The 144179-nt window shown below is 42.6% G+C and overlaps 1 protein-coding gene across 1 annotated transcript; it reads left to right on the forward strand.

The window, feature by feature from the left end:
- Window positions 1-4396: 4396 nt before the first annotated feature.
- Window positions 4397-75728, forward strand: LOC116969262 (ras-related protein Rab-18-B). The gene is made up of 7 exons (XM_033016147.1): window positions 4397-4627; window positions 8362-8417; window positions 30523-30584; window positions 56780-56852; window positions 56966-57084; window positions 73338-73404; window positions 73737-75728. The coding sequence occupies exons 1-7, from the start codon at window positions 4542-4544 to the stop codon at window positions 73907-73909; spliced, it is 636 nt and encodes a 211-aa protein (XP_032872038.1). The 5' UTR covers window positions 4397-4541; the 3' UTR covers window positions 73910-75728.
- Window positions 75729-144179: the final 68451 nt, after the last annotated feature.

Genomic DNA, 144179 nt, shown 5'->3' on the forward strand with positions numbered 1-144179 from the left:
AACGTTTTATGTTGCGAGTAGCTAATTTGGGGCCCCATTAAATCCCGCAGTATTTTTCTGGGCATATGGGGTACAAATCTACCGCAATGGGAACGTTCCAAACCAGTGCGTTCCACAGAGTTCCACAGGATCCCATTCGAAAGCTGATTTAAATGGCCATTAATTTACAGCAATTGAACACTAAATTCCTTCCATTTGGCCTATAAATTAATGTAAATGAGATTTAAAAATCATGTTTTATTGTGAATTCTTTGTGAATGTTATTTGGACACTTAGGCTATTTAAAAATGTTAATCTTTTCTTAAGAAATGGATAGATGTTTAGATCTAGTAATTGAAGTTTGGAATTAGCTACAATTGGGTAACTAACTAATTATATGCTTTAATTTCAGGTCATCCAAGTAAGATTGTTACATATTTGTTTCAGAATGCTTCAATCTATAATAACTGAAAATTTCTTTCAGTTCTCTTAATTTTTAAGGAAGTTATGGCCATTTCACTGTCCTCGATCACAGCTTTTGTGTTAAGTCAATGGAAAATCAATAGGGAACAAGATGCTAATTTCCGAGTATGAAAATGGCCATAACTTTTTTAATACTGAAGATATGAAAGTGAATTAGGTGTCAAATTAAACTTATTTTTGTGCTTTATCTGATGGGATAAATTGCAGACTTGATTATTTAAATGTCAACATTTTGTAACATTGCTACTTTTGTTGTAGTAAAAAAAAAATCAAGTTGAGATAAATTGCAGAGAATTAAGGTAATAATAGGGCTGATTTGCTTAGATCAGCATGGACCATGTGGGGTGAAAGGGCCCATTTCCGTGCTGTACGCTCCCCAGATGTCGGCATGGCCTCTTTATATACTTTTAAGTATAAGATGAAACACACCAAAGGCAGATTTTTTTTTTTAAAAGGGGGGGGGGGGGGGGGAGGTTGATGCCAAACAGAATAGAACCAAAATAATATTTGGAGGAGCAGCACCTCATATTTTGCTTGGGTAGTTTATACCCCAGCAGTATGAACATTGACCTCCAATTTCAGGTAGTCCTTGTTTTCTCCCTCCTTCCCCTCCCCTTCCCAGCTCTCTCACAGCCTACTGTCTCCGCCTCTTCCTCTTCTTCCCATCCCCCCCACCAATCTGAAGAAGGGTTTCGGTCCGAAACGTCATCTATTCCTTCGCTCCATAGATGCTGCCTCACCCACTCAATTTCTACAACATTTTTGTCTACCTTAGATTTTTCCAGCATCTGCAGTTCTTTCTTAACCAAAATAATATTGGTCCCTTTTAAAGCATCACTAGCCATTTGTTCCAGCATTTCCACTACAGTTACACTCTGTCAAGATAATAATTTAATATTGTCAAGCAAAGTGCTTTTACCTACAGATAGTTATACTTATATTAGTGAGGCTTGGCACACCACATCATGGCTGGACCACTGTATTAGTACAGCTGATGCACATGCCTCATTGGGGTGTATGAGCATTCTGTATGGGGCAGCAATGACTGATCATATACCTGTTGCTATGACAATAAATATTGAACACATACCTGTGGTATCCAGAGATAGAAATAGCTTTAATACAGACAAACTGGACTGTTCAACGCTTACAAAGGAAGACATCCTAGCCTATTATGCCCATACAGATAAATCCTTAAGCAATATTCACCTACCTAAAGATGCAATAATATGTAGTAATGTTAATTGTAAAGATATGAAGCATACGAGAGATATCTGCTCCATATATAATGATATAGTAAGCACCTTATATGTAGGCAGTAAGCCCTACTGCAAGCATAAAAATAAGACACATAACATCAGGCCTGGCTGGAATAAGTATGTAGCTGAGTATCATGCTGAAGCCCGTGAAGCCACCAAATCATGGGCTATGGCAGGTAGACCCAGACAGGGGCCTGTGTTTGAGCACAAGAAGCTCACTAATGCAAGGTATAAGTATGCTGTTCGCTTCATCTGTAAAAATGAGCAAGCTATGAGGGCTGATTCCATGGCTAAGAAGCTGCTAAGTAACAATACTACAGATTTTTGGAAGGAAGTGAGAGCTCTTAGCAGTAGCAAAACATCTCTACCATGCACTGTAGATGGAAACTCCGGAACAGCTAATATCGCGGAGTTATGGCGACAACATTATAACACTTTATTCAACTGTCCAAGGTGACTTGTATAGGGTGGACAACATTGAGAGTAATGACTCGATGGCGATTATGTCACATGAGTTGTATCATGCCATGTACAAGCTGTCCAACAACAAAGCAAGTGGCTTGGATCATATCTCTGCTGAACATCTTAAGTATGCAAGTATGAGGATAGCTCCTCTCCTTGCTATTTGTTTTACTGGCTTTATGATTCATGGCTTGTTACCAGACTCAATGTTGTCTGTCCTGTTAGTGCCGGTCATTAAGGACAAAGCTGGTAAAGTAGGCAGCCTAAATAATTACAGGCCCATAGCTTTAGCCAGCATATTGTCAAAAGTTTTAGAAAGAGTTCTGCTGGATAGAATAAATGAGTTTGTTAACTCCACAGATAACCAGTTTGGCTTTAAAGCTAAACATGGCACTGACATGCATATATGCCCTAAAGGAGATTGTAAACAAATATAGAGGCAAAAATTCTTCAATCCTTATGTGCTTTTTGATGCTTCCAAAGCCTTTGACCGTGTTAATCACAGAAAGTTGTTTGGTAAAATGAGTCAAAGAGGGGTGCCTAAATACATTGTTAGAATTCTGGCCTACTGGTATGCCCACCAGACTATGCAAATAAAATGGGGCAATAGGGTCTCAGCCCCATTTGGGGTTAGCAATGGTGTTAGACAAGGTGGAATTTTGTCCCCAGTCATTTTTAATCTATATATTGATGATCTGTCTAAACAATTGAAAGCCTGTAACACTGGGTGCGTGATTGGTAATATTTTAGTGAACCATATTATGTATGCAGATGATCTTGTGGTCTTTAGTCCATCTAGCGCTGGTCTCCAGCAGCTCCTTACTATATGTTCTGTGTATGGTGTGGAACATGACATTAAATATAATGCTAGTAAGAGTGCTGTTATGATCTGTAGAACCAAAGAGGATAAATGTCTAAAATATCCTGATTTTAAATTGTCTTGACAATAATCTTAGTGTCTGTAATAAGGTAAAATATCTAGGGCATATTATTACAGAACAAATGACAGATGATGAGGATATTTATAGGCAACGACGCATGCTGTATGTACAGGCGAATATTCTCTTGCGTAAATTTGGTGCGTGTGCAGATGTGGTGAAGGTGTCGCTATTTAGAGCATACTGCACACCACTCTATACTGCGCACCTGTGGTCGAACTATGGAAAGACAAGTATGCAGAGACTAAAGGTGGCATATAACGATGCCATGAGAACACTGCTAAGGCGACCTAGATGGTGTAGTGCCAGTAATATGTTTGTGGCTGCAGGAGTCAGTACTTTAGAAGCTATCCTAAGACATCACATGTATAAATTCATTTGCAGGATAAATTACTCTAAAAATGTAATTATTGTGGCCTTGTCAAACATACGGGTTAGCACTACACGCTACGAATCCCAGCTGTGGAGACACTGGTATTGTTGTCTCGTTGTAGGACATTGATCATTCTTTTAATCTGGATTTTTAACTTATGAATTGTGGTTTTTTTAAATATAAATTATGATGTTTTTATAAGTGATATACCACGATTTTATATGTATTTTATGATATTTAATATGCAATACATTTTTAATGTAATGTTGCCCCTTGTCTGGACCTTGAGTCTGTAATAAAGTTTATTATTATATTATTATTATTATTCTCATCCTAAAAGATTTTTGAATTTAAATGGAAGTTGTGATAATGTAATTTCCTGAAATGTGGGAACTTTCTGATTCACCCAGCTACAAAAAATCCCACACTCAATGAAGGGTCCCGGACCCATTCCTTCCACAGATGCTGCCTGGGCCTCCTTTGTGTCGGACCCTGCTAACACCTCTTACTGCGTTGCTGCCAGTGATAAACAAACCTTCACGTCCTCGCTTTGTGTTTTAAAGGGGAAATCGCCAGACGACAGCAGGCAGACGCAAAGATCCTTTAGCGGAGCTTGCTAGAGGATCCTTGGGCCGACGTTTGGTCTCTCGCAAGCAAAGATAATAAAGCGCCGTCGGCTCACAAGCAAAGCTCCTTCCTATAGGATACCCGTCTGTAGAAGGGTTTCGGCCCGAAACGTCGCCTATTTCCTTCGCTCCATAGTTGCTGCTGCACCCGCTGAGTTTCCCCAGCAATTGTGTCTACCTTCCTTGCTATAGCAGGACCTTTGGTCGCAAGTATATGATCTTTGGTCGCATGTATATGATCTGTGGTCGCAAGTATATGACCTTTGGTCGCAAGCAAGTGCCTGCGTCGCTCGCGGAAGAGGCGCGGCTCCGGCGAGAGGGCGGGTCGTAAGTCGGATGCTTTGTTTGTCGGCCGGGCCGGGCTGGGCTGGGCTGTGGTGAAGAGGTTGACGGGGTGACTGACTGACTGACTTCAGAGCGGATGCTGGTGGAGGGAGCGATGGACGAAGACATATTAACCACCCTCAAGATCTTGATCATTGGCGAGAGCGGCGTCGGCAAGTCCAGGTGAGGCAGTGGCCGCGGGCTCTGGGCCCGGCTCCGGCTCCGACTCCGGGCCGCTGCGTCTTTAGGCCGCGGGCTTCCTGACGCAGCACAGCTGGCGGACGTTGCAGCCTTGGTCCCTCTGGGCTTCACCTCCTCATCCATCTCTCCCTCTCCCTGAAAACAAGACTGCATTTAGTGACGGCCAAGACCGAGGTGGTAGTGCGGGTACACAACGATGCCAATCTTTGCAGCCTACAGTGGAAAGTGAAGCAGTCCAGGTCATTCAGCAGCCGCACTGCCACATCTGACATTACTCATCTCCAAAAGTCATATTCTAACTATATTACATTAAACCATAACCTAACCGTAAATCTTAATAACACTTACCCCAAAATCAGCATTCCCAGACTTGATTTGATACCATTCTGCGTAAACTTTAACTTAAGCCAAGTGGAAGGTGGAAACAAACATTGAAATAAACCTAATAAGATGAGGTGTAGCTGCCTACAATCTCAAAATGTAATAACACCCAACATTTGAAGTCCTTATCTCTAAGCCCTTACGTTTAGTTATCCTGAATTATAGCTACAGCACCCTACAGCTAAACTGCCCATAATAACAGTCATAGTATCCTTGAACGGAACCCGTCTTACAACTTTAGGCTGTGCATGCCAGACGCAAGAAGATCATTGTAGGGAAGAAGGTACAGGAGCCTGAAAACTGTAATGTTCAGGAACAGCTTCTTCCTTACATCCATCAGGTTATTAAACACAACAACAAATAAGCTCTGAACTACAGCAGGCTATTATTATTGCGCTATATTTGTTTATTTATTGAGTGCATGTGTATATATATATATATATACACACTGAACTTTTCTTCTCCTGTTATGTATTATGTTTACATATTCTGTTGTGCTGCAGCAAGTAAGAATTTCATTGTCCTATGGGGACATATGACAATGAAACACTTGACTTGACTCTTGAATCCCAAAACTTAAGTCAAACCGTTTCATCGTATATCACAACTGTGTTAATTTCAAGAATTAATGGCATCCAATCTTAAAGATAGTCCTCATTTCTCTTAACCCATAGAGGAGTACAGAAACAGGATCTTTGGCCCACAATATCCATGCTGAACTTGATGCCAGGTTAAATGAATCTCCTCTACTTGTACATGGTCCATTTCTTGTGGCTATCCAAAAGCCTTATACACACTGTTATGCTATCTGCCTTAGCCACCCCTGGCAGCATGTTCTAGAAGCCCACCATTATTTGTGTAAAAATATACGCCCTACCCATCTTTAAACATTGCCACTCTCACTTTAAACCTATGCCCATTTTTTTTGACATCTTTAGTCCTAGCCTGCCCAACCACTCCCTGTAGCTTTGGCCCTTGAGTCCTGGCAACACCCTTTTAATTTTTTTCTGCACGCTTTCCAGCGTAATAATATCCTTCCTATAGCAGGGCGACCAAAACTGGGCACAATGCTCCAAACGTGACCTCCCAATGTGTTCTGCAACTTTAACATAACATCTTAACTTCTATACTCCATGCCAAGACTGAAGAACACCAATGTACAAAAGCCTACCTGACTAACTTATCTACTATGACGCCATGTTCAGGGAACTATGTACCCGTACTCTTAGATCCTTCTGCTCTACAACATTCCCCAGCGCCCCACCATTCACTGTGAAGGTCCTGCCCTGGTTTGACTTCGCAAAATGCAATACCTCTCACTAATCTGCATTAAACTCTATTAGCTATTCCTCAGCCTGCTTGCCCAACTGATCAAAATCCTGTTGTAATTTTATGGGCTGAGTGTATTCTGACCGGAACCTAGAGACTGAAGGGTGATCTTATGGAGGTTTACAAAATTATGAGGGTGGTGAGTATTTGGAATGAGCTGTCTGAGGAGGTAGTGGAGGAAGATGCCAATACAATGTTTAAAACCATTTGGGTAGGTATGTGGACAGGAAAGGAGTATGGGGATATGGACCTAATGCAGGCAAATGGAATTATTGTAGAAAGGAATCACAATTGGCATGGATGCGCAGGGTTGTGAGTTTCTATACATTTCCATGATTCTATAATGCTATCTGACAATTCACACTTTTATTTTTACAAAAAAGACTGTTTCATATTTATCCAGTGAGACAGAGATTGCAGTTTACTATGGATGCAGAACTGAATGAGGTTACCATTAAACATAGTCACCAAGTAGTGACAGATGGTGAACTTTTTACTCGCTCTGGCAATGTGCTAAGAAAGACATGATTACCCAATGTTGCTGTGATGATTAGGGGAAGTGCTTTGAATGATTCCACAGGGATAGTGCCATGAACTAATACAGAACGGAAACAGGTCCTTTGGTCAAATTAATCCATGCCAAACAAGATTTGCAACTCTCTTTCTTCAAGTCAAAGGTGCAGCCATGGGCACTTGCATGGCCCTAGCTATGCCTGTATTTTAGTTTTGGGGGAGGGGAGGCTCTTTGTTACAAAGGTACACCGCATCTCCCCCGATTTTCTCTGCTACATTAACGACTGCATTGGGACTGCCTCCTGCATCAGCAGAATTCGTTAACTTCATCAATTTTACCACTAACTTCCACCCTGCCCTCAAATTCACATGGAGTATCTCTGACACTCCTCTTTCTCAATCGCAGTCTCCATCACAGGGAGCGTACCATGTACTGTCGCCTACTACAAAATCACCAACTCCTACATTTCTGAGGGCTACATACCCCCACCTCCCTTTGTGTGGAATAGGTACCCCCTCAGATTCTTATTAAATCTTTTCCCCTTCGCATTGAACCTCCATTCATCTACTCTGGGCAAGAGACTGTGGATCTACCTGATCTATTCCACTCATGATTTTATACACCTCTATAAGATCACCCCTCATCCTCCTGCGCCCCAAGGAATAGAGTCCCAGTCTACTCAACCTCTCCCTGTAGCTCAGACCCTTTAGTCCTGGCAATAAATCTTCTCTGTACCCTTTTCAGCTTAACAACATATTTCCTGGTGCCCAGAAATGAACACAATACTCTAAATGTGGCCTCGCCAATGTCTTATACGGTTGCAACATGACCTCCCAATTTCTATACTCATTACTCTGACTGATGAAGGTCAATGTGCCAAAAAACTTTTTGACAACTCTATCTACCTGCGACTCCACCTTCAAGGAACCACGCACTCCTAAATCCCTCTGCTCCACAACACTCCACAAAGTCCTACCATTTACTGTTTATGTCCTGCCCATGTTAGACTTCCCAAAATGCAACACCTCACATTTCACTGTTTTAAATTACATCAACCATTCCTCATCCCACCTGGCCAATGAATCAATATCCTGCTACAATTTTTCTCAAACAACTTCACTATCTGCAAAACCACCCACTTTTGTATCATGTGCAAACTTGCTAATCTTGCCATGTACGTTCTCATCCAAATCATTGATATAGATAACAAACAGTAACATTTGGGGTTGGGAATGTTCTTTGAAACTGGAATAGAAAGGAGATAGGTGAAAGAAAGAGGCAAGGAGGAGAGATACTGCCTGACCCCTGAGTTCCATCAGCAGTTTGGTTTATTTTCGTCAAGGTTCCAGCGTCTTCAGATACTTGTTTCTTGACTTATCAATAGACCATAATGATCGGTAGATCTTAATGATTTGACATGAATTTTATTTTTAATCCTCAATAAAATCTCTGATCTATATTTGTACTGTGAACAGTTGTTTTTATTTTTCAGCTTACTGCTACGGTTTACAGATGATACCTTTGACCCAGAGCTTGCTGCGACAATTGGTAAGCTTGTTCTGCAGTAGATTAGTGATAAGAATCTTGTGAGCAAGATTATTGGAATAATTTAATGCAGAAAAGTATTGAAACATCAGCAAAAGTCAAAATTATTAATAGCTATTAACAAATCCTGACTAAGAACCTGGAATTCAAGATTAAAACATTTAAGTGCTGGAGGAACTCTGGTAAAGCAACATCTATGGAGGGAGTGGACATATGTTTTGGGTTGGGGCCCTCCTTCAGACTGATTGGAACAGGGGAGGACAAATCTGTAAAAGAGAAGGAAAGGGGTAATGGGGGACTAGGGGATGGTAAATTAGTTTAGGAAAGGAACAGGGCGATTTGGGAGGGGAGCGGATGGGAGAAATCTGCACGGGCATTAGCGGACAGACCACAAGTGTATGGCAAAATTGATGCCTAGACTAATGCAGTACATGAGTTTTGAAGAGGTGCATGTGAATCTCTCCGCCTGGAAGGGCTGTTGGGGTTTCTGGATGGAAGTTGGTGAAGGGTTGTAAGAGCAGATAGTATAACTCCTGTGGTTGAGGGGCAAGTACCTGGGGTGGAGGCTGTTTGAGTAGGAATGGATGTGAACCAAGAGGTTGTGGAGGGCATGGTCTCTTCAGAAGGAAGAAAGGGGTGATGAAAAGATATAATTAATGGTGGGATTACATTGGAGTTGATGGAAATGTCAGAGAATGTATATTGGATGCTGAGGCTGGTGGGATGAAAGGGCCCGGGGAACTCCTTGTTCCACCTGGGGGGAAAGGGAGCGAGAGCAAAACTGCAGGACACAGAGGCGACAAAGGTGAGGGCTCCATTCACAGCAGTGGGAGGGTAGGGGGGAGGGTGTGAATCTGCATTTACTGAACAAAGAGAGTATCTCGGATCTCCTAGCCTGTAAAGCCTCATCTTTCGAGTAACTGCGGCAGAGATGGAGAAATTGAGAATAAAGCACAGTGTTCTTGTAAGAGGCAGAGGGGAGGAGGTGTAGTCCAGAGAGCCGTGGGTTGGTGATTTTGTAGTAGACATCTGTACATAGTCTGCTCCCTGTGATGGAGACAGATTGAGGAAGGGGATAGAGTGTCGGAGATACTCCAAGTGAATTTGAGTGCAGGGTGGAAATGAGTGGTAAAGTTGATAAAAACAGCGAGTTCTGCATGGGTGCCGGAGGCAGCTGTGATGCAGTCATTGATGTAGTGGAGAAAGAGTTGGGGGAATGATGCTGGGGTATGGTTGCAACAACGAGTGTTCAAAGTTGCCAATTAAAAGACTTTGTCATAGCTGGGGCCCATGGCTCCAGCTTTGACTTGAAGAATAATAATAATAATAATATATTTTATTGTCATTACACATAAGCGCAACGAGATTTGGTATGCAGCTTCCATCCGATGTCATAACATAAATAACTAATAAAATTTGGATTTAGATATCCCGAGAACATGGATTGTAAAAAGAACAGTAAAACAGTCAAAACAGTTCAACAGACTAAAGTGCAGATGTGTCTGTGCGACGTGACCATCCGAGGGAGACAGTCCATGGGGGTGGGAGGCACTCAGCAGGGCCGGTTCAGAGCCGCTATAGCTCAGGGAATGAAGCTGTTCCTGAGTCTGGAGGTTCTGGCGTAGAAGGCCTTGTAACGTCTGCCGGAGGGAAGTAGTTCGAACAGTCCATTACAAGGGTGTGAGGAGTCTTTATGGATGCTGACGGCCTTCCTGAGGCACCGTGTGTGGTAGATGCCCTCCAAGGCTGGTAGCTGTGTCCCAATAATCCTCTGCGCTCTGTGGACGACGCGCTGAAGAGCTCTCCTCTCCGCCTCCGTGCAGCTGAGATACCACACAGAGATGCCATACGTTAATATGCTCTCTGTGGTGCAGCGGTAGAAGGTTGTCAGCAGCTGTTGGGGCAGACCAGTCTTTTTTAATGTCCTCAGTAAGAACAGTCGTTGCTGTGCCTTCTTGACCAGCGCAGCGGTGTTGGTGGACCATGTGAGGTCCTCTGAAATGTGAGTGCCCAGAAACTTAAAGCTGGACGCTCTCTCCACACTCTCCCCGTAGATGGAGATTGGGGCGTATTCTCCATTATGTCACCTCCTGAAGTCAATAATCAGCTCCTTGGTCTTGGAGGTGTTTAGTGACAAGTTGTTACGTGCGCACCAGTTCGCCAGGTTCTGCACCTCCGCTCTGTATTTTGTTTCATCACCGTTGGTGATCAGCCCAATCACTGTTGTGTCGTGAGTGTCGAAAGTGAGGAGTCAAAAGAGAAGTTGTTGAAGCCAAGGATAAGTTCTGCAAGCAAGGAGTGTTAGTTGAGGGGAACTGATTGGGTCTCTGTTCAAGGAATAACCGGCGTTCCCCTGAGACCTACCCTGTTTGGGAATGGATCCTCGAAATTGAAAGATATTGAAGTGTTGAAGACGTGTGAGATGTCTTAGATGTAGATCGGAAGAGACTTAAGATGAGTGGTTCTGAAAATTAAGAAACTTTATTGTGTAATGTCTCCATTCTTGCTATTTCTTTGCACTAATGTAGCTGCAGATAGCACTGTAGAAATAGAATTCTTTGGCTTTTAATAATAATAATAATAATAATAATAATAATAATAAATACTTTATTGATCCCCTCAGGGAAATTCAGATGTCCAGAAGCTCCCAACCAACAAACCCACAGATTCAAAACGAACGCAGACAGAAAATACATAGAATACAATGTGGACACTACCTGAGAGCAATAAATACTTAAAAAGACCAATAATTAACAGTTAAAAATTAATAATTGCAAAATGCATCCCCCTACAGCCTAGCGGTCCGAATTATAAAATCTAATGGCTGCAGGGGTGAAGGATCTCCTGAACCGCTCCGTTCTACAGGGCAGGGAGATGAGCCGGTTGTTGTTCCGAGTGCTCTTTTGACTCTCCAGAATTAAATGGAGGGGATGCCCGGGGTTTTTCAGGATGACCTGCACCTTGTGCCTCATACGCCTCTCAAGCACCTCCATCCCAGAGTCTACTCTCCCCTCCAGCACTGAGCTAGCTCGTTTAACCAGTTTGACCAGCTTCCTATTGTTTTTTGCACTAATGCTGTTGCCCCAGCAGACAACAGCGTAGAAAATAACGCTTGCAACCACTGTGTTGTAAAACATGTGCAGCATATCCTTACACACATTGAAGGATTTGAGCCTTCTGAGGAAAAAGAGTCTGCTCTGGCCTTTTTTGTAGAGGGAGTCAGAGTTGACAGACCAGTCCAGTTTGTTGTCAAGGTGCACTCCAAGGTATTTATATGTCTGCACCACCTCAATGTCAGCCCCTGCAGCGTTGACCGGCTGAAGGGGGAGCTTGGACCTGCCAAAGTTAACCACCATCTCTTTAGTCTTAGTTGTGTTCAGGATGAGACAGTTCTCTTCACTCCAGGCACAAAAGGCACTGGTCAAGTTCCTGTATTCCTCCTCCTGCCCGTTCCTTACACATGCCACAATCGCTGTATCATCTGAGTATTTCTGTACGTGGCATGTGTCAGACTTACAGTTAAAGTCTGCTGTGTACAGGGTGAAGAGGAACGGGGCCAGAACCGTTCCCTGTGGGGCTCCAACATTGCACACCACTGTGCCAGAGACACTGTCCCCCAGCTTGACAAACTGTGGTCGACCCGTCAGGTAGTCGTATATCCAGGAGATAAATGTGGAATCCACCCCCATCTTCTTAAGCTTGTCATTCAGAATCAGGGGTTGGATGGTGTTGAACGCACTTGAAAAGTCGAAGAACATAATCCTCACATAGCCACCGGGTTTGTCCAAAAAGGAGTAGATCCGGTGCAGCATGTAGAGGACTGCGTCATCCACCCCAATGTTCTGGTATGCAAACTGTAGTGGGTCGAGTGCGTGCTGGACTTGTGGTCTCAGGAGACCATTTAGTGTTGGTTTTGCACATTTGTTACAAACAAGGTTAGGTGTGGAATAACATTTCAAATTTTACTTGGGTTGAAAAAGCCCCCTCATTGTTTTGCTAAACCAGCTTTCTTGTGAATTTTACTAATGACAGTAGAATATTTTGAACGTTTAAGAAGGTACTTGAGATGCTGGAAAATCGAAGGTAGACAAAAATGCTGGAGAAACACAGCGGGTGAGGCAGCATCTATTTTGAACGTGTTGTTTTTGGTAGATAGACAAACACCCACTGAAAGCTTGATTGGCCTTATCATTAAATGCAAAAAGAAGTCTTTAATGATGCCTGCGCCAGCATTTTGAATGTTATGCAATTAATCCCACATTCTTGAATTTTCAAATATTTTGAAAGTTAGTATTGGATTTATTTCCACCACTCTTTTAGGCATCGCAGTCAAATGATTTCTCTGATTCCTCCCAATAGTCATATTGGCAGTATTTTAGATCATTGTAGTTACTGGCCCTACTGCCAATGGAAACAGCTTCGACCTTTTCACTCTATCGTATTTTCTTAAAAATTTGAACACGCCTACCAAATCACTCCTTCAACCTCTTCTCCCTCTTATAAAGAACAATTCTGACATCTCATGGCTCAATTTGATTCATTGTTCAGCCATATTTTATTTCTGATAAATTTCCTTTCCTCCAAGATGTAATTTGCTGATGATTTGAGTATGTTCATTTCTTTTCATAATTCTTCAGAAAATGGAACAGCTGGAATATGCTTGCAGTAAACCTTGGACAGTATGCTTCAGTCGGTATTGGCGATTAACATATTGGCTGGCACTTGTGTGAAGCATGCCATGTTCAACAAGACATTCTGTCATCTCCCTTGTTCATTGACGTTTTCTTTGGAAAATCCTTCACCCCTAGTATCCTGAGAATTGATCAGAATTATATCATATAGGCAAGTGCGTGGCATTTATGCTGCTACAAATAAATTATTAGTTAACTTTCAAGGCTTTCCAACTGTCAATCGACCCTTCTTAAGGGATAGTGTAGGAAAAAATTGCAGATGCTGGTTTAAATCGAAGGTAGACACAAAATGCTGGCGTAACTCAGCGGGACAGGCAGCATCTCTGGAGAGATGTTTTGGGAGATGTTTTAGGTCGGGACCCTTCTTCAGGCCGAAGACCCGAAACATCACCCATTCCTTCTCTCCAGAGATGCTGCCTGACCCGCTGAGTTACTCCAGCATTTTGTGTCTATCTTCAGTTTAAACCAGCACCTGCAGTTCCTTCCTATAGAATTAATTTTTCACCGGTGGCAGGAAAAGCAAGTGAAAAAGGTCTGCAATTGCATCTCATTTCTGAAAATGGTGAGTGTAGTATATTTTAAATGAAAATGTTGGCAGTAAAATGCAAACTGCCAGTCTTCTGTAAGTCATAACAATGGTGGAAATGGTCACCAAATCATTTACAGTAGTGCACTTAGGGTGCTCTTAAGTTGTGGTTCAAATGTCTGTTTTTGCACAGTAGTTTTTTAGTAATATCCCTAAGAGTGATTAATGTTGCCAATAGATATTAAAAATATATTAATGTTTTGTTTAAATTGTACAGTCGCCAAATGTTTAAAAGATTAAAACAGCTGCCTTTTTTAATCAGCAGACTTTATTGACCAGAGCAATTTATATTACATTTTTTGTTCTTTGAGCATAAGGAATCTAACCAGGCAGTATTAGGTTGAAAATCAAAAAAGTGCTGATGCTGGACATCTGAAGAAAACACTGAGAAAACCCCGGTAATTCTGGGCAATGGCCGTGGAAAAAGAAACCGTATTTTGGGTCAGAAACCCTTTGTGGGACCGGGAAAGTGAGAAAATTGACTGGTTTTCAGAGATAGAGAATGTGGAAGAAAGGAAGGCATGGGTGGAAGAAATGAATACCACAAAAATGGTGAGACCAAATTATTATCTGTAGCAGTTAGAAGCATATTTTGTTTCTTTGTGCAGTGTGTGAGAGTGAGAGCAGGCCAAACTGTACTAGCAGTTTAGTTTAGAGATACAGCGCAGAAACAGGCCCTTCGGCCCACCGAGTGCAAACCGACCAGCGATCCCGTACACTAGCACTATCCTACAGACCAGGGACAATTTACAATTTTTACCGAAGCTATAAACCTGTATGCACCTTTATACCCACCTAATGAGCCTGTTGATATCTTTTTGCAGTCTGGGATTTTCTGATCCCCTATAAAGGGCTTCATTAGGAAAGGGAAAATATATTATGAAAAAAAACTGGCAGGGAATATAAAAGCTGACTGCAAAAGTTTTTATAGATATGTGAAGAAAAAAAGATTAGTTAAAACAAATGTAGGTCCCTTGCAGTCAGAAACAGGTGAATTGATCATGGGGAACAAGGACATGGCATACCAATTGAATAACTACTTTGGTTCTGTCTTCACTAAGGAATAATAATAATAATAACTTTATTTATAAAGCACTTTAAACAACTACAGTTGCCACAAAGTGCTGTACATGAGAAATCATGAACAAAAAGCTATTACAAACAATTAAAAACCATTAAAAACCGTACAACGAAGGACTATAAAAAAACACACTAAAAATTAAAAGACATTAAAAGCACTAAAAACAGGACCAATGCATCAGCCAGTGTCGAAAGCCAAAGAATAAAAATATGTTTTTAGGGAGGATTTGAAGATGGACAGTGAGGGGGCCTGTCTGATGTGCAACGGCAAGGTGTTCCAGAGTGCCGGAGCAGCAACAGAAAAGGCTCTATCCCCTCTGAGCTTCCGCTTAGACCTTGGTACCTCAAGGAGCAGCTGATCAGCTGACCTGAGGCACCGGGCAGGAGCATATAGGTGGAGCAGCTCAGAGAGGTAAGGCGGGGCGAGCCCATTCAATGATTTAAAAACAAATAAAAGAATTTTGAAATGAACTCGAAAGTGCACTGGGAGCCAGTGTAGGGAGGCCAAAATTGGCGTAATGTGCTCCCTCTTTCGAGTTCCAGTCAAAAGGCGAGCGGCAGCATTTTGAACAAGCTGGAGACGAGCCAATGAAGCTCGTGCGACTCCAGAGTAGAGTGCGTTACAGTAATCCAGCCTAGATGTAATAAAGGCATGGATTACTGTTTCAAAATGCTCCCGCTCGAGAATGGGCTTCACCTTTGCCAGCTTCCTTAGGTGAAAGAAGCTGGACTTAACCACCGCGCCTATTTGTTTGTCTAGTTTAAAATCACCGTCCATCCTAAAACCCAGGTTCAAGACGGTTGGCTTTACAGACATTGCCAGTGGACCCAAGTCAACAAAGGGAGGTTCACGGCAGCCATTGGGGCCAAACAAAATCACCTCTGTCTTCTCTTCATTAAGTCCCAGAAAGTTTAAGGCCATCCAGGACTTAATGTCCTCAAGACAAGACAGAAGTGATTTTAAAGAATAGTCTTCCTCTTTCCTGAGTGGCATATATAACTGGCTATCATCCGCATAAAAGTGAAAGGAGATGCCATGCCTTCTTAAAATTGAGCCCAGAGGAAGTAAGTATAAGGAGAAGAGCAGGGGCCCTAAAATTGAGCCCTGTGGAACCCCATATACCAAGGGAGTGGAGGAGGATTCAAAGTCAGCAAGGCTTACCCGCATGGTTCTGTCTGCCAGATAGGACCTGAACCATCCCAGGGCACTGCCACAAATGCCCACTTGGTGCTGTAGTCTGGAAATTAAAATTCCATGGTCCACTGTATCGAAGGAAGACATAAATAATCTGCCAGAAATAGAAGGGGACCGGGGGTCAAATGAGATGGAGGAACGGAGTGAAATCCAGGTTAACTTGGAAGATGTGTTAGGTAAATTGAATGGATTAAAGGCCGATAAATCCCCAGGGCCAGACAAGCTGCATCCCAGAGTACTTAAGGAAGTAGCCCCAGAAATAGTGGATGCATTAGTGATAATTTTTCAAAACTCTTTAGATTTTGGAATAGTTCCTGAGGATTGGAGGGTAGCTAATGTAACCCCACTTTTTAAAAAGGGAGGAAGACAGAAAACGGGGAATTACAGACCAGTTAGTCTGACATCGGTAGTGGGGAAACTGCTAGAGTCAGTTATTAAAGATGGGATAGCAGCACATTTGGAAAGTGGTGAAATCATTGGACAAAGTCAGCATGGATTTATGAAAGGTAAATCATGTCTGACGAATCTTATAGAATTTTTTGAGGATGTAACTAGTAGAGTGGATAAGGGAGAACCAGTGGATGTGTTATATCTGAACTTTCGGAAGGCTTTCGACAAGGTCCCACATAAGAGATTAGTATACAAACTTAAAGCACACGGTATTGGGGGTTCAGTATTGATGTGGACAGAGAACTGGCTGGCAGACAGGAAGCAAAGAGTAGGAGTAAACGGGTCCTTTTCAGAATGGCAGGCAGTGACTAGTGGGGTACCGCAAGGCTCAGTGCTGGGACCTCAGCTATTTACAATATATATTAATGATTTGGACGAGGGAATTAAATGCAACATCTCCAAGTTTGCGGATGACACGAAGCTGGGGGGCAGTGTTAGCTGTGAGGAGGATGCTAGGAGACTGCAAGGTGACTTGGGTAGGCTGGGTGAGCGGGCAAATGCATGGCAGATGCAGTATAATGTGGATAAATGTGAGGTTATCCACTTTGGTGGCAAAAACAGGAAAGTAGACTATTATCTGAATGGTGGCCGATTAGGAAAAGGGGAGATGCAACAAGACCTGGGTGTCATGGTACACCAGTCATTGAAAGTAGGCATGCAGGTGCAGCAGGCAGTGAAGAAAGCAAATGGTATGCTAGCATTCATAGCAAAAGGATTTGAATATAGGAGCAGGGAGGTTCTCCTGCAGTTGTACAGGGTCTTGCTGAGACCACACCTGGAGTATTGCGTACAGTTTTGGTCTCCTAATTTGAGGAAAGACATTCTTGCCATAGAGGGAGTGCAGAGAAGGTTCACCAGACTGATTCCTGGGATGTCAGGACTTTCATATGAAGAAAGACTGGATAGACTCGGCTTGTACTCGCTAGAATTTAGAAGATTGAGGGGGGAATCTTATAGAAACCTACAAAATCCTTAAGGGGTTGGACAGGCTAGATGCAGGAAGATTGTTCCCGATGTTGGGGAAGTCCAGAACAAGGGGTCACATTTTAAGGATAAGGGGGAATTCTTGTAGGACCGAGATGAGAAAAACATTTTTCACACAGAGAGTGGTGAATCTGTGGAATTCTCTGCCACAGAAGGTAATTGAGGTCAGTTCATCGGCTATATTTAAGAGGGAGTTAGATGTGCCCCTTGTGGCTGAAGGTATCAGGGGGCATGGAGAGAAGGCAGGTACAGGATACTGAGTTGGATGATCAGCCATGATCATATTGAATGGCGGTGCTGGCACGAAGGGCCGAATGGCCTACTCCTGCACATATTTTCTATGTAGAAACCTACTGTACACACTCCTTCCATCACTAAAGCTTCCATTGACCATTAACAACTTCTTTCTCCAATTGAGCCCATTTATAATCCATCTTAATACTTTACCTTTGGTCCCATGGGGTTTAATTTTCATGATCAACCTACTCATAGTGCTGGCTGTTCTACAGTCTATCTCTTTTTATTTCAAATTGGAGCTCTATTTATCTGTCTTCCAGCGCTCTAGCACCATGCATGAAGCCAAGAATGCTTCAGAAATGGTTAGAAGTAGCTCTATTCCTGTGTTCACTTCACAGAAGATGTTTATGCAAGGAGGTTGTCAGCTCTTTTGTACCTTCTTCAGGATCTGTGACAGAGGCCCCCAAATCAAAAGGTTTTACTTTTAACTCTTTGTGGTGATATTTACAATTCTGGAAAATAGCTAATATAGCTAACTGGTATCACGGTTGTAAATTGGGTTCAAGTCAATTTAATGCAAATGAAAAGTGGACTCTAAATAGGTAGGTGAAAGAGAACCCATTTCAGAGCAGTGGGAGACATAAAATGGGAGAATCAGGGCAGATATGTTACCAAAAATGAAAATCTAGGATTGTTACAAAGGTAAAGGATGAGGGGAAGGTTCTTGCTAAACTATTTGTGGCTTTCTGTACAAAGAGGACGACAAGCACAGTATTGGCTTTCATGGTGGACAAGTGTGAAATATTAGATGATACAAACATTTTGAAAGAGGAAGGTTTAAGTATTTCAAAGTGGATGATTCAACAGGTCTAGGTAAAATATAAAGGAAACAAGGGAATAAATTGCAGAGGCTCTGACTATGGAAGAGATACCAGAGGATTGGTACACTGCAACTCTATATAAACATACCTGCAAGGATGAATTGGTGGACAAATTATTGGATTCAGTTTTGAGCATAGGGATAGATAGGAAGGCACACATTAATTAGCATGAAAATGTATTGCTGTACTGACATCCATCTACAGTTTAATGATGGATTAGTCCCCTGAGCCTTATGAAATGTATTGCAGATCTAAAAGTGGCTCAATAGCAGTAAGCCAAGAAAATAGTCTTTGGGTGATTTGTGATTGGAAGTCTGTTACAAGTGGGGTTCCTCAGGAATCAGCATGCTGTGCTGTGTATTTTGTAAAATATTAATGACAATTATAGGGAGCATGATCAATAAAAGATTCTATAGAAATTGGCTGTGGGGTCGACAGTGAGGAGGAAAGCTTTAGATTTGAGATATATTTGGGTGGTCTGGGCATCTAAGTAGCAATTGGAAATTAATCCAGAAAAATGCATGGTAATGCATTTGGTGATGTATTACAAGGCCAGGAGAAATGTAATAAGTGGGAGGATATTGAGAGGCATAGCATTTAAGAGCAGTTATGTCTAGATTTGAGTATAATTGTATAAAACGAGCATTTTGGTGGTTAAGTGACAGAACCAGATTTCTGGATAATTGATCCAGAGCATGTGCAAATTCATCATGGAAACTAAATATTTTAAATTTATGCAATGAAATGAAAAACTTTGAATAATATTTTTAAAAATTCACGAAGGCTATCTTGTTCACTAATGCCCCTTTTTTTTCTTCTTTACCTGGTCTGGTTTTTATGCAATTCCAGCCTGCAATATGGTGGACTCTCCTGTTCAGGGGCAGTGAGGAAAGACATTGCCATTGTGTTCAAACATCAGGAGCATACTAACGCTATATATCAATGGTTGAAAGAGCACACCATTTCATAATCTACCATCTGCCTGTCCTATTACACATCATATGGTCTATCTGTTAAACAGTCTGTAGATCCCACTTGCCAACTATTAGTCACCTCATAAGCCACAGAAATGGGTTAGAAGCAAGTTAAGGGCCTGTCCCACTTGGCCGTCATTTACGCGACAGGCCGTTAGTGACTGTAGCGTGCATCATCATGCGTCCGCACAGCGGTCTGGAGTGCGTGACGTCATTTGAATGCCCAGTTTATGATATTTACCCAGTTTGTGATATTTATGGTGATTTTCTAAAATGTTCCAGTTTCTTGAGTGGTGCTAGCAATTGGAAAAACTGCAGATGTAATGCCCCTATTCAAAAAAAGAGGTGAATGAAAAGTAGCAAGCTGCAGACCAAATTAATCTGTGGGAAGGAACTGTAGATGCTGGTTTAAATTGAAGATAGACACAAAATGCAGGAGTAACTCAGCGGGACCGGCAGCATCTCTGGAGAGAAGGAATGGATGATGTTTCAGTCTGAAGAAGGGTCTCGACCCGAAACGTCACCCATTCGACCCGAAACGTCACCCTGTCCCACTTGGCTGTCATTTACGCGACAGGCCGGTGGCGCGCGAAGATTTCGTACAGGACGAAATCCCTGCGCGCTGCGCGATACCGAGCGCAACTCCACACTCCTCCACCCCACTCCATGCGCCCGTCCCGCACTACCCACATGCTACCAGGTTGCGTAAATGGCGCGCAAATGATGGCCAAGTGGGACAGGCCCTTTGTTTATCTCACAACTAGAGTGTGTTATCAGAAGCCTCTTCCTTATTGAGCAGGGTGCAAAAGCTTAACACAATACTCCAGATATGGCCTCAACAAAATCATGTACAGGTGCACAACCTTTTATCCGAAAGCCTTGGGACCAGACACTTTTCGTAATTCAGAATTTGTCGGTCTTCGGAATGGAATTTTTTTAGCGTAGATTTTAATGGCTGGCTCAGTGGTAGAGTGCTCGGCTCATATCCGCAAGGTCGCGAGTTTGCGCCTTGATCCTGGCAGTTACTCGATCGCGAGTTTGAGTCTTCAATGTCGTTTTTTCTTGCAGAATAAATGTTTGTATGAAATGCAGTGTAGGAGAGGTGTACTGACTGTGTGGGCAGAACTTTGGAAGTGATTGCCCACCAGTCTAAAAAGCCGCTGTGTCTCCCTGTCCCTGGGATAGCAGGGGGCGATCAAACAGCACAATACCCCCCTCCCCCTGCAACTCCAGAGGAATCCGCTCCCCGATGGGCCGCTACCAAAGATCATAGAGGAGCTCCTCTATGATCTTTGGCCGCTACAGCGACAAGTGGCAGTTCGCCCACAGCCCGAGCTGCGCCCCCTCATCCGCCACCCAAAGAACAAGACGTACCTTGCACACCATCAGCTTCTGCCCCTACGTGTTCCTCTGGAGTTGGAGCGGGGCTGGGCTGGAGTTACTGCTGGCGGTGGGTCTCTGGGATTTCCGTGCTTGCAGTGGGCCTGGGGGTCGGTGGGCAGCGGTGGAGCTGTGGACCTACGGACCTACCTCCGTGGAGCTAGCCAGCTTCGGAGCGTGGAGAGTTGCGGGGGCGAGCTGCTGCGACCCGACTCCGGTGGATGGTGACACCGGGAGCTCGCCGGTCTCCGGTGGGAGACTGCTTTGCGGGGCACCGGCAACGGCGACTTCTCCCGCCCGAATTACGGGGTTGAGAGCAAACATCATAGAGGTTGAGAGTGACCTGGAGGGGGGCCTTACAACGCCCGGCGCGGCTGTAAATTGCTGCGGACTTGCTAGCGCCCGCCGGGGGCTCCAACATCAAGACCGGGGCAGGGCCCTACATCGCCCGGCGTGGCTTTGAGTGGCCGCTCCCCGATGGGCCCCTACGACGCCCCGAGCTGCGCCCCGTCATCCGCAACCCAGGTTCCTCTGTAGTTGGAGTGGGGCTGGGCTGGGCTGCTGTTGGCTGTGGGTCTCTGGGATCTCCGTGCTTGCGGTGGGCCTGGTGGTCGGTGTCTAATTGGTCCTGACACGGTCCTGCTGCAATCGCCGACGTGAAGACAGTGCAAAGCCCCCGCGCCGGTGCAATGAGCGGGGAGCGGGGAGCTGGAGAGGGGAGGGAAGGGGTCACACACATGGCCGGGAAGCAGAGGGGTGTAGGTGGGGTGATACTGAAGCGAGCGACAATCTGCTGCTGCCTGCCCTGCTGAGTTAAAAAGTTCCCACGCAAGACTCACGAAACACTGTGTATCGTGAGTCCACCGTGGGAACGTTTTAATTCAGCGGGCAGGCAGCAGCATATTGTCAATTATTAACCCTCCCGCGCAATATACCCTCATCTTCTCTTTTATGAATGGGGATTTAGTTCCCCTTTCTTCGAGGACCGACCGGAGGTTCCGCTGTCACCTCTGCGGGCCGCCCTCGGTGAACGTTTTCAAGGACCTTTCTTCAAGGACTGAAAAAATGGCCGCTATTCGGAGGTTTTCGTTATTTGGATCTTCGGATAAAAGGTTGTGCACCTGTACAACTGTGACATAACATCCCGACTTCCTTTCTCAACACCCTGACTGATGAAGGCCAATGTATCAAAATGTATCTTCTTTATCACCTGTGATACTAGCCAACGTACAGTCACTAGGAAACAAAGTGGAGGACTTAAGGTCAAGGCTGCTTTACCAAAGGGAGCTGAGGGAATCCTCTGTGTTCTGTTTCACAGAGACATGGCTTACCCCCAGTTCCCCGGACTCAGCGGTCCAGCTTGAAGGTTTCTCCATCCATCGCATGGACCGTACGTTGGCATCTGGGAAAGGGAGAGGAGGGGTCGTCTGCCTCGTGGTCAACTCTTTGTGGTGCTCAGACGTGGCAGTTATGTCTAGCTCTTGCTCTCCGAACCTGGAACACCTGGCAGTGAAGTGCCGTCCTTCTAGCTACTGAGGGAATTCACCTCCATCATCCTGACTAGTCTGCATTGCACCCCAGGCAGACGTCTGACACCGGAGTTGCTGCACGCTGTGGTCAACAAGCACCAGACAGCTTCCCCTGAGGAATTTACCACCGGGGTCTACAACAAAGCCAACCTGAAAAAATCACTCCCAAACTACCATCAACATGTCTCCTGCAACACCAGAGGACTAAACACCCTTGATCACTGCTCTACGACCATCAAGGGTGCCTATCGCTCTATCACTCGCCCCCGCTTTGGGAGGTAAATCCTCGGAAAGCGCCTGGACCTGATGGTATACCCGGTCGAGTTCTCAAAACCTGTGCAGACCAACTGGCAGGGGTTTTTGCGGACATTTTCAACCTCTCACTTCTGAGGTCTGACGTTCCCTCCTGCTTTGAGGACATCAATAATACCGGTGCCCAAGAAGAGTAAGGTGACGTGCCTCAATGACTATCAACCAGTGGCACTCACATCCGTGGTGATGAAGAGCTTTGAGAGGTTGGTTATGGGGTATATCAACTACTACCTCAAGAAGAACCTCGACCCACTACAGTTCGCCTACCATCACAATAGGTCCACGGAGGATGCAATCTCACTGGCTCTCCACTTCGCACTGGACCACTTGGACAATAAAAACACTTACGTCAGGCTGTTTTTTTATAGACTACAGCTCGGCATTCAATACCATCATCCACTACAAGCTGGTTACGAAACTCAGGGAACTGTGTCTCTGCAATTGGATCCTCGACTTCCTGATCAGTCTGATCAAATTGGCAGAAACACTTCATCCTCAGTGATAATCAGTATGGGAGCATCTCAAGACTGCGTGTTCAGCCCTCTGCTCTACTAACTCTACATTCATGACTGTGTAGCCGGACATTTTTCAAACTCCCTTTTCAAGTTCGCTGACGACACCACCGTTGTGGGACGAATTACAGATTGTGATGAGTCAGAGTATAGAAGTGAGATCGACTGACTGACCATATGGTGCCAGCACAACAACCTGGCTCTCAATATCAGCAAAACCAAAGAACTGATTGTGGACTTTGGAAGAGGAAGGTTGAGGACCCACAATCTTGTTTACATCAATGGGACGATGGCTGAGAGAGTCAAAAACTTCAAATTCCTGGGCGTGCATATTTCCGATTATCTTTCCTGGACCCAGCACACTGATGAAATCATAAAAAAAGCACATCAGCGCCTCTACTTCCTGAGAAGACTATGGAGATTCGGTATGTCAAAGAGGATTCTCATAAACTTCTACAGGTGCACAGTAAAGAGCATACTGACTGGTTGCATCATGGCCTGGTTCGGCAACTTGAACGTCCAGGAGCGAAAAAGACTACAAAAAGTTGTGACCACTGCCCAGTTCATCACCGGCTTTGACCTCCCCACTGTCGAAGGGATTGATCATAGTCGCTGCCTCAAAAATACAGCCAGCATCATCAAGGACCCACACCATCCTGGCCACACACTCATCTCACCACTGCCATTGGGAAGAAAGTACAGGAGCCTGAGAACTGTAATGTCCAGGTTCAGGAACAGCTTCTTCCCTACAGCCATCGGGCTATTAAACACGACAACTTCATATAAGCTCCGAACTACAATAGACTATTATTATTGCACTGTTATTGGGTTTTTTTCCTGAGTTTTTGTTATATTATTTATTATGATTACATACTCTGTTGTGCTGAAGCAAGTAAGAATTTCATTGTTCTATCTGGGGCATATGACAATAAAACGCTCTTGACTCTTGATGCCACTTTCAGGGAACTATGTACCTGTAATCTGTGATCCCTCTGCTCAACAGCACTTCCCAGGGCCCACTGTATTAGTCCTGGCCTCGTATGAATTCCCAAAATACAGCACATCTTTCCCTGAAATATTAAATGGACTGCAGTCGGACCGCCGAGATCAAAGAGTGACCTGGGGGAGGGGTCACAGAGAACAGAGGGATTCCAATGAGAACTTTGTAACTTTGTTGGCGCCCGATACGTGGCGACTCTTTGCCTATTTTGTGTATTGCATACAAAAACAAAGAATTTCACCGTACATAGGTACATGTGACAAAGTATCATTGAATTATTGATTCATTGAATCATTGGCCAGCTGATCAAGATCCTGCTGTAATTTTTGATAACCATCTTCACTATCCACAATACTACATAAAATATTTATATTTTACAATATAACTTTCCAGAGCAACCTAACATGCAGAACCTTATCAAAGGTCTTGTAGAAGTCCATATAGATAACAGTTTAATTTTAACCCTATAAATTCTGCATTATGTTCATTTTCATTAGATTTTTTTAGGTTTATTCTAGTCAAACGTGGCAAGGTAAAATAAAAAGCTTTTGTGTATGCTACACAAAAATACTACACAAAAATACAATCAAGTCAAACTCAATACGATAGATAGAGCAAAGGGAAAATACAGATTGCAGAATATAGTTCTCAGCATTGTAACGCATCAGTTCCATACACCAAGCCCAATATTGGCAATGGGGTAGAGGTGAATCGGACAGTATCCTAACTTATGGTAGGACCAGTCAGAAGTGTGATACCATGAGAAGAAGCTAATCCTGAGTCTCTTGGTGTGCGCCAGATGGGAGCAGGGAGAAGAAGGAATGACTGAGGTGGGATAAGTCTGTAATTGTGTTGGCTGCTTTTCCAAGTCCATGTGATGTAGATGGAGTCAATGGTGGGAAGTCTAGTCTGCAGTGAACTGGGCTACATCTACTACTACAATGTCTCATGTTCTTGAGAAGAGCTGTTCTCAAACCAAGCCGTGATGCTGGGAAAATCCCTTGTATTGATTGCTAAAAGCCCTGTCCCACTGTACGAGTTCATTCAAGAGTTCTCCCGAGTTTGCCCTGATTCGAACTCGGAGATTTACGGTAATGGCTGCTCGTAGGTACTCGGGGCACTCGTGGACATTTTTCAACATGTTGAAAAATCTTCACGAGCTTACTGTGTTTCCCGATTTCCTGCCGTTAACGTTACGAGCCGCTATGAGACGTCCCCGAGCTCCGACGTACCTGCTACGTTCATTCTACGTGCTTACCACGAGTTTGATTTTTTTTTTTTACTCGGGAGAGCACTTGAATGAACTAGTACAGTGGGACAGGGCTTTAAATCATATTTCTATCATTAAAAAGGAGCAACTTGCAGGACTGTAGAGGAAGGGCATGAATTAATTTTTGATTTTTTTTTTCTTAAGGTAGCGCCAGTGTAATGCTGCCACTTGGGCTGTATGTCATCATAATTCCATAAATGTCAGGACTCTAGTTCACTCCAAGTGTCTCTCAACAAGAAAGGTTGTTAGAAATATTTTCCCAACAAACGACAGTCACAGAAATTTAGATCCAACTGAATGTTTAATACATGAGAGAGGATCGCACAGAGTACAGGCGTCTGAGGGAGTCTCTCTCCCGAAGCAGTGCCCGAACTCATTCTTTTATACAATGGAGTAAACAAGGATGTATCGCCCACAACTTAATCTCATCACGCAGGACCACAACTTAATCTCATCATGCAGGGTACAACTTAATCTCATCATGCAGGGTACAAAGTACAAACCCACAGTCAGCACATTATGTCATCCCAAGATAGACTTGCCCATACATGATTCTTAAAGGTACAGTCCCCCGATAACTTATGTAATTAATTTTTATATAATTTCCCCCCTGTTTATACAATTATCCAACAAATTATTAACAATTTCCAAAAATTCCCCCGTCCCGAACGCATCCCCGGTTTCATCACAACATTGCACTTCTTTTGACTTTATGCAATCTGTTCATCTGCGGGGGTCCGTTCAGGCCATGAAGGTATCCCTTAGGTCAATGTCCACTTCTTCTTCCTCAATTCCTTTCTGAGGAACCAACTTGTACACCATCTGTATTTTGTTTTGTAAGGGCTGTTTCTATTAGTCTGTGAGACAACCCTTGAACATTCCTGTAATCACTATGAAGGATGTTAGTGCAGAAATTACAATATTTTTCCATTTCCCGAACCAGCTTTCTGCCTTTAGTTACAGGCAATATTACACATCCCAATTGAATTGGCAACAAAGACCAATGTGTTAACAGAGCTCCAAATATCATCTTTTGAGGACCTGTGTAGGAACACTTATACCCAGTTGTGAAGTCCTTGGGGACACTTCAGTGAGGATACATTCAACAGCTTGTATTGCTTTCTCATTTATTCCAAGAATTGATTCTCAGTTATCCAATTTCATACATCAAAGTGTACCTCCCTTTAGACTTGGGTTAATAACCAGCATTTTATTCTGTATTTTTGTAGAATCTAAGTTACTTATGGATACCATTTTATTTTTTAAAGATCCAGATAGTTTAGAATAAACACAAGCATTGAATGTATTAATTTACCTATAAAGAACCAATGGTGATAAAATGGTACTGCAAATTTGCACAGATTTCGCGTTTGTGACTCATTTCCACAGGCTGCACTAAACAGAGTCTAGTGACCCAGAGCATGAACTAAGTATTGAAAAATTATTAGATGACAGCAAAATGTTCAAGGCTTGAAAATAAATTAACATTTCAAATTTAAAAAATATTATTTGCACTACAACTAAAACCAATTGTACAACCAGAACAAGTGCAATTTCTTAACTCAAATGCTCTTTTTAATGTTGTTTCATTATATGGTAAGCCCAATAGTGAAACACTGACCCTTAGTTAAGCATTCAAAAAGAAATCCCAAAGAATCTGGACAGGACATGCTGCTGCACATTCTTCCATCTTCAGATAAAATGCCTTTTAACTTTCTTTGTTCATTTATGGTTAGCAATATGTTTTCAGCATAGTTTAATCTGCTCTTCCCAAACTTTAGTCAGCAATGCAATATTTTCATGTTAAACAATCTCATCAAACATTCCAGTATTTTATTAGCAGCTTTTTGTGAACTACCCTAGCTCTCTGCTCTAACCACAGTCATAAATGCACCTTCAGTATTCAAATTGTACTACTCTTCATCTTAAACCAAGAAAAAAATCCTATTTCAAGAAAACTTCAAGTACTATCTTAATTTACACAAGGGTTATAGCTGGGTTCCTCCAAATCATTTTACCCCCATTGTAAAACAAGCTTATCAAATCTACTTGGCGACATTGTTTCACAAATCCTAAAACAATGAAATATACACATATTAGGCTTCAATTTTCTGCTAAGGTTTTCCTGCAACAACGTACATTCAACCTGGCACAGTGCAGACTAAATTTAAGACATGAATGACAATGTACTGTGCAATGAAGCTACACATTAAATCGCATGTAGTATTTGCAATATGCCGACATTGCACTTAGATTTTGCAAGGATGTAGCTGTACAGGCCAGTTTATTTGTTTTTTTTTGTTTTATTCTTCCAAAAATATTCCTGTGAAAAGTCCAAGTTGCAGAGTTCACACTGCCTTGGAATGATGGGGTTGTTGGATGATATCTGTTGCGCTTTGATTATGTTGTTGCTTTTAGCTTTAACAGATGTAGGCAAGAACCCAATTTCAGCATTATTAGGCACCCCTCCAGGGACAAACTTATCTGATTTTACCTCCCCACCTCCACGTACAGCGACCGCTTGGCTATTCTGGAAGAATCCACCGCCCCCACGAATTGCACTTGGATTGGGGGTTGACCAGGACGAATGGGCTTAGCAATCTGTGCGGAGTGCACTCTACTTGCCATGTTCTTTGCTCACACAGCTTCCTTGCTGCGATCCACTTCCTGCTGGTAGCGTTTACGATCTCGAGCTGCATTCTCTTTCGCTTCCTTCAATGCGGACTCCAAAGCCTTTACCCTTTCAGCTGTAGCTTGAAGACGTTTCTCCAGTTTTGGAAGCTCACACCGAAGGTCTGCATTGCCTCATACCAACTGCTTGTGAACCTTGGTGAGCTTTTCAAGGTTGTTTTCAAGAAAGGAGATCCCCCGCTTCTGCGCAGCGCTCCCACCAGCACCGTCAAAATCCACTTCAGCACTCCCCTTGACTCTCGTGGCCAAGTCCCGAACAAAAAGCCTCCCAAGATCATGGAGTGCCTGGAACTCCCCCGCCACAGTCCCACCAAGTCCCCCGAGACCCTGCCTAGCCTGCCCTCGCCGATCCCGCACAATGGTCAATCCATGTAATTTATTACTTTTCTCCTGATCCACACTTTTTAGCTTTTCATGCTCTACTTGTAGCCGTATGTTTTGAATATTTTGTCCACTATTTGTATCATTCCTCCTGTTGAGACATGGGTTACCCCATGGCTCATTAAACATGCATATTTAAATAGTGATCTTGGTAAGATTAGTTTTCCCTCATCATTCCTCCATAGTCCGTCTTCCCCTCTTTGTCCTTCTTTTTCCCATTTGCCTTTTTCGGTAGGGGGAGCAACTTTTTGCATACATCGTAGCACTTCATGATCTATTTCTTGTAATTCTAGCCCAAAGGCCTCCTTTGCCTCCAGTTCTCGCCCTCCTGCTTCTTTCGCCGCCTGGTCTGCCCGGTGGTTTCCCTTGGTTACTTGGTCGGTCCCTTTAGTATGGGCGGCGCATTTGCAGATTGCTACCGCTGCGGGTAGCAACACTGCCTCCAACAGTTCCAGAATCAAGTCTTTATGTAAAATGGGCTTTCCTGCAGAGGTGACCATGCCACGGTTACGCCATTGTGCTGCGAAAACGTGGACAGTGGAGAAGGTATATGCACTATCGGTGTAAATGTTTACACGCCTCCCCTTCGCCACTTTACACGCTTCAATGAGGGCCACTAACTCAGTGGCTTGCGCTGAGAAATGCTTAGGTAGTGCTTTCGCCTTGATGATCCTTGTGTCATCAACGACTGCATATCCCGCCATATTTTCTCCAATCTCATTTTTTTTTTGCATGACCCATCAATATATAGAGTTAGGTCTGGATCCTTCAGCGTCACGTCTTTCAGGTCAGGATGTGGCATGACCAGTTTGTCTGTTTCTTCCAAATAGCTGTGTGGTTCTCCGTCCGCTTCGGTTGGCAGTAGGGTGGCCGGATTCAGCATAGTACATCGCTCGATTGTCAGGTTAGGTTGTGAAAGCAGTAGTGCCATGCAGGAAAGGTGTCTTGATATGAGATCTTTTGTTGTATCAGCAGTACTGCGACCGCATGTGGGACCCGCAGTGTTAAGGTCCTGTACAACACTATGGTGGCGGAAGCTTGTACCACGAGGGACGCAGCAATAACTGCTTGCAGGCAAGTCGGCAGTGCTCGCGCCACCTGATCCAGTTTCCTAGAATAGTATGCCACGGGCTTCATCTTTCCCCCGTGTTCTTGTAGCAAGACCGATGTCATATATCCGTTCTTACTGTCCACCGTCTGGATGAACGGTTTCTCTGAATTTGGCAGTGCCAAAACGGTTGAGGAGACTAGCGCCTGCTTAACCCTTTTAAATGCCTGTTCCCCCTCTTCGGTCCACTCAATTCTTTCCTTTGCAGCCATAGGTTGGTCATATAACAGTTGCAGCAATGGAGCCGTCATTTCAGCATAGCTTGCGATCCACTGGCGGCAATAGTTGGCCATACCCAAGAATTGCATCATTTCTTTTTTTGTATTTGGCCTGGGGCGGCCAAGATCCCTGACATGCGTTGTCCATCCAGTTCCCGTCCTTCCTGAGATATGTTATGGCGCAGGTACTTGACCTTTTCCTTACATATCTGCAGTTTTCTTTTGCTTATTTTGTGTCCATTTTCTGACAGGAACTGTAGAAGACTTAGAGTGTCTTCTATACATTCGTCGCGAGTGGGGGAACATACCAAAATGTCGTCCACATAAAGCAGGATTGTGCTATTGTGAGGGTACTGTGAAAGTATTACAAGTATTACAGGGTACAACTTAATCTCATCATGCAGGATACAAAGTACAAACCCACAGTCAGCACATTATGTCATCCCAAGATAGACTTGCCCACACATGATCCTTAAAGGTACAGTCCCCCGATAACTTATGTAATGAATTTTTATATCAAAGGTGCAAAAAGATTCGGAACAGATTGGGATTGTTCAAGGATTCAATTGAACGTAAAAGTTATTTTGGAATTTATCTGCAAATTTAAAAAATCAACTTTTTTTTTGCAGGTGTTGATTTCAAAGTGAAAACAATTGCTGTAGATGGAAATAAAGCAAAACTTGCCATATGGGTGAGTACAGGATTTTAATAAGTCTTTAAATTGCACATACATGCTGTTCTCTGTTGGAAATGGATTAGTTGCGTAAGAGACATGAAAAATAGCTACCCTGGAATTATTGCGTAGAATTATGTATAAAAGTAATAATATGACTGTATTAATCATCAGTACAAACTGCTGTCTTAAGAAAAATACCAACATTTAAAAGTCCTCTGGACAGGCACGTGGATTTGAAAGGTTTAGAGGGATATGGGCCAAATGCTGGTAGATGCGACTTGCATGGATGGGGATCTTGGTCGGCATGGGCAAGTTGGGCTGAAGGGCATGTTTCCATGCTGTATGATTACTGGCTCCCATTTTTAGTAATTACCTAGTATGTTACTAAGCTTACAATAGAAAAATGTATTTGATGTCTTTATATTGATTGATTCTACTTTGTTCATTCTTATTTGTTGGAAAGAGCCACAGGTTAGTTTCCCTCTGCTCTTCCTCCAAAGCTCAGCAAATTTCTCCTTTTCAATTGTTAGAAACTTGGTAATCAAATCAGAAACAATTTAAAGTTAGCACTGAAATGAATTTAAAGTTGCACAGAAACAATATTGATATTAAGAGTCAGCTTAAAGTAGGAAAAAGAGATAAGAGATTTAGGAATGAAGTTTCTAAGAAAGGACTATTAATAGTGGTAGAAGCATAAGAGTCAAGTCAAGAATGTTTTATTGTCATATGTCCCGGACGGGACAATGAAATTCTTACTTGCTGCCGCACAACAGAATATGTGGATATGTAAAAATTACGGGGAAAAAAGAAAAAGTTCAATAAATAACAAATATAACAAATAGCAAATAATAAATAATAATATAGTCTTTTGCAGTTCAGAGCTCAGAGCTTTTTCGTTGTTGTATTTAATAGCCTGATGGCTGTAGGGAAGAAGCTGTTCCTTAACCTGGACATTACAGTTTTCAGGCTCCTGTACCTTCTTCCTGATGGCAATGGTGAGATGAGTGTGTGGCCAGGATGGTGTGGGTCCTTGATGATTTTGGCTGCCTTTTTGAGGCAGCGACTACGATAGATCCCTTCGACGGTGAGGAGATCAACTGGGCAGTGGTCACAAATATTTGTAGTCTTTTTCGCTCCTGGGCGTTCAAGTTGCCGAACTAGGCCACGATGCAACCAGTCAGAATGCTCCCTGTAGAAGTTTAGAAGAATCCTCTTTGACATACCGAATCTCCGTAATCTTCTCAGGAAGTAGAGTTGCTGATGTGCCTTCTTTACAATTGCATCGGTGTGCTGTGTCCAGGAAAGATTTTCTGATATATGCACGCCCAGGAATTTGAAGTTATTGACCCTTTCCACCGTCGTCCCATTGATATAAACAGGATTGTGGGTCCTCATCCTTCCCCTACCAAAGTCCACAACCAGTCCCTTGGTCTTACTGATGTTGAGAGCCAGGTTGTTGTGCTGCCACCATTTGGTCAGTCAGTCGATCTCACTTCTATACTCTGACTCATCCCCATCTGTGATTGTTCAACCACAGTGGTGTCGTCGACGAACTTGATGATGGAGTTTGAACTATGCCCAGCTACACAGTCATGGATATAGAGTGAGTAAAGCAGGGGGCTGAGCACGAAGCCTTGAGGTGCTCCCGTACTAATTGTTACTGAGGATGAAGTGGTTCCTCCAATTCGACCATACTGTGATCTGTGGATGAGGAAGTCGAGGATCCATGCAGAGGGATGCGCAGAGGCCCAGTTCCGTGAGCTTGGTAATCAGTTTGGAAGGGATGATGGTATTAAATGCTGAGCTGTATTCTATAAACAACAGCCTGACATAGGTGTTTTTATAGAAACATAGAAAATAGGTGCAGGAGGAGGCCATTCAGCCTTTCGAGCCAGCACCGCCATTCATTGTGATCATGGCTGATCGTCCCCTATCAATAACCCGTGCCTGCCTTTTCCCATATCCCTTGACTCCACTAGCCCCTAGACCTCTATCTAACTCTCTCTTAAATCCATCCAGTGATTTGGCCTCCACTGCCCTCTGTGGCAAGGAATTCCACAAGTTTACAAGTTGCCCAAGTGGTCCAATATGGAGTGGAGAGCCAGTGAATAGGCGAGTTCCACAGGTGGGTTCTTGTAGGTTATAACTATGCATCTTTGCATGCAAGTGGAAAGCTTTGTCGTCTTTGACCTTTTGAAGGAGTGAAATCTCATAGATATTGCATTAGCCCTTCCTGCTTTGAGGAGATATGTATTCGAAATTTCCTGGTAAAGATCAAGCTTGAACTAAAGGTGAAGGCTTATATAGTTGATAGTTTCCAACTAACTTTGATAAAAATCTTGACAAACTCCTGGAAGTGCATTTGCAGGAGTCTATATTGTTCAGCACCCCAATATTATTTGTTGTCCTATCCTGGCGTGTGGGTTTTCACTTGGCCTGTAAAATGCGCACCTGAAAGTTCATTATTACATCGCTTGATTTAGTCACCTTGCGATTGGTTCTAATCCATGTTGATGTTTTTTTTACAATCAATACAATAAGTATTATTCGTCACATTACACATAAAATGCAAGTGAAATGAATTTGCCAGCAGCGGTACAATGATAAAGAACACCCAAAACACACAAAAAATTTAACACAAACATCCACCACAGCATTCATCACTGTGGTGGAAGGCGCAAATTTGGACCTCAACTCTCCGCAGCCGTCGCTACGGACGTCCAGATGTACAGACAGGGAAAAGTCCAGGTAAGTCCAGAAGCGGCTCTGCCGGCGGTCGAAGATTTAAAGTCCCCGCCGTGCCGCAGCCAGAAGCACCGCAGACCGCAGGGCCGGCGGTCGAAGCTCCCCTCCGGGGGTGATGGTAAGTCCACGCCGGGCCCGCGGTAGAAGTATGCCGCGGACCGACGGTCAGAGCTTCTTCTCCCGGGTCCCCACGAGGGATCCCAGGCTACGGATGCCGCCAGCTGGAGCTCTGCAGACTGCGGCTTCAGGCTGCCGAGGGCCAGCGAACGGAGCGCTCCCCTCCGGCGAGCCTCGGCGAGGGCTCGCCCGCTCCACGCCGAGAGTCCACGCTGTGCCTGCTGCTGAAGCCCCAGGCGCGTCTCCGGGAAAGGCCGCCCGATCCTCGATGTTAGGCCACAGGGGCGGTGACCTGGAAAAAGTCGCCTCTCCGTGGAGAAGGCGACCAAAACGGTTTCCCCCTCACCCCCCCCCCCCCCCCCCCCCCCCCCCACACAAAGAAACATTAAAAACATACATTAAAACACACTAAAAAAATTAAAAAAAAGCTGAAAAGACTAACACACTGCTGACAGGGCTGCCGGCTTGCAGCGCCCCCTCAAACGTCTTGCTTCTTGCACTTAATTGCTGCATTTGTTCCGCAGACCCCCCTCCCCCTTTCACTTCAGTTATTTTTACATGAAGCTATTACTTGGATAAAAACTTTGAATTTTTTGTATTATCTGCATGTTTGCTAAGCAATTAAATAATATTTACAGCACAAAACTAGGCCACTTTTGCAATAGGTCCATGATCACAATTGCTCCTCTTGCCACCCCATTGTTCCATCTAACTTTTGCATCTATTCTGTTCCTTTTGTGTATCCCAGAGCTATCTTTGAATGCCTGATACTTTTGTCTCGTCTGATTATGGTAGTGAGTTTCACACTGTAACCCACTGAGACAAGGTTTCTTATTAGTTGGTGTCTGCATGGCTACAAGGTCTGGTCTTTGCGCGTCCCACCAATGAAAGCATTCTGTCTCAGTCACATTATTAAAGCTTTTTGTAATCATAGATTATATCTGCTCAACTTTATTTTAGAGAAAAAAAGTACCCCAGCCTATTAGAGATTATCCCTATCAAGAAAAGAACAAGTTGAAATAATATATTTATTTCTCAATCCTCTGTAGTGCTTCTAAATCATTGTAATATGAACAGAAATGTTCATGTTTATAACTGTTGGTACATGAGTTCAACGCGTCATTGTTTTTCATTATTTTCCCTCTAGAATAGAACACGTCATTGGTTTATTAACTTTTGTTATGACCTGATAACTGATAATACCCCTTTTACTGCATTGAGCACCTTTTCAGGAGAGAAAATTCTGCTTCATTAATTTAGTAAGTGACTCGTTTGCTAGTCCAACTATGATAAAGTATGATAGACACAAAAAGCTGGATTAACTCAGCAGGACTGGCAGCATCTCTGGAGAGAAGGAATGGGTGACGTTTTGGGTCGAGACCCATCAGATAAAGTATTACTGGTGCTTCTATTTTGGATCATCACACGTAAGTAACTCAGCCAGTTCAGGAGCAAGTATTTATCTTTGACCCCGGGGAATATGTTTGGACTAGGAGTTTTGCCTGCATTACGTCAATTGGATTTTGTCCAGTTAGAGAACACAATTCAACATGTATCTGCTGGTGACTTCCAATTTAATTAAAAAGAATAATTTATGACTATTGTAGCACATGATACAGATTAAGCTAAAATAAAATTGAATGACTAAAACTCCGTAGAGATTGCCTTGGACTCTGTAGTAGCTTGATTATCCTAACAGTACATCAGCGAACTAATCCCAATAGATTTTCTTTTCCACAGTACAGGTGCCAAAAAGTGTTTTGCTTAGTCTATTTGCTCATGATTAGTATTTGTGAACTGAATGGCAGACCTGTATGGTCAGGCGCACTTAGGCAAGTCTGTAATTGAGTAATATGAACTCTTGATGACTTCAGCTGTTTAAGTCCTCCAGATTTGTTTTTGGAAGGCCCAGGCTTTCAATTTTTTTCTGTCGATGTAATATTGCCTCTAATAACTGCCTTGGCCACTATTCATAGGAGAATTGGCAAAATTCCCTTCTTGTGGTTATTCTCCAAGAACATGGCAATTTGATTTGTAATGTGAAACAAGAATCTGGTTATCCAAAAGGGAGCTATTGAAGCATGACTTAAGCTCTGGCAGAACATGCTTGGTTAGGGTAAAGGGCATTGTGATCTGATCATGCAATTGACCCAGTTTCACATTGGAACAACGTGGACAGTGAGTGGGTTGTGGTGAAGAATGATTGATTTATTGATTGATTGATTTAAGATGTGGCAACAGAAATGATCTCATTGTGCTTGTATATAAACAAAGTGCCTATCTGTGTTCATTGGCCTTGCAGCTTCGGCAAAGAGCCATTTTGCCGGTGGGTAAATTATCTAGTGGGGCATTGAGAATGCAATTAATATTTCTTACAGGTATGTGAGACAAAGCTAGGAAAATTACTGTGCCAAAAATTTAACGTTTGAGCATAAATGCTGACATCTTAATTGTTTTGCATTCTGGGCAGGTAACATCGAATTTAATCAGCCAATACTCTTCCCAGAGGAGGAAAGGTTATCCTCTCTTCAGAGTTTCTTAATGTATCCATGCAATGAGTCTCTTGTGAGAAGATTACATCTGTTTTTTTCTAAAAGGACATGCCTTATATTTGCACCTGGAAAAGATAGTTCTCTTTTTTTTCTTGAGAATGTTTAATTTGTTGCTTAAGAGCAATTAAACAGCACTGATCTAAAAACTAAAGTTTAGCACTGCCAGAGCCCAGCATCATTTGTAGATCATAAAACAATTTCTTTAGGGACTGACACAATTCAAAGTTAATCGTACGTTATCTTTAGTACGTTATATTTTTATAATGACATCCAGTTGCGCAAGAGAATTTGCTGACCATTTCTTGCTGTACAATGGAAGGCTTTATCTCTGCAGGTACACCACCAATTTTCCGGCAACCTTGGTTCCAGAGCCTTGGCGGATTATCCATGTTGCCGGATCAACAGAGGTCATGTAATAATAATTCAACAATACCTCTGACCCACTAATTATTCCCCTCTTGTGCCTCTAAAGCACCATGAAATGCTAGAAAGTTAAATAAAACAAATATTAAATGTAAATTTAAAAAACGCTTTGCTGGCAGGACTACCAGGCCGTCCCCTACCGACCTGAGATTTTCCAATAGTGCGGTAGGGCGGGCGTGTCTGCTGCCCCCACCATCTGCTGCGAGCCTTCGAGAGGAGTCGAATGGTACCGACACGGTCTGCCTAAATTGGCCTCAGATGTCGGCAGTGTGAACAGATCTGTTGGCTCTAGCTGGACCGTAGTTCAGGTGCCTGGCCAAGGGGCAACTTCAACCCACTGATCGGAAATCTGGCCGCGGTAATTCCGATGAGATCGAGATTGGCCACCTCAGCCGGCAATTTCTGGAGGGACTATTGTGGGGGAATTTCATGTACGCTCTCATAAGTTTGTCTTGATTAAAGGAGGTGCCAGATCATTAGTTGCCCGAAAGTTGGTGGTGTACCTGTATCAGCCTCTTTGTACGAGTCAGAATCATAACTAATAATTACCAAGAAACCGCAGGGCCATTCAGCCTTGTGAGTTTATCCAGTCATTCAATTAGGTCATGAATGATGAAACATTCATTCAATTTATTCACCTTGGCTTCATGTCACTTCATTCTCTAAACCAAACAAGAGTTAGTAAATAAAAATAATGGGTCTGATGTTTCAATATTCTCTTGCAGTCCACACAAAATCAAATCTACAAAGTCTTACAGTGGAACAACAATGGCAGGTATTTCTGGGAATAATACAGAAGGTGCAGGATCAGTTGATTCCAAAGAGGAAGAAAGATTCCAAGGGGAGTAAGGGGCGACCGTGGCTGACAAGGGAAGTCAGGGACAGTATAAAAATAAACAAGAAGAAGTACAACATAGCAAAGATGAGCGAGAAGCCACAGGATTGGGTAACTTTTAAAGAGCAACAGAAGATAACTAAAAAGGCAATGCGGGGGGAAAAGATGAGGTACAAAGGTAAGCTAGCCAAGAATATAAAGGATAGTAAAAGCTGCTTTAGGTATGTGAAGAAGAAAAAAATAGTTAAGACCAAAGTTGAATCCTTGAAGACTAAAGGGTGAATTTATTATGAGGAACAAGGAAATGGCAGATGAGTTGAACAGGTACTTTGGATCTGTCTTCACTAAGTCAAGTCAATTTTATTTCTATAGCACATTTAAAAACAACTCTCGTTGACCAAAGTGCTTTACATTGCTGCAGGTACTAATGTGCTACAAACAGTGGTACATAGATTAAGTACATACATAGATACATACATACAGCGCTCCCTCAGAGGACCTCAAGAAAGGCTTGAGAGTAGAAATAAGTTTTAAGTCTAGATTTAAAAGAGCTGATGGAGGGGGCAGTTCTGATGGGAAGAGGAATGTTGTTCCATAGTCTAGGTGCTGCAACCGCAAAAGCGCGGTCACCCCGAGCTTATACCTAGACCGCTGGATGGTCAATAACCCCAAGTCGGCCGATCTGAGGGACCTGGAAGTGGTATGGTGGGTAAGCAGATTTTTGATGTAGGTGGGGGCAAGCCCGTTAAGAGCTTTGTATATATAAAGAAGGAGCTTGAAATTGATTCGGAACCGCACAGGGAGCCAGTGGAGAGAGGCCAGAATCGGGGTGATGTGGTCCCTTTATCGGGTGCCCGTCAGGAGTCTCGCTGCGGCATTTTGGACCAATTGCAGGCGGGACAGGGATGATTGGCTGATGCCAGTATAAATGGAATTGCATGTAATCAAGGCAGGAGGACATAAATGAGTGGATGATCTTTTCGAGGTCGTCAAATTGGAGGAATTGTTTTATTTTAGCTATCGTCCGAAGCAGGAAGAAGCTAGCTTTTACCACGCCATTGACTTGTTTGTCAAATTTCAACGCGGAGTCATATATCACGCCAAGGTTTTTGACATGAGGTTTGAGTGATGGGGTGGTAAGGCTTCCAAGGCTGCCTGCTATCGTTTTGGTTGAGTCCGAGGGGCCGAGTAGGATGACCTCAGACTTACTCTCATTTAGTTGGAGGAAGTTCTGGGCCATCCAACACTTAATATCCTCGAGGCAGTGGATAAGGCTGAGTAGATTTGATCGTTGTTGGATTTCAGGGGGAGATAGAGTTGGGTATCGTCTGCATAGCAGTGGAAGGAAATGCCGTGCCTTTGAATGACATGGCCTAAGGGGAGCATATACAGGGAGAAGAGAATGGGGCCAAGGATGGAACCTTGTGGAACCCCACAGCAAAGGCTACCTGGGGAGGAGAAAGAGTTGCCTATGTTTGTAGAGGAACTCCTATCTTTGAGGTAGGAGATGAACCAGCTCAGGGCAGTGCCATCAATACCAACCACGTATCAGAGACGGTCAATTTGGATGGTGTGGTCGACTGTATCAAATGCTGCGCTGAGGTCGAGAAGGAGCAGGATTGCTCAGTCGCCGGAGTCAATGGTGAGAAGTAGGTCGTTATGTACCTTCAACAAGGCAGACTCTGTGTTGCAGTGGGCCCTGAAACCTGATTGGAATGTTTCCAGGATGGTATTTTGGTGTAGGTAAGGCATGTTGATTTAAAATTACCTTTTCAAGGACTTTTGAAAAGAAAGGCAGTTTCGTAATAGGTCTGTAGTTGCTACGCAAGGTGGGGTCGAGGTTAGGTTTTTTCAGGAGGGGCTGGACCACCGCCTGCTTGAAGCAGGTAGGAACAGTGCCAGTGGCCAGAGAACTGTTGATGATGGCGAGGATGCTGGGACCGGCTATTGCAATTACATCCTTCAGAAGGGCAGAGGGGACAACGTCGAAGGGGCAGGTAGCAGGTTTCATGGTTGTGACCAGCTTTACAAGGGAGGGCAGAGTAACGGGTTGGAATCAGTCTAATTTTGAAGAACAGACCAATGAGACAGCTAGGTCACGGATGGGAGGGGAAATATTCGTTCTGATGGTCTTAACTTTGCTGGTGAAAAATGTAATAAATTCTTCACACTTAGTAGGGGACCCAGCTAAGCTGGTACTGGGGGCAGGATGTATGATAGAGGTAATGGTACTAAAAATGACCTTGGAGTTATGGCCGTTTTTGGAAATAAGGTTGGAAAAGTATTGTGTTCTCGCAGACTTTACTGCTTCCTGGTATTTGAGAAGATTGTTTCTCAGAAGCTCGAAGGAAATTTGAAGCTTATCAGATTTATACTTCCTTACTGATTTTCTGCACTCTCTTCTGAGGGTTCTGGTGGTGTCATTGAGCCAGGGCCAGCCTTTAAGCTTAGGCATTTTCATTTTAAGAGGAGCAACAGAATCCAGGATGGAAGAGCAAGTGGTATTGAATAATGAAATGGTGCAGATGTCGGGGGCGGCTATGAGAGCCTCAGAGAACTTACTGGCAATCGAAGAGTTTATGTAGCGGGAGTAGCGAACAGGGAGATGGGATTTTGAGGCAGAGAAAGGCAGAGATGCATGAAATATAATTGCACTATGATCAGACAGACAGGCATCAATAATTTCTGTATTACAAACTGGGAGACCAGACGATAGCACCAGGTCGAGTGTATGGCCAAGCTTGTGCGTGGGTCCAGTGGTAAGTAGAGAGATTGAAGGACTCAACCAGGTTCATAAATTCACTCACAAGAGGCTTAATGGGAAAGCAGACATGAATGTTAAAGTCACCAAGAATCAGGACCCGGTCAAATTTGGGCAACAAGCTAGCGATAAGATCAGCAAATTGTGAGATAAAGTCCTTATGCATTTTTGGTGGGCGATACACAAGAACAATTAAAAGCGGACAGATTAAACCAACTGTGATTAGTTGATGTTCAAATCAGGAGAAATGATCGGTTCAGGAGGCGGCAGTTGAAATCTTAAGCACAGTGGCTAGGCCCCCACCGCGACCGAAGAGCCAAGGCGAGCTGAAAAAGTTACAGTTATCAGGACAGAGTTCTACGAGTGGAGCAAGCTAACCAGGATTAAGCCAGGTTTCTGTGATCAGTAGAAAGTCCAATCCACGTGCGGTGAAGATTAACTAAAGAGGACACAAACAATCTTCCTGATGTACTAGTGGCCAGAGGATCTGGGGTGACAGAGGAACTGAAGGAAATCCACATTAGGCAGGAAATGATGTTGGATAGACTAATGGGACTGAAGGCTGATAAATCCCCAGGGCCCGATGGTCTGCATCCCAGGGTACTTAAGGAAGTGGCTCTAGATCAGTTCCTGTGGATCGGAGGGTAGCTAATGTCATCCCACTTTTTAAGAAAGGCGGGAGAGAGAAAACAGGGAATTATAGACCAGTTAGCCTGACATCGGTGGTGGGGAAGGTGCTGGTCAATCATAAAAGATGAAATAGCGGCACATTTGGATAGCAGTACAGGTGCACAACCTTTTATCTGAAATTCCGGAAACCGAAAAGCTCCGAAAATCGGACATTTTTGGTCCTGGAAAAAAGGGAGGGTATATTGCCCGGGAGAGTAGGAATCCCTAGACCTAGTACAGTGAGCGTTTACCGAGGGTCGCCCGGAGAGGTTCCGCGGTCACCTCTCCGGGTGACCCTCGGTGGACGCTTACTGAACTAGGTCTAGGGATTCATAAAAAATGCTGGAGAAACTCCGCGGGTGCAGCAGCATCTATGGAGCGAAGGTAATAGGTAACGCTTCGGGCCGAAACCCTTCCTCAGACTGCCCTATCAGTCTGAGGAAGGGTTTCGGCAAAGGGAGGGGAGAGAAGGGAAAAGAGAGAGGAAGGATCTGCCGGACATGCTGTGTGTGTGTGTGTTTGTTTGGCGGAGTCTGAGGGGAGAAGGAGAGAAGAAGGGAAAGGAGGGGAGGGAGGGAGAGGTCCAGCGGCGGGAACGGATGCCTGGGTCCGGGCGTGAGCTGAGTCCGAGGTTTGTAAACATTGCTGCAACCCCCGGCCCGGCCCTCCATGTATTGTTCACCGCGTCTTCCTGGAGAGAGGGGGGAGGGCGGGAGCCGGGGCTGTGTGCGTGAAGCACGGCGACTAGAGGGACGGGAGAGTTGCCCTGGGAGCGTGAGGGCACCTCCCCCTTCTCCATTCCCCCTCACACCCCCTCCCCATCTACCCCTTTCTTCCCCCTCTACCTCTCTACTCTCTCTCGGCCCGCAGCGATCTGCCGGACATGCTGTGTGTGTGTGTGTGTGTTTGGCGGAGTCTGAGGGGAGAAACGCCGGCACTAAGAGCGAGCGAACGCGCGGACAGAACGGACAAAAGCAACGATCATAGGTCGGAATAGGTGACCAAAGATCTTTGTAGGTGACATTTCGGGTCGAGACCCCACTTCTGACTGACTCAGGGGAAAGAGGAGCAAGAGCTATGGACGGTACTAAGGACAAGTGAATGGAAGATATGCCGATATCTCCCGTTTCCCTTTCCCTGACTATCAGTCTGAAGAAGGGTGTCGACCCGAAATGTCTACCAACGCCGCTCTATGAACGTTGCTTTCATCCGTCTGTCCACGCTTTCGCTCGCTCTTGGTGCCGGCGCTTCTCCCCTCATGGCAGCTATTGGAAAAAGTCGACCCGAAATATCACCTATTTCCTCCTATTCTCACGTATTCCTCATCAGAGATGCAGCCTGATCCGCTGATTTACTCCAGCCTCTTGTGTCTGTCTTCGGTTTAATCAGCATCTGCACTATGTGCCGTTTAAAAAGTACAAGGCATGTTCCGTTTAAAAAGGAAGTGATAAAAAAACATTTAAAACATTTAACAACACCTAAACTGTTCCCCCGCAACGCTGCGAGAGGCATAACTGAAGTCGGGTCGGGGTTACTGAAATGACGGAGGTTACGCTCCGGTGCGGACTACGCGTCAGTTCATTGTATTTCGCAGGAGTGGACCATCTTGCGCTATAAGATCTTTGCTCCAATTGATTTGATTACTCTAGCGCGGGGCCCCCTTAGGCGCGGGGCCCAATTGGGAGAAATAGGTCCTATCGGCTAAAGGCCGGCTCTGACCGGGTAACTGCCGGGATCGAGGCGCAAACTCGCGACCTTGCGGCCACGAGCCGAGCACTCTACCACTGAGCCACATGTTAAAATCTACGCTAAAAACCTTCCGTTCGGAAAACCGAAAAATCCCGAAATCCGAGAAGTGTCTGGTCCCAAGGCTTTTGGATAAAAGGTTGTGCACCTGTAACAGGATCGGTCAGAGTCAGTATGGAAATCATGCTTGACAATGTAACTAGGAAAATGGACAAGGATGAGCCAGTGTAACTGGACTTTCAGAAAGCATTTGATAAGGTCCCACATAGGAGATTAGTGGGCAAAATTAGGGCACATGGTATTGGGGGGAGAGTGCTGGATAGAAAATAGGTTGGCAGACAGGAAACAAAGAGTAGGGATTAACGAGTCCCTTTCAGAATGGCAGGCAGTAACTAGTGAGGTACCGTAAGGTCGGTGCTTGGACCGCAGCTATTTACAATATATATTAATGATTTATATGAAAGGATTACAAGTAACATTAGCAAATTTGCAGATGACATAAAGCTGGGTGGCAGTCTGAAATGTGAGGAGGATGCTATGAGAATGCAGGGTGACTTGGACAGGTTGGGTGTGGGCAGATGCAGTTTAATGTGGATAAATGTGAGATTATCCACTTTGGTAGCAAAATCAGGAAGGTAGATTATTATCTAAATGGTGTCAAGTTGGGAAAAGGAGAAGTACAACGGGATCTGGGGGTCCTTGTTCATCAGTCAATGAAAGTAAGCATGCAGGTACAGCAGGCAGTGAAGAAAACGAATGGTATGTTGGCCTTCATAACAAGAGGAATTGAGTATAGGAGCAAATAGGTCCTTCTGCAGTTGTACACGGCCCTAGTGAGACCACACCTGGAGTATTGTGTGCAGTTTGGTCTCTAAATTTGAGGAAGGACATTCTTGCTAATGAGGGAGTGCAGTGTAGGTTCACAAGGTTAAATCCTTGGATGGAGGGACTATCATGCTGAGCGAATGGAGCGGCTGGGCTTGTATACTCTGGAATTTTGAAGGATGAGAGCGGGTCTTATTGAAACATAGAAAATAGGTGCAGGAGTAGGCCCTTCGAGCCTGCACCGCCATTCGATATGATCATGGTTGATCATCTAACTCAGTATCCCATCACATATAAGATATTAATGGTTTGGACACACTAGAGGCAGGAAACATGTTCACGATGTTGGGGGAGTCCAGAAGCAGGAACCACAGTTTAAGAATAAGGGGTGAGCCATTTAGAACGGAGATGAGGCGCAGTTATGACATCCAAGAAAATTGGCTAGGAAAGATTTGAAGGGATATGGGTCAATCGCAGGCAAGTGGGACCAGCTCGGTTAGTCAACTTGATCGGTAAAGACGAGTTGAATCGTAGGGCCTGTTTCTGTGCTGTAAAGTTCAATGACTGAACATTTCTGAGAAATGTTAGGGAGTAATTATTCATGTATATACATATTTTGTTAAATAACTTTTAATGCGTTTAAAATGGAACACTAATACATTGGCAGTCTTAATATAATTTGCCAGGTACAATTAGAAACATAAGTTAGCTGCATTCATTTTATGGTTTTGTCTAGTGTGCGATAGTGCAAAACAAAAGTACGTAGAGCAACCATAGTAATGCAAAGTTTGCAGTGGTTTGGTATGGTTGTGCACAGTGGTTTCAAACCCTGATGATTGATTGGAAGAAGCTGTTGAAACTAGGGCACAGATATGCAGCAGGGCAACACAGTGGTGCAGCGGGTAGAACTGCTGCCTCACAGCACCAGAGACCTGGGTTGGATCCTGACCTCAGATACAGTCTGTTTGCACATTCTCCCTGTGACCATGTGAGTTACTTCCGGGTGCTACGGTTTCCTCCCACATCCCAAAAAGATGTGCGAGTTTGTTGGTTAATTGGCCTCCGTAAATTTCCCCTAGTGTATATGGAGTGAATGATAAAATGATAACATAGAACTAGTGTGAACGGGTGATCGATTGCAGCATGAAGCAGGTGGGCCAAAGAGCCTGTTTCCATTGCTGTATCTCTAAACTCTATAGAACAGGACAGCTCAAGAATAGGACCATTTGGGTTGCCTAGAATTAATGGTTCTCGAGCTCAATAGTAACAGCGAGAAGAGAGTGCGGCCAGGGTGATATTGGTTGCTGCCTTGAACGCTTCCAGTAGATCTCTTCGATAGTGAGAAGGTCAATATCTGCGTTGGACTGGGCAAGATCCACCACTTTGTGCAATCTCCTTTGTTCTTGAGCATTTGAATTTCCAAACTAGGCCGTGATGCAACCAGTCAATATGCTCTCTGCCATACAGCCATTCTCTATAGTATTTTGCAACATGCTGAATATCCTCAAGCATCCGAGGAAATAGAGGCATTAGTGAGCTTTCTTTGTGATTACATCAGTGTGCTGAGCCCAGGGCAGATTATCAGAGATGCCCCTGTATGAAACTTGTGGCTTTGGACTAGCAATGAGAGATTGAAGAAGCCCAAATCAGCGCAGAGTTTAAGGACGCTGCCACTAACACCGTTGGGGCAGGCACGTTCATCCTAAAGAAGAATCTTTTGACATTGACCCTTTTGACTCATTCATTGTAGTATAGTCTTGTATGGTCACGATAACATTTGTGACACAAATGTATCACTCTACGATCAAGGAAACACAATAGTCCAGCTTATCATGCTCATCACCAGTATCATCTTTACATTAAGTGTCGGTCTTTGTTTTTAACACTCAAATATGCTCAAAACTCTTGATGTTTTTCAATAATGGGTTTTTGCCCCCTGTTTTGTTGATTTAAGCGTAATATGCCATACTTTAATTTCCCCTCTTCAAAGACATAATTTTAGTATGTGCTGTGCAAAAAATCTGTCAAATGTTTTTTCTGTTTAATTAAACTGTGGCTAAATTACATCAGAATGCATGATATGTTTTCCTTTCTTTCTGCCAATTTCCCCCTTTCCCTGTTCTCTGAATGTATTGACTATTTGGGTAAAATTATTCCATTGATACTAATACCTCATCTCTTAAGTTGGTCTCAACTTATTCCAGGCACAAACTTTACATACTGAACTATAAATAACTTTAATGCTTAATGTGGTCTGTTGCGAAGCCTGAAATCACTTGTGTATGAAAACATAAAACTTTAAACTTAATCTACTGGAACAGCCATTTTCTACAATTCAAACCATTTTAATACTTTTGGCAGGGGATTTAACTTTTCCTTGTGTCGAGCTTTCCATGATATCTCTAATTGTGTTTGACAGGTCCATACAAAATCATTTGTGTAATTCCAACAAGCAGTTGTTGAGAGGTCACAATCATCAATAATAATTCACATCTGTAAATACTGAATGTGCGCCATAAATGTAAAAGATTGTTGATCATTCAGCTGCAAGATGAATTTTGAGCATGGCAGTATGTCGAAATCTTTTAGACTATATGATTACAGAATATTTCAAATTTAATGTTCAATGTCACTTAAGCAAACCTCTCAAGAACTGCCCATACATATTATGTTTGCAAACTTTTCACCTTATCACATAATGTTGTATTTAGCATCTTTAATGGCATCTGAAGACCTTTAAAACTAGCAAATTTGTTGGCAAATTATTTATGCTTTCATAATGCATGGATAGGATTGGTTTAGAGAGTTATGGGCCAAACTAGTGTAGATGGGACATGTTGGTCGGAATGGGCCAGTTGGGCCAAATGGTCTGTTTCCACACTGTGTGACTCTAAAGGGCCTGTCCCACTAACGCGACATTTCAGCGACTGTCCTCGACCATCAGCGATGAAACCGCGAGCCGGATTGACCGTCTGCACACACACACACACGCACACGGACACACCCCCCCCCCCCACGCGCAAAGACGGGGGCCAGGGAAAGCTATCTGAAATTCACACCCGCAATGAACAGGAAGGTAAAGGACGGCTGACACAGTTACGGTAAGTCCTTTTGAGAACATGGAGAGGGGGAAGAGAGGAGGGGAGATAAGCAGTGGAGACACTTTTAAAAAGTGTACAGTATGGCCTACTTCGACCTACCTCGACTAAACCTACGAGTAAAAAAAGATCAATTTTTCCCATATTGGCCTTTTTTTACTCGCGGGCATTTTTCAGCTTGCTAAAAAAAGCCGCCGCGATCTAACTGAGGCCTCGAGTACGCGGGGACTACTCTCGAGCATGAAGGAGAGTTACAAAGACCTCCTAGGACCTCGTGTCGACCATGCTGCGAGTATGAGTCGAGGGCAAACTCTTCTAAACTCGCGAATTAGGTCCCCGCAGTGACACAGGCCCTTAAGTGAAATATGTGATTAATTAAAAAAACAACTAAATTACTTTCAAAACAAAGCAAATTAAAATATCTTTTCCATTTTGGACTAGAAAATAATGCCCTCATTTACTTAATATTTTATCTGCAGTATAATGGTTAAAATGTAATGTATGCAGTAGTATATTTACTCTGATTCGCACTCTGTTCTCCAAAAACTTTTATCCACTTACAAAAAGCAAATTAATAGTTTGATGTTATATTCTCCACTTGCTTGGATGGTTGCAGATATGACAGACTCTTACTATTCAGCAAAACCAATGCACTTATTTGACACCCAATCTATCTCCTAAATCACCTCCACCTGAAAGGACAGTGGAGCAGAAAAAACAAAGTACTGAAGCAACGCAGTGGGTTAGGCAAGATCTGTGGGGGGAGATTTTTGGTTGGGACCCTTCTTCAGACTTTGTTTTGCTTAAGATTCCAACCGCTGAAGTATCTTGTGTCTTCAAGGATACCAAGAATATGAGAGCAATATTGCATTAAAATCGCATGTCATATTGCCTTAGGAATATATTGTCAATCTTCAGTCGGTTCTTGGGCAAAATCCTGGATATATTGCCACAGTGTAACTGCAGGAAATACATCTACTATTACTTCTCTGGTAATCAAAGAAAAAATATATACTGCTACCTCCTGGTAGGGATGTTTATCAACTGCTGATCTAACCACGATCTTGTATCCTGAGATTTTTATACGAAATGTATGAAGAACAAACTCAAGGATGGGTGTAGATAAATAACTTGACTGCAGGAAAAAAACCAAGGAGAAACTTAATGGGCCCAAGGGCTTGTTATAGACACATGATATTTCAGGTCGGAACCCTTCTTCAGACCGAATGTGGGGGGAGAGTGGAGGGGGGGGGGGGTGGTGGGGGGTGGGGGTAAGTGAAGAGGTGGAAGTGAGAGAAGACCAGGACCAATCAGGGCCAGCTATCTCCTGCAGTTGCAGGGGAAAGTAGGGAGGAGGCAGTGGTTTGTGTGGGAAGGGATGAGTGAACTCTCGCCTCCAGCTCTTCACCTTCCCCACCCTCACCCCCCCACTTTCAGTGGGAGAACTGGGAAAGGGGAGGCGATGGAGAGAGAGGTAAAGCAAAGGCTATTTGAAGTTAGAGAAGTCCATGTTCATACTGCTGAGGAGTAAGCTACCCAAGCGAAATATGAGGTGCTGTTCCTCCAATTTGCACTGGGCCTCACTCTGACAATGGAGGAGGCCCAGGACAGAAAGGTCAGATTGGGAATGGGAGGCTGAGTAACTGGGAGATCAGCTAGATTAAGGCGGACTGAGCGGAGGTGTTCAGCGAAACGATCTCCGGGCCTGCGCTTGGTCTCGCCGATATAACCTGGAACAGTGGATACAATAGATGAGGTTGGAGGAGGTGCAGGTGAACCTCAGTCTCACCTGAAAACATGGTTGGGGTCCTTGCACGTCCTCCAACCTCATCCAGTATATCCGCTGTTCCAGGTGTCAAATCCTATATATCGGCGAGACCCAGTGCAGGATCGCCGATCGTTTCGCTAAACACTTGCGCTCAGTCCGCTTTAACCTACCTGATCTCCTGGTTGCCCAGCACCTTAACTCCCCCTCCTTTCCCAATCTGACCTTTCTGTCCTGGACCTCCTCCACTGTCAAAGTGAAGCCCAGTGTAAATTGCAGGAACAGCACATATTTTGCTTGGGTAGCTTACACCCTGGCGGTATGATCATTGACTTCTCTAACTTTAAATAGCCCTTGCTTTCCCTCCCTCTCTCCATCTCCTCCCCCTTCCCAGTTCTCCCACCAGTCTTACTGTCTCCGACTACATTCTATCTCTGTCCCGCCCACTCCCCTGACATCAGTCTGAAGAAGGGTCTCGACCAGAAACATCACCCATTCCTTCTCTCCAGAGATGCTGCCTGTCCCGCTGAGTTACTCCAGCATTTTGTGTCTACCTTTGATTTAAACCAGCATCTACAGTTCTTTCCTACACAAATTGTTTTGACCCTTGGATACATTTTGCTCCCATAGAGTGTGAGTAGTATTGAGACAGACTGGGTTGTAGACCCTAATAACATTTGCTGTGGAGTGTTTCTTCAAAAAAAGTAGGAGCTGTGGCATGCCATCTAGTGGCTCACTTACTTAGTTCACATGTGTCTGGAATTGTTTCTAATCCGATCTTGATGGCGTGTCTGTCCAAGATTTTGTGGCATCATTACTGATTTTTGAAGAATTAAGTGCTTCCAAGATAGCGCCCAACCCATGCAAATATTTGCATGCTTGCCACAGAAGCAGATCTACAAACACATATTACAATCCACTCCACACTCTTAAATCTCTATTACACTGTAAATGACTTGATTGTAATCATGTATTGTCTTTAAGCTGGCTGGATAGCATGCAATAAAAGTTTTTCACTGTACCTGTGAATACACGTAATTATAAACTAAACTAAACTGTAAAAAGTCTGAATCAATCTATGACCTAATGTTTCTAAACATTTATTATTCACTAGACCAAGTGGGACCCGTTGCGGGGGGGGCTTTCGGTGTCACACACACTAACCACTCCCCCCCCCCCCCCCCCCCCTTGATATTATATTATTATTATTAATTTGCTCCTATTACCCCATTCCCCACCCTGTCCACTCACCCATAACCGCCAATTGCGCAGGCGTGGCTAGAGCGGGGGGGGGGGGGGTTGGAGAGGGTGAGGGGGGTAGAGAGGGAGGGGGATGGGTGTAGAGAGGGAGAGGGAGGGGTGTAGTGATTGAGGTGTGGGGGGGGGGGGGGGCGCGCACGGCGTCACAGGGGAGGGCTGGTACCCAAATGCAATACTCAACCATAGTGGGGGGGGGGGGTCAGAAAGGGAGGTGGGGCAGAGAGGGAAGGGGGTTGAGAGGGAGGAGGTAGAGAGGGAGCAGGAGATAGAGAGGGAGGGTGTAGAGAGGGAGTACGAGGGGAAGGGGCAGGGGTAGAGGGAGGGGGTAGAGAGGGAGGGGGTAGAGGCAGCACCTACCGAGGTCGTAGAGCAGCAGCCTCCCCACCAGGCGCCGGTCCCAAGCGAGGCTGCATGCGGGCGTGGTCCCGAGCGAGGCCGTGGGCGGGCGTCGAGCCGAGGACCCTGAGCGAGGTGGTGGGCGATCGTCGAACCGAGGGAGGCAAGAATTACAGAAGACAAAACAGGGGTGACGTCACTCGCAGCGTGAGCAGAGGCAGGCAGTCAGATCCATTGTGACGTCATCAGCGAGACCATCTAGTTTATTTTCTGTTATTTGAGATTTGTTAACATTTTCATAAATAACTCGAGAAATAATGTATGAAATTTTCAGATAACGCGATTTTTGACATCATGGAGTCAATCTCTAACGAAATATGTAAAAATGTCACCGTTACCACGTCGTGTTTTCGAGGAGATGTGAAACGCACACGAACATCACACAAATAAATACCCATCCAAGATCAGAGTTTTATAAGTATAGAGATTGTATAATTGAGGCAAAACACTTGCCTCTCCCATTCCATTGATCTACACTGATGGGACAGGAGAGGTTGTTACTTGATTTCTCAGTGACCCAACCTGTCTTCACTGTCTCTTTACCTTTAAAATGGTTCAATGTTTTCAAATTTTGTTTCTTCTTATAACAATAAAAACCCCCCCCCCCCCCCCCCCATTTCCATCAGAATGAGTAAACAGCTCTGTAGCTGTGAACATTCAATACAAGGTTTCAAGGTCAGTTTATTGTCACATGTACCAATTAAGGTACAGTGAAATTTGAATTACCTTTCAGCCATACTTTTTTTTTAAAAGCACCAAGACACACAACTACGTAAAAGTTAACATAAACATCCACCACAGTGGATTTCCCATGTACATGAATTACATTGCAAAATCAAATATGAAAAAGAGCAGGAAACTGGGAATGGTTATAAAACAGAAGATAGAACGTTTCTTTTCCACAGTTTTACTTTTGTGATTTATCGCTAACTTTTTCTTTTGGACTTTGTTTTAATTGAAATCAACTGGAATGAAAGGGAGGCTCAAAAGTGAGACTGAGGTGACAATTTATTTTGATTTCTAAGTATTGAGGATACATAAATGGAAATTGCGAATCTATGAATCCTAATTAAATTATTTATTTGACACATGTCAAAAAAAGAAGAGAAGAGAATCTTGATTGGCACTAGATTCACAGCAGACACTTGTTGATTGCCGTCTGTGACACTCTATGGCACCAAATGAACGATGCCTGAGCAGGGATGATTTAAGAGGAACATAGCATTCAATTTTAAACTGCATCCAAATTAGAATCTAGCATAAACCCAGATGGGGCTGCGGCAGAACTATTGTTGGGATCCGCTTTGTTGTTTTTTGCTGTGCAGAAACGAAAAATGAGATCTCAAAGGACAAGGACAAAGGACATTTGTAGTGAAATTTGAGTTGCCATTTGCAGCACACCAATAAAAATAAGACACAACATTAAAGAAGAATTTAACACCAAACATAAAAACATCCCCCCACAATGGTTCCCACTGTGAGGGAAGGCACAAAGTCCAGTCCTCTTCCCCTTGTTCACCAATGGTCGGGCCTATTAAGGCCTCCACAGTCGCCGCAACAGTGGCCGATGTATTCAGGCCCTCTTGCCGGATGATGGAGCTCTGGCGTCGGGAGAACACTCTCAGCGGCTTGCAGCATCTGGAATGGCCGCTTCCTACTCGAGACCGCAGCTCCCAAAGTCCACAGGCCACGCTGGTCGGAGCTCCGACACTGGTGATCTCGGCGAGAGATCTCAGGCTCCGCTGTGTTTGAAAGTCAGCGCCGCCCCGTAGCTGGACGCTTCGCAACGACAGCTCCGCGATGTTAGAGTCGGTGGTCTCAGCACTCAGGAGCTTACCACACGGCGACCCGGGTAAGTCATCGCCCGCTCCGCGCTGGTACTACAGTGCTGCACCGCTGCTGAAGCTGAGATAGTGGCCGGTCCCAGCAGGAAACGCCGCTCCAGTCCCGGTGGTAGGCCGCGAGGAAGGGGCGAATATGCGGCTCGGAGGGAAACCGTATCTCCGACCAGGTAGGGACGGAGAAAAAAGTTTCCCCCTTCCCCCCCTCCACCCCCCACATAAAAAGGACTAGAAAACCTCCAACACAACACATTTTAAAGTACTAAAAATTTTAAAAATGGTGAAAGGACAGACAGCTGCAGGCTGGGCAGCCATATACGACGACGCCTCTGAAATGTGTAAGTAAACACATATGAATATTTTATTTTGTCCCAGTTAAGCAGTGTAGATACATTGGTGCTAGGGCAATAGTCTGTATTGGATGCCTTTTAAATTATTGGGATAAACTTGAGAACAATTTATTTTAGCTAAGAGGATTTGCCCAAAGTTTGGAATTCAATAAAAAAACGTGTCAATAGCCTGTAATTGTATGAATTACTTTGTAAATGCCTAACAAATTTACTTTTAAAATAACATACTCGTTCCACTCTTTTAAAGGCAGTGCCACTTCATAACAATACTTAATGCAAAATAAAATGTCCTCACATTTTTCCATGCAGTCTGCACATGTCTTTACGCATGCCTTTAAACCTTTGCATGTGTTCCTTGCTCCCTTCTATGACATTCACATACCCAGATAAATAGGAAAGTTAGGGCTATCAAGCAAATCATAATATCAAGATAAATATTATTTTTGTCCATATGTGGATCTGCAATAGAATTTGTTTTTAGTTCATCTTTACACAAATATTTATCTCCTTTGACTGTTGTTAAATATGGGTGCGGTTTCTAAATTCCACTTCAATTTTAAGGACTGGTTAGAATTATGGGCATATGTAATTACTTAACTGTAATGATTTCCCTGCTACTAAGACAGTCATAATGTTTATAAATCTTTCATATTCTGGAACCATGTGGATTACTGTCAGGAATCTCCTGTTCTCTGAATTGTAGGGTGTCCAGAGACTTTATTCCTACCCATCATTTCTTGGGTTTAAAAGCTTTTCAATCTTGCAAGTAAAATTAATGGTTGAACTCAGCTACACATTTTATTCCAGACATTTTGGATAAACATCTGGATCATTTCCTTAGCTTTCCATTATACTTTTACTCCAGCATTTTGCATCATCTATCTATCTATATATTACTAAAACTCTCATCTTGTTTGTTTGGATGTCTGCGTGTGAGTGAGTGAGATCCTGATATTACGCCAAAATGGTACACGATAGTGCTACAATTTTTCCACCACCTTACTCACAATTGTCCTGTGGTGCGTTTTCAACAAGTTTCGCTGAGATTGAGTTATATTTTACAAGTTATTCACATTTTTAATTTTACAAAATCCAGTTTGAGAAAGAATTACTTGAGCACTGCAGTGGCAGTTACAGTTATGACGTCACAATGGAATCTCATTTACATAAACTGCCTGTGATCAGTGTTCCACCCGACAATGACATCACAATAGGATCTAATTTACATAAACTGCCCTTCAGTTTATGTTCCACCCAGTGCAATGAGAGATTTGTTACATTGTTCTAAGGAGAGTGGGGGAGGGGAGGAGGAGAAGTGTAATTTAAACATTGTGTTTAGTGGGGGAGTGCGATAAGGGAGAGGTGAGGAGTGGGGGAGAGCAGAGAGAAGAGGGAGAGTGAAGAGGAGGCAGAGAGAGTGTTGGGGGATGAGGGGAAATGAGCCGCGCCTGCGCGGTTGGGGGTTAGGGGGGGAGTGGTGGAAAACTGCGTATGGGGAACTAGTTGCATTGGGGGAACGGGTGAGTGGTGGGATATTGCGTTAGGGGAATGTGGCTCAACGGGTCCCACTTGGTCTAGTATAAATTACTAAAACTCTCATCTTGTCTATGAGCGTGTTTGTGCACGTGCTATTCATGCCCTGAATTACGCCAGAACGGTACTCAATAGCACTACAATTTTTGCACCATGTTACTCACAATTGTCTTGTGGTGTGTTTTTATCAAGTTTCATTCAGATTTATGTTATATTTTACAAGTTATTCACATTTTTAACTTTACAAAATCCCACTTTGAGAAAGATTTCTTCCAATCTGCACTGGCAGTTACTAGCAATGACGTCACAATGGGATTGTAGCCCTACCTGCCACAATGTTGCAATCCCCGGACACTGAGTCCTTGACAGCAAATGTCCTTCAGGGAAAGAATCTGCCAGCCTAACCGAGCACATATGTGATTGCAAAGTCACAGCAACATGGTTGACTTTTAATTGTTCTCTAAATTGAAAGTTTAATGATTAGATTTGGATAACAAAAGATGGCCATGTCGGTGGCACCTACATCACATTAAAGAATAAAAAAATGTTAGTGCAATTGCATTTTTATTAAAGTTTAAAATGAGGAAGGGTAACAAAATGTGCCGTCATGCACAGTTGGGGGCTATGGGTGAGTGGTGGAATATTGCGTTGGGAAAACGGGGTGCGTCGGGGAACGGGTGAGCGGTGGAATCTTGCGTTGGGGAACGGGTTGCGTAGAGGAACCAGGCCTCCCGTGGGGGGTATGGGTGAGTGGTCTAATATTGCATTTGGGTAACGGGTTGTGTTGGGGGACCAGGCCTTCCATGTGACAGGGTACCAACGGGTCCCACTTGGTCTAGTACTTTTAAAAATTTAGTTTAGTTCAGAGATACAGGGCGGAAACAGGCCCTTCGGCCCACCGAGACCACGCCGACCAGCACATTAACACTAGTCCTACACACATTAGGGATAATTTTCACTTATACCAAGCCATTAACCTACATACCTGAACGTCTTTGGAGTGTGGGAAGAAACCAAAGAGCTCTGAGAAAACCCATGCAGGTCACGGGGAGAACGTACAAACTCCATACAGCCAACACCCGTGGTCATGATCGAACCCGGGTGACTGGCACAGCAAACGCCGTAAAGCAGCAACTCGACCACTGTGCTGTCAATGTTATCTTGACTCATTTAGTCAAAATCGGGTTGGAACTCCTAACAGGGCATATTTGTAATTAGCTACTGGCTACTTGGGTGAGTTTAATTTTAAGGAATGGAGAAATAATTTTTAATATTTATTGGGCAACATTTTATCCATAATATCCAATAACTTTGGTTGTTGCTATACTTTGGCCATAGGGGGGCGCTTGCAGCCAAGATTTGATATTATTTGCTCCTGTGACTGATCTGAAATCCTCGTACTGTTATTGCTGCGATCAGTGGAAAACATTGGATACTAAGATAATTGCTTTTATACATGTGAGAAAGTCATCAGTTTGTGAAGCTTATACAATTAGTTTATTTTATGACAGTTTGGTACTTAATCTAATATTGCTTATCAGAATTTTCCATATTGTGATTCTTCCCCACATAAACCAACCACACTCTAAATAACATATAACATATAACATATAACAATTACAGCACGGAAACAGGCCATCTCGACCCCTCTAGTCCGTGCCGAACACATAATCTCCCCTAGTCCCATATACCTGCGCTCAGACCATAACCCTCCATTCCAACTCCCTCCAAATATAGGAATGATATCGCTAAACTGTTTATCAAAATGAATGTTTTAACATTATGGTCTCTTTCAGGCACTTGTAAGTAGTTTCCAAATAATGTGCCAGTTATATCATGTAAACATGTAAAATTAAGTTTTACATTTACTGAATGAATCTGGTTGAGTGTACAAACTTCTTAAATTTAGCAAATAATGCTTTCATGTAATGAGATCATTAATTAATTTTAAAGAATAAATCAAAACATTAAATTAAGCATGCCTTATAATAATGAATAATGTTGTTAAGACTTATAAGAGCGTCTATTCTCATAATGCATAATTGCCTCTTGATTTTTTAATTTTTAATTTTAATTTTAAATTTACCATTTTAAAAATGGGCGTTTAAAATGCTTTTGCAATGGAAACACCATTTATCTTTAGTTTACTGGCTAAATCTCTCTTTCAATGCAAATGTGTTAAGTAATTAAAGATTAGGTGGATACACAAGAAACTCCAGATGCTGGAATCTTGAGCAAAACGTAAAGTGTTGGAGGAACTCAGCGGGTCAGACAGCATCTGAGGAGGGAATGGATAGATGACCTTTCAGGTCAGGTCCCTTTGTCAGACTGATTGGAGTAGGAGGCAAAAGGTTGGAAAAGAAAGATGGGGGCAGGACAAAGTCTGGTGCATATAGAGAAGTGGGTTCATTAGCAGATGTGTGGAGTTAGTGACAAAGGCCAGAGGTGAAAAGCCAAAAGAGCGTCAATTAAGAAGAGAAAAGATTAGTTAGTTGTTCAAAGAACCCAGGCGTGCTGCTTGCACACGTCACACAAAAATGCCAATCCAGCAAGTAATTAAGAGTTTGATTACAGGAATAAAAAAGACATTCTGCATTGTAAAGGGCCTTGGTAAGACCTCATCTGGAGTATTAAGTAACATTTGGAGTCCTTACCTAAGAAAAAATGTACTTGCCCGAAAGGGAGTACAGCAAACATTCACATGCCTTTAGAGGAGATATTGAATGGCTTACACTATATTCACTATAGTTCAGAAGAATGAGAGATCTCACTGAAACTTTTTTTCAAATACATTTATGAAGGGAGTAACAGGCGAAATACAGGAACGATGCTTTCCTCAGCTAAGAAATCTAGGACTGTGAGAACAATTTGGGAATAGGATGTTGGTTATTTAGTATTGAGAAGAGATATTGAGGGTGGTGAACCTTTGAGGCTGTGCATGTCCAGTTCTTCATGTAAAACACCGATCATTAGATTTTTGAACATTTAAGGGAATCGAGATTGGGGATAGTGCTAGAAATTGGTGCTGAGTTAGAAAATCATCTGTGGTCTAAAGTGAATCTGTGATCTGAAGTAAAATATTTTCCTTCTGCATTGAAAGAAAATTAAAAATGGCTAAAACTTTATTGTCATTCTTACATTACTTACATTTCTTACAAAACTTTATTGTCACCATTCCATACTAATATTGTAAATCATGAAAAATTACAGATAGTCAAACAATAAATACAATTACTCTTCCTGTACACTCATTCAAATTGCCTCTGAATAAATGTCAGTGTTTATTGCTTTCAGGATACTGCTGGACAGGAGCGATTCAGGACCTTGACACCCAGTTATTATCGTGGAGCGCAAGGTGTTATCCTGGGTAAAATGATTTGTATTATCTAAAATTCAATCCATGCACTCCGTCTTGTAATTTTCTTTTGTCTTCAGTGGTAAATTAACAGCATTTGTAAGTTGTTTTTTTTTTCATTTCAGTGTATGATGTGACCCGAAGAGAGACCTTTATAAGACTAGAAAATTGGTTGAGTGAACTAGAGACCTATTGCACAAGGAATGATATTGTGAAGATGTTAGTTGGAAACAAAATTGATAAAGTAAGTGCTATAATGAAGTTGTGTGCTTATTGTAATTTTCCATTAATAACCTGTATGTTAATAATGGGCTTATCACACTAACAGCAATGAATAGAGCCTGGATGTTTAGGCATAAAAAAACTCTGAAATAGGCAGGCAAAAAGGCATAATAAAATTTCAAAAAAGGCACGAACGGGCATTTTATTGACAAAAAAGGCATTTATTTCCACCACCAAAATATAGTCAAAAATGATAATATAAAGGTATACTACATTAAATGACCAAAGTTGCCTGGTTGCACATAATTACTAGCATTTTTTTCAAATTATCTGATGTTATGCTTCAGTTGTGAAAAACTTATTTCTGCCTCAACTGAGGTCAGGGGTGCATACCCAAAATAAGCTACAGACTCTATATTCATGTCGATATCTTGTACATTACAACTACCTTTGAGAACTTCAGCTATGTTTTCTATTTCTACAAGATCTTTGTCAGCTAAAATCACTCTCTCACATGTTCCTTGTTTGTCTTTACCTACATCGCCAGGAACTGTACAAATATCGTCAGTTACTTTGTTGAAAAACTGCAAGTTATTTACGTTTTGGAGACGAGGTTGCCACGTTTCTCAAGGGAAGTGATAGCTTGTGGGAACTTTGCAAAATTGGATGCAATAAACACAAGATCACGGTGGAGGGACTTTTTCTGCATGATTTCACTGAAGATCCTGACTGCAGAAGATTCTTCTTCAAAACAGTTGACGATTTATTTTATCTTTTCAAAATTTGCAGCATAGTAGAGTTCAGCAGAGAGCCATGTACCCCACCTAGTCAAAAGGGGCTGAGGAGGTAGCGGAATCTCGGGTGCCATTTCCTTGAACAACTGCACTGAGGAAGATTTTTGTGACATTGGAAACTAAGCGATCGACATTTGGAAACAAGCTATGTGTGTGCTTAGCAATTCTATGAAGTCCTTGAGTTAAGCATGTCAAATGCAACATTTTGGGGAATAAAACTTTAAGTCACAAACAGAAGAACATTCTCGTGTTTTATACCTTCTGCCCAAAGTACAGCAAGTGAAGATGTAAACAACTGAGCAATAGTTGAGCTGTTTGACTTCTTCAATACTTCCGATGTCAACAAATACTCCTTTGATAGTTGACCTGCCTCCAGTGTACCGATGACCACATTGGCAACATAACTCCCCACAGCATCGGTTGTCACGTCTATTGAGATCCTATTTTGTTGCATGCAACGTCATCTCTAATTTTCTGCACAACAATGTTGAAGTTGCTGTCAATATAATGTTTCCTTAATGATGACTCGCTTGGTCTATGTTCCTCTGTGTATTTCTCTAAAAAACCTCTGAGAAGTTTGTTTTCCAATTTCCACAGTGGAATTCCAGCATCAATGAATGCCTTGCACAGATCACTCGATAAACTCAGATTTGCGACTGGGGCCAGCAGTATATGTAGTGAGGAGGCAAGCTTGGGTATTTTGCTTGGGTAGTCTACACCCCAGCGGTATAAACATTTACTTCTCTAATTTTAGATAGCCCTTGTCTTCTTCCTTCTCCCCCTTCCCAGCTCTCCTTCTAGTCCTACTGTCTCCGCCTCTTCCTTTCTTTTTCCCGCCCTCCCCCACATCAGTCTGAAGAAGGGTCTCGACCCGAAACGTCGCCTATTCCTTCTCTCCATAGATGCTGCCTCGCCCGCCGAGTTTTACCAGCATTTCTTGCCTACCTTCGATTTTTCCGGCATCTGCAGTTCTTTCTTAAATAGATCTTGGAGAAGACGGAACCATCGGGCAGCGGCACGAAAGAATGAACGATCGACTGTGATTTCACCCCGGTGGCGGTAGTTTTCTTGTAAGTTATACTATGTTAACATGTTAATAATAACATCAATATTAACGTGTTAACATAGAAAACGTCATTGTAATCACGGTATAACTAGAGAAAATAACACGACCTTTTAACAAAACGGCAAAAAAAAGGCTGATTTAGGCACTCGATTATGAAAAAGGCTTTATCCTGGTGAAATCTTCAAAAAAGGCATGAAGCACATGGCATTTATGGCAAAATCCTGGCTCTAGTAATGAAAGAATCAATACTTTTACTTGGTCCAATGGAGGACGCTTTGACCACGTGATCTCAAACCGTGTGATTTAATCGTCTTTTTCTTACATCTGTTCGAAGCTAATTGAATGTTGGCCTTCATAACGAGTATTTCGGTATAAAGAGGTTCTTCTGCAGTTGTATAGGGCTCTGGTGAGACCACATCTGGAGTATTGTGTACAGTTTTGGTCTCCTAATTTGAGAAAGGACATCCTTGTGATTGAGGCAGTGCAGCGTCGGATTCACGAGATTGATCCCTGAGATGGCGGGACTGTCATATGAGGAAAGATTGAAAAGACTAGGCTTGTATGCATTGTAATTTTTCAAATGTTGGGCAAGTCCAGAACCAGCAGCCACAGTCTTAGAATAAAGGGGAAGCCATTTAAGACTGAGGTGAGAAAATACTTTTTCACCCAGAGAGTTGTGAATTTGTGGAATTCCCTGCCACAGAGGGCAGTGGAGGCCAGGTCACTGGATGGATTTAAGAGAGAGTTACATATAGCTCTCGGGGCTAGAGGAATCAAGGAATATGGGGAGAAGGCAGGCACAGGTTATTGATTTGGGACGATCAGCCATGACCACAATGAATGGCGGTGCTGGCTCGAAGGGCCAAATGGCCTCCTCCTGCACCTATTTTCTATGCTTCTATTTCTTGCACATCTATATCTTCTCTAATCCGATTCAGACTTGCATCCCTCGGTTTCCCTTTTTCCCTAATTGCAAACCCTTTTTTGTTTATCCTGCCAAAGTAATATTTTTTAAATGAGGGAGATCATCAACAGAATTTTGTGTGAATATAAATGGATCCAGAGAACATGACAGGCAACAGAATTGAATGGCAATGAGGAAAACCTGAAGTCTGAGACACAATTGGAAACATAGAAACATAAAAAATAGATTCAGGTGTAGGTCATTTGGCTCTTTGAGCCAGCAACGCCATTCAATATCATGGCTGATCATCCAGAATCAGTACCCTGTTCCTGCTTTCTCCCCATATCCCTTGATTGTATCCAACTCTCTCTTGAATACATCCAGTGAATTGGCCTCCACTGACTTCTGTGGCAGAAAATTCCACATATTCACTACTCTCTGGGTGAAATGGTTTTCCCTCATCTCAGTCCTAAATGGCCTACCCCTTATTCTTAAACTGTGACCCAATTGTTGCCCAAGTCCTTGCTACTTAAACATTGTTTTCGCCAGCAGATTAAAAGTGCGGTGGGAGGTGCTCAGCATGCCACGGCTTACACTCGCATTCTCTGCTATCTCTGTGATTGTTGACTCAGCTCCAGGCTCAATTGTGGAAAATATAGTTGGATGTAGTACAGCTATGATGTAGCTATTTTGCAATTAGCAGTCCTTGTTCTAGCCAAGATGCAAGGAGTCACAGCTGAAGTACTGTGCAAACGACAGAAGTAAGGCTACCATGCATCTCTCGTGTCTCCAACTGTGGAGAGTCAGAATTCAGCACTCTATCCAATCCTTTGTTGTCGTGCTAATTATTTGTACAGATGTGTTCAATATTGAATTACATGACAAAAACTGATATGTAATACAGATGGTATGTTAAGCATTATTGAGGCTGTCGATTTTAATTATTCATCCGCAGGATTTTAAAGAAATTGTGTGATAATTGTACATTTCAAAAATAATTAATCAATAACTCTACTTAAAATTAAAAAACTACAAATATGATGTAAAATACAGTAGAAAGTGGACATTTTAAGTAAAAACAATTTTCCAAAAATGTTCATGAGATTGGGCAACATCTTTGGTTTCACCTCTATTTCAGGCTGATGTGCTTTCATCATATGAAAGGTCTAACTTGGAGAATCTCAGACTGACGAAGGTTCCCGAAACATTGTCTGTCTATTTCCCTCCCCACTGACCCGCTGAGTTCCTCCAGTAATTTGTTTTGCTCAAGATTCGAGCATCTGCAGTCTCTTTTTGTTTTGCAACTTTCCTTTTCATTATAAAATTGGAATATTTCTTGTAACTCCTTGCTCCCCTGTTCTCAATAAGCAATAGGTTGGCCTTTAGTGTGGTGTACTTGTATTTAAATTGGATGCAAAGGAGAATTTTAATTTAATTCCCAGTTGTTTCAACGCACCTGCCCATATTATGCTTTTACCAGTACACTCTAAGCCAAGACCACTAGATGGTGCACTACAATAAACCATGTAGTCTCTGCAAGTGAGAATACTGTATTTTGCTTGTGAACTGGCTGTCAGTGAATACAAGACCTTTCATGTCCAGATGCACCGATGATTTATTACAGTTAGTTCGGCTTTTTTCACATATCTGTATGCATTCATTTTTCCAAGTTTCCTTTCCAACTTTTTAGACTTCATTTATTTTTTTATTGTGAGGTAAATTAAGCAATCAAAACCAGTGCAGAATCACATATCAAAATATTTAGTTTTTGATGCTTATTTCTCCTTTTATTGGCTGAAATAAATTATACAGTTTGCTGCTTCCATAAAATTCTGGATGATAATTTGTGGGGTATACCTGGTTCCGATATTTAAGAAAATATTTATTCACCTTGAAGTGAGCACTGTGCAAATTTACCACAATAGTTTTAAGAATTGAAGGGTTCAACTACAAGGAGAGATTGTTAGACCAGGGTTGTAATCTTTAATTTAAAAGTCTAATAGATGATATGTTACAATATTTTGCGTGTTAAATACAACTGCATGTGCTGATAGAAGCTTTATTAGAGAACATTATTAGAGAATATAGGCCTAATGGTCAATGCCCAAAAGGTAGAGCCTGTCTTCCTTAGAGAAATTCAGAAAGTAAATTGAAGTTGGTAGAAAATTGGAATTGCTTTCTGAAAAAAAATCTGTTGCCCCTCCAATAGAATTGGAGGGGCAAGAGGTGGAGGTGTTGCATTGCTTATCAGGGAAGATATTACAGCAGTGCTTTGGCAGGATAGATTAGAGGGCTCGTCTAGGGAGGCTATTTGGGTGGAACTGAGAAATGGGAAAGGGGTAGCAACACTTATAGGGGTGTATTATAGACCGCCAAATGGGGAGCGAGAATTGGAAGAGCAAATATGTAAGGAGATTGCAGATATTAGTAGTAAGCACAAGGTAGTGATTGTGGGAGATTTCAATTTTCCACACATAGACTGGGAAACACATTCTGTAAATGGGCTGGATGGGTTGGAGTTTGTAAAATGTGAGCAGGATCGTTTTTTGCAGCAATACATAGAAGTACCTACTAGAGAAGGGGCGGTGCTGGACCTCCTGTTAGGAAATGAGACTGGTCAGGTGGTAGAGGTATGCGTTGAGGAACAGTTTGGGACCAGTGATCACAATACCATTAGTTTCAATATAATTATTGAGAGGGTCAGAACTGGATATTCCCTAGGACATTGAGGGAAGTTAGTGTAGAAATAGCAGGGGCTATGACAGAAATATTTCAAATGTCATTAGAAACGGGAATAGTACCAGAGGATTGGCGTACTGCGCATGTTGTTCCATTGTTTAAAAAGGGGTCTAAGAGTAAACCTAGCAATTATAGACCTGTTAGTTTGACGTCAGTGGTGGGCAAATTAATGGAAAGGATACTTAGAGATAATATATATAAGCATCTGGATAAACAAAGTCTGATTAGGAACAGTCAACATGGATTTGTGCCTGGAAGTGCCATGTTTGACTAAAATTCTTGAATTTTTTGAAGAGGTTACTCGGGAAATTGATGAGGGTAAAGCAGTGGATGTTGTATATATGGACTTCAGTAATGCCTTTGACAAGGTTCTTCATGGAAGGTTGGTTAAGAAGGTTCAATGGTTGGGTATTAATGGTGGAGTAGCAAGATGGATTCAACAGTGGCTGAATGGGAGATGCCAGAGAGTAATGGTGGATGGTTGTTTGTCAGGTTGGAGGCCAGTGACTAGTGGGGTGCCACAGGGATCTGTGTTGGGTCCATTGTTGTTTGTCATGTACATCAATGATCTGGATGATGGTGTGGTAAATTGGATTAGTAAGTATGCAGATGATACTAAGATAGGTGGGGTTGTGGATAATGAAGTAGATTTTCAAAGTCTACAGAGAGATTTATGCCAGTTGGAAGAGTGGGCTGAAAGATGGCAGATGGAGTTTAATGCTGATAAGTGTGAGGTGCTACATCTTGGCAGGACAAATCAAAATAGGACGTACATGGTAAATGGTAGGGAATTGAAGAATGCAGGTGAACAGAGGGATCTGGGAATAACTGTGCACAGTTCCCTGAAAGTAGAATCTCATGTAGATAGGGTGGTATAGAAAGCTTTTGGTGTGCTGGCCTTTATAAATCAGAGCATTGAGTATAGAAGTTGGGATGTAATGTTAAAATTGTACAAGGCATTGGTGAGGCCAATTCTGGAGTATGGTGTACAATTTTGGTCGCCTAATTATAGGAAGGATGTCAACAAAATAGAGAGAGTACAGAGGAGATTTACTAGAATGTTGCCTGGGTTTCAGCAACTAAGTTACAGAGAAAGGTTGAACAAGTTAGGGCTTTATTCTTTGGAGCGCAGAAGGTTAAGGGGGGACTTGATAGAGGTATTTAAAATGATGAGAGGGATAGACAGAGTTGACGTGGATAAGCTTTTCCCACTGAGAGTGGGGAAGATTCAAACAAGGGGACATGACTTGAGAATTAAGGGACTGAAGTTTAGGGGTAACATGAGGGGGAACTTCTTTACTCAGAGAGTGGTGGCTGTGTGGAATGAGCTTCCAGTGAAGGTGGTGGAGGCAGGTTTGTTTTTATCATTTAAAAATAAATTGGATAGTTATATGAACGGGAAAGGAATGGAGGGTTATGGTCTGAGCGCAAGTATATGGGACTAGGGGAGAATACGTGTTCGGCACGGACTAGAAGGGTCGAGATGGCCTGTTTCCGTGCTGTAATTGTTATATGGTGATATGGTTAGTATGATTGTAATTTATTTAAATTTTGAGTTTTGTAACTCTTTTTGAAAACCAAAAATTTAATGGGATATTGAGAAAAGATTGGTAAATGAGGTTAGAGTAAAGATCAACCATAACTTCATTTATTGGCCATTCAGTCGTAATGAAATAAATAAACTTCATTGTTACCTGAATTCCCAAATCTCTATAAATTGAAAATGCCTTTCAAATCATAAATTTAATTTGTTCTAAAAACCCGACAAATATTCATGCTTGTTGATGAGTATATTTTCAAAAATTTAAAGAATGTACTGGTGAAAACTTAAACAAGTGGATTTTGGATGAGAAGGAAAAAGTTGTGGAGTAATCGAATATTGCAATGAAAATGCTGGAAATACTCAACAGAAGTCAGATAGTGTTTGTTTAGCAGCAGGTACAGTTATGATTTCAGGTGGATGATCTCTTATTGTGTTGTTGTTGCATTTTGTTAATTCACTTGCTCTAAACCTGCCCTAACTCATTTTATTCTCCCCACATTCCCATTAACTCTTCCAAGATTTGCCCAGTTATCTACACAGCAGTGATTAAACAATTGGACAGTTTTCACTTCCAAGACATTTCCTGGAGTGTGTTAATGCTTTGGATGCTTGTGGTTTCAGCTTGCCTTATTGGAAAATAATTCCATTCTGACTTTGTCATAAGAAATTGGTATCCATATTAATCTTTTCCTCCTTTGCTGTGTGGAAGTACTCGGTCTGACCCAGGTGCGTAAGTTGTTAGGCAAGCTTTAAGTTGTCAGGTAAGATTTGAAAGTCATGGTGGAAAGATAATGAACAAGGAAAGAGGGCTAGAACTATGGGTTAAAATATCTATCCAAGGGTGGGTAGTATTTAAAAGTATTAAAATATTGTATGCATAAATAATCAGATTATAAAATGTAGCAGCATTATATTTCATTATAGATGAACTGAAGTAATATCTAAGGGTTGAAAGTGCAAATTATTATTTCTGAAAATGTACTTTCTGCCAAAAGCCAAAGGACAGTGGGACAGCTCCTTTACCCTGACTTATGTTGCACATTTTAATTTAAAATCTAGAAAACAAGATAAATCCAGAAAACTGGCTATCAAATTTAGCCAGATGTGTTCAGGGGAGAAAGGAGAGTGCTGACTGTTCTGAATCTCTGATTTGCACTAGTTTGTACATTGATCCTGAATCTCAAGGGGAAGGTTGAGAAATGAGTGAACTAAATCTTTGCTGTTATGGCCAGATCTAGAAGTATCTTGTGTAGGAAGGAACTGCAAATGCTGGTTTAAACCGAAGATAGACATAAAATGCTGGAGTAACTCAGTGGTACAGGCAGCATCTCTGGATAGAAGGAACGAGTGACATTTCGGGTCAAGATCCTTCGTCAGACTGAGAAATATCTTACCTATAATATAAAATAGTATTCAGTGTATCATGGGGAGATATTGGAAAGGCAAGTTAAAAATCTAAGATTAAAGTTCTGCAGTTCTAGAAATGATTTTTTTAGATTGTTCTTTAGTACGATATGACAAACTGAACTTCAGACTCCGGATGTTGAGATAGACAAGGGTGGTGCAGCTAGCTGAGCTGCTTCCTTGCAGCTCCCATGACCCAAGTTAAATCCTGACCTTCAGTACTGAGTTTGTAAGTTCTCTATATGACCATGTGGGCTTCCTCTGCTTGCTCTGATTTCTTCCCAATCCCCCAAAACCTGCAGATTGGTTGGATAGTTGGACACTGTAAATTGCCACAGGTGTGTAGATAACTGAGCAAATCTTGGGAGAGGTAATGGGAATGTGGGGATTTTGATTGAGTCCGGCCCCTCGGACTCAATCAAAATGATAGCAGGCAGTCTTGGAAGCCTTACCCCACTACTCAAACCTCACGTCAAAAACCTCGGCGTGATATTTGACTGAGCACTGAAATTTGACTAACAAGTCAATGCCGCGGTAAAAGCTAGCTTCTTTCAGCTTCGGACGATAGCTAAAATAAAACAATTCCTCCACTTTGATGACCTCGAAAAGATCATCCACACATTTATCTCCTCCCGCCTAGATTACTGCAACTCTTTACACTGGCATCAGCCAATCTTCCTTGTCCCGCCTGCAACTGGTCCAAAACGCCGCAGCGAGACTCCTGACGGGCACCCGAATAAGGGATCACATCACCCCGATCCTGGCCTCTCTCCACTGGCTCCCTGTGCGGTTCCGTATACATTTCAAGACTCTCCTCTATGTCTACAAAGCCCTCATTGGGCTTGCCCCCTCCTACATTAAAAGTCTTCTCACCCACCACTCCACCTCCAGGTCCCTCAGATCGGCCGACTTGGGGCTGCTGAATATCCCGTGGTCTAGGCATAAGCTTAGGGGCGACCACGCCTTTGCGGTTGCAGCTCCTAGACTGTGGAACAGCATCCCCCTTCCCATCAGAACTGCCCCCTCCATCGACTACTTTAAGTCGAGACTAAAATCTTATCTATACTCCCAAGCCTTTCTTGACGTCCTCTGATCGAGGGCTATATGTATATATGTATGTAGTTTGTTTGTTTATACTATTCTTATAACAAATGTAAAGCACTTTGGCCAATGAGAGTTGTTTTTTTAAATGTGCTATACAAATAAATGTGACTTGACTTGACTTGAATAAAATGGATTAGGACAGGTTTAGTGCAAATGGTTATTTGAAGGTTATTGTGGACATGGTAAGTCAGATACAGTGGCTTGCAAACGTTTTCATACCCCTTGAACTTTTCCACATTTTGTCACGTTACAACCACAAACGTAGATGTATTTTATTGGGATTTTATGTGATAGACCAACACAAAGTGATGCATAATTGTGAAGTGGAAGGAAAATGATACATGGTTTTCAAATTTTTTTACAAATAAAAAACTGAAAAGTGTGGCGTGCAAAAGTATTCAGCCCCCCTGAGTCAATACTTTGTAGAACCACCTTTCGCTGCAATTACAGCTGCAATTACAGCTGCAAGTCTTTTGGGGTATGTCTCTACCAGCTTTGCACATCTAGAGACTGAGATTTTTGCCCATTCTTCTTTGCAAAATAGCTCAAGCTCAGTCAGATTGGATGGAGAGCGTCTGTGAACAGCAATTTTCAAGTCTTGCCAGAGACTCTCAATTGGATTTAGGTCTGGACTTTGACTGGGCCATTCTAACACATGAATATGCTTTGATCCAAACCATTCCATTGTAGCTCTGGCTGTATGTTTAGGGTCGTTGTCCTGCTGGAAGGTGAACCTCCGCCCCAGTCTCAAGTCTTTTGCAGACTCTTTAACAGGTTTTCTTCCAAGATTGCCCTGTATTTGGCTCCATCCATCTTCCCATCAACTCTGACCAGCTTCCCTGTCCCTGCTGAAGAAAAGCATCCCCACAGCATGATGCTGCCACCACCATGTTTCACAGTGGGGTGGTGTGTTCAGGGTGATGTGCAGTGTTAGTTTTCCACCACACATAGCGTTTTGCATTTAAGCCAAAAACTTCAATTTTGGTCTAATCTGACCAGAGCACCTTCCTCCACATGTTTGCTGTGTCCCCCACATGGCTTGTGGCAAACTGCAAATGAGACTTCTTATGGCTTTTTTTCCAACAATGGCTTTCTTCTTGCCACTCTTCCATAAAGGCCCGATTTGTGGAGTGCACGACTAATAGTTGTCCTGTGGACAGATTCTCCCACCTGAGCTGCGGATCTCTGCAGCTCCTCCAGAGTTACCATAGGCCTCTTGGCTGCTTCTCTGATCAATGCTCTCCTTGCCCGGCCTGTCAGTTTAGGTGGACGGCCATGTCTTGGTAGGTTTGCAGTTGTGCCATACTCTTTCCATTTTCGGATGATGGATTGAACAGTGCTCCGTGAGATGTTCAAAGCTTGGGATATTTTTTTATAACCTAACCCTGCTTTAAACTTCTCCACAACTTTATCCCTGACCTGTCTGGTTTGTTCCTTGGGCTTCATGATGCTGTTTGTTCACTAATGTTCTCTAACAAACCTCGATGCCTTCACAGAACAGCTGTATTTATACTGAGATTAGATTACACACAAGTGGACTCTATTTACTAATAAGGTGACTTCTGAAGGCAATTGGTTGCACTGGATTTTATTTAGGGGTATCAGAGTAAAGGGGGCTGAATACCTCTGCACGCCACACTTTTCAGTTTTTTATTTGTAAAAAAATTTGAAAACCATGTATCATTTTCCTTCCACTTCACAATTATGCGCCACTTTGTGTTGGTCTATCACATAAAATCCCAATAAAATACATTTACGTTTGTGGTTGTAATGTGACAAAATGTGGAAAAGTTCAAGGGGTATGAAAACTTTTGCAAGCCACTGTAGATATTTTCCATGGTACACAATAATGCTGGAGAAACTCAGCGGGTGCAGCAGCATCTGTGGAACGAAGGAAATAGGCAATGTTTTGGGCCGAAACCCTTCTTCAGATATTTTCCATGGTGTATCTCTGACTCAACGAGAATGTTGAATTTCAGCAACTAAGTTACAGAGAAAGGTTGAACAAGTTAGGGCTTTATTCTTTGGAGCGCAGAAGGTTAAGGGGGGACTTGATAGAGGTTTTTAAAATGATGAGAGGGATAGACAGAGTTGACGTGGAAAAGCTTTTCCCACTGAGAGTAGGGAAGATTCAAACAAGGGGACATGACTTGAGAATTAAGGGACTGAAGTTTAGGGGTAACATGAGGGGGAACTTCTTTACTCAGAGAGTGGTAGCTGTGTGGAATGAGCTTCCAGTGAAGGTGGTGGAGGCAGGTTCGTTTTTATCATTTAAAAATAAATTGGATAGTTATATGGATGGGAAAGGAATGGAGGGTTATGGTCTGAGCGCAGGTATATGGGACTAGGGGAGATTATGTGTTCGGCACGGACTAGAAGGGTCGAGATGGCCTGTTTCCGTGCTGTAATTGTTATATGGTTATATGGTTAATTACAAAGATTAAACAATTAGACAGTTTTCATTAGAATATTCCAGATAATGAAGCAAAAACAGTAAATGTTAGAAAAACTGAGCAGGTCAGTCCGCATCATCATAAGTAGAAACTCAGTGAAAGTTTCAGGTTGAGGATCCTTTGTCAGATTTCCAGCATCGCCAGTTTTAATTATCTGATAATGGAACAATTCATTACTGTTTGAACTTATAAAAAGGATTGGATAAGGTTGATACAAGATGTATGTTTGGTGTTACATATCAAGAGGGTCTATAAAATGGGACCAATGGTACATTTAAATTGCCATTGGTTTAAATTTGGGAACAGGCAAAACTTAGAACCTGTCTGAATCCCTTACTCTAAATCTCAAGAGTGAAGAGAGTTTTATTGTCGTGTGTCCCAGATAGGACAATGAAATTCTTACTTGCTGCAGCATAACAGAATATGTAAACATAATACAAAATTGAAGATAAAAGTTCAATGTGTCTATAGACCATAGACCATATATACACAACAAATAAACAGATATAGTACAATAATAATAATAGACTGTTATTGTTCAGAGCTTATTTGATGTCATGTTTAATAGCCTGATGGCTGTAGGGAAGACGCTGTTCCTGAACGTGGATGTTACAGATTTCAGGCTCCTGTACCTTCTTCCCGATTGCAACGGTGAAATGAGTGTGTGACCCGGATGGTGTGGGTCTTTGATGATGTTGGCAGCCTTTTTGAGGCAGCGACTGCAATAGATCCCTTCGATGGTGGGGAGGTCACTTGGGGAAAAAATAGCGGCGTACTGTGATGACATTTTGCAAGCAGCACAGCAGGATCGGATCAAATATATAGAGGTTCTGAACTGATCTGGATGAAAGAAACAGCGCAAATCATTGCTGTAACTGCCAAGTTACTAGTCCATGTCTATGGATTAGCTCGATCACGATCTCCCAACGGCAACGGAGTTACTGATTGTAAGAGATTTCCCAATGGCAGGGGAATCTCTGATCTCACGGAGGATTGCACTTAAAAGAAATATAGTGCCTGGAAATGCTGGGGAAGCCTCTATTGTGCTTGGAAATGTAGCTTGCAAGTAAGATTGAAGGGGACGATGAATCCACTTCCCTACCATCCTACTGGCCAATGTACAGTCTCTAACAAATAAGGTTGGGGACTTAAGAGCAAGGCTGCTTTATCAAAGGGAGATAAAGGAATGCTGTGCCCTCGGTTTCACAGAGACATGGCTCCTCTTGAGCTCCCCATACACAGCCCTCTAGCCCGGTGGTTTCTCCATGGACCGAACAGAGGAATCTGAAAAGAGAAAGGCGAAGCTGTCCACTCAGATGTAGTGGTCCTGTCCAACTACTGCTCCCCACAGCTGGAACACCTGACAGTGAAGTGCTGTCCCTATTCCCTCCAGATCTCGGTCATTGAAATCTTGTGACGCAGATTATTTCAAGAAGTCCAGGTCCCTCAATGAGGCCATCAAAAAGGCTAAAAGGAACTTTGGCCTGTAAATTGGAGGATGTGTCTAACACTCTACAGCTGTAGCTGGGTATGCACGCCATCATCTCCTACAAGGCAAAACCCAAGTGGTAGCTCAAGTGATAGCGAGGCATCACTTCCAAATGAGCTCAATGCATTCTGTGCATGCTTCCATTGGGCCTTTAACCTGCATTTGGTGTTCCCGATGTGAGCTTCTGTACATTAACGAGACAAAGCGTAGACTGGGCAACGGTTTCACTCAATAGTTACTCTCGGTCTTCCAAGGCCTACTGATCTCCCAGTTGATAACCACTTTAATTCCCATTCCCATACTGACCTTTGTATCCTGGGCCTCCTCCATTGACAAATTGGTTGAACTGCACCTCGCAGTTCGATTGGCACCGATATTGCCCTGGTCTTTTTTCTTTTCCAGTCTTCCCTCCCCACCCCCAGCTCCCCACTACTGAAGAAGGGTCCCAACCCGAAATGTCACCTATCCATTTTCTCCAGAGATGCTGCCTGACCCGCTGAATTACTTCAGCATTTTGTGTCTATCTGTGGTATAAACCAGCATCTGCAGTTCCTTTTTATTACGAATTTCATTGTTCCATTAGACAATTAAATGATCAACTCTTATGTCTACCGCTGACATAGGGTGTTTCCTTAAGTTTACCCTATCTAGCAATGTTACAACATTTTGAGATTTTAAAAATCATGTCTGCAATTTATCCCATCAGATAAAGCATAAAAAGAAGTTTAATTTGACACCTAATTCACTTTCATATCTCAAGTATTTAAAAAGTTATGGCCATTTTCATACTCGGAAATTAGCATCTTGTTCCCTATTGATTTTCTATGGACATAACAAAAAAGCTGTGATCGTGGACAGTCAAAAGCACATAACTTTCTTAAAAATTAAGAGAACTGAATGAAATTTTCAGTTATCATAGATTGAAGCATTCTGAAACAAATATAAAATAATCTTACTTGGATGACCTGAAATTAAAGCATATAATTAGTTAGTTACCCAATTGTAGCTAATTTCAAACTTCAATTACTAGATCTAAACATCTATCCATTTCTTAATAAATGATTAACATTTTTAAATAGCCTAAGTGTCCAAATAATATTCACAAATAATTCACAATAAAACATGATTTTTAAATCTCATTTACATTAATTTATAGGCCAAATGGAAGGAATTTAGTGTTCAATTGCTGTAAATTAATGGCCATTTAAATCAGATTTCTAGTGGGATCCTGTGAACGCGCTGGTTTAGAACGTTCACATTGCGGTAGATTTGTGCCCTCAAATGCCCAGTAAAATACTGCGGGATATAATGGGACCCAAATTAGCTACTCGCAACATTAAAATTTGTATAAAGGGATCTTAAGAAGCCCTTTTTAACGTAAAAATAAACAGCCTACCTTCCGTTTTCCCCTGTATGAGATCCGACCTGTTGTCGGTGGTCGCGGATTTAGAGGTTAATTTTTAACCTACTATAACAAGTAAAGAAAGCCCTTAAAACTAAAAATAGCTCCAGCTACGGAATCTTCCAGCGATTTTTCGTTAATAATTAACTAGGCTGAAAAACATCGATTTGAACAGCCTAGGGAAAATCGGGTTTTAAACCCGTCCCCCTCTAAACGGCGCCAAAATCGCGCACACGGGCTGGGACAGATTTTCAGCGATGTTCAGGTAGGCTTTCCAACATACCTACTATCTGTAGCCCTCATAATTTTTAATACATTATTCATGTCCCCTCTCGACCTCCTGCACTCCAGGGAAAACCAACCTAGCCTCTTCATTCTCTTTGGATATTTTATCTATGTTAATTAAGCGACACAAACTGTTGTTAACAACATTGAATTAATTTTACAAAAAGATGAATCATGATGCTTTTAATGTAATGCAACAAAGTTAAAAGAAGATGTGCAGAGCGGTTTTGGGGTCCAGGTCCATAGCTCCCTGAATGTGGCAACAGAAGTAGATGGAGTGGTAAAGAAGGCATATGGTAAACTCATCTACATTGATCAGACATTGAATATAAGAGTCAAAAAGTCATGATGCACTTTGGTCTATAACACTTTGGTCAGGCTGCATTTTGAGTATAGCATGCAGTTCTGGTCGACCCGTTACAGGATGGATTTGGGGAGGGTGCAGAAGAGGTTCACCAGAATATTGCCTGGATTAGGGGTTATTAGCAATAAGAAGAGGACAAACGGATTATTTTCTCTGGAATGCCAGAGGTTGAGGGGAGACCTGATAGAAGTATATAAAATTATGATAGGCATAATGGTAGACAATGGAGTGGTAAAGAAGGCATATGGTAGACAGTCAAAACTATTTACCCAAGTTATAAATGTCAAAGACTTGATGGCAAGGTTTTAAGGTTAGAGCGGCAATGTTTAAAGCAGATGGGTGGAGCACATTTTTTTACACAAATGGTGGTAGGTGCCTGGAAATGCTGCCAGGGGTGGCGGCAGAGGCAGGTAGCGTTTAAGAGGCTTTTAGATAGGCACATGGATATGCAGCAAATGGAGGGATATGGATCAAGATAACGCAGTGAACAAGAACCCTGTCCTATTATCATACGATATTAGTTTATCTTGGCATTATGTCAGTACAGTCATTGTAGGCTACAGGGCCCCTTCCTGTGCTGTACTTTTCTATGAGAATCGTTTCCCACTTTTCTCACCCGCAATCCAACCCTACTGTTTCTTTTCCAACCCAGTGGATATTTTTTCCCTATTTAGAATTTTATAAAGATGGTATTTTAGGTGATTAACATAAAAACTTTTTTGTTGAAGGACAATCGTGAAGTGGACCGGAATGAAGGATTGAAGTTTGCCAGGAAACATTCCATGTTATTCATAGGTAGGTTGTCCTTTCAGTCAAGGTTATTTTAAATTTTTCTGTTTATTTTTACAAAAACATTTGGTATCTACTAGAAAAAGAAATTGGCAAATGCTGAAAATAAAGTGAAAACAAATGGTCCTTTTGGACACTTTTGTATTTGGCTGTTTCATCCATGCATTTCTATTTTTTTAAAGTAGGTAGTTACCAATGCACATCTGAAACGAATGTGATGCATGATGAATAGATGAGAAATGATCGATTTAGATGTTGTCATGTTTCCTCAGTCTTATTTTTTTTAATTTTAGTGCAAACTCGGTCTGCTTTAAACAGTTAAAACATTTACTTTGCAGAATCAAGTGCAAAGACGCGTGATGGTGTACAGTGTGCATTTGAAGAACTTGTTGAAAAGATTATTCAGACACCTGGCTTATGGGAAAGTGAAAGTCAAAATAGTAAACTACGGCTATCGGACTCGCCTAATGCCAGTGGAAGTTCTTGTGGTGGATATTGCTCAGTACCGTAAGACTCTTGATGCAGCAGCTTCTTGCCAATATTAAATAATTGGTGAATCATTTGTATAAATTCTAGAGTTGACATTGCAGTTTGCACACTTTTGTTCATGTTGTATAAAACCATCCCTGAAATTCACCAACGCTAGGTCAGTTGTAGACATGCAGAAATTTGAAATCTACAATCGGTACAATCAAAAAACATTTCTCAGTGGCAAACCACATTGTAATTTGAAAATAACATTTAAAAGCACACATCAACGAGGGTTAAAGTTCATGTGTTCACGTTTATACAAGCTAGGTTCATCTTGAAACAGTCTATCCACTCGTCTCAAGATGTTTTTTCGTGTATTTTCACACTTCAGTGCTGAACCACATTACTGTCTCCCTGAAACCAGTCTCAAATATTTAATATGGTTTGCAAATTCTGGTATGGTTTAAGATAACTATATTTTCACTGCTGTTAGTCTAGCTGACTAAACATAACTGCAAGAGAGGAGTAAATTTGTATCAGATGTTAAAATATAATCGTTTCTTCGTAACTTCTGTTTCGCATTGTTTTTAGTAAAATTCTGCTTAGTTTTTTCACCGCAGCAGAATTTTTAAATCTGTCTTATCCACAGTTGTGTTAAACAGATGTGCCCCAAGAAAGATAAGTGGCATGTAACTCTTAAGTTGTTGAAAACATGTGATTTTTAAAGCCTACAGTATTGACACGAATAATTAGACCTCCTGTAAAAATCAATTTCATAACAACCAAAAGATTTGAATCTTTTGAAAATGGTTTGCCTTAGTTAATGGGTAATCTTTGCATTTAACTGAATACTTAAATATTCTTCTAAAATTCTAGCTTTAAATTACCCTGTATGTCAACGTTTCTGTTCAATCTTACTCATATAGACTCCATTATTATATATTCACATGTTTCAGAGTATTGTGCAAGGTACATTTTCATATAATCTACAGTTTTTCTTTCAAGTGGTAATTCTGAAATTTTTTTAAGAAATATAGATCTATGGTTGAATATGAATTGTAGAGAGTGAGGTGTTAAAGTTGAGTCAAGCACTAAAATGTAAAGTCTGTTATTACTGTATGCTTTCAGTGTTTATTTATTATTTTATCTTATGCATATTTGATGAGATTATCATAAACATGACATTAAAGAAGTAATCGAAGTGCAGTTTAATTTTTCCTCTTTTTTTTTTAATGAGTTGCACGACTCTGATTTTTTGGGGGAAACAACATTTGGTATCTAAATAGGATTCTAAACAAGGCGAAATACTTTGGATTGAGCAAGTTGATATTTAAAAAAAATGTAATTATATTGTGCCTTTAAAGTATAAAAATGTGCCAAAGTGTTTCACAGTGGCATATCTGTTACATATGCAATTGTTGACTCAGTGTGCAGGACACAAGTGATGCTTTAGGTTTGAACAACACTCTGACCTTGCTTGGCATCCCATATGAATATTAGTCCGAATATTTCAAAAGGTTAGACAAATAATTTGGTGCTCTCCTCTGGCGTCTTTCCCTTCAAAAGAGAGGGAGACTGGAGAAGATTGCTGAACAAGGAAAATAATATCCTAGTAGGGTGCTGGCTATATTTTAAAGACACTAAATTATCTGTTTAATTATGACTTCAATTAGTTATATAGAACTCTAAAGATTGGGGAATGTGAATGAAAAATGAAAATGGTGTAAATTGCATTGTGCAAATATAGTCAGAAGATAATTTGCATAAATATTTTACAGTTTTACTGCAATGATAGCATAAGGTATTACATTAAAATATATACTGTACATAAATAAAAATTCCACAAGTCTTCTCCAGGATACTTGCTTTTTTTTAATTGTAGATTTTGTTGGCAAATTATCAATTGTCATTTTCCGAGGAATGTGTGTTCATTTGTTTAAAAATACTGGGGTTACAACAAAGGTACGTTGGTTAAACTAATTTCAACCACCAGTTCCTTTCCCTCTCCATACCCCTACTTCCCCTCTCATCCCTAGTTCAACTTTTGAAAACCAATTATAGGGGCATAAAGTTTCTTGAACTTGAGGAACTAATTGGGTTTGCCACGTATGATGATATCATAACTTCACAAGATGCATCTCAATCTGATTCGCAGAGGTGCTATAGAACATTGAACCAGATGTCTCATGTTGAAGTTCAAGATGTATAAAAATGTTCCAATCAGTTACATTGAGTTGCACAAAATTCAGATATGTCAAAATATAGTGGAAGAAATAGAATTGCTTTGAAAACCTGTATAGACTCAATGGGTCTCTTTCTATGTTGAGGGAGAGAGATTCAGTCTCAAAATTCTGGGATCTAGGCTGATAACAAGAGATACGTACTTCCTGGTTAAAGGGCGGTGAAGATAAGTTGATGATCAACATTTACACCCCAGCGGTATGAACATTGACTTCTCCAATTTCAGATAGTACTTGCTTTCTCCCTCCTTCCCCAGCTCTCCCACAAGCCTACTGTCTCCGCCACTTCCTTTCTTTTTCTCGCCCCCCTCAACCCGAAACGTCGCCTATTCCTTCTCTCCATGGATGCTGCCTCACCCGTTGAATTTCTCCAGCAATTTTGTCTACCTAACATTTTTGAAGGAATCATTTCAAGAGAGGAAAAAAAGAGCTTCATAGAAAGGGCGCAATGTGTGAGAAGAGTGAAAGAAAAATGAACATTGTTAGGGTAGGCCAAAACTTGGACCAGTGATCTGCCCTATATTGCAGGGCAGGCCAGAATGACGATCTAAATGACTTAGCAGAGCATGTCAGCGAGTGGAAAAAGGATGCTACTTCTATAATTCCAAATATACTCTAATGTTAGACTTCTGGGAATCTAGCAACAAAATTTCAAATTTCTGCATTTTCCCAACAGTTTCACTGAACCGATTAGGTATAAGACTCAATAACTTGCTTCATTTCAGTTAATGAAGAGTTCGAAGGGAAATTTGAATTAATAAAATGTAATTGATTCAAGTTTACTTAAATGTTACAATTTTTATAAGTTTTAACATTTCTTAAAGCCTTTTCGGTGTTTCTGGAATTCTGGCATTACTGGTAAACACATTCCCGTTTGCCTTTGTGAAGGTGCAGGAGTGTCACCTTATTTAACCATTGCATCCCTTTGTGAATACTGTCACTGTGCTATTGTATAGGGACTACAGGTGCTGAAAGAATTTCCATCAAGTTGTTGTCAACTTTAAGTGGAACAAGGTGTATCCTCAAGAGCCTGTCCCATCAGCATGCGACTGCCTGCGGCAAGCGCGACCAAACCGGAAGCGGGGGCCGCGCGGAGGTCGAGTACGGCGTCGAGACGGTGTGTACGGCCTCAATGCGACTGCGGGCAGAATTTTTGCCGTGCGGAATTTTTGAACAGTGTCAGTTTTTCGGAGCCCCGCGCGATGTCGGGACCAGCTCCACACAACTCCGGCGATCGAAGTGAGACTGGCCCCGCGAGGCCGTACGGCTCAAGCAACCACGTTAGGTCGCGCTTGCCGCATGCAGTCGCATGCTCGTGGGACAGGCCCTTCCTGCATCTGAATTCCTTGTTCTTGGTATTAGTGGTTTGGAACTTTCTGTTAGAGTAGCCTAGATGAGTGACTATATAGTGCCATTTTGTAAATGGTATACATTGTGTCCTAGTGATGACGACAATGTATGTACCAGCTGGCTGCTTTGGCTTGAATGGTGCCAGGCTTTTGGGTGTTGTTGGACCTGCACTCAATTAAGTTTATTCCATTATAATCCATTATAATGCCTTGGATGGTGGAAATCATCAAGATGTCAGGAGATTAAGTATTTGTTGAAGGATGCATGACCTCAACCTTGTTGTTATAACAAGAGCATTTATATGGCTGGTCCAGGTATGTCTATTCAATGATGACCCCTGCCACCCCATAAAATGGTGGATGGCATAGAATTTCAGTGGCATTACAAGCGGTTAGACTTTTTTATTAAGATTGCTCTGGTACTTTTGTAACTTGAATGTTACTTGCCACTTACCAGCCTTGAAATATAGACATAGAAAATAGGTGCAGGAGGAGGCCATTCGGCCCTTCGAGCCAGCACCGCCATTCATTGTGATCATGGCTGATCGCCCCGTATCAATAACCCGTGCCTGCCTTCTCCCCATATCCCTTGACTCCACTAGCCCCTAGAGCTCTCTCTAACTCTCTTAAATCCATCCAGTGATTTGGCCTCCACTGCCCTCGGTGGCAGGGAATTCCATAAATTCACAACTCTCTGGGTGAAAAAGCTTTTTCTCACCTCCGTCTTAAATGACCTCCCCTTTATTCTACCACTGTGGACCCTGGTTCTGGACTCGCGCAACATTGGGAACATTTTTCCTGCATCTAGCTTGTCCAGTCCTTTTATAATTTTATATGTTTCTATAAGATTACCCCCTCATCCTTCTAAACTCCAGTGAATACAAGCCTCGTCTTTTCAATCTTTCCTCATATGACAGTCCCGCCATCCCAGGGATCAATCTCGTGAACCTACGCTGCACTGCCTCAATCACAAGGATGTCCTTCCTCAAATTAGGAGACCAAAACTGTACACAATACTCCAGATGTAGATATTACTGCGTGCATATATGGGCAGCTTCATTAGCTATCAAATGATATATGGAATTGAACATCAGTGAACATCCCAATTTGCGACCCCATTATAAAAGGAGGTTAATCGTTGAGATGGTTGAGCCCTGAACACCGCCCTGAGCCACTCCTGCAATGACATCTTGAGACTGGGATGATTGATTGATTCCCAAGAACTACGACCATCTTCCTTGTCAGAGGTATGGCTTCAACTATGCTTCCTAAGTGATAACCATGTGACTGAAGTTTTACCAGGGCTCCTTTATGACACTGTTCTTCTAATGCTGCTTGGATGTCAATGTCAGTAATTCACCCTCGTTCCTGGAATTCAACTCCTTGGTCCATATTTGGAGCTGAATGGTTTTGGTGACATGTAAAGAGCCATTGATAATGTTAATGAAAGTAGGTGCTGATTAATGGTAATGTCAAGGATATCTTTCATCATTTTGAGGTGATTAAGGATGGAGAGATTCAGCAGTAATTAACGCTGGTGTGCCACAGTGGGTCAGGCAGCATCTAGAACATGGATAGTTGATGTTTTGGATCGGGACCCTTCAGTTTGATTGTAGTAGGGAAGAGAAAGCTAGAAGAGAGGTGGGGCGGGACAAAGCCTAACAATTGATAGGTGGACATGGGCAAGGTGTTTTTTGATCGACAGATGGTTGGACTAAAGCCAGAGTTGAAAAGACAAATAATTGTGAGATACGGAGAGAAATGGTGTGAAATAAGAACCCACAGGAAGAAATATAGGGGGAAAGGAAGATAAAGATTCCATCCACGGAAAGGCATGGGTGGGGGGAAATGTTTGAAGGCATGGGTGGGGGGAAATGTTACCTAAAATGAATTCATTGTTTATCCCATTGTGTTGTATGCTACCCTTCCTCGCATTAATCCAGGGAAGCCAGTAGCCTTTCCAGGTGAGGCAGGCTTCACAAGCATCTCTAGCTTCATCTACTGCATTTTGTGCTCCCAAAGTGGCGTCCCTAACATAGGCGAGAGCAAGTGTACAAGGCCTACCTCCCGGTTGGTAACCATTTTAACTACTCTTCCAATTCCCATAATTACTATTCTGTCCTGGGGCTCCCCCATTGCCAGAGTGATGCCGCACGAAAACTTTTAAACTACAATTTGAGAGGGAGAAGGGTAAATTGAAGGTGTCAGTATTACAGTTGAACAAAGGGGACTATGGAGCCATGAGGGAGGAGCTGGCCAAAGTTGACTGGAAAGATACCCGAGCAGGGATGACAGTGGAACAACAATGGCAGGTATTTATGGGAATAAATACAGAAGGTGCAGGATCAGTTCATTCCAAAGTGGAAGAAAGATTTCAAGGGGAGTAAGGGGCGACCGTGGCTGACAAGGGAAGTCAGGGACAGTATGAAAATAAAAGAGAAGTATAACATAGCAAAGATGAGCGGGAAGTCAGAGGATTGAGTAACTTTTAAAGATCAACAGAAGATAACTAAAAGTGCAATACGGGGAGAAAAGATGAGGTACGAAGGTAGCCAAGAATATAAAGGAGGATAGTAAAAGCTTCTTTAGGTAAGTGAAGTTGGACCGTTGAAGACTGAAAAAGGTGAATTTATTATGGAGAACAAGGAAATGGCCGACGAGTTGAACAGGTACTTTGAATCCGTCTTCACCAAGGAGGACACAAACAATCTTCCTGTTGGACTAGTGGCCAGAGGATCTACGGTGACGGAGGAACTGAAGGAAATGCACTGAAGGAAATGGTGTTGGATAGACTGTTGGGACTGAAGACTGATAAATCCCCAGTGCCTGATGGTCTGCATCCCAGGGTACTTAAGGAGGTGGCTCTGCAAATCGTGGACGCATTGGTGATCATTTTCCAATGTTCTATAGATTCAGGATCAGTTCCTGTGGATTACTTACTTAGTTAGACTTAGTTCCTCCCACACTGTTGTGTGCATTGGACAGCAAGCTTTCGCCATTCTGTTCAGTTAATTGCGACGTCTTCCACCCTCGATAGGCTTGCTAGGAATGTTCACCTCCATGTGAGTTTTGGTCGGCCTACTGTGGATTGGAGGGTCGCTAATGTTATCCCACTTTTTAAGAAAGGAGGGAGAGAGAAAACGGATTTATAGACCAGTTAGCCTGACATCGGTGGTGGGGAAGATGCTGGGGTAAATTATAAAAGATGAAATAGCAGCACATTTGGATAGCTAGCAGGATCGGTCCGAGTCAGCATGGATTCACGAAGGGGAAATCATGCATGATTAATCTTCTGGAATTTGTTGAGGTTGTAACTAGGAAAATGGACAAGGGAGAGCCACTGGATGTAGTGTACCTGGACTTTCAGAAAGCATTTGATAAGGTCCCGCATGGGAGATTAGTGGGCAAAATTAGAGCACATGGTATTGGGGGTAGAGTGCTGACATGGGGAGAAAATTGGTTGGCAAACAGGGACAAAGAGTAGGGATTAACGGGTCCCTTTCAGAATGGCAGGCAGTGACTAGTGGGGTACCGCAAGTCTCGGTGCTGGGACCGCAGCTATTTATAATATACATCAATGATCTAGATGAAGGGATTAAAAGTAACATTAGCAAATTTGCAGATGACACAAAGCTGGGTGGAAGTGTGAACTGTGAAGAGGATGCTATAAGGTAAGGTAAGGTAAATTTATTTATATAGCACCATTCGTGCAAACAGCAATTCAAGGTGCTTTACATAAAAGAAAAAGTAAAAAAAAGACAATACATTACATTATAAAGTTCAACACAAACGTCCCCCCACAGCAGAATCAATAATTTCCACTGTGGGGAAAGGCACCAGAAAGTTAAGTCCTCTTCCTCTGAAACACCCGAGGTCGGGGCCCATTTTTGGCCTTGCAGCCAGTCCGATAATTTTCAGGGCCCTCTTGCCGTGAAGATGGAACATTCGGCGTTGGGTGAAACAGTCCTCAAGCGGCTTGGAAAGTCTGGAGCGGCTGCCTCCTCCCCAGAGACCGGGGCACTCGTAGTCCTCAGGCCGCGCCGGTTAGAGCTCCAACCCCGACAACTCGATCCCAGGCTCCGCGGCGCTCCAAATCCAGCGCCGCCCACGGCCGGACGCCCGCAGTCACAGCTTCGCGATGTTGGGAGTCGGCGGCCAAAGCGCTCCGGAGCTTACCGCACGGTGACACGGTATGGTATCGCCCGCTCCCTGTTGGTATTCCAGCGCTGCGCCGCCGCCGAAGCTGTGTCCCGGCCGGTCCCGACAGGAAACGCCGCTCCATTCTCGATGGTAGGCCGCGAGGACGGGGCGAAGAAGCAGCTTAGAGGGATGCTGCCTCTCCGACTAGGTAGGGGACTAAAAATTAAAGTTTCCCCCCCTACATAAAGACCAACTTAACTAACTAACATTTTTTAACAAGAATTAAAATAAAATAAAAAAGAAAGGTGAAGAGACGGACTGCGGGCAGGCTGCCATACACAGACGGCGCCCACTCCTGCACATCCGCCCACTTTCCGATAAGGATGTAGGGTGACTTGGACAGGTTGGGCGAGTGGGCAGATGCATGGCTGATGCAGTTTAAATGGATAAATGTGAATTTATCAACTTTTGTGGCAAAAACAGGCAGGCAGATTACTATCTAAATGGTGTCAAGTTGAGAAAAGGGGAAGTACAATGGGTTCTGGGCTTCCTTGTTCATCAGTCACTGATTGTAAGCATGCAGGTACAGCAGGCAATGAAGAAAGCGAATGGCATGTTGGCCTTCATAACAAGAGGAGTTGAGTATAGGAGCAAAGAGGTCCTTCTGCAGTTGGGCCCATCAGCGACAGTGTTTTTGTGCTATCAAGATGGGCGGCCAGGAGATGTGCCAATACTGTGAGATGTGGGAATTTGTCGACACCATTGATGTAGATGATCCCTACAGCTGCAGTAAGTGTTTGAGGCTAGCGGAACTCGAGCTCCGCATTGATGAGCTGGAGACCCAACTTCATACGCTGCGGAACATCAGGGAGGGGGAGTATTACCTGGATGTTTTGTGCCAGGGGATGGTCACACCGACCAGTTTAACTAATTCAGTAGTTAGTGAGCAAGGAAAGGAAGGTGTGGCCATAAGCGAGGCAGGTAGGGGGAACCAGGAGGAGATGCGGCAGGAGCCACAGCCCTTGTCCCTGACGAGCATGACCGAGGCTCTTACTCAATGTGAGGACGGGATCAGGGGCTGTGGGAGGGATGAGCAACCTGGCTGCAGCACCGTGGATCAGGGGGCCATTCAAGAGGGGGGAGTTAGAAGAAATGCCGTTGTGATAGGGGATAGTATTATTCGGGGGGTAGATAAGGTTCTCTGCGGCCAGCAGAACATGTCCCGAAGGCTGTGTTGCCTACCCGGTGCTAGGGTTAAGGATATCTCGGCGGTGCTGGAGAGAAATTTGCAGAGGGAGGGGGAGGATCCAGTGGTCGTGGTCCATGTGGGGACCAATGACATAGGAAGGATGAGGAAGGAGGATCTGCTGAAGGAGTTTGAGCAGTTAGGGAATAAATTAAAAAGCAGAACCTCGAGGGTACTGATCTCCGGATTGCTACCTGAGCCACGGGCCAAATCGGCGAGGGTACGTAAAATTAAAAAGCTGAATGCGTGGCTCAAAGACTGGTGTGGGAAAAATGGGTTTGGTTTCTTGGGCCACTGGCACCAGTACTGGGACAGGGGGGATCTGTTCTGTAAGGACGGACTTCACCTGAACGGTGCTGGGACTGGGGTCCTGGCAAATCATATAACTAGGGCAGTAGAGAGGTCTTTAAACTAAGTAGCGGGGGGGAGGTATCAAGGGGGGTAATAACGGCAGGGGTAGAGGAAATAGAGCAGGGTATCAGTGGGGAAGCGGAAAATCAAAATGTGACAGGAGGATCCAGAATGTGTGAAGATAAAGCTCTAGATGTAAAAGGGGCAAAAACGGAAAGGAAGGGTAGTAAAAATCACCTGAAAGTCCTTTATCTAAATGAACGGAGTATTCGAAATAAGATAAATGAATTAACGGTGCAATTAAGTATATATAGTTATGATATCGTGGCCATTACGGAGACATGGCTGCAAGGGGATCAGGACTGGGAGTTAAATATAGAGGGGTACTCGACAATTAGAAAAGATAGACAGGAAAGAAAGGGAGGAGGGGTGGCCCTTTTAATAAGGGAGGGAATAACGGCAATAGAGAGGAAGGATATTGCGTTGAAGGATCAGGATAGTGAAACAGCTTGGGTACAGATAGAGAATAACAAGGGGGGAAAAACACTAGTGGGTGTAATTTATAGACCTCCAAATAGCTGTGACGCTGTTAGTCAGAACATAAATCTGCAAATAGTTGACGCATGTAAAAAGGGAACTGCTGTAATCATGGGGGACTTCAATTTTCATATTAATTGGGCAAACCAAACTGGGCAGGGTAGACTAGAGGAAGAGTTTATAGAATGTATTAGAGACGGGTTCCTAGAACAGTATGTCGCAGAACCGACAAGGGGGGAGGCAATCTTGGATCTGGTCCTGTGTAATGAAGCAGGATTAATTAAAAATGTCATAGTTAGGGACTCGTTGGGAACAAGTGACCACAATATGGTCGAATTCCATATTCAAATAGAAGGGGAGCAGGTTGAAACTCAGGCTAGGGTGCTTAGTCTAAATAAGGGGGATTATGAAGGTATGAGGACTGAGCTGATCAAAGTTGACTGGGATAGCAGACTCAAGAATAAGACGGTACATGAGCAGTGGTGTACGTTTAAGGATCTACTGTATAACCTTCAAGAAAAATTTATTCCTATGAAGAAAAAAAGGGGTAAGGGTAAGAACAGTCAGCCATGGCTCAGTAAAACTATAAAGGATAGTATTCGGCTGAAGGCAAGGGCATATAAGGTAGCCAGAGATAGTGGGAGGGCAGAGGATTGAGAAGCATTTAAAGGTCAGCAAAAAATAACTAAGAGATTAATTAAGACGGGGAAAATAGACTATGAAAGGAATTTAGCGAACAACATAAAAACTAATAGTAAGAGTTTTTATAGCTATATAAAAAGAAAAAGGGTGGCTAAGGTGAACGTTGGTCCATTGGAGGGTGAGACTGGAGAGTTGTTGGTGGGGAACATGGAAATGGCAAAGGCATTAAACGAGTATTTTGTATCAGTCTTCACCATAGAAGACACAAAAAATATTCCAACGCTGGATAAACAGGGGGCGGTAGGAATGGAGGAGCTAAATACTATTAAGATCACCAAGGAGGTGGTATTAGGGAAATTAATGAGACTGAAGGAGGATAAATCCCCTGGGCCTGATGGATTACATCCAAGGGTCTTGAGGGAGATAGCGGTGGGGATTGTGGATGCATTGGTGATAATTTTCCAAAACTCCCTGGAGGCAGGAACGGTCCCAGTGGATTGGAAAATGGCCAATGTAACACCTATATTTAAAAAAGGAAGTAAACAGAAGGCGGGTAACTATAGACCGGTTAGTCTAACATCGGTGGTGGGTAAAATGTTAGAGACAATTATTAAAGAAACACTAACGGGGCACTTGGATAAACATGACTTCATCGGACAGAACCAGCATGGTTTTGTGAAGGGGAAGTCCTGTTTAACGAATCTGCTCGAATTCTTTGAGGAAGTAACAACCCGGGTGGATAAAGGGGAACCGGTGGATGTGGTATACTTGGACTTCCAAAAGGCTTTTGACAAGGTGCCACATAAGAGACTATTGCTAAAAATAAAAAATTATGGGATTGGGGGTAATATATTAGCATGGGTAGAGGATTGGCTAACAAATAGGAAGCAGAGAGTGGGGATAAATGGTTCATACTCGGGATGGCAACCGGTAACTAGCGGGATTCCGCAAGGGTCGGTGCTGGGACCCCAGTTGTTCATAATTTATATAAATGATTTGGAGGAGGGAACCAAGTGTAATATATCAAAATTTGCGGACGATACAAAAATGGGAGGAAAAGTAGGGGATGAGGAGGATAGGAAGAGTCTGCAAAAGGATATAGATAAGCTAGGTGAGTGGGCAACAACTTGGCAGATGAAATTTAATACTAATAAATGTGAAGTCATTCACTTTGGGAAAAAAAATGATAGGGCAAGTTATTTTCTAAATGAGGAGGAGCTGCGTTGTAATGCAACGCAAAGGGATCTAGGGGTATTAGTACATGAATCACTAAAAGTTAGTATGCAGGTGCAGCAAGCAATCAGGAAGGCCAATGGAGTTTTGGCCTTTATTGCTAGGGGGATTGAGTATAAAAACACGGAGGTCTTGCTGCAGCTGTACACAGTATTAGTGAGACCACATTTGGAATACTGTGTACAGTTCTGGGGTCCATACTTAAGAAAGGATGTACTAGCCCTGGAGGCAGTGCAGCGAAGGTTTACAAGATTAATTCCTGCAATGAGGGGATTGACATATGAGGAAAGGTTAAGTAGGCTGGAACTCTACTCTTTGGAGTTTAGAAGAATGAGAGGCGATCTCATTGAAACATATAAGATCGTGAGGGGCCTTGATCGGGTGGATGCACCGAGGATGTTCCCAATGATCGGGGAAACTAGAACTAGGGGACATAGTCGCAGAATAAGGGGGGGCTCTTTTAAAACTGAGATGAGGAAGAACTTCTTCACCCAGAGGGTGGTTAATTTATGGAATTCACTGCCCCAGGGAGCAGTGGAAGCAGAAACGTTAAATATATTTAAGTCTAAAATAGATGGTTTTTTAGCTGCCAAGGGGATAAGGGGCTACGGGGAGAGGGCAGGGATATGGACCTAGGTATGGTTAGTATAGTAAGACCTGAGTGATCTCCTGGACAAGTGTCGATCGCCTGGATTGGGGTCGGAGAGGAATTTCCCGGATTTTTTTCCCGAATTGGACCTGGGTTTTTATCCGGTTTTTTGCCTCCCCCAGGAGATCACGCGGTTCTTGGGGTGGAGAGGGGTGATAGCGGTATAAAGGGGAGGGTAGTGTCTTGTGTTCTGTGTCTTGTGTCTACTGTTTGTGGGTAAGTGCGTCTGTTTAGTGTTCAGCCATGAGCGAATGGCGGTGCGGGCTCGACGGACCTGGTGGTCTACTCTCGCACCTACTTTCTATGTTTCTATGCACTTCCTGAGGAAACTAAAACAGGCCTCACTCCCCACCAACACCCTCAGGACTATCTACAGGGGTACGGTGGAGTCTGTACTCACGTACTGCATAAATACGTGGTACTCCACCTGCAACTGCTCGGACAGGAAGGCTTTGCAGAGGGTAGTGAGGGGAGCAGAGAGGATCATTGGCGTCTCCCTACCCTCGGTACAAGAACTGTTCCAGAGCCGCTGTCTGAAAAAAGCTCAGAGAATTGCTAAGGACAAACTGCACCCCCTCCACATACACCTGGATCTCCTGCCATCAGGCAAGAGATATCGAAGCATCAAAGCCCGGACTACAAGACTGCTAAACAGCTTCCTACCACAGGCTGTGAGGCTGCTAAACAGTCACTCTGTACTCACAGTCACTTGATTCTGCAGCTGGCACGGACACTTTAATAACTGGCACTGGCCACTTTAATAGCTGGAACTGCCCACTCAAATCAGCTGCCCCGGACATTTTTATGATTGGTTTATTGTATTTTAACGCTATGTTTTACCTGCTTTTAACTATTTATACTGTTCCATCAGGGACTGGATTGTTTTTAGTGTTATTATGTGTGAAATGTTTTAAATTTCATGTGCGATGCTCCGCTATTTTCATTTTGCACTGTACAACTGTTGCTTGCAAGATGACAATAAAGGTTGATTGATTGATTGATTGAGTTGTACAGGGCCCTAGTGAGACCACACCTGGAGTATTGTGTGCAGTTTTGGGCTCCACATTTGAGGAAGGACATTCTTGCTATTGAGGGAGTGCAGCGTAAGTTCACCAGGTTAATTCCCGGGATGACGGTACTGTCATATGTTGATAAAATGGAGCGGCTGGGCTTGTATACTCTGGAGTTTAGAAGAATGAGAGGGGATTTTATTGAAAAACATAAGATCATTAAGGGTTTGGACACACTAGAGGCAGGAAACATGTTCCCGATGTTGGGCGAAATCCTGAACCAGGGGCCACAGTTTAAGAATAAGGGGTAAGCCATTTAGAATGGAGATGAGAAAAAACTTTTCCACACAGAGAGTTGTGAGTCTGGAATTCTCTGCCTCAGAATGCGGTGGAGGCCAGTTCTCTGGATGCTTTCAAGAGAGAGTTAGATAGAGCTCTTAAAGATAGCGGAGTCAGGGGGTATGGGGAGAAGGCAGGAATGGGGTACTGATTGGGGATGATCAGCCATGATCACATTGAATGGCGGTGCAGGCTCGAAGGGCAGAATGGCCTACTCCTGCACCTATTGTCTATTGTCTATTGATTTCACACTTCCCTGCTGTGATTCAGAGCCAAGCCTGATGCCACAGACCTGACTGCTACTGCTGCTTCCAACTGAACGGTCATTCCATCTCCTTTCCACCCTCCCCAAACACTATCCAAGAGGCTATACTTCTCTATGAGGGGAGCGGTTTCAGGGGATTTCTGCACTCTCTGCCTATAATCACTTTACCCTTGCTGGTAATTACCTATTTACTTTCTGTCTGCACCTTTGATGTAACCACCTCATTATAACTCTTATCTATGATCTCATTCTCCCGGATTATCCGGAGGTCATCCAGCTGTAGCACCAGTTTCCCCACGCAGTCTCTCAATTGAAGCTGATCACACTTCCCATAGGTGTTGTCCTCATTGGAAATGTCCCTGATTTGCCACATCTAGCAGGGGGAGCATGCCAAAACCCAAACTGCCATCCCTTCAAATTTCTCAAATGTAAAGTGGATTTGTGTACATATAAAAAGGTAATGAACAAACTTAAAGCAGATGCAAAGAATGAGACGCAAAGAATGAGTAAAACACACAAAGCTGTCAAGTCTCTCCCGGCACCATGCATTCAGGTGCTTGTTCCATTCCTCCTGCGCAGTGTTGATTTTTGAACGGATTTTACGCACGTTTTGAGGCTAAAAATGCCACCCAGATACAAGCACTCCTGCCATCACCCAGCGACCAGTCACTCAGGCTGCCCACAGCCGGAATGCTACACAGCTTCTTCCCACAGGCAATAAGACTGATCAACGGACTGTGTCCCCTCCCCATATATCATTCACCAACACATTCATCCTCGCCCATACTTTGACAGCTAGGCACCTGTCAAAGCAAAGCCACTGTTCGGTCTGAATGTCTGTTTTTATTTCAATTTTTAGGCCTATTTTAGATATGGTAATTTTAATTTTTAAAGCTATATGTATTTATTCTGTTTTTATTAACTGCACTGACGGGAACTGATTGAGAAACAATTTTTTGTTTCTTCTATGTATGTAAGTACTCAGTTAAAATGACATTAAAATAAATACTGAATACTGAGTTTTATTTTTCCTTATAAATACTTATCCAGCTCAAATGCTTTTCACTGTACCTCAGTACATGTGACAATAATAAGCTAAACTAAACTATGCTCCCATTTGAAGTTTACAACTGAATCTTCCGCCATTATTAACCTTGCATCCAAGATCCTAACCACTTTTGGTTCTTTGGTCAATCATCCTCTTGCCCCCTAATTCTTGACCTTTCCAACATGGGAAGAATTTTTCTTCATCCACTCTGTCCATAGGTTTTATGGTTTGAAATTTGCCTTGCTAACATGAACCCTTTCCGAACTTTGTTCCAAGGAGTACATCTCAAAGTCTCCTACATATCTTTCCAGGTAACTGGAACTCCATCCTCAGACTGGTTCTAGTTAATACTAGACTAAGTGGGACCCGTTGGGTCCCAGCATCACACAGGAGGGCTGGTCATCCAACGCAATATTCCACCTCTCCACCAATTCTAATATTGGTGGCCAGTTGGGGGGGGGGGGGGGGCTTTCTGGAGTGCTAGTATGGGTGTTGTGGGCTGAAGGGACTGGTTTCCAGAGGGCTAGTATGCAAATTGTGCGCCAAATGGATTCTTGGGCTGGCATCTCAGTCAATCAAGCCTGTTGTGCTGGCAACTCACTCACTCACGGCTGGTGGGCTGGTAGTTGACTCACGGCTAATCCTTGAAATTCTATTTCAAGCAGGGTATAAGGCCACCAAATTCAAGTGCACTTCCTTACCACTTCTAGCAGGGTGCAAGGCCACCAAATTCAAGTGCAGTTTCATACCATTTGAAGTAGGGTGCAAAGCCACTAAAGACAGCGAGTCGTGACCTCTCCCTCCTCCATCTTGCAGAGACTGAGCCACACCCACATTTCCGGGTTTTATAACCCCTCCCCCCCACCGGAAAAGGTGTGGCTTTCATGGAGTGATTGACAGGAGAGAAATTCTCAACATTTTTTAAAAAACAAATAACACTTTTATTTTTCATTCATGGGAAGAATTCTCTGCACCTGCTCAGTGGAGGGGGACTGAGTAAGATGGCCAAAAATCACAGCCGTAAGTGGTAGCGTTTTATCTAAAATCAATATACAGTGCAAACAGGAAGTAAGTGCATTTACAGTAGTGCCTTTTAACTTCAAGCCAAAGCACCCAAGCCACCATTTGCAGTAAGTAGTGCATTTCAACTGCATGCCACCATTTGCAGTAAGTGGTGTCTTTCAACTTCAAACCACACCCAAACCACACCCAAGCCACACCCAAGCCATCATTTGCAGTAAGTAGTGCCTTTCAGCTTCAAGCCAAAGCAACCAATCCACCATTTGCAGTAAGTAGTGCCTTTCAACTTCATGCCACCATTTGCAGTAAGTGGTGTCTTTCAACTTCAAGCCACACCCAAGCCATCATTTGCAGTAAGTGGTGTCTTTCAACTTCAAGCCACACCCAAGCCATCATTTGCAGTAAGTAGTGCCTTTCAACTTCAAAGCTCCCAAGCCACCATTTGCAGTAAGTGGTGTCTTTCAACTTCAAGCCACACCCAAGCCACCATTTGCAGTAAGTAGTGTCTTTCAACTTCATGCCACCATTTGCAGTAAGTGGTGTCTTTCAACTTCAAGCCACACACATGCCACACCCAAGCCACCATTTGCAGTAAGAAGTGCCTTTCAACTTCAAGCCAAAGCAACCAAGCCACTATTTTCAGTAATAGTGCCTTTCAACTTCAAGCCAAAGCAACCAAGCCACCATTTGCAGTAATAGTGCCTTTCAACTTCAAGCCAAAGCTCCCAAAGGAGGGAGGGGGGGGAGGGGGCTATCTGGAGCGCTAGTATGAACCATTTTAGAACCAATAGACATTTTTTTGCAAGCCTTAGAACCAATAGAGACACTTTTTGCAAGCTTTAGAACCAATACATTTTTTGCAAGCATTTTAGAACCAATAGACATTTTTTGCAAGCTTTAGAACCAATAGAGACACTTTTTGCAAGCTTTAGAACCAATAGTCATTTTTTTTTGCAAGCATTGTAGAACCAATAGACTTTTTTTGCAAGCTTTAGAACCAATAGAGACACTTTTTGCAAGCTTTAGAACCAATAGTCGTTGTTTTGCAAGCTTTAGAACCAATAGTCATTTTTTGCAAGCTTTAGAACCAATAGACTTTTTGCAAGCTTAGAACCAATAGACACTTTTTGCAAGCTTTAGAACCAATAGCCATTTTTTGCAAGCATTTTAGAACCAATAGACATTTTTTGCAAGCTTTAGAACCAATAGAGACACTTTTTACAAGCTTTAGAACCAATAGTCATTTTTTTTGCAAGCTTTAGAACCAATAGACGTTTTTGTGCAAGCTTTAGAACCAATACATTTTTTTGCAAGCATTTTAGAACCAATAGACATTTTTTGCAAGCTTTAGAACCAATAGAGACACTTTTTGCAAGCTTTAGAACCAATAGTCATTTTTTTGCAAGCATTTTAGAACCAATAGACATTTTTTTGCAAGCTTTAGAACCAATAGAGACACTTTTTGCCAGCTTTAGAACCAATAGTCATTGTTTTGCAAGCTTTAGAACCAATAGTCATTTTTTGCAAGCTTTAGAACCAATAGACTTTTTGCAAGCTTAGAACCAATAGACATTTTTTGCAAGCTTTAGAACCAATAGGCATTTTTTTGCAAGCTTTAGAACCAATAGGCATTTTTTTGCAAGCTTTAGAACCAATAGACATTTTTTTGCAAGCTTTAGAACCAATAGACAATTTTGCAAGCTTTAGAACCAATAGAGACACTTTTTGCAAGCTTTTGAACCAATAGACATTTTTTTGCAAGCTTTAGAACCAATAGACATTTTTTTGCAAGCTTTAGAACCAATAGACATTTTTTTGCAAGCTTTAGAACCAATAAAGACACGTTTTGCAAGCTTTAGAACCAATAGACATTTTTTGAAAGCTTTAAAACCAATAGACATTTTTTTGCTAGCTTTAGAACCAATAGACATATTTTTGCCAGCTTTAGAACCAATAGACATATTTTTGCCAGCTTTAGAACCAATCGACATATTTTTGCCAGCTTTAGAACCAATCGACATATTTTTGCCAGCTTTAGAACCAATAGACATATTTTTGCCAGCTTTAGAACTAATAGACATATTTTTGCCAGCTTTAGAACCAATCGACATATTTTTGCCAGCTTTAGAACCAATAGACATATTTTTGCCAGCTTTAGAACCAATAGACATATTTTTGCCAGCTTTAGAACCAATAGACATATTTTTGCCAGCTTTAGAACCAATAGACATTTTTTTGCAAGCTTTACAACCAATAGACATTTTTTTGCAAGCTTTACAACCAATAGAGACACTTTTTGCAAGCTTTACAACCAATAGAGACACTTTTTGCAAGCTTTAGAACCAATAGTCATTTTTTTGCAAGCTTCAGAACCAATAGTCATTTTTTTGCAAGCTTTAGAACCAATAGACTTTTTGCAAGCTTAGAACCAATAGACATTTTTGCAAGCTTTGGAACCAATAGGCTTTTATTGCAAGCTTTAGAACCAATAGGCATTTTTTTGCAAGCTTTAGAACCAATAGGCATTTTTTTGCAAGCTTTAGAACCAATAGTCATTTTTTTGCAAGCTTTAGAACCAATAGGCATTTTTTGCAAGCTTTAGAACCAATAGACAGTTTTTTGCAAGCTTTAGAACCAATAGACAATTTTGCAAGCTTTAGAACCAATAGACATTGTTTGTAAGCTTTAGAACCAATAGAGACACTTTTTGCAAGCTTTTGAACCAATTGACATTTTTTTGCAAGCTTTAGAACCAATAGACATATTTTTGCCAGCTTTAGAACCAATAGACATATTTTTGCCAGCTTTAGAACCAATCGACATATTTTTGCCAGCTTTAGAACCAATAGACATATTTTTGCCAGCTTTAGAACCAATAGACATATTTTTGCCAGCTTTAGAACCAATCGACATATTTTTGCCAGCTTTAGAACCAATGGACATATTTTTGCCAGCTTTAGAACCAATAGACATATTTTTGCCAGCTTTAGAACCAATAGACATATTTTTGCCAGCTTTAGAACCAATAGACATTTTTTTGCAAGCTTTACAACCAATAGACATTTTTTTGCAAGCTTTACAACCAATAGAGACACTTTTTGCAAGCTTTAGAACCAATAGGCATTTTTTTGCAAGCTTTACAACCAATAGGCATTTTTTTGCAAGCTTTAGAACCAATAGGCATTTTATTGCAAGCTTTAGAACCAATAGGCATTTTTTTGCAAGCTTTACAACCAATAGACAATTTTGCAAGCTTTAGAACCAATAGACATTTTTTTGCAAGCTTTAGAATCAATAGACATTTTTTTTAAGGTACACAAAATTGCTGGAGGAACTCAGCGGGTGCAGCAGCATCTATGGAGCGAAGGAAATAGGCGACGTTTCGGGCCGAAACCCTTCTTCAGACTGATGGGGGGTGGGTTCTAAAGACATTTTTTTTTGCAAGCTTTAGAACCAATAGACACATTCTGCAAGCATTTTAGAACCACTAAGGGCACTTACATTTGAGTAGACATGTGTTCAGTGTTATTCACAGCTCAGAGAAACGTGACCCTCTGCCTTCCTCCATCTTGAAGAGACTGTGTGGCACACCACTTCCTGGTTTTATAGTCCCTCCCCCCTTCCGCCAGCGGGGGCAGCAGAGAGAATGAGGAATTTTGTAAAAACATTAATATCTCTGTCATTTTTAATCGACGGGAAAAATCCTCGGCACACATGCAGCGGAGGGGGGCTCTGAGCGAGGTGGCCAAAAATGCCGGCCGTAGGTGGTGGCGTTCTCTTGGAAATCGCAGCACAGATGGCTAAAACTGGTCAAGAACAGACTTTTAGTAATATAGATAGATGGTTTGCACCCTATAAAGTATGGGACCTAAAACTGGATGCATTACTCCAGCTAAGCTGGCTGATCATGCTTTCCTTATGCCTCATAAATAAGGCCAAGGATTCTATATGCTTTTTTTCAAGCATTTTCTCAACCTATTCTGTAGTTTTCAACAAATTATGCACATATAAATAGGTATGTTGCAAAGCCTACCTGAAGCGTCGCTGAAAATCTGTCGCTGCCCGTGTGCGCGATTTCGGCGCCGTTTAGAGCGGGTTTAAAACGCGATTTTCTCTGGGCTGTTCAAATCGAAGATGTTCAGCCTAGTTAATTATTAACGAAAAATCGCTGGAAGACCCCGTCGCAAAAGCTATTATTAGTTTTAAAGGCCACGTATAATAGTTATAGTAGTTTAAAAATCAATCTCTAAACCCGCGAACACCAGCAACCGCAGGGTCTCATAAAGCAAATAGCAGAAGGTAGGCTGTATATTTTTACATTAAAAAGGGCTTCTAAAGATCCCTTTATACAAAGTTTAATATTGCGAGTAGCTCATTTTGGGCCCATTATATCCCGCAGTATTTTTCTGGGCATTTGAGGGCACAAATCTAGCGCAATGTGAATGTTCTAAACCAGCGCGTTCACAGGATCCCAGTAGAAAGCTGATTTAAAATGGACTTTAATTTACAGCCATTAAACACTAAATTCCTTCCATTTGGTCTATAAATTAATGTAAATGAGATTTAAAAATCATGTTTTATTGTGAATTATTTGTGAATATTATTTGGACATTTAGGCTATTTAAAAATGTTAATCATTTATTAAGAAATGGATAGATGTTTAGATCTAGTAATTGAAGTCTGAAATTAGCTACAATTAGGTAACTAACTAATTATATGCTTTAATTTCAGGTCATTAAAGTAAGATAATTTTATATTTGTTTCAGAATGCTTCAATCTATGATAACTGAAAATTTCATTCAGTTCTCTTAATTTTTAAGAAAGTTATGGGCTTTTGACTGTTCACGATCACAGCTTTTTTGTTATGTCCATAGAAAATCAATAGGGAACAAGATGCTCATTTCCCAGTATGAAAATGGCCATAACTTTTTAAATACTTGAGATATGAAAGTGAATTAGGTGTCAAATTAAACTTATTTTTATGCTTTATCTGATGGGATAAATTGCAGACTTGATTTTTAAAATCTCAAAATTTTGTAACATTGCTAATATAAACACAAATCTCTCTGTTGTTGCACACCTTTCAGAATTGCGCTCTTTCATTTATAATCCTTTTCCAATTCTTACAACGAAAATGTAACACTTAACATTTCATAGAAACATAGTAAATAGGTGCAGGAGGAGGCCATTCGGCCCTTCGAGCTAGCACCGCCATTCATTGTGATCATGGCTGATCGTCCCCTATCAAGAACCCGTGCCTGCCTTCTCCCCATATCCCTTGACTCCACTAGCCCCTAGAACTCTATCTAACTCTCTCTTAAATCCATCCCAGGATTAAGTTTCACCTGCCATCTATCCACATATTCCACCAGCCTGTCTATATCACATTTATGCAAACTGCTAACCTCCTCACAGTTTACTCTACCTCCAGGTTTTGAGTCATCTGAAAATTTGGATTTAGGGCATGCGCATCCAAATCCAAGTCAATCATTTATATTAAGATTACAAAGTAGTTCTAAATCCAATTATTGGGGAACTCCAAAGATAGACACAAAAAGCTGGAGTCACTCGGCGGGTCAGGCAGCATCTCTGGAGAAAAAGAATGGATAAAGTTTTGGGTCAAGACCCTTCTTCAGACTTTTGGGGAACTCCAGTATGCTCTTCCCTCTCGTCCAAAAAATGTTTCAAGTATTTTGAAGGGAGAGGGTTGTTTATTGTAGATTCACGGACAGTTTTTTTGGAAAAAAGCATCGAAGGAAGATAGGATATAGTGTGAAATATAAAGAAGTGATTATCTTTATCTTTGGAACCATCAGTTTATGCGCAATGGAAAGGACAATTAGATGGACATTTTGGGATAATTTCAGTTTATAGCATTTGTTGAACATATTTGAAAGAAAATTCAACTTTTTTTTCTATTTAACTGAATTTTTCTTGTTAGTCTTTTCAACAAATAGTTAGTAGTATGAGTTTAGTGGAAAACTCTTACAGGAGTTTTGCATTGCATGGAAAGAATAGCAGATATTACAAAAAGTTACATTTTTGTGCACGGTATTTAAATCTATTCAGTAACCACATCCTGATGTGAAGTTGAATTAGCAGGAAAGGGGAAGAAAAGAAATTGCACACTAGCTCCAACATAATGGAAACAATTTTTGCCTGTAAAAATTCAAGGCCGCTGGATTTAAAACTTTCCCTTAAAATGTCACACATCAGTTCACAAATTATTTCAGTTTTCAGTTTGAAGTGAACAGAAAATAAATACTTCATGTGGAACTTATATAACGAAAAAGCATAATGAACACAGGTTTCCCAATCAGTAGTCATGAAATAATTTACTAGATTTGTCTGCCAGGTTTTGGCTCTACCTCAACATAAGTTTAGTCTCTCTGATGGAAGGTATTAATAATTTTAGATAGTAAAGATTGTCATGGTATGATGGTTATGCTGCTTATTCTATTATTACAGACACTGACATGTTATATTTATTTTCTATTCAAATCTTTAAAATGCATTAAAGAATAAATATACTGTAACTTATTCCTTGGCAAAATTCTGAAAACAGTCCAAATACTGGGCTCAGTTGTCATAGTGAAAAATATCAAGGAAACTTCATTTAAAATAGGATGTACTGGAAATGGCATGATATAATGTCTTTCAACCTTATATGAAGTATTCATATGAGGAAACCAAAGAAAATTTTATTGTTTTAGTGCTATTAATGTTGGAATACTATAGTTTCTGTGAGATGAACCGTTGTGATAAGTCCCATAAAGTGTGATCAGTTTTAGATTGCCTGCTTACACTTCTTCCAGGCGATGCAGAAATATACTTATTTCCATATTAAACCCCTGTCCCAGGGTGCGAGTCCACCCACGAGTTATCCCGAGTTAAAAACAAATCTAGCTCATGGTAATCACGTAGAATGAACGTAGCGGGAACGTCTGAGCTCGTGGACGTACTTTAGCGACTCATAACGCTAACAGCAGGTACTCGGGAAACGTGTTAACCCATGAAAATTTTTCAACATGTTGTAAGATTTCCACGAGTCAAATATACTCTTGAAGGAAAATGTTGATACTTTTAAACTCGTTGTAACACCGTAGTAGCCCGTGAGTTTACCGTAGTGACTCGTGCGTTTACCGTATTGACTCGTGGGTACTCTTAACTCGGCAGCTGGACAGAGAAAAAAAAGGTGAGTAAAAAAAGGTTCGCCAAGTCTGCCTGTTAGGAATGATCCCCTGATGCTGGAGACACCTGTGAGAATCTCACCTTGGCCTTTGGAATAGAGCGACCAACAACCCATATTTCCAGATTTCCAAGGGCAGGTCACTTCCCTTGTTTATGTGCCTTTCACATTACTGCTTCAGAGGTTCGATGCATTATGTGGGGCGGGGAGGGGGGGTGGGTGGGGAGGGGGGGGGGGTGGGGTTGGGGGAGGAGTGAATGCATTCCTGTTTGAATAAGTGTAGGAAGGAACTGCAGATGGTGGTTTACACCGAAGACAGGCACAAAAAGCTGGAGTAGCTCAGCGGGTCATGCAGCATCACTGAAAAAAAGAGCCTCAACCCAAAGCGTCGCCTATTCCTTTCTCCGGAGATGCCGTCTGACCCGCTGAGCTACTCCAGCTTTTTGTGGTCATCTCTTGTTTGAATAAGATTATTTGAAAATGAAATGATCCACACCAACTCTTAAAAATAAATCGCCTTTATGTGGAAAATAAAACAATTGCAAAACTTTGCCAACACGAAGGGGAATATCCTTTGGGGTCGTTCGCTACCATCTGCAGTCACGGATAAAACAGTGTAGGATATGATAACGTGGCCAATGATACAGGTGTGAGGCGAGATCCCCGAAATACAGTCTGCCGAGCGATGAATAAACGGGTGAGAAATGTACTAACCATCAGCCTATATATTGAAAAATCCCAAAACTCGGGTTCAGTGAGTTTAAAAAAGTACATTAGACAAGAAACCTGTACAAATAGCGGAGCTTCGCGTATGGCAGCGCACACACCTGGTGAAAATGTCTCAAAGGGCGGAAACAAGCCCTTCTGCCCACTGAGCCAGCCGTCAAACACTCATTTACCTCAATCTCATTTCTGCCCGCATTCACATCAATTTCCCACCTGAGCCCCATTCGACCACTCACCGACACATCGGGAGAAGGTGACAGTCCTTCAGGTATTTTTGCCATTCATTTCTCATTGAGTCATGGGTTCATACAACACAGCAGGTGTTGCAGGGAGCATTCATACAACAAAGCAGCGTGTGGGAAGTGAAAGGGAGCACTTGGGGGAAACTCCATAAAATAGTACCGGAGGTTAGAATCAAACCCGGGTCCCTGGAGCAGTGACACACGCTGCTCAGGTGAACGTATAATGAAATGAATGAGGACGGACAATAATCAGATTAATTGAACTCATCAAAGATTAGCGTAGATTTATCGTGAGCAGCAGACGGAATAGGGGGCATCTTTTTTCTTAACCCAGTAAGTATTGTAGTCGTAATCTGAGAACGCAACGGAGGCAGGTTTACAAAGTATATAGAAACATAGAAAATAGGTGCAGGAGTAGACCATTTGGCCCTTCGAGCCTGCACCGCCATTCAATATGATCATGGCTGATCATCCAACTCAGTATCCTGTACCTGCCTTCTCTCCATACCCCCTGATCTCTTTAGCCACAAGGGCCACATTTAAATCCCTCTGGAAGCCAATGAACTGGCCTCAACTACCTTCTGTGGCAGAGACATTTAAAAGGTATAAACACATAGCAAATAGGTGCAGGAGTAGGCCATTCAGCCCTTCGAGCCAGCATTGCCATTCAATATGATCATGGCTGATCATCCAAAATCAATACCCCATTTCTGCTTTCTCCCCATGTCCCTTGATTCCGTAACCCTAAGAAATTTAAACATGAGAGGCTATTTATAGTGGAAATAAAACTGCATTACATCATTTTTATCATGTGATGATTTTTCCACACGTCGGTAGTCATTGTTGGCTCAAGAGTAACTCGGGAGAGGAACTTGGTACATTGCCGAAATGAGAAGTAAACGGCAAACTTAGACATACACGTGGAAACTCGTTAAAACTCGTGACCATAAACTTGGAATCTCGTAGAAAACCACAAGTTTGATTTTTTCTTTAACTCGGGATAACTCATGGGTGGACTCGCACCGTGGGACAGGGCTATTAATAGACAATAGACAATTGGTGCAGGAGTAGGCCATTCAGCCCTTCGAGCCAGCACCGCCATTTAATGTGATAATGGCTGATCATCCCCAATCAGTACACGATTCCTGCCTTCTCCCCATATCCCCTGACGCCCTATCTAGCTCTCTCTTGAAAGAATCCAGAGAACCGGCCCACTGAGGCAGAGATTTCCACAGACTCACCACTCTCTGTAAGTGTTTCCTTGTCTCTGTTCTAAATGGCTTACTCCTTATTCTTAAACTGCGGCCCCTGGTTCTGGACTCCTCAAACATCGGGAACATGTTTCCTGCCTCTAGCGTGTCCAAGCCCTTAACAATCTTATATGTTTCAATTAGATCCCCTCTGATCCTTCTAAAGTCCAAAGTGTACAAGCCCAGCTGCTCCATTCTCTCATCATATGACAGTCCCGCCATCTCGGGAATTAATCTTGTAAACCTACGCTGCACTCCCTCAATAGCAAGAATGTCCTTTCTCAAATTAGGGGACCAAAACTGCACACAATACTCCAGGTGTGGTCTCACTAGGGCTCTGTACAACTGCAGAAGGACCTATTTGCTCCTATATTCGATTCCTCTTGTTATAAAGGCCAACATGCCATTCGCTTTCTTGTAGCGCATTTAATGGTAACAATATGGTTGCCTCTACATTGGGGAAAACAAATTCAGATCGTGTGACTGCTTTGCAGAGCAGCTATGTTCAATTTGCAAAGGTGACCCTGAGATTCCATTTCTTAATACTTTAATTAGAATCATAGAGTCACGGAAGCGGGCCCATTAACTCACCTCAAACATGCTGACCAGGTTTTATAACTGAGGAAGTCCCATTTGCCTGCATTTGGTCCATATCGCTCTAAATCTTTATTATTCATGTACATGTGTAAATGTGTTTTAAAAGTCAACGTTGTCTGTGCCTCTACTACTTCTTCTGACAGCTCACTCCATATATGCTTCATCCTCTGCGTGAAGAAATTACACCACAAGTCTATTTTAAATTGTTACCCTTTCACCTTAAACTCTGCCCTCTAGTTCTGCACTGCACTATCCTGGAACAAGACTATTAACATTTACCTTACCCATGCCCCTCATGCATTTGTAGAAACAAAGAACTGCAGATGCTGGTTTATACTAAAGATAGACACAAAGTGCTAGAGTAACTCAGCGAATCAGGCAGCATCTCTGGAGAAAAAGGATATGTGATGTTTCGGGTCAGGACATTTATATATCTCAGGAATGTCATCACCTCTGCCCCCTATGCTCCAGGGAAATGTCCCAGCCTCTCCTTATAAATCGAATCTTCAAGTCCGAGTATCATCCTGCTGAATGTTTACTGCAGCCTTTCCAGTTTAATGACATCCCTTCACATACTGCACATAAATACAATTAATGTGGTATCACCCATGTCTTCTTCTGCTGTCGCATAACATCCCAACTTCTGTGTTCAATATCCTTTCAAGTGTATCAAGCACCTTCTTCACCACCCTTACTATCTGTGTTGCCATTTGTGTACCTATACCCTTAGGTATCAAGTATCAAGTTTCCTTTATTGTCATTCATAACTTTTCAGTCTGAATGAAATGTTGTGCCTTGCAGTCATAACATAGAATAAAATAACAAAACACACAATACCATTAGTTTCAATATAATTATGGAGAGGGTCAGAACTGGTCCTAGGGTTGAGATTTTTGATTGGAGAAAGGCTAACTTGGAGGAGATGCGAAAGGATTTAAAAGGAGTGAATTGGGACATTTTGTTTTATGGGAAGGATGTAGAAGAGAAATGGAGGACATTTAAAGGGGAAATTTTAAGAGTACAGAATCTTTATGTTCCTGTTCGGGTGAAAGGAAATAATAAAAATTGGAAAGTGCTATGGTTTTCAAGGGAAATTGGACACTTGGTTTGGAAAAAGAGAGAGATCTACAATTATTATAGGCAGCATGGAGTAAATGAGGTGCTTGAGGAGTATAAAGAATGTAAAAAGAATCTTAAGAAAGAAATTAGAAAAGCTAAAAGAAGATATGAGGTTGCTTTGGCAAGTAAGGTGAAAGTAAATCTAAAGGGTTTCTACAGCTATATTAATAGCAAAAGGATAACGAGGGATAAAATTGTTCCATTAGAGAGTCAGAGTGGACAGCTATCTGCAGAGCCAAAAGAGATAGGGGAGATATTGAACAATTTCTTTTCTTCGGTATTCACCCAGGAGAAGGATATTGAATGATGTGAGGTAAGGGAAACAAGTAGAGTAGCTATGGAAACTATGAGATTCAAATGAGAGGAAGTACTGACACTTATGAAAAATATAAAAGTGGATAAGTCTCCAGGTCCGGACAGGATATTACCTAGGACATTGAGGGAAGTTAGTGTAGAAATAGCAGTGGCTATGACAGAAATATTTCAAATGTCATTAGAAACGGGAATAGTGCCGGAGGATTGGCGTACTGCGCATGTTGTTCCATTGTTTAAAAAGGGTTCTAAGAGTAAACCTAGCAATTATAGACCTGTTAGTTTGACGTCAGTGGTGGGCAAATTAATGGAAAGGATGCTTAGAGATAATATATATAAGCATCTGGATAAACAGGGTCTGATTAGGAACAGTCAACATGGATTTGTGCCTGGAAGGTCATGTTTGACTAATCTTCTTGAATTTTTTGAAGAGGTTATTCGGGAAATTGATGAGGGTAAAGCAGTGGATGTTGTATATATGGACTTCAGTAAGGCCTTTGACAAGGTTCCTCATGGAAGGTTGGTTAAGAAGGTTCAATTGTTGGGTATTAATGGTGGAGTAGCAAGATGGATTCAACAGTGGCTGAATGGGAGATGCCAGAGAGTAATGGTGGATGGCTGTTTGTCAGGTTGGAGGCCAGTGACTAGTGGGGTGCCACAGGGATCTGTGTTGGGTCCATTGTTGTTTGTCATGTACATCAATGATCTGGATGATGGTGTGGTAAATTGGATTAGTAAGTATGCAGATGATACTAAGATAGGTGGTGTTGTGGATAATGAAGTAGATTTTCAAAGTCTACAGAGAGATTTCGGCCATTTGGAAGAGTGGGCTGAAAGATGGCAGGTAGAGTTTAATGCTGATAAGTGTGAGGTGCTACATCTTGGCAGGACAAATCAAAATAGGACGTACATGGTAAATGGTAGTGAATTGAGGAATGCAGTTGAACAGAGGGATCTAGGAATAACTGTGCACAGTTCCCTGAAGGTGGAATCTCATGTAGACAGAGTGGTAAAGAAAACTTTTGGTGTGCTGGCCTTTATAAATCAGATCATTGAGTATAGAAGTTGGGATGTAATGTTAAAATTGTACAAGGCATTGGTAAGGCCAATTCTGGAGTATGGTGTACAATTTTGGTCGCCTAATTATAGGAAGGATGTCAACAAAATAGAGAGAGTACAGAGGAGATTTACTAGAATGTTGCCTGGGTTTCAGCAACTAAGTTACAGAGAAAGGTTGAACAAGTTAGGTCTTTATTCTTTGGAGCGCAGAAGGTTAAGGGGGGACTTGATAGAGGTCTTTAAAATGATGAGAGGGATAGACAGAGTTGACGTGGATAAGCTTTTCCCACTGAGAGTAGGGAAAATTCAAACAAGAGGACATGACTTGAGAATTAAGGGACAGAAGTTTAGGGGTAACATGAGGGGGAACTTCTTTACTCAGTGACTGGTAGCTGTGTGGAATGAGCTTCCAGTGGAGGTGGTGGAGGCAGGTTCGATTTTATCATTTAAAAATAAATTGGATAGTTATATGGACGGGAAAGGAATGGAGGGTTATGGTCTGAGTGCAGGTAGCTGGGACTAGGGGAGAATAAATGTCCGGCACGGACTAGAAGGGCCGAGATGGCCTGTTTCCGTGCTGTAATTGTTATATGGTTATATGGTTATAAACACAGATTTAACATCCACCACAGTGAGTTCACCAGGCCCTCGCCACTGTGATGGAAGGCAAAAGTCTTAAAGTCCTTGTCTCTTCCCTCCTTGTTCTCCCTCTGCGTTGAGGCGATCCAGGTTCCCGGTGTTATGATCCCGCCGGGCGATGGTAAGTAAGTGAGTCCCGCGGCTGAATCCGAGCTCCGGAAACGGGCCGGTTCAAACTCCGCGGCCCGGGGCGGTCGAAGCTGCCGAAGCTGCCACCCTCCAGTCCAGTGGACAAAGCTGTTGTTGCGGGAGTTTCGGAGAACAGGTCACCAACCTGTGACCTGCGAGCTCCCGACGTTATCGTCCACTGGGCCCGCAGCCGAGCCTCCGAGGCTCCGAAGTCGGGTCGCTGCAGCAGCGCCGCCACAGCCCCGAAGTTGGTAAGTCCTGGCTGGCTCTGCCTCCGGAGCCTTGAGGTCAGTCCCAGTTGGAGGCCGCCAGCTCCGCCATTAGGCCTCAGCGCAGACGGAGACAGAGACGGGGGATACGACAAGAAAAGGTCGCATCCCCCCGTAGGAAGAGACTAAAACAGTTTCTCCCACTCCCCCCACACATACACAACTAAAATAAAACTGAAACAAGCTGACAACAGGACGAGAAAACAAGAAAAAAAGAAAAAACAAACGGACTGCAGGCGAGCCGCAGCTGCTAGGGCAGCACTGCCACTTCCGGTTCTTCAATTCATCAATTCCCTCTGTTCTTCAATTCTCTCCAGGACCCTACCCTTTAATGTGTAAATCTTGCCTGGGTTTCATTCTCAAAATACTTCAATTCATAGATTACATGGGATCTAGTGTGAGCTAGCAAACTGGATTCAAAATTGGCTTAATGAAAGGAGTCAGATGGGTGGTAGTAGAGCATTATTTTTCTGATCGGTGTGCCACAGAGATCGGTACTGTATCTACTGTTGTTTGTCAGCAATTTTAATGATTTGGATGACAATGTTGTTAACCTGGTTAGCAAATTTTCAGAGGACACCAAAATTGACGGTATAGTGGACAGTGGGGAAGGCTGTTAAATTTACAAGAAAGTCCAGTATCAACTAGGGAAGTGGGACAAGGCAGGTGGAATTTAAGATAACCAGCCTTTCCAGTTTATGTCAAAACTGTCCAGTTCTGATAAACAATCATCAACCTGGAAATCCTCTTATTCCATTCCCTTTTGTTCCAGCAACTGCAGTGTTTTGTATCCTATTAGTTCTACTATTTGCCCTTTCTCTGTCCTCATTCATCATCTTTTTTTTAACAACTCTTCCAGGCAAATTAACTTCCCTCGACAAGTGTTCATCACACTCTTTCAACTGGCTCTACACCATCTGTGACTTTCAGTAGTTCTTGACTTCAGCCCACCATAGATTCTGCCATGAACAAAACACAAACTGCTGGAGTAACTCGGCAGGTCAGGCAGCATCTGTAGAGGGAATAGATAGGAACCATTTCAGTTAGGGACTCTTCTTCACACATGGTCCAAGAAGGGTCCCGGCCTGAATCGTCACATATCCATTCCCTCCACAGATGTTGCCTGACCTGCTGAGTCACTCCATTATTTTGTGATTCCTGCATCTGCAATCCCTTGCATCTCCATAGACTTTGCCTCCTAAAAAAATTACATCCAACTTTTCCCAGTTCTGATGAAAGGTCATCAACCGAAAACATTGACTTTGTTGCATAGATACTGCCTGACCTGCTATTTCCTGCATATTCTGTCTTAATTCAGCCAAACATTTTTTGCAAATTAACCGTAGTATGAACGAAAGCTTACTACATTCAATTCCTATCTGGGTGGATTAATTTCCTGTAGGAGACTGCCACCAGTGTCTTTTTATCTTAAAAAACCAATAGCAAGTAGCAATTCTTCAATCCAACTATTTATTTTCCTCACAAACCATTTTATTTCAAATTTCACTCCTGGATGTAAAATAGTTTGCAAATGCAAGGAAAATGTGGGAAGTTCCAGTTTGATTCTTAGCCTTCCAACAGTTTTAAAGCCTGTTTGCTGCCATTAAATAGCAGCAGAAACCAACTCCCATGTATCCAGTAATTCTAGTAGCAGTACATGTTTTTGCACATCGTTTGGAATAGTTTTAAATTCCTCAACTATTCATTGTATTTCCCCCTTGGCCACCGTACAACCTCATTCAGCCAGGAAGGCAATAAGACTGAACTGTGAATATCACCAAGTCCACTTTTAATCATGCTGTTAATCTCTGATCTTGAAACAAGGTTACATACCATTACATTTATGAGCAGAAAATGAAGATAAAAAGAGAAATAAGAAAAAATGCACAAGGTGATAAATTACAGAGAAAGAAAGTAATTGTTTGAATGTGTTAAACAATATACGGCACAGAGTTTTGAAGCATTCCTTTTTCAGATGCATTAAACACTTTCCATCTAACTGCATGTTCTTGCTAAAATATCTTGTTTATTATCATGCTCATTCCCAGTCTAGCACGTCGCTAGTACTATTTGTACCTCGAGGTTAGCGATGGAATTTGCAACTGCGGTCCTGTTATTGATTATTCCGTATTTAATCCTGAATCAAAACTATTTTTATAAGAACTACAATATGTTTCAAGTTGTTTTACTTCTTGTTGTTATGGGATCAGCAGGACCTGTAGAAGAGCAGTTTGTTTGGGCTGCTACATGGCTGCCTGTCTGCTCCAGCAACAGTGAACTTGATTCAATCAGGTCGAGCCAGACAATAGCTATTTTTTTGAACACCCACTGGAGTTAAGATGGAATGCTTTGAATGCTTTACCAAGTGAGCCAACTGAGAATGAGAAAAGCTCACAAAATCTATGCATGTGGATTTAAATGATCACTTTGGGATTCATTTTGTGATCTTTCAGCCAGACTAGAAATAGCTTAATATATTTGTAGAGCTATCCTGATTATTTGAATAATTTCTCATGTAAATTCCAGATCGAAAGAGTAAATCTCGTTAGATTAATGACTGTAGCAATTGTAATTGAAACTCCTGATGCTAAAAACTAAAAAGAACTTATTTATATCGAAATTGAATTGCAGCATTTAACATTGGGTTTTGATGAAGATTACTGTCACTAACAATTTAAAATAATTAAATATAATGTTTAAGAATGATGAGCACATTTAATGATATTTAGAAAAGCTTTGTTTTAAATTATTGAAATAAAACATGCTTCAATTTGAATACCAGAAACCTTCGCTAGAGAATCGTTGAAATATGTTGCAATGTGCCAAAATAAGCATAGTATTTCATTGGAATCTATTTCACACCCTGCTGTTTTGTATGGAAAATTTGGTAGCAAACTCTCATAATGTTATCCAGAGAAAGATTACTGTTTACTCTTGTCACAGACTGATTAAGCTCTAACTTAATATTCTCTGGGCAGTAAAATGCGAACAAGCTGCTTCCTGAGTAGCTTTGTCCTGTTTTACTGCATAAAGTTCAGATTATGGTAGCTGTTAAACTCTTTAACCCTTGAATACTGATGTAGTTCAAATCCCAAGATCTGAAGCTGCACTTTATGGAGTTAGAGTGTTGTACACGAAGACTTTTAAAATTGCTTAGCATCAGATTCATCAGTTGCTAAGTTTACTAATCATTTTTTCTAATCCATAACCTGATGTTATGAATTAGTATTTAATAAAGAGTTTGTATTCTTGCACAATTTTAATCATGCAGATCAACCTAATCCCTCCCCTCCTCCTTCCACCATCGACGTCATCTACACTCTGCCTCGGGAAAGCAGCCAACATAATTAAGAACCATGCATATCTTGGTCATTCCCTCTTCTCCTCTCTCCCATCAGGCAGAAGATATAAAACTTTGAGAGCATGTACCACCAAATTCAAGAATAGCTTCTCTCCTCCACCCCCACCCCCACCCCCTCAGTTATCAGATTTTTGCTTGGACCTCCAGTAAGCAAAGGGTTTACCCAATCTACCTCATTGAGGTGGAGAACTTAGCGTTGAGGTGGAGAACTTCAGTCTGAAGAAGGGTTTCGGCCCGAAACGTTGCCTATTTCCTTCGCTCCATAGATGCTGCTGCACCCGCTGAGTTTCTCCAGCATTTTTGTGTGCCTACCTCATTGAGGCCCTTGCACTGTTGTTATCTGCACTTTCAGTTTAGTTGTGACACTATATTCTGCACTTTCATTTCTCTTGTGTACCCATTGTACTTATGTATGGTTCAATTGTTCTCTTGTAGGATATGATCTGGCTGGATAGCAAACAATACAAAATATTTAATTATATCTCGGTACACGTGACAATAATAAACCATTACCAATACCAATAGTTTGCTTTCAAATTGATGCAAGTGCCAAGTGTCATTTTTGATGAAAGGTCATTCAAATTCAATTGAAATAACATTACTTGAAAGCAGGAAATCTATCCAGGGTGCTTTCCCATTAGTTGCACTTACATTGATTTTGGTTTAGATGTAATCTTTTAACGTTGGAAATCTATCTGCCATGTTGCTATTTGTCACAGTAATGGTAACCAACATATAGATACTGACCTGAATTAACCTTCATACACATGGATCATCACATGGTCATTGCATGGTGTGAAAATTGATGCATAATGCTAGTCTACCCATTTTAACTAGATTTTATATAAGACTGATACCAAAATGTAATGTAGAGTAAATGTAGTCTTTATGTTAATTGATGTGTCACATAGATAAAACAATTATTCAAGATGGACATTTCGATGTACCACAATTTTTTATGAAACTTTGAAAGTATGAGTTTGTGTTTTTAGTGCGTATGTGTAAAAATAGGTGCACTGTGCTGTCTAACAGAAGTGTCCTGTATGTTTGGATGAAGTCAGCAGTTCTTTCAAATATTTTATTCATAAATCTTCTATTTGGTAATGGACTGAGGTTGACAATGATGCATGTTGTGTCCTTGCTTGTGGCTACTGAGCACACATTTACTATAACATAAAGTAAGATTTATTACCTTGGTGTATAAACTTGGCATCAAGTTCAATAAACTATAATTCAAGACGATCTTGACATGAAATATTCACAAGATTTTGCTGAGACATTTGTTCCATTTGTATAAAAATGCATTTATTTTCTTTAAATCTTTTTTTCATACTTTGAAGATGTTGGAATCAGAGGTAGCTGTTAATGTTTGTTTCCATACTAGAACGTATTAGAGGCTAAAGTTAAACAGTTGTCCGTGTGGAAAAGGAAACTTGAGTAGATCTTGTAGTGTAACTAAATCTTGTCACCTGCATTAAAATAGGGAAAGAGATCTCATTTGATTATATTGGCCAACTGCTTCTAACCAAGAAGCAATAACTTGGATCTTGGATGGGTTTTAGTAACATGGATTGACTTTGTTTAGTTTTGTAAGATGAGCTGTGGCTATCTTGGACACATTCCAATAGCATTGGAATTAAAAGGCTGAATTTATTAAAATTCTTGACTATAATGTCTGTTTCTTAAAGAAGATGGCCTATTTAATCTGAGGATATCCTTTAATGTCCCAGAATTACGGTGTTTGGCCTGTTTAATCAAAACATAACAAATGAAACCTCATTTCAAATATTTCTGCCTTGCCTCTGATTCCTCATTCTGTTCGAGGTGGGGCTGTGGTCGTAGTTTCTTTACTCACTTCTTTGCCTCAATTCCATTGTTAACATTGACATGAAGCATAATAATCAGGTACATTGGTAATTTCCCCATATATTGCAAATTGACATGAAGCATGGTAATTCAGCTTTTTTCCTTAACAATGTAGATATAATTTCACAGAGACCGTAGTGGGATGACTATAGTTCATCACTGCCAACAAAATCAACCATAACATCAGTGGAATAACTATGGAAAAAGACACAGACTACTCCACGATAAAGATAAATTGGAAAAGGACCAATTTCAATTGATAAAAACCGATATGCTTCCTATAAATTGGAATGAAAGATTGCCAGGCAAACCTATCATGAACAATAGGTGGTCTTTGAGATGTTTCAGTTGTAATTTAGTACATTTTCATGAGAGCGAAAAGTAGGGGAAGCCAGATTTCATGGGCTGACCAGGAGAGAAGGTAAAATAGAACAGAAAATGTGTATAACAGATGCCAATCTGTTAACATTAGTGGAAACGAGAATAATGTAAGTTCAAAGGGAATGTGAAAAAGGGAGTATAAAAAAGTTTAAGATAGTTTCAGCAATGGTGGCTCAGGCAGGAAAATTGCAAATATTAAATGCAAGTGCATTTAACTCCAGTTGTAGGGCGAGTTCTGGAAACAATAAGCGCAACAGAATTTATGGTTACTTGAACATAAAACATCACTGGAAGAGGACCTTCAGTTTACCATCTCTGCGATGACCATGATGCCAATTCAACAAATCCCAGCTGCCTGCATGCAGTCCTGCATTCCTCTATTCCCTGCCTGCTCATGCCCAAATGCCTCATAAAAATGCCTCATTATATCTGTTTCCCCACCTCCTAAGGCAGCATGTTCCAGTCATCTAATGCTCTCTATGTAAAAATAAATTGCCCCACGCATCTTCTTTAATAATTTCCCCCTGAATTTAAACCAATGCCTTCTAGTATTTGTCATTTTCACCTTGACGAAGAAATTCTGACTGTCTCCCGTATCTACACCACCTATATTTTTATACTTCTATCGGTTCTCCCCCCCCCTCCCCCCCCCCCCCCCCCAGTCTTCAATGCTCCAAAGAAAGTAATCCAATTTTGTCCAACCTCTTCTGATAGTAAATACACTCCAATCCAGTCTGAAGAAGGGTTTCGGCCCGAAACTTTGCCTATTTCCTTCGCTCCATAGATGCTGCCTCACCCGCTGAGTTTCTCCAGCATTTTGTGTCTACCTTCGATTTACCAGCATCTGCCGTTAAACATTTCAGGTTTTAATGCTTTTATTGGAAGCATTTGTACAAAAAACTTGATAATTTTACAGCCTTGTGAACAGCTTCAATTTTTACACTTTCCAAAAAGTACATTAAATTAAAAAGAGAGAGAAAGAAGGAAAAGAGAGAGAAAAAATAAAAAAGAGGGGAGATATACCCGTCGACCCACCCAAACGCCCGCTCACCCAGCCCTATGAGTAATTTCGAATTTGTGCTGAAATATTGTGTTCAAATATGTTCGAGAAAATCAATAAAAGAGAGCAGTTCTCCTTTTTCCAATCTGATTTCATGTATCGTATGGTCATTTTCTAATTTATTAAGTTGTCTTGCTAAAAGTTTAAGGGGTTTATCGCCGAATTCAAAGTGTTTTTGCTTGGTTAATTGAAATGCCCTACTGATTCGTGCTGAGAGTATCTGGTTTAAGTTGTATTTGAGTGCAGCTATTTTGTGATGTTTTCGTATGGATGGGTCGGCAGCATTTTCTGAGTCCAACTGTTTTGTTTGTTTTTCTAGCTCCAGTTGCTTTGCCTTTCTGTTCTGCGATGCTTGGTAAGAAATGATGCTGCCTCTGAGAGAGGCTTTAAAGGTTTCCCAAAGCAATGATGGAGAAATGCCAGGAGTGTCATTTGTCTCAAAGAAGATTTCTATCTGTAACTTCAGGAATTCACAAAATTTAGTCTCTGAGAGCATTTGTGGATTAAATCTCCAGCACGGCTGTCTTTTCACCAATCCTTCCAGTTTCACAGAAAATGTAAGATGATAGTGATTTGAAATAATGATATTGTGATATTTTAGGTTGTAGGTATATGGCAGGAGTTTGGAATCGACCAGGAAATAATCTATTCTTGTGTATACTTTATGGACACCTGAGTAGAAAGAATACTCTCTTCCTGAGGGGTTGGCAATCCTCCATACATCATTTATATTTGTGTTGTTTATATAAGTATTCAGAAATTCGCTGGACTTGGATGTAATTATTCTTCGAAATGAAGATCTATCTAGGTATTGGTCTAATACACCCCCGATTGTCAAATTGGACTGGGACATATCTGGGATTAAATTAAATACTTTATTGAAAAATTGGGGGTTATCAAAATTTGGACCTTATATGTTCATCAAAGTATGTGAGGTTGAGTACATTTCTCCGGTCACTATGATATACATACCCTCCTTATCAGCTATTGTGGATTTATGTTTGAACGGGATACCTTTACGGATTAGAATTGCGGTAACCCTGGCTTTCGAGGGACTTGGATGTCCAATCCACCTACACCTCAACCTGTGGTGTGAATCATTCCTGAGGTGAGTCTCCTGAAGGAATATTATGTCAGTGTTAAGGGATTTTAAGTGGGCTAGTATTTTGCCTCTTTTTATTGGTTCATTCGCGCCCTTGACATTCCAACTACAAAAGGTGAGTCCTTTCCCCCCAGCTTTGCTTGCTACATCATCTTGCATAGCTAGTGTTATGCAGTCATCTGCTGAATTAAATGGTCCAACACGGTTGTTAAAGTACTTTTTTAGTAAATGTAGGCTGAGTGAGAAACCCCCCACCCCCGTAGATATCTCCAAGTAAAGTGCACATTAGTGCAAGTCAAGTCAAGTCAAGTTTATTCGTCACATACACATACGAGATGTGCAGTGAAATGAAAAGTGGCAATGCTCGTGGACTTTGTGCAAAAAGACAAACAAACAAACAACCAAACAAACTACAAACAGAATGTAACAGAATCACATATTCTTTTTCATATTAAATATTGTGGGCGGAAGGAAAAAGGGAAAAAACAGCAATAAAAAAAAAAAAGCAGTAGAGTGGTTCAGTAAAGTTAGTCCCTGGTGAGATAGGAGTTTACAGTCCTAATGGCCTCTGGGAAGAAGCTTCTTCTCAACCTCTCCGTTCTCACAGCATGGCAACGGAGGCGTTTGCCTGACCGTAGCAGCTGGAACATACTAAGATATTTATTACAAAGCTAGGGGAAAAAAGAAAAAAGAAAAGGGGACAAAATATATAAACGCCGCTAACAAAGACCTCACAACGGCGGTAGAGTTACAGCAACCTTCCTTACAATTAACTTCTAATACAGGTACACAACCTTTTATTCGATATTCCGGAAACCAAAAAGCTCCGAAAACCGGACATTTTTTCCAGCATGTCGTCTGCACACCAAAGCTCGCGTTTGGCGCCAAACTTGACCCGAAACGACCCACGGTCAACCCAGGTCTGTACTACTGTAGCTACTTAACATCTGTAAATCATTGTTTAAATGTTAGTCAGTTAGTTTGGAGGTCTTTTATGTGGTGGTGGGTGGGGGGGGGGCGGGGAAGGGGGGAAAGGGAAAACTTTAATTCTTAGTCCCCTACCTGGTCGGAGAGGCAGCATCCCTCCAAGCTGCTTCTTCGCCCCGTCCTTGCGGCATACCATCGAAAATGGAGCGGCGTTTTCTGTCGGGACCGGCCGGGACTACAGCTTCGGCGGCGGCGCAGCGCTGGGATACCAGCGGGGAGCGAGCGATGCCTTACTGGGTCGCCGTGCGGTAAGCTCCGGAGCGTTGTGGCCGCCGACTCCCAACATCGCGGAGCTGGGGCTGCGGGCGTCCTGCCGCGGGCGGCGCTGGATTTGGAGCGCCGCGGAGCCAGGGATCGAGTTCGCCGGGGTCGGAGCTCCAACCAGCGCGGCCTGAGGGCTACGAGTGCCCCGGTCTCCGGGGAGGAGGCAGCCGCTCCAGACTTTCCCAGCCGCTGAGGAATTGTTTTACCTGACGCTGGAGTTCACGGCAAGCGGGCCCTGAAAATCATCGGACTGGCTGCTGCTTAGTTTGAGCCAGTTTATGTTTAAAGTTTTACTTAATGTTTTATCTTTTTTTTAAAATTATTTATTCGGGGGATTCAAGAGGTAGGCCACCTAAGGCCATGTAGCCCCGCTAGGGTGACAAGAGAGCACTACCTCCCTCATCGAGTAACTGCCGGGATCGAGGCGCAAACTCGCGACCTTGCGGCCACGAGCCGAGCACTCTACCACTGAGCCACCCGGTCCCCTGTAATGCTTTATCTAAAAAACGTTAAAATCTACGCTAAAATTCTTCCATTCCGAAATCCGAAAAATTCTGAAATCCGAAAAGTGTCTGGTCCCAAGGCTTTCGGATAAAAGGTTGTGCACCTGTACTAGTATTATTATTATTATTAGATAGCCCTGCACCTTTAACGTGTTAAAGAACTAAACAGAACAAAAAGTGAAGATCTTTTAGAGGCTCAACATTTCACTCTACTTAAAGTTCTATAGGATGGCATGTTATGGGACAGAAGTCAAAGCCCATCCTATTTGCATTACAGCAGATAATTAAGAAAAACGCTTTGAATGTTGGAGAATATAAAGTAACTCCGCCTGTAACAAAATTTAAGGTGTCAAAGTAAGTAGCTGAATGCATAATTAACCGATATGAGTCTCATAATAGTTATCTTTCAGTCAGTAATATTTCTATCATATTACAAAGCAGTGAGTCAGTAACAGCCTGTGACTTATAGACTCTATAGGCTAGTACCTATCCCCTGGCGGCTCCTTGGTATGATAGGTTCCTATCCTTGTCCACTTTACGAAGTATTTCCTCCAGGATGTGGCAATGGTGCACTCGCAGGATCAGATGTCACGGTGGCGCGTTGTCAGCCGGCCGGGTTCTCAGAGCTCTGTCTGCTCAGCCGAGCCCGGGCTTCTCATCCAGAGTGAGTGTCTTTGAGTAGTTGTGCTGTAAAGTCACGGACATTTTGACCGTGTTCTTTACCTTCTTTCACTCCGACTGCTCAAATTATGATGCTTGGAACGCCCCTCCAGATCTAGGCATTTTTCAGATAATTGTGACACCAAATCGGAGATGCGCTCCACTTCAACTTTCAACTCGTCCGTAGCATCAGAGATAGCTATACCGCTAGTTCTAGCGCACGGATAGTCTTGCTGTGGGCGAGTGAGGTAGCTTGAGTAGTTTCCAGCTTACGGTTGATGCCGGTTTCCAGACGTAGAATTTCCCCCCTCAGGTTGGCGGTTACCTCTTCAATGCGAGAGTCTATTTCGGCACATATTTCTTGTTTCACTGCTGCGAGTTCTCGGCGAAGGATTTCAATGGCTTGTAGGACCGGTGTTTGGTTTGCTGTCTCTTCACGGGACTGTTTCTCAGGCGAGCTCGGGGCTTCTGCGCGGCCTTCCTCTCTGTCTTTGTTTGGGTGGCATTGTGGTCTGTTTACCGGTCTACTATGTAAAATGGCGTATCACTAATGAGCTGTTTAACCTTGCTTTGCAGAAGGAAAAAAAATGGTGACAAATAATTTAATCACCTGGCCCTTTGCCTGTGGATGCGTTGAGTAATGAACTGTTTTGTTCTCTTATTAGCGTAATTTATTCAGCAAGGTGCAGAGCTACTTGGATGTGCGTCCTATCTCTCCATAGCGCCACCGCAAGTCCCCAGTTAAACATTTCAAATGTGGTCAAAGTTTCAAAGTTTAATAGTGCTGCAACATAATTTGTCGGTTTGAATAACTATGGATTGATCTGAGAAAGTATGGAATTGTTAAAAGGAAATTACAACTGAAAACTTGACAGTTTTGCTTGATGAGAGGCTAATGGAGGAAATGTAATTGATTTGGCATAATGGACCTCCAAAAGGTATTTGGCCTAAAGAACTAGCAAAAGGTTATTGGGAATACCACATAAGTAGAGCTAATAGGACTTGATGTTTCAATCCCTGTAGTAAATCGGCACTCTTGATATTGGCAGTGGGATTGGAGTGGTGAAAGGTAGGGTAGGTACGTCATCGGTCTTGAGGTGGTCACCCTCCTTCTTTGACCTTTCATTGATAAGCCCACAACATCTCCATAGGGCTCAACAGTGATACCTGGCGTCCCAGGTACACCCCCCTCAGTTCCAAACCCTCCTGTCTTCATCTTGCAGCCCAATTGTTGTCTTTCCTTTTAATCCAAAGCCAATTGCTGCTTTTTTCTGCTGATTTGACAATGAATGACTTGATTGCTTGTTGGAGGGAGCGACCCCTCACCCCCATTTTCTTCAATAGACTGGTCGTAGATGTAGCAACAATCCCCTGCATCCCACTTCTACAGGGAAATCCTTGGTCTTCCAGCCATTCTGGGCAGCTTCAGTTGCCAGTTCAGAGTATTTGGTCTTTTTCCTCTCATAAGCTTCTTCAACACCATGGTACCATCAATTCCACAACGTATGCCAACTTGGCTGTTGTGGACCGCAGGACCATGTCTGGCCGGAGTGTTGTAGCCACAATGATGGGAGAAACATGTGGACTTGGAAGCTTTTTTTCCAAGTCCACGTCTATTTTCCAATTCCGGCAGAATGCTTGCATCCTTTGATGTTATCTGGTGCTCTGGAGGTTGGCCTGCTGGTACAAATGTTGTGAAGTGGACATTTCCTGCCGATGTTTGTGGGGAAACATTTGTGGTCGTTCGCCTCTGTTCCAGGATTAATATCAGCTGTCTCAGAACTTGGTTATGCCGCCCTTGGGCGAGGCCCCTAGTGCTTCCTGTTAAAATGTGCCTTAGTGATGCAGGTGCTTGGCAAAGGGAGCAAGCAGGGTCTTCTCCGAACCACTGCTTCAGGTTCTGCGGTGAGGGTAGAACGACATAAGTTGCTCTGATGACAAAACTTAACTGAGCTCCCCCCATTTGCCAGATGTCACGCCAGCTGAGTTTCCTCTTTTCCAGGCTCTCCAAGTTAGTGCATCGGCCCTGCTTGGCCATTGAGACGGCCTTGGCGTGTCGCTCTGCGTCCTCCCGTCTTCTCACCTCCTCCTTGGCGTGTCGCTCTGCGTCCTCCCGTCTTCTCACCTCCTCCTTGGCGTGTCGCTCTGCGTCCTCCCGTCTTCTCACCTCCTCCTTGGCGTGTCGCTCTGCGTCCTCCCGTCTTCTCACCTCCTCCACCACGAGCTGTCTCCTCTACACTGAGATTGCCTTTTGCCATTGAGGAGCTTTGGGGACGAGCCCGATCCCGGCTCTCTCGTGTTGGACTTGGCCAACCACATCCCTGAAATGAAGAGCAGACTTAGCACTCTGAACACTTCCTCCCCATTGCCACAAGGAGGTGCCACTGTTTGAATAACAGTATCTTCAGATTCAGTGAGGGTCATGACCAAACTTGCTTTAGTGCATTTGAACTCTTCCACAAGTCCTGCAATGGGTAATTCCAATTAGCCACTTCCGTACAGTCCAACAGGACTTAAGCATCGTGGAAGTCCAAGCCACTGAATCACGTGTGCTGATCATTCGTTCCAGCTTTTCCACTTTGTTGATGGGGAATTCATACACAGTTAAAGGCCACCGAGTCTTGGTAATATGCCAAACTGAAAGCACCACAGCTTGAGTTTTCCTGGTCGCAAGGTCGTGTTGATGTGAGCTCCGTGCGTGATGGTTTCCTTTTTGAGTTGTTCAAACTGCTTGAGTCCTTGAGCTTTGCATCATACTATCGGCTCATGCTCTTCACTGGCATTTCTGAAGCAGTTGGAACAGGTATTCCGTCAATATGAAATCTTTGATCCTTGACTTGGCCTTTGATAATGGAGATACTTCTGCACTTGCTGGGTTTGATCTTCATCCTTGCCCATGTCATGTTTTTTTATGATCTTTTTCCAGAAATCTCGGTGCAGGGAACAGTTGTAGTTAGTGTTGTTATATCGTCCATATAAGCTCGTATAGGTGACCACACTGTAGCCGTTTTCATCCCACAAACCATTTTGATGCTCTGATACTGAGCTCCATTGCCATAGTGAAGGCCAATGGGGAGATGGTGCACCCCGCGCATGATGCCTACTTCCCGTGGTTGCCATGCTGTGGTGAAGTCTGATGTTGTCAGACAAAATTGCAGATCCTGGAAGTAGTTTTTAACCAGATTTGTTATTGTTGCAGGCACCTGAAAGAATTCAAAAGCAGTCCACAGTAGCGAATGAGGAACTGATCCACAGGCGTTGGCCAGGTTGAGGAACAAGACATGCAGATTATTTTGTTCTTTCTTAGCAGTCTGGAATAGATGCCATATTATGCTGGTATGTTCAATGCATCCCGCGAATCCTGCTATGCCAGCCTTTTGGATTGCCGTTTCAATGACATTTTTTTTTTTCAGATTCTTTATGTCTTTTCGCCAACACACTGAGAAAGATCTTGCCTTCTATGTTAAGAAGGTTTATTTGCCAAAGGTGTTGGATGGTGAACACATTTTTTCTTTTGGGATCAGCACTCCTCCACCACAATCGCCAAGCCTACGCTTGGTCTCACCGATGTAGATCAGCTGACATCTAGAACAGCGGATGCAATAGATGAGGTTGGAGGAGATACAGGTGAACCTCTGTCGCACCTGGAACGACTGCTTGGGCCCTTGAATGGAGTCAAGGGGGGAGGTATAGCGACAAGTGTAGCATCTCTTGCGGTTGCAAGGAAAATTGCCCGAGGGAGCGGGAGGTAAGGGAAGTACTCACGTGAGGGCGATCCGGCTCGGGGCTGGAACGGTGCTCCGGTGTCTGGGACGGCGTTCTGAGGCGGTGACCTGAGTCCGAGGTTCAGCCGCGGGCCAGCGGCTGCGTGTGCTGGACTGGAGGGCGGCAGCTTCGACCACCCCCGGGCCGCGGTGTTTGAACCGGCCCGTTTGCGGGGTTCGGTGAGCCGCGGGACTGTTGTGCCATCGCCCGGTGGGGAATCGCCTCAGCGCAGAGGGAGAAGAGGAGGGAAGAGACAGTAACCCTAAGATATTTGCCTCCACCACAGTGAGGAGGTGCTTGGAGGATACACTGTGGTGGTGTTAATTTGTGTTTATTGTTGTTTATTATTGTATGATTGTATGTATGACTGCAGGCACGAAATTTCGTTCAGACCGTAAGGTCTGAATGACAATAAAGGTATTCAATTCAATTAAAAAAAAAATTGACCAGGGAGTTATGGAGGGAGCGGTCTTTGTGGAAAGCAGACAGGGGGGGAGATGGGAAGATGTGACGAGTGATGGGGTCACGTTGGAGGTGGCGAAACTGACGGAGGATTATTTGGTGTATGTGACGGCTAGTGGGGTGAAAGGTGAGGACTAGGGGGACTCTGCCCTTGTTCCGAGTGGGGGGATGGGGAGAGAGAGCAGTGTTACAGGGTATTGAAGAGACCCTGGTGCGAGCCTCATCTATGGTAGGGGAGAGGAACCCCCATTCCCTGAAGAATGAGGACATTTCCGATGCTCTTGTGTAGAACACCTCATCCTGGGAGCAGATGCAGCGTAGACGGAGGAATTGGGTGTAGGGAATGGAGTCCTTACAGGAAGCAGGGTGGGAAGAAGTGTAGTCTAAATAGCCATGGGAGTCAGTAGGTTTATAGTGGATGTCGGTCAGAAGCCCATCACCTGCGATGGAGATAGTGAGGTCAAGAAATGGTAGGGAAGTGTCGGAAATGGTCCAGGTGTATTTGAGTGCCGGATGGAAGTTAGTGGTGAAGTGGATGAAGTCAGTGAGTTGTGTGTGGGTGCAGGTGGTAGCACCAATGCAATCATCGATGTAGCGGAGGTAGAGGTCGGGGATGGGGCCCTGATACGCCTTGAACAAGGAATGTTCGACGTACCCTACAAAGGCAGGCATAGCTGAGGCCCATGCGTGTGCCCTGTATTTGGAGGAAATGGGAGGAGTCAAACAAGGGTATTAAGGGTAAGGACCAGCTCCGCTAGGCGGAGGAGAGTATCTGTAGACGGGGATTGGTTTCTTCTCCGGTCGAGCAAGAACCGGAGGGCTTTGAGACCATCCTGGTGGGGGATGGAGGTGTAGAGTGACTGAACATCCATGGTGAAGATGAGGAGATGGGGGTCTAGAGAATGGAATGCGCGGAGACGACGGAGCGTGTCTGAGGTGTCTTGAATATAGGTAGGGAGGGATTTAACCTGAGGGGGATAGGATGGAGTCGAGGTATGTGGAAATAAGTTTGGTAGGGCACGAACAGGCAGAGACAATGGGTCTACTGGGACAGTCAGGTTTGTGGATTTTGGGGAGAAGGTAAAATCGGGCCGTGCGGGGCTGGGCATCGATGAGGTTGGAGGCTTGGAGGGGCAGTGAGCTGGAGTTGATGAAGTCGGTGATGGTGCTAGAGAAAGTGGCCTGGTGCTCGTCAGTGGGGTCATGGTCCAGGGGTAAGTAGGAGGAGGTGTCCGAGAGTTGGCGCGTGGCCCCAATTTTGTAGAGATCGACGCGCCAGACTACCACGGTACCTCCCTTTCCGCGGGTTTGATAACCCAGTTGTTGCGGAGTGAGTCGATGGCAGTATGTTCAGGGTGGGAGAGATTGGAGTGAGACAGGGGAGTGGAGAAGTTGAGGCGGTTGATGTCCCGCCGGCAGTTTTGAATAAAATGGTCTAAAGCCGGAAGGCCATGAGGGGGGGTCCAACAGGAGGGGGTTCGTTGGAGATGGGAAAAGGGATCATCAATAGAGGGCGAGGACTCCTTCCCATGGAAGAACGCTGTGAGGCGGAGGCGACGGTAGAAGAACTCCAAGTCGTGGTGGGCGGGGAACTCGTTGAGGTGGGGACGGAGGGGGACAAAGGTAAGGCCTCAGCTGAGGACCGACCGTTTGGTGTTGGGATCTTTGTAGAAGTCTGTCTTGTTTTTTCCTTCTTTTTGCGTGTTTCCTTAAATTCTCCACTCTGCGCCGCTTCGAGAGCCTCTGTTGTTGGTTGATGCCCTCCCTTTCTTCTGCTGTTGCTTTTTTCCACGACATCCTCAGGCCTCTTCTCTCTTTGACAAGTCGATGGATTTTCTGGAGAACAACGGGAATTGGGTGGGGGTGGGGGGGGGGGGGGGGTGGGGAGGAGGCCTATCTTCCCTGCTGTGTTGTTCCTTTCCTCCAAATTTCTCCTTTCCATAGCTGTAGACATAATCGCAAAGAAAACCCATTGAAGAAAAAGGGCTATGTCAGCATGGATATAAAATTGTCACGGTGATAGGAAATAGGTTAGAAACACAGAAACATAGAAAATAGGTGCAGGAGGAGGCCATTCGGCCCTTCGAACCAGCACTGCCCTTCATTGTGATCATGGCTGATCATCCCCTATCAATAACCCGTGCCTGCCTTCTCCCCATATCCCTTGACTCCACTAGCCCCTAGAGCTCTATCTAACTCTCTCTTAAATCCATCCAGTGACTTGGCCTCCACTGCCCTCTGTGGCAGGGAATTCCACAAATTCATAACTCTCTGGGTGAAAAAGTTTTTTCTCACCTCAGTCTTAAATGACCTCCCCTTTATTCAAAGACTGTGGCTCCTGGTTCTGGACTCGCCCAACATAGGGAACATTTTTCCTGCATCTAGCTTGTCCAGTCCTTTTATAATGTTATATGTGTCTATAAGATCCCCCTCATCCTTCTAAACTCCAGTGAATACAAGCCTAGTCTTTTCAATCTTTCCTCATATGACAGTCCCACCATCCCAGGGATCAATCTTGTGAACCTACGCTGCACTGGCTCAATCACAAGGATGTCCTTCCTCAAATTAGGAGACCAAAACTGTACACAATACTCTAGATGTGGTCTCACCAGGGCCCTATACAACTGCAGAAGAACCTCTTTACTCCTATACTGAAATCCTATACTGAAGGTTGTTTTTCAGTCTGCAGTGGAGTGTCCAGTGGAGACTTGGGGGATTTATTATATATTAACATTTTATCAGGGTGCATCACAGCATGGTTGGGAACAGCTCCATCCAAGACAGCAAGAAATTACACAGAGAGTTGTGGTTGTAGCCCATTCATCATGCAAACCAACTTCCCTACTGACACTCCCTCTTCACCCCTCTACCATCAGGCAAGAGGTGTAGAATTTTGAAAAGACATTCCAGATTCAGAAACAGTTTCGACTTACACAAAAATGCTGGAGAAACTCAGCGGGTGCAGCATTCTGCTGCACCCGCTGAGTTTCTCCATCATTTTTGTGTACCTTCGATTTTCCAGCATCTGCAGTTCCTTCTTAAACAGTTTCGACTTGCTGTTATTCGGCAACTGAATGGTCCTCTCGTCAGCAAGAGTGCGGTCCTGACCTCCCATCTACCTCATTGGAGACCTTTGAACTATCTTTAATTGGACTTTATCAGATTTGGTCTTGCACTGAATGTTGTATACTTTGTCTGTACAACGTGGAGGCTGACTGTAATCATGTATCGTCCTTTCTTTGACTGGAAAGCACGCGAAAAAATGCTTTGCACTGTACACTGTTATACGTGGCAACAATAAACTAAGTTAAACTAAACTAAACAATAACAATTGTAGATCATGTCAAACTTTGAGGTGCAGTGAGGAATATTAGCAGTCTTCAAGCATTTATAGGTGGGCTGATGGAATGGCCAAATGTGTCGGATGAAATTTAATGCAATGTTCCACATTTTGCTCTGTAGAATTAGAAAAAGCAATATACCTGAAAAGTGCAATAATAATATGGTACAAGAATATCCAGAGGTATAAGTGTATGTATGATTGAAAATAATACAGTAGAAAGTGTTTAAGGATCTGGGATTTATAAACATGTTTCAACTGTATAAGAATAGGAAAGTCCTGGTTACATTTTGGGGAGCGAGTGGAGGAGTGAGAAAAACTGAATTGCTCATATGTTAGAGTGCTACGACTTGAGGGTGCCTTCCAAGTTAAAACCATTTTGTGATTTTGTGAAATTTGTTCTGGGTCCCTTGCGTCCCATGAATGTGCAGCAGTCCATATCATTACAATGAAATCATATAGAATGTCTTTTCAAACGAAAGTAAAATCCTCTTATGCCTGCAATTAAAATCCTGTAATGCCTGCTTAATCAATATACAGCATGAAAAGTCAGTTCTGTAACGAACTCCACCACTCAGTAACCCCAGCCAATGCTACTTTAACATCAACATTTTCACCAAATGATTTCAAACATAATATGTTTAGAATTCCCATCTGGCTGCAGCAAACATACCATAGAGCACAATTACAATACACCAGTGGAAAAATAATCATGAAAAGGCTGGTTTAGAAAGCAGTTTGGTAAGAAGAACAGATTTTTACAATTATTTAAAAAATTGTAAATGACACATTCTATTGCTAAATAAATAACTTTATTTCAGCGAGCTTTATATCAGATTGCTCGCTGGAATCTACACCTACTGCTCATTATTGTCCACTCTGTATTTCGCCTTACAGCTGGATTTTGACTCATTTCGGTTCCTGATCGTGCCACTCTCCCCCAAGACATCATTTAGCGTTGGATTTTTGTCCTTCTAATGTGCAGGACCTAATCCAATAACAATGGAAACTTTTTTAGTTTTTCCTACTGTGCTGGTGGACAAGGAATAAAGAGTCATCGTCTGTAATACACACTCTGTAGTGTGAAAGAGGATCATTTACTAAAGTCACTGACGCCCATGAAACCAAGTAGATACACAGTAGCGCAGCGGTAGAGTTGCTGCCATACAGCACCAGTGACCCAGGTTCGATCCTGACTAAGGGGCGCTGTCTGTACGGAGATTGTACCTTCTTTTATGACCACGTGGGTTTTCTCCTTGTGCCACAGTTTAGTCCCACACTAAAGAAAATTGTATAATGTTCCTTGTGTGTAGGGTAGTGGTGATCGCTGGCCGGCGCAGACTCGATGGGCCGAAAGGCCTGATTCCACTCTGTTTCTCTAAAGTCTAAAGAAACTCCAATGATCTGGCAAGCTTAGAACTTTAGTGGAGCTGGAGTGGTGGATTTCTGAACTATTGGATGTTATTCCTATTTATACTTCAAAACTTTTTCTTTAGATATTACACAGTTCTAAAATATTTTCCATGTGAAACTGGAATATTTAAAGGGAATGGGGGAACTAGGGGACTCAAAAGGTCCATATGATCCAAATCTGTTTCAATTTCTTATATTCACAAAGGAAAATTCTAAGCCATTATTGAATAATTGATTTAGATGTTTGTTTAAACAAATATTTATTATCAAGCCTATTTCATTTGAACATTTCACTGAAATGTTTGTTTCAGGAAGTCTACAGATTTTCTTTGCTGTTAGAATAGTTATTTGGGTTAGATGGTTCCAATTGAAATCCAAATAAACTGAGGACTAGAGTTTCCATTTGACGAATACAATAAATTTTCAGTAATCACTGGGTATGTCACTATAATAGCAAAACACTTTTCATTACTTGGTTTGAGATTGCAGCAGTTCACGAGGGAGACAGGGTTGACCCCTAGCACCATGGTATCTGCTTTCAGTGTGATTAGTGAATTTATGGGTGTAACGTAATGTGGAACATGTGTATTATTCTTTGTACTAAAAAAAAAACAAATTGGCATGCAACCATTACTAGGTGGAAGAAATAGCTCTACTAGGTGTAAGAAACTGCATATTTTCCACACAGAACATAGTAATATAGGAGGTAGAGCAGCAGTATTTTATCCATTATTGAATGAGATCATAATCAATATATATTCTAACTACATCCACCTGCCCTGGATTCATATCACATAATAAACCTGGCCTGCAAACATTTTCCAAGCTAAGATTTAAAATTAATGACAGAATCTCATTTTTTAAGAGGTACTTTCACCCTTTTGTCACCAAAGTATTTCCTTACTTAGCTTAGCTTAGAGATACAATGTAGGAACATTCCCTTCGTCCCACCGGGTCCACACCGACCATCCCTTTTGAATAGCATGGCTACAGTCTTACAGTCCCATGTCCCAAATTCTCTCATAAATTATTTCTATTTAGTTAATTCCTTTAATAATCTTCAAACATTTCCCAACAGAAAGAAATTGTGTGTGAAATCATAACAAGGAAGAACTTACAATTGCAATTATGATTATTAAATTAGTGAGTACTTTTATTCCGTCCCACTTATAATTTCAAGGTGTTAATTGTTTACGTTGGACAATAAACATTTTTGATGCTTGTTTATTGACTCAAACCTATCAGTTACTTGAGAAAATAGTTTAACAGAATAATGTTTCCATGATGCAGATTTAAATTTTAATTCCTATTGAACCAAGTTATTAGTCAAACAGGATAATTAGCCCAGACGCATTATGGGCAAAAATTAGATCAGTGGCCATTCTGATCGTAGTTATTTTCACAATAGATGGAAAAGTCTGAAAATATAGTTCAATTGCTCTATAGTTCCAAAATATAGTTCAGTCGACATCAGTAAATAGCTGTGTTCAACTCGTGATTGTAGGAAACATTTTGTCAGGTAATCGATTGACAAAAAATGGAAAAATGATAACTTAAACGAAAGAGATTAAAGATACAAGAATACTCGAGCTGGAACTGTCTGGATATCATTAATAAACTTTAATCTAAGGATAATTGAAATACCTCATATAATTACACCCTCAAAGTACTATAACTTTAAGGTTAACGATTAACCCTAATCATTCTCAATTGCAGTTAATGTTGATAATAATCACCACTGGGAGGAAATCTTTATCATCTTTCGTCATACTTCTTAGAAGCCAGATTTCAATGATTCAATTAACCTCTCATGGACTATATCAAGTCAGTGAAATGACCCTCCATGTGTGCTTCCACCTAGAATCAGTCCTTTGACAATGAGCATAATAATGAAATGCACATGTTGCTCAATATCAATGGCATCTATGCTGTGAAAAATACATTTCATACATTGTTGAAGATACGACAGCAAATGAAATTAAATTAACAATTTGTGTGATGTGTAGGTGTGTGATTGTACATGTTCGCACAATTATTTTACAGTAAATATTGTAGTTGAAATTAAATTACCAATGTTATTCAGTAATTCGTTTCTAGTGGCATTTTCAACATCTATTTCTTACAGCTTCTTTCTATCAGTTTTGTTGTGAATTAATCTGGTTTGCCTTTAAGAATGTCTTAATCTTTTTACATTGCATACATTATTCGCTGCCATGGTTTTAGTAAATTAAGAGAACTACTGTAAAACTGTTATTAAATTGTTCTAATAGGGTTTTGTATTAACATAATTGAATCCATTAAAATTAAAAATATTGATTAACAATGAAACAAAATTGCATACCAAGAATATAAAAATGTATTTTTTAGCTTCATATCATTAATATAAATTTCATTTGGAATGTGTTGCTATTTCCTTAACATATATATTAAACAGATATATAATAAAGTGTAAATATATATATGAACTATCGTAGGGCACAATAATCTGCCTATGCAGCTCTTATCAATATCATCAACCATACTTAAGAATAGCAATAAGTAGTATTAGTGCAAAGTTAGAAAGTTCCTCAAAGTTTCTTTGTAAATGCATTAGTGTCAGGGCAGCTACATTCAAACATAGTTACACTTTCTGAATAACATGAGTACTTACTGTGGTACCATTAACATCCGTATAAAACTACAGGTTGCCACAACTTTGTTTTGTAGATCTCCTGTTAGTCTGAAGAAGGGTCGCCCATTCCTTCTCTCCAGAGATGCTGCCTGTCCCACTTTTGTGTCTATCTTCATATACCTTCACGTTATCAATTATTTTAAGAAGTTCCTTTTTCATGTCCACCCATGCCACAATACACTTTGTTTTGATTATATGTAGTTATAATAATCATTTTCCTTTTAGGTTGACCTGTTGGCTATTCCAATGTAATTACTGCTGTCTGTATTTTATACTTGTCCTATCCTTTGATCCTAGCCATAGTTGATCTTACAGAAATAAATTAGATATGTGGAAATGTATAATTTTTGGGTGCAGTGGATCCCGGTACAAGTAGCTGAATCAATCCAAGTAATGCAATTCCTGTAACATTCATTAACATGTTTGAGCTTTCAGTGGTACTTTATTGTCACATGTAGCGAGGAATAGTGAAATTTGTTTTTGCACACAGTTCAGTACAAGTGTTATTAGATTAGATATAATCTTAGATTATATAAGTGTTACTACACATAAGCACCTTAGATTAAAGGCAAATGTATAGGAATAGTACAGTGAGACTGCATACAAGAATCGTCAGAATTTGGTGCCATATTAAAGCCCCAGTTATTATAAGTCCAGCGTTTCTTAACCGGGCCATGAAGACCCATGGTCTTGGCGGCGTTGCAGGGTCGGCCTGGCCAAGCGTAGCCATTGGTGTCTTCCACCGCTGTCCCACCACTTTGTGCAGCTGCAGGCCGCATCCAGTCCACGTGCTGGGCCCCCTGGAGCAGCGCCTGTTGCAGCCTCGCCCCAGGTTGTTGCAGGGCCTCCAGTGGCCCACCACTGTCGAGATGCACTGCACTTCCTCCTGCAGCAGGTCAGCTTACCTTGCCTATGCCGCTACCACCTTGGTTATCTTTGTGCCTTTTTCCAGTGTCTGCCACCAACTCCCTCCACCCCCCCTCTCCAGTTCAGGGGCGAGCAGGGGCCGGGCTTGGCGACTTCCCCTTCCCGGTATCGCAGCAGGCGAGTCAGGTCACAGCTCACCTTCTTGCCAAACTCAGAATAAAATCCCACAAGCATCATTGTGGCCCTTAAGATGCTATGTAAATATTACATACAAACAACATATAAAAATATATCCGATTCTACTATTATAATAGTCATAATATGCATTGTTTGAAATATCTTATTTCAGGCTTTTGGGAGGGAATAAAGAGTTTCTGAATTGGAAGGATGGAGTGATAGAGGTAAAGAAATATACAGTATGAAAACAGCACCTTAAGGCAAGCAAGCCTGTACTGGCCATCAGCCACTCATTCATCCCATTTTATTTCTGAAGAAGGGTTTCGGCCCGAAACGTTGCCTATTTCCTTCGCTCCATAGATGCTGCTGCACCCGCTGAGTTTCTCCAGCATTTTTGTCTATCTTCGATTTTCCAGCATCTGCAGTTCCTTCTTAAACATCCCATTTTATTTATACCTATCAACTCTCTAGCACTCACCTACACATGAGGACTAATTTCAATGGCTAATTAATGTGCCCTGAGATGTTGGAGGAAACCCACATAGTTTTGGTTGTCAGCCAGCAGTCAAGGTCAGGATTTATTCCTGGTCTCCAGCACTGTGAGACGGCGATACTACTCGCTATGCCACTGTGCCGGCCTGAAACAAAGGATATCTAATTATTGAAATAGAATAATATTGAAGTTGCAATCGTGTCACACCTGGACGAATGTGGATATGAACATTTTATTAAACTGAGTATGGCAGACAAAGGAAATCTGAAATAAAATTGGAAAACACTGGAAATATACGTCACAAGGAGAGAGAAAAGAGTTAATGATATCTGGACTTTCTCTACCACTAAATGTATTTTTCATCTTCAGACATTGCCCACATTGCCCACATTAGGTCAACACTAAAACCATCTACAACTTGATTATTCCAGTGCTCTTTGGTCAGCTTCCTGCACCCTCCTTAGTTTAACGTAACCTGTGCTCCCAGAAACATATACTATATTATTATGCCTTGCTTCTCCGTTATGTTATGCTCCCTGACTATCGCTGAACAATGTCATCAAAGAGTTAAGAGCGCCTGTTATATCAGTAGCCCCTGGCAATTCCTAATCTTGTCTCATTTTAAACTCTCTTGCCTTCTGGGTGATAAAGGCTGTGGAGACCGTCAATGGATATTTCTAAGGCAAAGATAGATAGATTCTTGATTACTACTGGTGTCAGGGGTTATGGGGAGAAGGCAGGAGAATGGGGTTTGGAGGGAGAGATAGATCAACCATGATTGAATGACGGTGTAGACTTGATGGGCCAAATGGCCAATTCTGTTCCTATCACATGACCATATTGCCTTATGACCTTATTTCCCTCATTGTACATCACTGTTGACTTCAGTTCCTTTACCTCCACAGTAAACCAGGGGACACAACAACATGATTAGGTTACTCAATCCCTTGAGGCTGTCCTGCCATTTAATGAGATAATAGATTATCCACAACCTCAATTCATAAATCTGCCTTTGCTCCATATGGCAAATCTTTGACAAACAAAAATCTATCAATTTCAAATTTAAAATATATATTGACTTGTAATCACCTTCCATTTGTGATGGAGAGTTTTGCACTTCCACATCCTCTGCATGTTGAGATGATTTCACTTCCAAAACACCTGGCCCTAATTTTCAAGTCATGCTTCCCAACTCTCAGCTCATAGAGTCATACAGCGTGGAAACAGGCCCTTCGACCCAACTTGCCCATGCCGACCAACCCGCCCCACCTACACTAGTCCCACCTGCCTGCTTTTGACCCATATCCCTCTAAACCTCTCTTAAAAAAGAACTGCAGATGCTGATTTATCCCAAAGTTAGGCACAAAATGCTGGAATTACTCAGCAGGACAGGCAGCATCTCTGGAGAAATTGGATGGGTGATGTTTCGGGTTGGGATACTTCTTCAAACTGATTGTAGGCAGGTGGGGGGGGGGGGGGGAGAGAACTGGAAGTGAGAATAAACACAGGGTAAATAGGGGCTGGCAACATATGAGTTTGGGCATGTACATTCCCTGACAAGCTGGTTTTTGGCTAGATACGATGTGTGCGCAAGAAAGATACATGGCAGCGAACTGTGGAACTGATTAACAGATTCTTAGTGGAGGAAGGGGGAGGAAGGAAGGGGAGGGAGAGGAAGGTTTTGTAGAAGTTACCTAAAATTGGAGAATTCAGTGTTCATACTGCTGGGTTGTAAGCTGCCCAGGTGAAATAGGTACTGTTCCTCCAATTTGTGTGTAGTCTCACTCTGGAATGAAGATGATCCAGGATAGAAACACCGGGGTTGAATATGAAAGGGACTTATAGTTATCAATCAGTATGGGAATGGATGCACTCTGTGTCTTGGGCCTCCTCCATAGCCAGTGTGTGCACCCCCCCCCCTTCCTCCACTAAAGGTCCATGAACCAGTGCCATGGTGCAACTATGTATCCCTCGTGGGCTCACACCATCTCTAGTTAACAATCAGCATATCAGGGAATCTCCTTGTCTGAGGTCATCTGTTGTCAGCCCCTATTTGTCCTTGTTTTCCCTCTTGCTTCCAATCCCCCTCCCCCCCTCCCCCCCCCCCCCACTACACTCAGTCTGAAGAAGGGTCCTGGCCAGAAACAGCACCTATTCCTTGTCTCCAAAGATGCTGCCTGACCCATTGAGTTACTCCAATAATTGTACCCACATCCACCACTTCCTCTGAGGCAGCTTATTTCATCTATGCACCAACTACAGTGTGAAAATAAATTCCCCTCAGGTCCCTTTGAAATCTTTTCCCTTTCACCTTAAACCAATGGCCTCTAGTTTTTGACTCCCCCTCATATGGGGAAAAGGCGGTGGCTATTCATCTTATCAATGCTCCTCATGATTTTATGTAGCTCTAGTTTAGTTTAAATTAGTTTATTGTCACGTGTACCGAGGTACAGTGAAAACTTTTGTTACATGCTAACCAGTCAGCGGAAAGACCATACATGATTACAATCGAGCGATTCAAAGTGTACAGGTGTATGATAAAGGGAACAACATGAATAACATTTAGTGCAAGATCAATCACAATCACAATAATACTTTATTAGCCAAGTATGTTTTGCAACATACGAGGAATTTCATTTGCCAAGTCAGTCATACAAATAAAAGCAATGGAACACACAAAAGCAGTTCTGCAGTTGTATAGGGCTTTGGTGAGACCACATCTGGAGTATTGTGTACAGTTTTAGTCTCCTAATTTGAGGAAGGACATCCTTGTGATTGAGGCAGTGCAGCCTAGGTTCACGAGATTGATCCCTGGGATGGCGGGACTGCCATATGAGGAAAGATTGAAAAGACTAGGCTTGTATTCACTGGAGTTTAGAAGGATGAGGGGATATCTTATAGAAACATATAAAATTATTAAAGGACTGGACAAGCTAGATGCAGGAAAAATGTTCCCAATATTGGTCAAGTCCAGAACCAGGGGCCACAGTCTTAGAATAAAGGGGAGGTCATTTAAGACTGAGGTGAGAAAAAACTTTTTCACCCAGAGAGTTGTGAATTTGTGGAATTCCCTGCCACAGAGGGCAGTGGAGGCCAAGTCACTGGATGGATTTAAGAGAGAGTTAGATAGAGCTCTAGGGGCTAGTGGAGTCAAGGGATATGGGGAGAAGGCAGGTACGGGTTATTGATAGGGGACGATCAGCCATGATCACAATGAATGGCGGTACTGGCTCGAAGGGCCGAATGGCCTCCTCCTGCACCTATTTTCTATGCTTCTATGTTTCTAAAACACATTTTTAACATAAACATCCACCACAGTGACTGTTATAATCTAGAGGTCACCCCTCTGCTTCCTATGCTCCAGTGGAAGAAACTCAATCTATCCAGCTTCTCCTTATAGCGCAAACCCTCCAGATCAGGTAACATCATGGTAAAAGTTAAGAAATTAGGAATATTACTTTCTTCAGGATTCATAGCATTTATGTCTGTAAATGATGATGGAATAAATATTTTGAGTGTTTGTTATGTTTCCTCATTTTTACCGCCAATATACCATCAGATTGTCAAAGATAACGCCTTTAAGGTGTTCTGATGGTGGGCCATTGACCTGAAACATATGCTCCATTTCTCTTTCCACAAATATTGCATGATTTACTGAGTATTTTAGTTCGTTTTTATTTCAAATGAAGAATGTCTTCAATATTTACCTTTTCCACTTCCTTCAGACTGTTGCTCTCCAGTTTGTTCGGGAGAAATAATGTTTATTTGTTTTTGTCAGTCTTTACGAAACTCAGTTGTACTCGCTGTGGAATAGTGTGAATTTCTTAAATATTTAAATAACTAACCCTGCAATTTGAGGCCATGTTTATGTGGGAAATTTCAAAGGGAAGGCAGTCAGAGGAATGAGACATAGTCAATTTGGAAAGGGCTTGAGAGAAGCTGCAGAAAGACAAATATTAATAAACTAACTAAATGAACGGTTTTCTGGAGTTTGTAATTGATATATAATACATTTGAATGGGCACAAATTACTTTAAATGTGAGTCCATTTGCCTATCCTTGTTCTTTCATTTTAAATTGTCAATGAAGTTAGATAAATTACACAAGTTATGATTTGCTGTGAAATCTGTAGTTGAAAGTCAATTTGTTGTTGCAGGTGCACAGCCTTTTATCCGAAATTCCGGAAACCGAAAAGCTCCGAAAATCGGACATTTTCGGTCCTGGAAAAAAGGGAGGGTATATTGCCCGGGAGAGTAGGAATCCCTAGACCTAGTACAGTGAGCGTCCACCGAGGGTCGCCCGGAGAGGTTCCGCGGTCACCTCTCCGGGTGACCCTAAGTGGATGCTCACTGAACTAGGTCTAGGGATTCACAAAAATGCTGGAGAAACTCCGCGGGTGCAGCAGCAACTATGGAGCGAAGGAAATAGGTAACGCTTCGGGCCGAACCCCTTCCTCAGACTGCCCTATCAGTCCCCCCTATCAGTCTGAGGAAGGGTTTCGGCAAAGGGAGGGGAGAGAAGGGAAAAGAGAGAGGAAGGATCTGCCGGACATGCTGTGTGTGTGTTTGTTTGGCGGAGTCTGAGGTGAGAAGGAGAGAAGGGAGAGAGGGAGGGAAGGGAGGGAGAGGTCCAGCGGCGGGAACGAATGCCTGGGTCCGGGCGTGAGCTGAGTCCGAGGTTTGTAAACGTTGCTGCAACCCCCTGCCCGGCCCTCCGTGTATTGTTCACCGCGTCTTCCTGGAGAGAGGGGGGAGGGCGGGAGCCGGGGCTGTGTGCGTGAAGCACGGCGACTAGAGGGACGGGAGAGCTGCCCCGGGAGCGTGAGGGCACCTCCCCCTTCTCCATTCCCCCTCACACCCCCCTCCCCATCTACCCCTTTCTTCCCCCTCTACCTCTCTACTCTCACTCGGCCCGCAGCGATCTGCCGGACATGCTGTTTGTGTGTGTGTGTGTGTTTGGCGGAGTCTGAGGGGAGAAACGCCGGCACTAAGAGCGAGCGAACGCGCGGACAGAACGGACAAAAGCAACGATCATAGGTCGGGATAGGTGACCAAAGATCTTTGTAGGTGACATTTCGGGTCGAGACCCCTCTTCTGACTAACTCAGGGGAAAGAGGAGCAAGAGCTATGGACGGTACTAAGGACAAGTGAATGGAAGATATGCCGATATCTCCCGTTTCCCTTTCCCTGACTATCAGTCTGAAGAAGGGTCTCGACCCGAAATGTCTACCAACGCCGCTCTATGAACGTTGCTTTCAACCGTCTGTCCACGCTTTCGCTTGCTCTTGGTGCCGGCGCTTCTCCCCTCATGGCAGCTATTGGAAAAAGTCGACCCGAAATATCACCTATTTCCTCCTATTCTCACGTATTCCTCATCAGAGATGCAGCCTGATCTGCTGATTTACTCCAGCCTCTTGTGTCTGTCTTCGGTTTAATCAGCATCTGCACTATGTGCCGTTTAAAAAGTACAAGGCATGTGCCGTTTAAAAAGGAAGTGATAAAAAACATTTAGAACATTTAACAACACCTAAACTGTTCCCCCGCAACGCTGCGAGAGGCATAACTGAAGTCGGGTCGGGGTTACTGAAATGACGGAGGTTACGCTCCGGTGCGGACTACGCGTCAGTTCATTGTATTTGGCAGGAGTGGACCATCTTGCGCTATAAGATCTTTGCTCCAATTGATTTGATTACTCTAGCGCGGAGCCCCCTTAGGCGCGGGGCCCAATTGCGAGAAATAGGTCCTATCGGCTAAAGGCCGGCCCTGACCGAGCACTCTACCACTGAGCCACATGTTAAAATCTACGCTAAAAACCTTCCGTTCGGAAAACCGAAAAATCCCGAAATCCGAGAAGTGTCTGGTCCCAAGGCTTTCGGATAAAAGGTTGTGCACCTGTATAATGTGGCTCATGCAAATGCTGGAAATCCCTCTTGTTCCCTATCCTCTTAAATACACAGCATGTATTTGTAATGAGGAACTAGGAACCCTTTTTATTATGTAACAAGGCAATACAATGAAAAACATTTCACAGCATTGAATGTTTAATGATTTTTTTCTTCCTTTCTCTGCTACAATTCATATCACCATTGACCTTCTGGCTGCCAAATGCCAATAAAATTTGAGTTTGACAGACTATGAAGGAAAAACTTTGTGTATTGGCTATTATTTATCCCTCAGAAGACATCAATGAAACAAATAATCAGATCATGTGTTAGGACTTGGGTGTCTTTGTACTAAAGTCGCATTTATTGCAAGAGAATTTGAATACATGAATAGTTGTAGGGCTATACAGCATGGAAACAGGCCCTTCCCAATTTGCCCAACCAAGCAAGTCCCATTGGTCAGCATTGGGCCCAATTCTCTTCAAACATTTTCTGCATTGCCCTCATCAATCGTCTTGCTCACTTCTTCAATAAACTCAATCAAATTGATGAGATATGCTTTCCCATGCACAAAGCCATGCTGACTATCCCTAATTAGTCTTTGCCTTTCCAAATACTGGTAGATCCTGTCTATTAGAATGCCCTCCAATAACTTACCCGCAACTGATGTTATGTTCATCATTTGTAGTTCACAGCTTTTCCTCGCTGCCTTTATTAAATAGAGACAAAACATTAGCCACCCTCCAGTTCAAGTATTGATTTACAACAATTATATCGGGCCATGGTGAGTTCATACCTGGTGTTTTGTGTACAATTTTAGTCTCCTTACCTAAAGAAGTATATCATTGCGATAGAAAGAGTGCAATGAAGATTCACAAGGTTGTGCCAGTAGATCTGTCATATAGAATATAGAACTGTACAGCATAGGAACAGGCACTTTGGCCCATAATGTCTGTGCTGAACATAATGACAAGTTAACATTAAATGTCAACCTCCTCAGCTGCATGTTATCCATATCCCTCCATTCCCTGCATATTCAAGTGCCTAACTAAAAGCCTCTTAAACACAACTATAATATCTGCAATAATCACCCCTTATAGTACGTGTTCCAGGCACCCGCCACTCTGTGCAAAAAACATTACCCATCTTTTTTAAACATTGCCCCTCTCACATAAATATACTTGCTCATATTTGATATTTCCTTCCTGTGTGAAGGTTCGGACTATCTAGCTTATCTTCACCTCTCATAATTTATATACTTCTTCCAGGTCCCCCCCCCCCCCCCCCATATAAAACCATCCAAGGTTGTCCAACCTCTCCTTTTAGGTAAAACCCTGGTTAACCCAGGCAGCATTTTATCAAACATGTACCCTCTCCAAAGTCTCCACACCCTTCCTGTAGTGGGGCAACCATATGAGGAAAGGTTGAGTTGAAGGTAGACACAAAATGCTGGAGTAACTCAGCGGGTGAGGCAGCATTTCTGGAGCAAAGGAATGGGCAACGTTTCGGGTCAAGACCCTTCTTCAGACTGACTGAAAGGTTGAGTCGGTTTGGTCTTCATGCTCTAGAATTCAGAAGAATGACAGGCGATTTAATTGAGAAATATAAAATATTAGATAGTTAGGATTGAGGTCAATTGGATATTTCACCTACATAGGATGTATAGAAATGGAGGACGGTCTCATAAAGGTTTCAGGCCTTTCCAAGTGAAAAGAAGGTACATTTTTCCAATGAGAGGATGGTAGAATTTTGAAGTTCTCTACCTCTGAGGTTTGCAAAGGCTTGGTCATTGATTGTGTTCAAAGTATGCATTTCCCAATTTTGAGAAATTGTTGGATACGGAGGGAGAACAGAAATATGAAAGTTGATGTAGAAAATTGGGTTCATGAGGCTGAATGCCTGCTCCTGCTCCAATTGCTTCTAATCTTTTGTTTTTATTTACGTCTTTGCTATTTGTGGGCTGGGTTATTATACAATGCAACAGCACCTTCACTCCAAAAATAACTTTACACTTATCAATCTGCAAAAACTCATTGGGATATCCTAAAGTCATGAAAAGTGGCATTTCAATAAGGATTTTTTTTTTTGCACCTTTACAGCAAAAGCCTTCATAAGATTGAATGGATGCCAATTGTTGCTCTGAATTCACTGATGTCCAGAAATCTCATGTAATTTCATTTCTGAATTGTTGGCTTTTGTAGAAGGTACTGAGCAAGAATATGCCATTAGGGAGGGGGAGGGAAGGCTATTGTGCATCTGGTGTGCTTGAACCAAATCATGTCAATCTCTTGAGGTTTCTCAGCGTGAAACGCATGTGGCCTACCAGTTCAACAATACATCTAATTTAATTTTCTTGGCTGAAGACTTTACTGAGAAATATAAAAACTGCTGACTGTTTCATGGTTGATCTGTTAAGTAATGTGAAATAATAACAGAAAGTTCTGGAAACAGTAGGCCAGGCAGCATCTGCTGGGAGGAACATGATTGTTTTAGGTTCATAAGCTTTCATTAGATTTCATGTAATTGCTTTAACCTAGGCGCTCAAGTTTAATTCTGTCACCCTCTTCCCACCCATTTGTGCCTACTGCCTATCAGATAATATGAGAAAAGATAATGTATGTTTGTGCTGGGACTCCCGAGGAGACATCAAAGTGTTGATAATTATTTACTGCACCCTTGCAAGGACATATGATTAATGATCAGTCAAGATGAAGGCCCCATAGCAGAAGCGTGCACGTCGCGGGGCTGGAAACTGGAAGTATCCCGAGCTAATTCTGCTACCACCATCATCTATTGCAACAAGTGATGGCTCCCGCTGATTGTCGCCGGAAGCTTGCGTCCTTTTCAGGACGGACGATAACAACGATGTCAACATTTGAAACATGGAAGATGGACACGAAAGAAGAAGTCTAGATGAAGGGTCTTGGCCGAAAATGTCAACTCTCCATTTCCATCCACAGATGCTGACTGACCCACTGAGTTCCTAACGCTACTTTTTTGCTTTGTTGTGCATAATTAATAACAGCTGTTGTGGGAAGTAACATACGTGAACTCAAATGCAGATTAATTTCTTGAGGTATTTTTACCTGGTAGGAAGGCAACAAAATCAGTCGCTATCCAGATGAAAAGTCTCGACCCGAAATCTCGCCTGTCCATTTCCCTCCTCAGAAGCTGCCTGACCTGCTGAGCTGTTCTGGCAGTTTTGTTTTGGTCCAGATTCCAGCATCTGCAGTCTCTTGTGTCTCCTGACACTTGGGTAATTTTTCATTGAGTATATTATAGTCAATCCATTGTCTTGTGAAAGCTTAGCGCCTGCATTAACATCCATATTCAACATCTTCACATTGTGTTTTTGATTTTCTGTTTTTGGACTGAATTCTGTTTTTAGTTTATGTCTCTGTGATGTCTTTATTATTTATTTTACTCTGATTATATGTTTATAACATATAACCATATAACCATATAACAATAACATTATATTCCTGTTAATCTATGTAAAGTGTCCTTGAGATGTCTGAAAGGCGCCCAACAAATAACATTTATTATTATTATTATTATTATTATTAACATCAAGCAATAATTGTGACCAGAAAATAGAGCCAAGAGTCAAACTTTTATTGTCATGTGTCCCGGACGGAACAATGAAATTCTTACTTGCTGATAATTAACAGATTTCTTTCAGTGCACAAATCTCAATTTTTTTAAGTTCACTATAAGCTACCTGTTTGGTTTACCATAGATCATAACCTGTTGCATTGTTAGGGTAGTTCGCAAACTGAGAGTTATTGTGTCAATCACTGGTTATTGGATTTACGGATTTGATGGTTGTCAACCAATAAGATTGTGGTTAATTTGTTTGTTGTCAGTCTGAAAAATGACAGATAATAGTCTGCCCTTGCAAAGGTGCAAACATAGCACAAACATACATTATCTTGACTCATATTAATGACAGATAATCATTTACAGCAGCCAATTGTCCTACAAAACTTGCATGTTTTAGGAATGTGGGGAGAAACTGGAGCATCCCAAGGAAACCTGCATGGTCACAGAGAAAGCATGCAAACTACACACAGACAGTCCCCGAGGTCAGGATCGATCCTGGGTATCTGGCCCTGCAAGGCAGCAGCTCTACCTGCTGCGACACTGTGCTGTGTCTGATGGTGGACCCCGCATTTGGGGGGAGAGGGGCTGAACCCAGCTTTACGTGGCCTTGTGTGCAAGTTGGGAGCCAATAAGCTTGGGGAAAAAAAGTAGCAAGAAAACTGAAAATATTTTTTAAGTTACTACCACAATTTTTAGCTGAAATAAAAATGCCTAGAGCGATATTCTGAAAAACACAAAAGCAAAAGAGTTTTGAATTCTTTTTTTGCCAATGCACGTAAACTAAGCTTGAGGCCGCAATGTGATTTAAATATACAGTTTATCAGTGTTATTATTACTATAAGACAGCTTTATTTTCATTTTCCTATTTCTAATGTTTCATTTTAACCTACGGAGGAATTCTGTCCACATCTCTGGTCTCTGCACAAAACGTAACTAGGTGTTTGACTTAGCAGATCTGACAGCTGATTACCTCAATGTAATTTACTGGAAAAGAAAATGCATGATCCATATTTGAAAACACTGGGAATTGTTTCAAAAATTGCTTTTGTTTCATTTGAAGCATAAAAATGATCTGACCACCAACATATTGAATGAAGCTTGTGTGGGAATGTAACAAGGGCTCCACAAAATACTTCCAATGGCTCAGAGGGTAAGTGCAGTGGATCTGGCACTAATAAAGAATGCTCGAAACTTTGTGCCAGGATTGTGCTGAACTCTGAGATTTCGAAATGGGCACCAATGGGGCTCTACAGCATGTCTGGACTAAAGGGGAAATCTTGGTCTTAGTTTCTGATCGTTATCCAACGACCTCGACTAGAAATGTGTATGTGGATCTCTTGTGAGCTTGGGACTTGGCTGTGATGGTAAAGCAGCCAGCCAACACTCACTTTGAAAAGAAACATAGGGCTTACATTTATATTACACCTCCCATGACCTCAAGACATCTCACAATTTTCCACAGCCAAGCAAGTACTTTGTTAAAATGGTTAGATTAAATTAGCGTCTTCTTCACTGAGGTATGAGTGACTAGGGTCTGTGGAGAATCATCCTGGAAGAGATCACAGAGTTTAAGAATGAAGACAACTGGTTTGGAATAGAATACCTACCATATTTAAACAGCGCAGTTGGAGAAGCAAGACAATGTGGTGCATGCTAAATTAGCCATGTTACGCCAAAAGCCATGGGCAGTTGGGCCCCTGTGCTGTGAGATTAAGGGAATACAATTGGTTAGGATTGAATAGTATAAATGCGGATTGGACAGATACCCTAAAGTTTGGCTTGATTACCCCAGGGTAGGATTTGAGAAGAAACCAAGCAGAACTTTCTATTGTAGAAAGAAGGGAGGGAAAATTGTTCTTATGTTTGCATACTCTATAAACACCAAGAAGCATAGCTGCACCTGATGACCATTGAAGCACAGGTATTATTGCCAGTATGCAAAAGAAAAAGTGAGAATTGCCCTAGAATTCATAGCCAACAAAAATATTGAAGAAACACATAGGAGCACTGCTCTAAAATATACAGAAGCCATAGCAACTAAGGAAAACAATTTGAATATGCATTTGAATATACTTTTGTTGCTGAACGAACCCGAAGGAAATAAGTACGACATAAATAGACTTAGACTAGCCAGCTTGAGAGGTCAAAGTCGCTCTTCTACTTGGAATGCATTCCTGAACTGGGAGATGAGGCTATCCAGCTTATGAAATTGACTTTTGATTACCACACAGCCTTTGATAAAATTCCCTGTTCTTTAAAGAGGTTAAAAGCTCATTAATTAATGGAAAATTGGCTAGTTATATGGAAAACTGGGTTAAATAGAAAGCAGAAGGTACTGATAAATGGAAGATGTTTATTTTAGGTAGTTGGCAGAGTCTTGTAGGCTTCTTTTTTCTGAATCCTTTCTATTTGTATCATGTCTAAATTGTTGTATGTTGTGTTGTTATTGCAGATGCCAATTGATTTTGCAAGATGGCAACAACAGGTAAGATATAGTCCTATGGCATCAAGCCAGATATGGTCTATAAACATAGAGACATAGAAAATAGGTGCAGGAGTAGGCCATTCGGCCCTTCGAGCCTGCACCGCCATTCAATATGATCATGGCTGATCATCCAACTCAGTATCCTGTACCTGCCTTCTCTCCATACCCCCTGGTCCCTTTAGCCACAAGGGCCACATCTAACTCCCTCTTAAATATAGCCAATGAACTGGCCTCAACTACCTTCTGTGACAGAGAATTCCAGACATTCACCACTCTCTCTGTGAAAAATGTTTTTCTCATCTCGGTCCTAAAAGATTTCCCCCTTATCCTTAAACTGTGACCCCTTGTTCTGGACTTCCCCAACATCGGGAACAATCTTCCTGCATCTAGCCTGTCCAACCCCTATAGAATTTTGTAAGTTTCTATAAGATCTCCCCTCAATCTTCTAAATTCTAGCGAGTACAAGCCGAGTCTATCCAGTCTTTCTTCATACGAAAGTCTTGTCGCCGACCTGTAGGGGGTATGGCTGCCTAGCCTGCAGCTCTCTGTTTTTCATTTCTTTTTTCTTATTTTTAGTTAGTTTAGTGGTTTTCTTTTAAGGAGTTCTAGCTTTTTTATGTGTGGGGAAGGGGGGGGGGGGGGGGGGAAGGGGGAAACAAATTTTCAGGGTCCCTACCTGGTCGGAGATGCAGCTTTTCTCCGGGCTGCACTTTCGACCCGTCCTCACGGCCTACCAGCGGGCCTGGAGCGGCATTTCCTGAGGGGATCGCCTGGAGCCTCGGCATCGGCGGCGGCGGCTGCGGAGCTGCGGGTCCGAGGAGCGAGGGGACTGCCCGGAGCCTCGGCGGTGGCGGCGGCACCGGCATCGGCGGCACCGGCATCGGCGGCGGCGGCACCGGCACTGGCATCGGCGGCGGCGGCGGCGGCACCGGCACCGGCGGCGGCGGGGCTGCGGGTCTGAGGACGGCGGTGCAGCGCTGGAGCGCCATTGCGGGGCGGGCGGTGCCTTGCCTGGGTCGCTGAGCTGGAACTCCGGTGAGCTGGGTCCGTTGCGGAGCTGCGGGTCTGAGGAGCGGCTGCGGGCGGCGGCGCTGAACTTTCCATCGGGAGCCTGGGATCTCTCGACGAGATCGCCAGTTGAGCTCCATTCGGCGCGGCCTTGTCGGCTCCGGAAGCCACGGTCTCGAGTAGGGAGGCGGCCGTTCCAGGGTTCCCATGCCGCTGAGAGGACTCTCCTGACGCCGGAACATCATCACCCGGCGAGGACGGCCTGGAACATCGGGCCTCCGTAGAGGCAACTGTGGAGGCCTCAATAGGCCCGACTATGGGTGGACTTTGGGGATGGGACTGGACTCTGTGCCTTCCCCCATAATGGGAACCATTGTGGGGGGATGTTTTTATGTTAAAGCTATTTATTATTGTTATGTTTGTATTCTTTTTTATGTGCTGCACTGGCAAAAGGAATTTCACTACATTTAGGTGTATGTGACAATAAATCAACCTTTGAACCTTTGAACCTTTGTCATCCCAGGAATCAGTCTGGTGAACCTTCTCTGTACTCCCTCTATGGCAAGAATGTCTTTCCTCAGATTAGGAGACCAAAACTGTACGCAATACTGTACAACTGCAGTAGAACCTCCCTGCTCCTACACTCAAATTCTTTTGCTATGAATGCTAACATACCATTCGCTTTCTTCACTGCCTGCTGCACCTGCACGCCTACTTTCAATGACTGGTGTACCATGACACCCAGGTCTCGTTGCATCTCCCCTTTTCCTAATCAGCCACCATTCAGATAATATCAGAGTCAGATAAAACCTCGTGGTGATTTCTCCTCCATATTGAACACCTCTTGTAGAAAGCATTGAGGGTAACAAGAGTTTACGCTAAGTGAGGGAATTCAATATCCATCACCAAGACTGACTTGTGTAGGAAAGAACTGCAGATGCTGATTTAAATTGAAGGTAGACACAAAATGCTGGAGTAACTCAGCGGGGCAGGCAGCATCTCTGGAGATACGGAATGGTTGACATTTCTGATGAAGGGTCTCGACCCGAACGGCCACCCATTCCTTCTCTCCAGTGATGCTGCCTGTCTCACTGAGTTACTCCAGCATTTTGTGTCTACCAAGACTGACTAGGTAACATCACCACATACCAACTGGCTGAAGACTGAACCACACAGCTACTTGATTAAGCTATAAGTAAACGGACACATGAGAAATCTACTTAACTCCATCCTTGCTAAACTACTTTTTCACTTTCTGCAGCCCTTGTTCATTCTATCCCACCCGTCCCTAAACTTCTTCTCACTAAAGACCAACCACAACTTTGTCATCAAAGCTGCTGACAACGTTCGTAAGATCCTCGAGCAGAATCAGGCCATTTGGACCATCAAGTCTACTCCAATCATGGCTCATCTATCTTTCCCTCTCAATCCCATTCTCCTGCCTTCTCCCCATAACTCCTGACACCCTTGCTAATCAAGAACGTGTCAATCTCCGCTTTAAAAATATCCATTGGCTTGGCCTCCACAGCCGCCCGTGGCAATGTGTTATTATTGCATTTTTGGTGAACGTACCTCAATTTCACAGCGGCAACCATCAACTCCCAGATACCTCTTCACACCTTCTGCTGGATCATAACCCCACAGAAAAACATCAGGTTATGGTTTCTTTCTACAGCTTTCAGGATGAAGCAGAATCTTACTTATGCTTCACTGTTTTTCGTATTTACAATGTAGAATCCTCTTGACTGGGGAAATGAAATGGAGATCAGGTGACAGTTTTCAGAACATCTCAATTCAATCCAAAAGGGTTACATAGAAACATTGAAAATAGGCGCAGGAGTAGGCCATTCGGCCCTTCGAGCCTGCACCGCCATTCAATATGATCATGGCTGATCATCCAACTCAGTATCCTGTACCTGCCTTCTCTCCATACCCCATGATATCTTTAGCCACAAGGGCCACATCTAACTACCTCTTAAATATAGCCAATGAACTGGCCTCAACTACCTTCTGTGGCAGAGAATTCCAGAGATTCACCACTCTGTGTGAAAAATGTTTTCTCATCTCGGTCCTAAAAGATTTCCCCCTTATCCTTAAACTGTGACCCCTTGTTCTGGACTTCCCCAACATCGGGAACAATCTTCCTGCATCTAGCCTGTCCAACCCCTTAAGAATTTTGTACGTTTCTATAAGATCCCCCCTCAAGCTAATTTTTGCTTCTGGATGCCTGACACTCTAATCCATCCCACTTACTTTCTGACCTTGGTGCCTTTAGCCTCCAATGAAGCCTAAGATAAGGTCAAGGAACTCACTGGTGCAGAGTGGCCGGCAGGCACAGTGGTGCCTCACAGCACCAGACACCCAGGTTTGATCCTGAACCTCGGCTGCTTTCTGTGTGAGTTTGCATATTCTCCCTGTGACCACATGTGCTTCCTGTGGGTGCCACGGGTGCATCCCAAAGAACTGCTGGTTTGAAGGTTAATTGGCCCTAATGTATAAGGAGTGGATAAGAAAGTGGGATTAAATAGTGTGAACAGGTGATCGATGGTGGACATGGACTCGGTGGGCCTGTTTCCAAGCTGTATCTCCAAAACTAAAAACTAATACTCATCTTTTTCCTCATTGTCCTTGGGGCTCAATATTAACATTTCCAGTTTGTGTCAGGACTGACCAGACCTGATGTCAGATCATTTCAACGTATCTTCCAATATTCTCTTTTATTTCAGATTTCCAGTAACTATTGTATTCAGCATCTCACAGTTCCAACAGGTTGGTTTACTTTCTCTCCCATGGCCCTCATTCGTCCTCTGCTATTTACACTCATTCAGATTGAACAGCTTTGATTAACTATCATTTATTTATTTTCCTTAAACAGATACAAGAGCAATTGTTGTCACCCGGACAACCATGGCTTTCACCACATAATGAACACCTTGAATTGAGGTGTACGCTCCACAACTCTGCAATTTCAAACATGCTTGTATTCTCACTTCTTTCATTCTGATGAAAAATCATTGACTTGGCATGAATTCAGTTTCATCATGCACACACTGCCTGATCTGCAGAGTCTCTGGCTTTTTCTGTTTTTATTTCCATTCCAGCATCTTGAGTTTTATGACTTTTAGTTATTACTTTAGTTTAGATTAGAAATATAGCGCTGAAACTGGCCCTTCGGCCCACCGAGTACACGCTAACCAGTGATCCCCTGTACACTAGCCCCATCCTACAGGCCAGGGACAGTTTGCAATTTTTACTGAAGCCAAATTAATGTACAGACCTGTATGTCTTTGGAGTGTGGGAGAAAACTGGAGCAGCTGGAGAAAACCCACGTGACCACGGGGAGAATGTACAAACTCCATACAGACAGCACCCAGAGTCAGGATCGATCCCGGGTCTCTGGCACTGTAAGACAACAACTCTACCGCTGCACCACCATGTCGACCCAAACTGGTTAAGATGGGGTCAACTATTTGTCGAAAGACATTTCTCATCCTGTTATATGATACCACTGTGCACAGTGGGATAGGTTCAGAACAGATCGACTGACTTAAGGATGAATGGCCACAAGGCACTGTGGGCCTCTTGGATGGTACACAGTTCTGGCTCATCATTGCCCATAGTTCACCATTTTACCATCATTCCAGAGGACCAAATATCATTCACAAGCAACCATGGAACAACATTGCCAGGAGGAGCACCAGAGAGATCTTGAACTGAGCTACCAGCCTAATACAGTCACAACCTAGAGCTCACAGCAAGAGCAGCATTCTACAAACAAAGTTAATTGATCCAACAACCAGTGGACAGGATGAAAGCCCTGCAATAGTAAATTGCAGTGGATAGTGAATCAAAAATAGAAAGAGGAGTTCTACTGGGTCCCAATGTTCAGTGAGAGTGAATGATGCCGTGCAGTCCTTCATCATTGTCCCTCATTTTATCATAGGTATAATAGGTAAGGTTCTGGTCTAACAGCACTGCAGGAGTATCTTCACCACACACGTTGCACTGGTTCAAGCAGACAGCTCACCACAGCCTTCTCCAGTGCAATTAGAAATGGTATATACACAAACGTTTGGCTGCATCACACACACTTACAGTGGGGTCGAATTTGCAATCAGAGTCTGTGCTCCCTGTATGATTTCCCCCAGGTGGACCTTGTGCAGAAGTATTGGTCCAATCCTTTGTGGTGAGGTTCTGCATTTCGCAGCAACTCATGCAGTAAACAAACATCGTGAAGGGCCTCCAAAGGAAGCCCTTCCCAAAAGAGGAAAAAAAATTGACTGCAGGCTAAAGTCACATACCTCAGCCAGAAATGAACTGGAAAAGTCAAAAACTGGTGCCGGGAAATTAGATTTTTTTTC

The sequence above is a fragment of the Amblyraja radiata genome, chromosome 2 (genome assembly GCF_010909765.2).
Source record: "Amblyraja radiata isolate CabotCenter1 chromosome 2, sAmbRad1.1.pri, whole genome shotgun sequence".
Taxonomy (NCBI): domain Eukaryota; kingdom Metazoa; phylum Chordata; class Chondrichthyes; order Rajiformes; family Rajidae; genus Amblyraja; species Amblyraja radiata.

Coding starts and splice junctions, on each gene's coding strand:
- LOC116969262 (XM_033016147.1), top strand. CDS start 4,542: ATGCTGGTGGAGGGAGCGATGGACGAAGACATATTAACCACCCTCAAG. Junction 57,085..73,337: donor TTGGAAACAAAATTGATAAA/GTAAGTGCTATA, acceptor TTTTTGTTGAAG/GACAATCGTGAAGTGGACCG. Junction 73,405..73,736: donor ACATTCCATGTTATTCATAG/GTAGGTTGTCCT, acceptor TTTACTTTGCAG/AATCAAGTGCAAAGACGCGT.